At 39.3% G+C, this 137,414-nt stretch overlaps 4 protein-coding genes across 7 annotated transcripts in view; 1 reads left to right on the forward strand and 3 right to left on the reverse strand.

The window, feature by feature from the left end:
- Positions 1 to 8,437: 8,437 nt before the first annotated feature.
- TBC1D15 (TBC1 domain family member 15) lies at positions 8,438 to 45,496 on the reverse strand. Of its 2 annotated transcripts, XM_017832806.1 has the most exons (18): positions 45,388 to 45,402; positions 37,076 to 37,157; positions 33,414 to 33,512; positions 33,114 to 33,188; positions 32,266 to 32,404; positions 30,238 to 30,448; positions 26,168 to 26,267; positions 24,961 to 25,158; positions 23,335 to 23,463; positions 21,420 to 21,523; positions 21,037 to 21,131; positions 19,505 to 19,621; positions 16,682 to 16,782; positions 15,892 to 15,991; positions 15,519 to 15,616; positions 11,236 to 11,352; positions 10,518 to 10,604; positions 8,438 to 9,845 (listed from the first exon to the last, which is right to left on the reverse strand). In XM_017832806.1, the coding sequence occupies exons 2-18, from the start codon at positions 37,112 to 37,114 to the stop codon at positions 9,639 to 9,641; spliced, it is 2,016 nt and encodes a 671-aa protein (XP_017688295.1). In that variant the 5' UTR covers positions 37,115 to 37,157; positions 45,388 to 45,402; the 3' UTR covers positions 8,438 to 9,638. The 2 variants fall into 2 exon arrangements, with proteins under 2 accessions (XP_017688295.1, XP_017688296.1); XM_017832807.1 differs by lacking the exon at positions 37,076 to 37,157 and having other exon boundaries at positions 45,388 to 45,496.
- A 13,425-nt stretch (positions 45,497 to 58,921) lies between these two features.
- Positions 58,922 to 73,628, reverse strand: RAB21 (RAB21, member RAS oncogene family). Its single transcript, XM_017832808.1, has 7 exons — positions 73,304 to 73,628; positions 66,923 to 66,982; positions 66,629 to 66,736; positions 62,715 to 62,778; positions 61,845 to 61,899; positions 61,332 to 61,420; positions 58,922 to 60,421 (listed from the first exon to the last, which is right to left on the reverse strand). Exons 1-7 carry the CDS (start codon positions 73,448 to 73,450, stop codon positions 60,282 to 60,284), a joined length of 663 nt encoding a protein of 220 aa, XP_017688297.1. The 5' UTR covers positions 73,451 to 73,628; the 3' UTR covers positions 58,922 to 60,281.
- Positions 73,629 to 94,838: 21,210 nt separating this feature from the next.
- On the reverse strand, positions 94,839 to 104,532 carry TMEM19 (transmembrane protein 19). Of its 3 annotated transcripts, none has more exons than XM_017832813.1 (7): positions 104,474 to 104,532; positions 104,098 to 104,236; positions 101,865 to 101,978; positions 100,395 to 100,532; positions 99,816 to 100,070; positions 98,609 to 98,818; positions 94,839 to 95,749 (listed from the first exon to the last, which is right to left on the reverse strand). In XM_017832813.1, the coding sequence occupies exons 2-7, from the start codon at positions 104,213 to 104,215 to the stop codon at positions 95,586 to 95,588; spliced, it is 999 nt and encodes a 332-aa protein (XP_017688302.1). In that variant the 5' UTR covers positions 104,216 to 104,236; positions 104,474 to 104,532; the 3' UTR covers positions 94,839 to 95,585. The 3 variants fall into 3 exon arrangements, with proteins under 3 accessions (XP_017688302.1, XP_017688301.1, XP_017688300.1); XM_017832812.1 differs by having other exon boundaries at positions 104,086 to 104,236; XM_017832811.1 differs by lacking the exon at positions 104,474 to 104,532 and having other exon boundaries at positions 104,086 to 104,380.
- A 19,675-nt stretch (positions 104,533 to 124,207) lies between these two features.
- ZFC3H1 (zinc finger C3H1-type containing) overlaps positions 124,208 to 137,414 on the forward strand; it is a 42,198-nt gene continuing 28,991 nt past the window's right edge. Inside the window, exons 1-7 of the mRNA XM_017832803.1 lie at positions 124,208 to 124,815; positions 129,612 to 130,031; positions 132,677 to 132,741; positions 133,002 to 133,200; positions 133,392 to 133,618; positions 135,222 to 135,345; positions 136,932 to 137,029. Of these exons, the coding sequence (XP_017688292.1) occupies positions 124,236 to 124,815; positions 129,612 to 130,031; positions 132,677 to 132,741; positions 133,002 to 133,200; positions 133,392 to 133,618; positions 135,222 to 135,345; positions 136,932 to 137,029 (1,713 nt within the window). The 5' untranslated portion in view covers positions 124,208 to 124,235. The remainder of the gene's footprint in view (positions 124,816 to 129,611; positions 130,032 to 132,676; positions 132,742 to 133,001; positions 133,201 to 133,391; positions 133,619 to 135,221; positions 135,346 to 136,931; positions 137,030 to 137,414) is intronic.

The following is a 137,414-nucleotide window of genomic DNA, read 5'->3' on the forward strand; positions in this document are numbered from 1 at the left end:
TGACTGCAAGGAGTACTTCCTCTGAAAAAGCACTTCACTGGAGAAAGCTGTTTGACCGAGGCAGCAATGGCTGTGGTTTATGCCTGAGCTGTGCAAGGGCCAGATGCTGATCATGAGACTCTCTTCTAACCACAACATCAGTAAAACAATTAATTACTTGTGAAGGTAAAACAATCCCATAGCACTCCTGAAGGTCTTTTATATATATGACAACTTTACTTGTCTCTAAAATACTCACGTCTTGCAAATCAATAATTTTTGTTATGCTAGCCCACAAAGTTTTACTTCATTTTCCCAGTCAGAGAAAAGCATGTCTTCATGTATTATTAGCTCTGTGTCGTATCCTAAGTTATCGAGATACATTCTCTGTCCTGTTTTTTCATTACTTTTGATGATAGGAAAGCAAGTTGGAGTGTTTGGATTTTGATATTCCTACCTGCTATGCATGAGATACATAGACACCGTTCCAGCAGTTGAACAATTTATGAGAGTAAGATTGCTTAGCACTCTTCAAATGCTCCACTGACAAAACTGAGCACTACTGAGCTGACTTTTCACCTACTGGCATGACAGAGCATGATTTTATCTACTCTTAGATGCTGGCTCTGCAGCTGGGACATCACACAACTCAACGACCCTACTACTCTGTAGCCTTGCTACTATCACAGCTTTGTGCAGTAACCGGAGCACAACAAAGGTTTTCTGTCTCTCTCAACCCCTTCAGGATGACTCATGAATGCAAAACAAACAAAAGGTACATTGTGTCAGCAGGTGCTATGTAACAGGCAGGGAAGACTCAAGTGCTTCAACTATTTTAACCATGCTGTCTGCCCATGTATCCCACAGGGAGATTGCTTCTCCCTGGAGAAGTATTGCAAGTATTTTATAGGTGTGATATATTTCCATATCAGTGTCACATCAAAGAACATTTATGGACTGAGAGTTTATTTCTTCTTTGTTCTAGCTGCTGTACAATAGAGCTGGTATATGGCTCTGGGAATACTGCTAAACTACAGATTTTGTTTAGAGCTCAACTCCTTTTTCTATAGTTAACAGTGCTGTATATGTAAAACAAATGAGCACTCAAAATCACAAAACAAAACACAAAAAATTAGAAGTGTATTGAAGCAATTCAAAAATATGTGTTCTAGAACATGTCAGGGTGGCACACAGCAATGTTTTGTCACCTTGGGAAATATAGCTAATGTTGGTAATAAGAAAGAGATAAGCTTACTTTTATTACTAAAAGACACCTTATTCGCCTGTAATAAGAATTCAGAAACTGCAAGGTCCTCTTTACACACATATTTTCCTATCCTCTCACAAACAGTAGAGTCACTGTTGCCTGAAATCCTTAGCTATGCACTTTTTAAGCTTAAAAAATTGCTGAATTCTCAAGTGAAAATTTAAATCTAAAGCAAACCTATGAGATGTTTTCAATGTTTGAGTCATTTCCCCCTGCTGGAGATACTGGTGACCCATTTCAGCATAGTTTTCCTTAAAACTATTTGTAGCATTTACTGTAGTTTAACAGGAGGATTAAATTTGCAGTGCAGAGCAGCTAGTATTGACCAGGAAACTATCTGAATTTACCTCTGGCTCTCCCAAACCACCACCAAGTCTTTGTCCAGAGGCACTACAGCAGGAAGGAGAACTCTAAAGTCATCATGTGGCAGGACAGAGAAAGAAACAAAGCTATGAAAACATATAAAAAAAAATCATAAAGAAAGATGGACTCCACAAGGATCTTAAGTGAAAACAACAACATTATTCAATGTAAGGTCAAAAAGACAAGGTGGAGAACAGATGGGCTTATTATTAATGTAAGAGATGCTAACACAAGCAGAAAATAGAAGTCTCAATACCTAATCAAACCATAACTTAGTTGGCAAAACGACAACTTTGTGAAACAATTGACAAGTAGACTAGCCAAAGGAGCTTTTTCAATAAGGAAAGTTATACAATCTGTTCCTGTTTATCAAACATACCCACATCAACTCCAAAGTCCATTTCTCTGAGTGATGTACACCTGGTGAAAAATCTGTGATAAGAATGTACACTTAATTTTTAAGTCATGAAGATATGGGAAGCACAGGTTTTCAAGCAGCCAGCAAAACCATCCCAAGCTCTAGTAGCACTAAGGGGATTTTAATCAATTAACAACTACTGGGAAAGGATATCTACCAAATGATAGACTGGCTAGGAAGACCTGGAAATACAGGTGATATGAAGAACATAAAGTGGATTCACAATCTTTGGATAAAGAAAGGTTCTGAGAAGGAAGCAAAAACTGACAATTTCAGAAAAAAAGAACTTCAATAAATTCAGCTATTACAAGTCTCAAGGAAATGAAACCTAGAGCAGAAAGACAGTTCTTTCCTTGCTTCAGGAAAAAAAGCAGTTTCATCAGGAAACTATTTCATTATAGAGGAGTTGTGGTCTTCCAATACACTTTTACTAGTAGTATCGAAAGTCATTAGTTGTCATTACGTTCAGTTCAAAAGAGGTACTTACAGGAGATGAAAACTAGGACCAAGCTAGTAAATGCAGGCAGCGCAACACATATACAAAGGCTGTAGTACAAAATTCAAAGTAATTAGTACAGGACATCAAAAACAACTATTTAAAAAAAATATAAATACAGCAGCAGTCAGAAGAATTGAACTATCAGACAACTACTGAACACAAATAAAGGACAAAACAGAAAATAAACTTGAAATTAATTAAGTATTTAATGCACTCTTTTTACATCATTCTTTGCTAAAGAATCATCTGTGACCAGCTGTCTATCCTAATTAATAGCAATGGCAGAGAGGTAAGCTCTTTTAACAAGGTGAAGCAATGTTGGAGAATACTTGGGATAAGTCTGACCATAGTAAATGACAGCACAGTAACCACACTTCCAGAGTAGGCTCACTCAACCTCTGCCATCAATAACTATTTTAAGAACTCAGGGGATGGACAAGTGACGAAAGACTGGGAAAAGGCTAAAATAATGTCACTTTCCAAGAAGATATGGGAAGAAAGAAGGGATGAAGATTTATGGACCAGTCTAATTTCATTTGTTTGAGAAAACAGAAGTACCAAAATTATTTGTAAAGATCCAGAAGATAACAGATGATTAAACAGTCAAGACAGATTTGCTGGGAACAAATTGAGTCAAGCAAATCTCATTTCCTCCTATGACAGTCCTGTGGACCAAGGCAAAACAATACAAATCATTCATCTTGATGGTAGGGAAGCATTTGGCATGGTCTGTCATAACATTCTCACAAGAGATAAAAGGAAACCAGGTACAGATGAAACAAATAGATTGTACAATTTTGCAGCTCCTTTATGTTGTTCACCATTCGCTGCACGAATTAACCATAACAGCATAAAAGGTGTAGCAGCCCAGGGCAGAGTCCATAGAACCAGGACTGCCACTTTTGGTCGCAGTAGTTGTACTGTTTTGTAGCTTGAGAAATTATCAAGTCCTTGAACCCAAATACTTGTGCCTTAAGGATTTTCTTGGTGTCTTGCATGAGTTACTCTAACAGTAAAACCAGAAGAGTGTGTGGAAGATCTCCAAGACCAATGCCCAAAGGCAGCATGCCCTCATGTGACTGAAAAGTCATCTGGACCAACGCATACACCTGAGAGTGTTTTAGAAAAGTTTCTGGTGTTGCATCTCATTGAGTTACGGCAAGCAAAGCAGAACATCTGAATACCAGTTGCTTACACGTAATGCAACTATTTTTTGCACCAGGTCTAGATGGGCACTTAAAATGTGTCATCTTCAATACAGGAAGGATTTTTTTCCTACTATGATCTCAGACATCATCAAGAATGGCTGTCATCATGCCAAACTGGGTCAGTCTGCGATGAAGTTCACTTTCTGCATAGTAGGACATATGGTGATGTGCTTTGGAGTTTGTGCCTAGATCAGTGTTGATACCACACCAGGGTTTTGGCTGTTGCTGAAGAGCCTGCACAGCATTGAGGCTTCTCTTGCTGCTTCCCCTGGGGGTGGGCATGAGGCTGAGAGCAAACACAGCCAGGACAGCTGACCTAAACTGACCAAAGTGATACTCCATACTTGTGGGAACAAGCTGAGTTCAGTTAATTAGAATCAAAAAGGAGTCTTTCAACCTTGACAGGTGTTTTGACAAAGAGAGTGCCGTGTTCTCAAAGTGAAAAACCACGTAATGGTCTGCATAAGAGCATGCATGGTTTTTTCCCGTGGCTGAAAACAGTCACGACATGATACGAGTGTGAATGTGTGGAATCAAAACACCAGTTTAGCAAGATCCTGGGAATTCTAGTTAACTGAATGACACTACCAGGTGCTGTTTACTAAAGAACTCTAATAAAACAGAAATGCAGAGAGAGATCTGCGGAGAATCCCAAAAACTGAATGGTGTGTGTGCAGCCTCGTTTTTTCATTGCCCATACCATACCATGTGCCATTGTGCTCAGCCATAAAAGCTCACAGAAGGGAGGAGGAAGAAGCAGGGACATTCATGGTCATGGTGTTTATCTTTCCAAGTAAACCTGTGGTGAGGTCTTGCTTTCCAGGAAGTGCCTGGACACCTGCCTGCCGATGGGCAGTAGTGGATGAAATCCTTTGTGCTTTGCTTCTGGGACCAGCATTTGCTTTCCCTGTGAAACTGTCATTGCCTCAATCCATAAACCTTCCTGCCTTCCTGCTATTTTCTCCCCATCCCATGGGAGAGGGGAATGGGTGAGGGGCTGGGTGGGTGCTTGGCTGCTGGCCAGTGTCAACTACAGCATACCAAGAGGAAACTGCCTTTTGCTGGACTGCCAGAGCCTGGGCAGCAGTTTAAACTCTAAACAATGGGGCTCTGCAGTTAGTTGGTTAATAACAAGATACATCTGTAGAAACAGTCTAAGAACTAATGTTAAGGTAGGGTATACGTGAGCCTGTATAATCAAAAATATGTACTATAATTGAATTCTTTCAAAACAAAACCCATCTAGAAGACTTCATTTATTTGAATTACACAGACAGTTTGAAATATATATTTGATTCAACTGTGAAATTCATTTTGGATGAGGCAAAAAAGTGACATCCTACAATATATTTTTTGTTTGCCATTCATCAGAAAATTCAATATGTGCCAAAGATATTCTCATTTAACATGAAAAAATAGCACACATTCTCTAAAAAATGTTTAAGAATAAAATCCTCACTTGAACAAGAAATAAATTCAAGCTTAATTTATACAAGGCCTGCACTGCAATAATATCATTTAATTGAATAGCACATTTTCAAGTCCCACTAAACATGAAGCACAACTCATCTTTTAAAACCATAAAAAAACCACTTGAAAGCATCTTTAAATCAAAAACAGTATCACACATATATGAAATCTGTCTGTTAAGTCCTCAGTTATGTATCTGTGTCTTATCACCTTATCAATGCTCATATTACATCAACTATTGAGCCAGACATAGGTACGTAATTGCACAGAGAGAACCAAGGGTTAGGATTTTCTGCATTAATCCCAGCCACCATAGGGCAGCTCACGGAATTTTTCTTTTAAGAACAAGCACTGATCTCTCTGCCATACTTCTGTCATACAGAGATGGCATCAGCCACCAAACAAATGTTCAGAAAACAGGCAATAGATTTGAAAAATATATTTTAAAGTATTTTGACAGGCACACATAGAATTATTGTTACTAACCACTCTTCTGCAGCCCACAGACCAAAATTCAGTTTTAATACAGTCCATTTAATAACTTCTTTTGAATCCTGTAATGCAGATGCATTTTTAAAGTATCACTAACCTCTTCAGCACTGTCATTTCTGTTGTCCAGCAGGGAACGGTTTGAGGAGAACATAGCTTCTACGTACAGAAATTCAATCCCATACTTGGTAAGGCTTCATCTGCACCACAGTAGGATGCACAAATCATGCTAGCAATACCAAAACTAGTTCACAATCCAAATTCTGAATGATAAATCATTCCCCATAAAATCTTTTTTTCAAGTTAGGCAAGTGTCTTGGAACAGAAAATTATCTAGAAAAGCAAGGAAAAAGTGCCTCACCTATTTTGAACAAAAACATTACTTCAAAAACTGGAAGCTAGAAGAATACTTTTTATGGGTTTCTGAAAAGTTTCATCAACAGTTTTAATTTGGTGCTTAAGAATATATTTGAAAGTAATGAGGAATCTGGTTCCTCATTGTTTTGGCTAAAGGGGGACAAAGAATTTTTTCGATTAATATGTCAGGAAAAACTGGAGAAAATTATTTATGAGGCACCATCAGCATCTTAAAATTGTCCACTAGAATAATTCAAAGATTTTAGGAAAAATCTTGTTAGCACCAAAATTGGGCTTTGTTGAACATCAATGCCTTAATTGTAATTAATCTACAGATCAAAACAAACACATTGCTAATACAATAAGCATCACAGTATCTCTACATCTGATTCTGAAAGCAATCAGGACCCATTGTGACATATATATATATAACATATATAGTCTTAAATTCCTTAGGAAGATTACCCACAACAACCAACACAAAACCTCCACACCCAACATGGGTTTGAAGGCCACTGGCTCTGACATTCACTCTGTGCAAACACAGTCACTGTAAGTGAGCAGGACTGGCACTACTCAACGTAACTGAAGTCCTAAGTGATTACTGTGGGTAACTTAGAATCATCTTTTTATAGTTTTCAACCTCCCAGTATCAAAACCATTCCATAAACATTAATATTAGTCTAAACTTGCAAAAACCTCCACCTATTCACCTTTTTGTAAGCTATCATCTTGCCCGCAAGCAGAAGAAAACATCAAGAGTGTATTTTCAAAACAAATAAAATTGTCCAAACAGACAAAAGAAAAAGGTCTGTCTTAAAAAGAACTTACATAAATGTTATTTTCCCCTTGGAACTGATAACACTGGAAAACTGTTATGCCTGAAAAGTATTAAATTTTAAATACTTGCCCCCAAAAGATAATTATCTTGAAGTCAAGCATTAAAAAGCAAAACAGGTTTGCAGGAACTATACAAGTATCCCCTCTTTTATAGCCTGACAACTGTAACAAAAACTGTGTTCAGAATTGGTTCATATGTAATAATTGTAATCTAGATCATTCACATACAAAAGAAATTTGCACATCCTGAACCTTCCTGAACCCATGGCATTTCAGCCATCATGATCCTCATTAAGGCCTCTCACAGCATTTGTAGTCTCCACTTAGACTAAATCCATCCCTAACAATCAGGAATAATTTGGTGGACAATGAGGTTCCTTTTGCAACTCCTGGCAAGGCTGCTTGTCAGCAGGAAGAAAACTACAGATAAGGAATGCTGCGAGGGGCACTGAATCTTATTGTTGGGAAGCAGAACAAGCCTACCTACCCAAGCCTTTCACAGCAGCTGCTGCTCACTCTTAATTCAGGAGCAACCTTCTCATCTTGACATCAGAGTGCTTAATACAAAGGGAAAAGATCAACAATTATACCCCAAAAAGAAAGGCAACCTTTACTTTAGGGGCTGATAGTCTTTCTTAGCAGCCATAGCTGTAATTCTAACAAATGACAGAGTTCCACTTAAATAAGCTTTTCCTAAACATTTGAGTATTCATGTTCAGTCAATTATGGTTTTCTTCAAGACCTTAGTGTCTTGCATATAGTTTTTTATAGCTGCATATCCTGAATAAGAAAGAACCATGCATAATTAGCTGACAGGCTTGCCCACTGCATTTCTGTTGTAGACATTTCCCTCCTCCTTCCATAGTTTCGTTTAACATAATTTTTGATAAAAACGTTTTGCAACTACACTTCAAAGTGAACTAGGTGCTCCAAAAAATACTGAAACTAACTTGCTTGCTGTATTTGAACCAAAGTGTTGAATATCCAGGTTCTAATGCCTTTCTGTATTGTATGCCATATTAAATTTAACTGCCAAGAAGTACAATGCTTACCAGTGAACAAAGGCATGATGCTTCACAGTAATTTCCTGAACAGGAAATGAAAGGCTACAGATAATGCTGAGCTGTGAATCCCTGACTTTCACTGCATAAGATTCAAGTTCTTATTAACTGATGAGAGATAGCACATTGACAATATTAAAACCAAAATCTATACCGATTCAGCTGTCCAGTTTGTTCACAACTGGTAAGAGAAGTTTAATCAGCTCCCAAATTATTGTAACAAGTTGATTTATCTATTAAAGCCTTTTTGTATTACTAATATTTGCTTAAGATGGCACAAATAACATTTGTAAAAGTAAACTGCTTCAGAAGAAAAGAAAGCTCCGCCATGTCCCACACATCAACCGCCTAGAGAGGAAAGGTGTGTTCCGCTCCGTAATATACTCCCACTGCCCTTCATTACTAACAAAATATATAATATCCATGGACTAACCATTAGCTCTCCCCTCTATCTCATGTTCTTATACAACAACCAGACAACTAGATTTTTTTCTCTAAATATGATTTAATTAAAAACACTAAATCAGCTTTGACTTTTATTTTATATATGTACAACAGTTACCAAATAATGAATACACTTAATCAATTATGTTAAATTTCACATAACATCAAAGGACATCAGCATGGCATGGAATAAGCTCAATGCCTTTTGCAGATACAAAAAAAAAAGCATTAATGTTAATTGTGATTATTATTTTGGTTTGTGGTTTGTTGGGGTTTTTTTTATAACCTGCTTATTAATTCTCCAAATTATGTTGCCATACAAAACAGTGTAAGTATTTAATTGATCAGTTAATATATTAGCAAATATGAACATTTGTAAAGTTTGCAAGAAATCAATTGCAAAATTACCTCAAGTGTAGAACTAAATGTATTCACGTGAAAGTTACCTGCAGTTAGAAAAATTTTGAAAAAGAGCCCAGGTTGGAGCTGTGCATTAATTTGGTCAAACTGATTCATATGAATGAACAGTCAAGTTTATTCTGATATTGAAAATATTACTATCCTTTTTATTATTCACAAACATTTGTGTATATAGTGTGTGTATGTGTGTAAATATATATAGGTATATATAAAGTGAAGATATGTTAATGTAAAAATATACTGTTCATCCGCTCCCAATTACACAAAATTCAGTATTTGGACATTAAACTGTGTAAGTATGAATGTCCATTTCAAATCTACATTCAACCAGCAACAAATACTTAGAAGTATTTTTGTAAACATTTGAGATAGGGAAAATCCATTTACAAAACAATCTTCCTTTAGCGCATCAGCATCTCTTCAGCTTGAAAATTTTGTACAGCAGCTTCAGATGGCATATTGTGAATCTGCTCAAATCAAAGAGCTCACACTGTCTTAGATCAGTGTGTGAAAGCTCAGCAAATGCAGAATTTTCAAATCCATTCTTAATCACCATCCATTTCCAGTTTTCCAGCAAAAACAAAATGCACTTGGCTACAAAAATATTAAGGAATGTTATTGAAAACAAAAGGCTATCTTGGTAGAAGAAACTACAAAAATAGTTAAGTTGAGTCATGTTGTAAAGCTTTAATGCAAGAGCATTACAGTACAGATTTTCTTTACAACCTTAAAGCTTAATCAACACCAAATTTAAATATCCATCTCTCAAGTGCTTGAAAAAATGTGCTCAGTGAAAGTCTTTCTTCAATGTAACCAACTGAAGTTACGCAGGTGTCAGGCTTTGCGTCTCAGACATCTGCTGAGCGCTGTCTTGTGTTCCATTGGCAGCAATTACAGGTGTTGAGATACTCTGATATAACGACGTTGGACAACTCAGATCAGCTCCACTTTCATCCTCTCCAGTATCTGAATCCGGTGTTACAGAACTGCTTTCTATCCCCAGAATCTCACTAACTGCTTGAGGCAATTCCTGGAAAGGAGGAGGCAGGAGAAAATATTAAAAATCACTGTAATAAAATGGAAAAAAGTTAATAACTACAAGGTCCCCCTCTGTCCGTCCTGCAGACCCAGTAACTAATCATTCATCTCAATTTAGCTGTACTGAAAGCTACTCTCTCAGCATTACTTGCATTACAGTTACCATCTTCCGTAGCTGCTTTTCAAAAAGACAGCAAAGGGAACAGGCTCAAGAATCAATTCCCACTTAACAGTATTATCTTCATTACAAAAATAAAAATCTAATCAACTATTATAATTACACTTCATGTTATTGAAATTAGTTTTATCAGGTTACCCATTAGTTTCTGCCTAATAAGTCTGGTATGCCTAATAAGTCAGCAATGCACCTTTGAACTCGTTTGAGCACACTGAACATCAAATTTCTTGCAATGAGGTTATCTAGTGAGAGTTGAGAAATCACAACCAAAATGCACAATCCAGCTTTCCACCAGTGAACAGTATTAGTCTATAAAATCAATCACTCTTGCTTACAGACTTTCAGAATATAGGTGCTGCATAGCTACAGAACATCCTTTATTTAGGCATTTAGTTATTTCACAAGTCATACATGAACACTTACAGCTAACTACATACTTTTACTGTCTATAAATATTCACAGTAGATATATTCAAAATATCTTTACCTTGCAATTCATCATCTGCATGGAAATTGCTTCTGCTTTGCAGAGTATATATTCCACATCGATTTTCATTGACAGTTCATTGATATGCTAAAAATTCATTCACAAAGGATAGTGAGATAAATGGTAAGTATGCTTTACTGCAAAATACACTGCATAGATCTGGATCCCTTTCCCCATAGAAGTATCACCTTATAAGCCTGCCCTTAAGCTATGAAATGCTAGACATAGTCTATTTGCTTTAAGAAATGGCTACTGAAAGATATAGTCTGCAACAGCTGGCTTTCACCAGTATCCAAGATCTGCAAGAGGAATCCATGGTACTTCTAAATGTGACAAACTATCTAGGCCTCCTACGTACTTCCCCAGCTCACATTTTCAGAGATAAATTAGATGACAGAAGAAAAAGCAAAAGTTAAGATTAAACATACTAAGCAGTAGTCTGAGGGGAAGAACCATTTAATGATCTCATCACTAAACAGACATCCAATAAACCATTTTGAAAGCATGGAGGATAGACAATCAATTGACATTCAACCCCTTGGAAAATAGTATGCATCTTTTCCTCCCCCAATATAAATCATAATCATACTGCATTAACTGCAAAATGTTAATTAATATTTAACTTAATATTCGAAACACAGCCCCATACTAGCCACTAGTAAGACAATTAACGCTACCCCAGCCAAAACCAGCACGATAATGCATAAGAATTCAGTACCTTTAATATGTCATTAAAGTCATAATGCTTGTCCATTATTTGCTGTTTTTCAGATTCTAAGATAGCACAACAAAGGAGAAGATGAAAATTTTGACAAGGCAATTCTGTCCACATGACCTGTTGAAATAAACAAAACACATCTGAAATGCTTATACTTCTCCTGTGAAAAGCAGTTCTTAGAAAATAAATAAGTCCTCAAGCCGAGTTGCTTAGCTAACAATAAACTGTTTTTGAAAGCAATTAAGCATTTGTACAATTATTTGGAATTTTTGTTTTGGCCCATTAGTGATAACTGCAAGTCTGAGTAACCAAATGCTTATCTGGTTCTTTAAGACTTCTGTGTCTACCACATTGTCCACTATAATGCTATTAAGCTGCTTGAGCTTGTGGTCTTGTGAATGTGTGTTCTGCCTCAGCTCATGTGAAACAGAAGTAATTAAAACTAAAAAATTATTAGTGTCTGCAGGTGTGAATTAGTAGAAGTGTGTCATGCTCAGCAATGCCTTAAAAAAGTTCCTATGGGTTATAAATAAGGTGATAAAGTTGTTCCCAATCCCCCCACTAGAAGAACCTAAAGATATGTACATGCAGGTATTTGGGGGTGGGTGGGTGTTACTTTCTGACTGCAGACACACTAGCTTTTGGTCCCATGAAGGACACAATTAACCATTCTTGAGTTCACTGGGACTAAAATGTGCAACCTCAGTACTAATACCCTATTTTAGCAAATTCAGGAAAATCTTTTTTAAAAAGTATTTGAAGAGAATGTGTGTGATGGGCAGAAAGCTGGAAAACAGTTTTGACAACAAAACCAGAAAGAAGCAAAAATCTGTTTGCACAAATCGCTCTGACAAACAGATGCAGGATTTAAGACAATGGATTTAGTCTCAAAAAAGGCAGATAAGAAAGTAGACTCATGAGGATTCAGTTTTACTTAATTAGTAAAAATCTTTTTTCATCATTATTGATGGAGTACAGCCTTAAAGCTGAGCAAGAGCTTACTTCTACTTGAACTATGTAGCCTGTAAACAGAACTGCATCAATATGAAAGATATCCAAACCAGGTTCACCCAAAACAAGGTGCAATTAATCTTGAATGTTTCAATTAAGATTCAGTTCCTCCGGTCCAGAATTAAATTTTCCATCTTTTTCAGACATCCAATATTCTCTTAAAGCATTCTCACTCCAGCAAAAAGACTGGAATGCAAATAGGCTGATTAACAGTAAAAACTGAACAAAAATGCCTATAGTCTACCAACCTCAGCCTGTCTACACACTACTGTGTTGGGGTTTTTTAACTTCTACTTCATAAGGAAATATTGACAGGTGTACATTGATTTGGTTCAACATGAAATTGCTGCCAAAAAAAATCCATACTTTTTGCTACCATTTTTGATAAACCTTTTGAAGTCTGGTGCAGAGCATGCACTTAAGTATATAAATATGTAACAGCAGCATTACAGTGTGCTGAAAGAATGGAAGAAAAGCAGCATTTAAATTATAAATATAAAATAATATCAAAACATACCACTTAAGAGTGATAACTCTTTTCTTATTATTTCTTTCTGATAAAGCTGTACAAGTAAGGATGCATTTGTTCTAGAGCTACCTCAGTATCCATGAATATTTGTAATCAATACTAGCACATAAGTAAAGTAACTCAGCATCAGGCCATTCTGGCTTTATACTATGTGAGCAGTACTAGAATAACACTGGAGGTAGGTGTGAGCTAGCTGAGTCATTCTGTTACAGAATTTTTCTTTTGGGATTCTTCTTTTTCCACCCAGCCTTCCTGCACCATCTTGAGAATGAAGCAACCCCCTGTGCAATCTGAAGACTTAAGAGCTGGCTGGAATTACCAGGTGATATTGCCTGCCTCTCCAGTGTCAAGGAGGGACTGAACTGCTCTCAGTCTTGGGACATCTAAGCAGCAGGTCAGTATGCTGTCTATCTGGGCTGAGTTTCAGAGACAATGCTAAAATGTAAACCCACCCACGGACACAGCAGTTTAACCCACCTTCATATTTCTGTAAGAAGGCATTGCACATAACATTGCAAATAACTGCAGTCACGTAACATGTCGCAGCTTACCCACACCAGGTAGAATGCCACCTCTCTATCGCGTGCAACTCTGTCACAGAGCGCTGGTACAACCACCCACATTTCCTACCACAATCTGATTATGGCTCTTGCTCATCAAGCGGGAGAGCTTGGATTTAGCCTCTACTCCAGCTGATGAGGACTGGTATCTCCCATCTCCAGGGTGAACGTCTAATAACCAGTCTAGTGAAGAATCTTTTTCATTCATTTTTGAGATAAAACACTGGAAGTCATGAAGCCAGTGGGAACAGGGAAAAACTGTCCAATGTGGACATACGAGTCAGAGGACAGAAACAGAGATCCACAAGAACACCCTGAAATTACCAGATTAAACAGAAAAAGCCCCAGAAGTTCTAGAACCTCAGATGGTACCTCTCCTTCCCATTCTACCCTCTGCAAGTGAGTACGTCACAGGATAATATCGCCTTTAAATGGATTCCCTCAATACACGTGCTATTACAAAAGAGTACATGAGTTTTGCTCAGACTGAGATATCAAAAAAATACTGAGATACCTACTGATTACAATGCGAAAATGTCTCCTGTGCCTATAGCTTGCATATATCCCACTTATACATATCCCTGATACCAGTGAAGCTGCATGGCTACGCACAGGAAAAAAACAACCCACTGTAAGCTGGACTTCAACTGTGATAAAGGTGACACTAGCTTTTACATAAAAACATCAACATAATGTCTTAATTAGTTTGCTTTAAAAAGGAAAACAAGATATTCCCCTTCCCATTCTATATCTCCTAGCAAAGAAATTTAACACTTGTAGTAAACATGATGTGCAGGAAGGAACCTACAAGACTATCATATCAATAGGTTTCCATCATCTTCCTGAGAGGAAAAAAAATGCTTGAGAGAGAAATATAGTGTGTTTCTTTTCTCTATGCACACATATACACACAATAAAACAGAGGTGATAAAAACAAACCAACCTAGGACTGTAAACTGTAAATAAAAATACTATTGTCATCAACTTAAAAAGACAAATTACTGTTTAAAAAAATACTGAGAAGATAACATAATACTGGGGATAAGAGATGACTAAATTTCCCCACCGAATCATTATCCTTTATACCTTGGCATAAGAGAATTCTTTTGGTACATATTGGTTTCCTTATTTATGAATGTTATTCGTAAACTTTTCCACCATCTGGTTAAAATACCACCTCAATAGTCTATGATAGTAAATTCCACCAACTAATGATAAAAACCTAAAAAAATATTTACTTTAGACAGTTTTAAATACTGGTCCTCCTCTTTATGTGACTCCTTTTTCATTAGTGGAAAAAGTGAATAAAAGCATCAACATTATTTCTCATCCCACCGGAAACATTTTTCATTATATTACAAACTTTATGCATCTGAGCCCTGTTCTTTTCATTACCCTTCTGTTCTCCAACACGTGTGATGTTATGTCCTAGAAAATACTCCTTCCACTCATCTGAACATTTATTCTCTTGTTTGAGTTTTCAGTGGATGCAGTGCCCTTGCTAAATGCATCTTAGACAATAAACCTGTACTGCTGACAAGACTTCTCAATTTTCTTGGAACAAAGAATTAAAAAGTGTTCAACAAAAATATTAGTTCATCTTAATTATTCCATCCTATCCCAATATTGCCTAAATCAAAAAGGATCTCAGTAACCTGGATTTATTGGAACTTCAACATTTTCATGTTTTACATCATGTTTTTTGGCATCATAGGGCCTTATCATCAAGATGACCTAGATCTTCTGACATCATCCTCCTTATGGTTTTGGCTAACACAAACTACCCTGACAGTGCTTTACTCCACTTAATCTAATGAAGTTCTACCAATACCAAGGAATTAATCAAACACACATACACAAATGCTCTTTCTTCTAGCATGAACTGTTTTCCATTAACAGTGAACTGGTACTCTCCACTTACTACTTACACTCAAGAGTCTGATGTGAAGGATCCTGTCCAAACCTTTTTGAAAAAGCCAATTTATCCCCACCAGCTCCAATAAGTATTTTTTTTATTAAGTTCCCAAGTTGTTCTTTTGGTTAAAAAGTCATAAAGTATGCTCATTTGTCCTCAGATCATTGCACTAAATATTTGAATTTTTTTTAAATCTAACAGAGTATTAACACTTTTTGTTCTAAAGTCAAAAAACTGCTGGAGTTTATGTGATGAAATATCTCCTTACCTCCCAGAGTCGAAGAATATCTTGAAAGCTAAATTCCCTTTTGAATCTGATGAGAAGCCACCGGAAGCAAAAATAAAGGTAGCCTGAGTCTTGAGATTCTAGGAATAAGAGTGTTACATTTCATAAGCACCAAATTTGGTAAGACAGCAGGTGAAAAAAAAAATAAACAAAAACCCCTCCCACTTTACAGGTATTCATACCACTTATTTTAAAGATGGTAGCCCCTTTTCAAAATCAAAGATTTTTGCTGGAGGATGGCATATTTTTAAAATTGACCCTGTTTTTCAATAGGCATGGAGCTATAAATTGTGCTATCAATGCACACAGAATGCAGTAAGCTGTTTCAGTTATTGTGCATGAATAATACACCTACCTAAATAACTGCAAAATCCACTGTCTAGCAAACGAAGCAAAGTACTCAGTTGAATTAGTTGTGTCTTCATACCCTGCATCTGTTCTTCAAAATTCTGATGCTGTATGGAATAAAATATTAGCACTGTCATTTTTATTAACTCTTTGCAGCTATTTTTAAATTTTAAAAAAGTTTTGTTATTGCAACAGTGATTCTCATCCTTTTGGTATTTAACATACGGATATTTAACCACACTTCTATCTAATGAAATGTCTGCCTTTTACTCAGAAGTTTAACTAAAGCAATGAATGCTGTTTCTTTGCTAGCACTTTTGTATGTAATAAATGTTAGTTTAAATCAGTCCAAGCTCTGTACTTCCAAGCAGCATGACTGCACTCAAACCAAAAAGACAACTTGTTTTTTTACAGTCACATTGTTTTGCCACATGCACATATAAGCTTCAGTTTGTGGAAAGTCTAAATTGCATCTAATAAATACCAAAAGGCAGGTATGACAGGGAACAATTATCCTGAACAAAATCCTGCTTAAGACTCCCGATAAATACAACTTTGTCTGTGATGACTCTGAGTTACTTCAGAACTCTTAAGGAGACAAGTTTGTCTGTACTGGACAGCAATAGTATTGCAAACCCACTGCAATCTAACAATCAGAAAAAGTATGTTGACTCCAAACATAAAAATGACTGCTTTAAAAGAATTCCAAAAACCGAATGCAATTTATAAATTACAATTAACTCCAAATGCTATCTGTAGCTTATCTGTTTACGTGGACTAAAAAAGCCTTATTTTACCATTTGATCCATATATGATACGAAGCACCAAAAGGCATCTACTTCATTCTCCATAACATACAAGACAGGTGACAGCAAGTCGCTCATCCCCTGCACATAACCTTGATGGAGAAAAAGGAGGAGGAAAAAGCAGATAGGAATTTAAAATCAGCAGTTAGATAGTAATTTTTCAAGTGTGATGAATGACTGCTAAGCATTCCAAGTTTGTACAGATACTGTAATTCTACAATTAAACAATGATTTTGTAATCCAGAAGATCTAATAAGATTTATTAGCCATTTCTGCCAATATAAAAAGAACATGAAGCAAACACATTGTTCTAGTAGTAGTTAAAATATGTACAAGCTGAGCTGACATCACAATAGATTTTTAGCAAATTCCCATTTAGAACTCAGGAACATATATTGATATTTTTAAGAAGATTAAATATATACCTTTCACCATCACAAATACAAACTTGTAAATACTTTCCTTTCTATCTGTAATTGATTGCCTTCTTCAAGACATTTAAAACTTTCTACTGTCTTCCCACTCCTCCACCCATTCCCAACTGAAGATTTTCATCTCAAATTAATTTAAAGAGATGTTGAGTTTCAATTCCAGGAATACATAATGCAACAGTTTTTATGAAGAAAATTTCACACTTTACACCTTTTTTTTTTTTGGCACTGAATATGCTTTAAGGATTCCTTTATTTAGGGAAGTAGGGACTGTTCTGCTTGGATGGTACTTTACACCCAAGCCTAAGACCATTTGTGTAACCAAGTAGACAACAACAAAGACTACTACGTATCAAAGCAAGGAAGGGAATTAATAGCAAAGTATTGTTTGCAAGAAGCACAAAATATATCTAGACCTGAATCAAGGATGTGCTTTTACGTTTCTATGCCTAGAAGTGGTCAATCAAGTTCATACCCCCTAAAAAGCACTTGCACACCTTATAAGAAAAGCTTCCACTTAACAGGAGAAGGAAATGCCCAATAAAGCATATAATTTTTGCAAACACCTGTAACATTTTAGTTGTATTCACGGTTTTATAGCTTTTTAGTGCCTCTTCCAGCTTTCTTGTTTTGAATTAACCGTCCAATTAAGACCAGGAGAAGACAATGATTTTTACAGATCATTTTTCCCCTTCTTCATGACTCTTCCAATTACCTTATCACTGATGCTAGTGTCAGCTTATCTACTGCCTTACTGCTGACCTCCCTAAGTAAGAGAAGACAATTAATGTGTATGCCTATCATCAGTGGTTGGTTCAACGTGACATTTCTCAGTTGGCTGACTCCATTTCTTAATGAAGTAATGGTAACTGAATAACTGAAAAGAGGATTAGAGTTAATGACTGAAAATATGGAGCAGGTGTGAGAAGAACAAGTGTGAGAATAGAACAAGTAACAGCAAAAAGATAAATAACTGAAAGGTCAAAATTTCAAAAAGTTTTATTCCCCACACATTTCATACTATGGCCAACTAAAATAAATTCAGAGAAAATTCTGTTCAAGACAGTTGAAAAGTCTCTTACATAATAAAAACAATTTAATTAATGCAGACTTAAGGAATTTATTCAGAAAAATATTGTATCAAAAGCTGTTCTGTCCCCTCCCCTATCTGGCACAGTTTGTGGCATTATATAGATCTCTCTACATCTGCTGTCGAAAGATTAAGTGCAGTACTGCACCAGCACTTGAGTAGCTTAGAAGCCTTGGACAGTTACTATGTCAAATTTACTATATTTCCATTATTATTATTCTTGCTTGCTTATGAAACAAAATACTTACCCACATTTAAGCTGTTTTTAATAGAGTGGGTGGTGAATCTGCTTTAATTTCACTTAAAATGTCACTGTGCATTAATGCAGGTTGAAATGTGGAAAGATGTGGAACAGAGATACATGTTTAAACCATCTCAATCAGTTTTGGTTTTCTCCTTTTTCCAGCCAAAGATCAAGGCACTCTAAAGACTTTCAGAAAGGACAAAAGCTAACAAGAACTAAAGCTCTGCAGCATGTTTACTAGCAGTTAAAGATTTATTCCTACTTTCTGTCTTCAAAATCTGGCACAAAGTGGGCTTTTTGAACACCAAAACTTTTCTGAGACAGAATACCAAAAAAACCTCCCAAGTATACAATAGCAAAATGTCATGCCATGATTGAAGGGGGAACCAGCTAGAAGTATGTTTTCCCTCCCTCCCAAGACAGTTAACAAAAAGCAAGATTTAGGTATCACATGAACACTATGATTAAAGCAAGATGTTATATGCTCTTCCCTCTGTAACAGATGCATGCACTAAAGTGTAATTTTTGACAGATTGCTAAGTGCAATCCTCAAGAACCAACTTTTAAAATATTCACAATGACACCATGTTTACAAACAGCTGGTTCAGCATGCTGAGCTTTAATTACAGCAGTGGCAGCTTGTTTATAATTTTTACTGATATATCAGTCTTAAAAATGAATATAACACTCAAGTTCCAAAGACCCAAACTCATTTAAAAGTCTGAAAAAAAGAAATAAGGAAAAAAACCCAAGCAAAACCAACAAAACCAACAAACCCCCCCCCAACAGTAGGTCTATGGTGAAGACAAACTGCCACTTAATTTCCAATCCCATTTCAGCTGATGAATTCAGATATCTGCAATAAGCATCAAATGGAAGAGAGGAAGAAAAGCTGAACAAAGTTATCTACATTATTAAATACAACTCTTGGAATTTACAAAAAAACACTGTAATCAATACAAGTCCAATTTTATTAGGAGGACTTAACATAAGCAAAGTTGCCCATCAGAAATCAAAAAGGCTTTTACATTCAGATGGACACAACTTACCTAAGTCAAAGTCATACATGCAATAGGTCATCAAAATATCGTGAAGTAAAATCAGTCCTGGGTTATCTTCACCTTCATAGAATTTATTTGTTCGATCTGTCCTGTTCACATCTTTTTCTAAGAAAACAGTCCAGATTTAAAAACATTTTCAAAACCAGTTCTACAAAGCCAGTACCAAATGAATTCAGAATGTTTAAGCTGCTGATTTCTTCCTCAAAGTGTTGCAAAGCTTTGAAGTGTTTGAGACAACTGCATAACTGATTATCATTGCAAAATAAAGAATATTTTAAAAGAAAGAAAATCCTTCCTATCTGCAATAAAAGGATTTGCTTATAAACATATTTTAAAGCTTTCTGCCTTTATTTTTGTTAATACATTTTGTGGCAAAATTCCTGATTATAATTCAGCAAAAATGTTTTACATTTATGAGGATTAATAAAAATTTGATGTCAGCTAGCTATACAATGCCAATTATGAATACTTAATGCGATGCAGCATAAACCATAGTTGGAAAACTACCATATGATCAGCTCGAAGACACTGTGATAGTTCATGACAGCACGTTAACAAATCCTGTTTAACAAGTGCCTATAACTCACAGCGAGATGAAACTGCTCTTTCATCAGGCAGTTTTGATGCCTCAAACATACCAAGCACACAGCATACTCTTTAATAATCTGAAATTCAAAACTGCTGTCATGAAATCAGCAAAATTTTGAATGCACTTTGATAAAAGAAGTATTTTGTAGTTTGGGATCTATTTTACAATATAAGCCTAATATTATCACCTACATTTCAAATACTTAAAAAGCAAAAAAATTGCTTCAACAGAAACAAGCAACTGGCCTTTTTTTACTCTGAATATTATTTTTTTCTGTTATAACTCTCTAAAAATGTAGTTTACTAACCTACCAAGACTCTGACCCTTTCAGCTTGCCTGTTGAATAACTGCCTGAAATAAATTTGGTCTATATCTCAGAATAACACAAAAATCTTGTCCTGCCTCCTGAAGTAACTATTTAGTAATCCTAAACATTGGTGCCCAGATGTCACTACCAAAGAGAACTGAGGATACAAACCGCTATTAGTCAGCATAATTTCATGAAATTTTTAAAAGTAGATATAAAACTCTGCAAGTCAGAATGCACATACACAAATCCCTGTAAGAATTTATAAAATATGGACAGACACATTTTCACTGTCTTATTGGATGTCATTATTTTAACAACATTTCTGTTAAAAACAAATCATGACATAACAGAAAATGAAGAGTCTTTTGTTATCAAGTAAAGGAAGTTTAAAAATCCAGCCATTTTGTAACACCAATGTGTAAGGCTCTGAATTACTCTAGTTAAAAAATATTTAGTATTAAGTATATAACAAAGTTGGGAAAACTCTGGAAAGAGAAACATGTTAGTTTTTAGTGTTTCTACATACAGGTTCCTCAAAAGGGTACATTTTTTCAACTTCATATTAAACTGTAGAAGTGTGTGAATTTGTCCAGTTAGATATATTTGCAAATCTAAATTTACCTATAAGACTTCGGTAATCTCTTAATCTTGAATTTCTCTTTTCCTGTTCCTCACTGACAGATTTCCACTGCAGTTTCATCCTGAAATATTCATCCCTGAAGAAGAAAGATAATTTTGAAACCAAAACATTCTCAATTACTACATTTCTTTGATTTTTTTAATTTAAGCATTCATTCCATTTGTTCTTTGACATAAATGGAATAACATCACCCTGGTTGTATAATATTTTTACTTTAATATAACAATAATTCTTAAGAAAGTCTCACATGCTTCTTGCATTCAACAATTTTAGCAGCTTCTTTCAACATTCCAAAAAGCTTTTTATCTTAAGAAAAGATGCAGCTTTTAAATTTATTTTGTAACAAAAAAATCACTGTACTCACGTTTTCCTTTTCTGCAGATTTGCTCTCTCTTCTTTAGAGCTATTCCAAGGAAAATACCCCAAGAGAAATTTCCATGCCTCCTTTCTTAAAGTATGGCAGAGACCCTAGGGGAAAATGGATATGAAATATAAACAAAAGACTATTTTTATATTGTGAGGAAAAGTTCCTAAAGCTATACAACACTTCTCAAAGTAACAACTTCATAGAATTTTTATATGTTGGTTTCTTCTTACAGTGTAGCCAAATCTCATGTGCTAACTAGGTATCACATCTGGAGAAAACAGACAGAAGAGAGTATGATTAAGCAAAAACTGTAGAAGCACTGGATTCATACTCAGATAAGAAAGCAACCTTAGAAAATAATTTTCTCCTTATGTTTTTGCTTCGCTGATAGGAATAAAAAACTTACAGGCATCACAGACTTTAAAAAGAAAAAAAAAAAGTACCTTTAAAATGTGTATATTTAAGTATCACACTGCTTAACTGCCAAATTTCTGGTCTTGCCACAAACTGATCATGAGGACTAGGCTTCCATATATTTATTTTTTTAAATAAATATTTTCACTTAACAAGACATGGCCAACCTTCAGACCAATCTTCCATTTAAAGCTACCAATGTCCACTCAAGAACAGTGTTTGTCGGGAATCTCTCCAAGTAATGCTCAACATCTGTAGATGACAAAGCTGTAGATGTACTGGCTAATCACAGCCTGCTCTCATCAAAGGAGTTTCTTTCAACTCCTGTAGTACAGTTGTAAGAATGAGGTACTTTTGCTATGAGAGAACCCAGTTTACCAGACCCAGGCCGGCTTGATTCCTCACTATATTTCTTCATTTACCAATAGCATCATCCAATACAAAACTAAGTAGAAACTAGAACTTTTCCAGTAGCAGACCAACAGTTTAAGAGATGCATTTTAACTTCTTTCATTTCTTTTTTCTTTAGTCAGGATGTGCACTTAATGTACTGGAAGTTATTGCGATCTTAAGTCACAAATAAAATAGAGCACTCACTCCTCTGGCAAGGGCAGAGATAATGGGAAAATGGGCTACAGGAAGAACAGACTTGTAGTAATTCTCATGATTGTGGAAGAGCCTTAACTGGGCACCTCAGGCACATGAATATTAAGAAACAGTCACAGAAACCAAAAAGGGCCTCCTTTTCACTCTACCCCCTTTACAGTACATTACTTAATATATATAGGTCCTTTAAAAACCTGTAATATCAACACTATCATTCTCTACTTCTGTTCAAACAGACTGCATGCTTGCAAATATGCATCAACACACACACAATGAATGCACTAAGGTAGCTGGATTCCCACCAAAAATTAGAAATATTAAAGTAACATTAGGTAGAAAAGCCACAGGACATAACTACGGTGTTCAAAATTTCCATCACTGAGACTAAATTCACATTCATATTGCAAAACCCTCAGTTCAATTAAAAATATCAGCAAAAGTGTTTAGGACCGCTCTGATGAGGGTCAAATTCAGGCACACTCCTGAGCAAAAAGAGAAGTTTTTGCTGGAGAAGGGTAAGAAAAAAAAAAATATTTAAAAGAAAAGAATAAACCCAATATCCTAGCACTAAAGCACTGGTCTTTTCCGGAAAGCCACTTTGCTTTCTTTTCTTTATCACTTAAGCCTCTGTGTTTTCAAGTCACTCACTTCAGCTAGCCACAAGATCCCTCTCCTCGTAGAGCACTTTGTATGTCTGCAAGACTGCTGAGGTATAGGTTAGCATGAAATCATGCTTTACGAAGTCTCTAACAATACTGACCGGGTCATGCTCAAAGTCCTGCATAAAGCATTACAAGTATAATGAAAACGGCATAACCATGGTTTGGGAAGGAAAGTTAAAGGAGCCAGAATCATAACATAGGTCTTTCTGAAATTTAGAACAACAAGTTACCCCTTTGAATATTGATCGCTTTATGTAGTCCACATCTAAAATTCTTCCTTCAGAATCCATATTCTTAGCCCACTCTTCAGCTGACACAGGCTCTCTTCTACTAACTTCAGGCTGTTTTCCTAGATCGATCTGAAACACAAACGCATTTTATTAATCCCAGCAACGTGCTTCAGTAGTTACAAACAACTGCACAAAACTGCCCAAATAGCACTAAGCTTGTCCATTTCTTATATTCAGTGCAACAACATTTTCACATGCACATACCTCAGTAGCAACTCTAAGGATTTAAGGCTGTGTCCACATGAGCAGGAGTGTGGACCAACACAAACAGATCTTTAGAGTAAGATACTCTGTACTGAAGACTTGGCTATACATGTTAATATTTCAGATTTTGGAGGATGTATGTGTGTTTTAAATAACCTTCTATCCCCAAAAACCTCTGAGCTAGCTTCTCATAAACTAAAAGCCTCTATGCAACTGGAAATGTATTAGGTATGTGCAACTCAGCAAACAAGGACAATAGAGAACTTCACTTCAAAACCACATTCCTGATACACACTAGTGCATCTTGAGAGAACTGAAAAACAACTTGTGCTCAGAGACGCTATCCCCACACAGACTGCACAGTGTGACTGAGAGATCCATTTCAGTACACTTAAAGGCCTCTTGAGAAACCGCAAGACTGTATGTACTTCAGAACTTCTAACACCCATCCAAAGTTTCAGTTTGTGGTTAGTCTCTCTCAGATCCCAAATTGCATGTTTAAGCACAGCAGAATTCAGCAGACAGTAATTCCTTACTTCCTACAAATACTTTTATGACAGCAAGCCCCAAATGAATTTGTGTTTCAACTCTTTCTTCATTTGTCAGATTAAGACATATAGGTCATTGTTATTTTCCATATGCAACATTCCTTATACTTTTTCTCATGGATAAATTAACTGATTAAGTGCTAGACAGCAACTTCCTAGAATTACCTAGTTCAAACAGCTACTGCTAAGATATTAACACTACCTTGAACTCAAGAAAAAAAAAAGCATAAAACAGATAATGCTTTGAAAACATGTAAGCCACTTAAATAGTAATCACAAGCACTTAAAAATAAACCTTTTCCACCTATCTGTAAAAGACACCAACAGGAGCCCACAGTGATTCATGATCCAATTATAAGTTCATTCCAGCTTTGGTTCCAATCATATATAAATCTGTAATTATACACCCTAGACATTAATCATCCAATTAAATACTTTGTTTTAATCTTAGTCCTCTTAAAAGAAACTGAAATGTTAAAAGTGATTAGGCAAAAAAGTTAGTTATTAATCTGCATTCCCCAATCTTATTTAACCTAGCTCTGACATCAGAGTAAATATGAAACATAAAATCAGACACTTTTTAAGGGAGTGACTCTAAGATAACTATAGTCACCATTTCCTTAGTTACAAATCTCCTTTCAAAGCAAAACTTGGACTTGCATGAATAAAAATGACGTATTCAGAAGTAACTGATGATGATCCTGTACCACAGTTGCATAAACAGTATAACTCACCATGCTTCAAGTCCTACTATTCCTTTAAAGGAGTGCATAAAAACAATCAATGCCTCTGTATCATGCATTTATACACTCACTCGGGTAATGACTTCAAATCCTGGTTCTTCCTGCTGATTTATCTTCAGCCCTGGAATAGTATCATGGATAAGGTCTGCCATCTCTGATGGTGGTCGCCTTTGATTTGATGGGTCACTTAGGCGGAAACTGTCAAAAATATAGTTTGTGACTTTGGAAAATCTTCCCATTGTTACGGTGTATGGATCTCTCTTCAGTTTCTGTGTTATAACAAAAAAAAAAACCAAGCAAAACACAAAAAGCCTCAGACTATTTGTAATTCTTGCACTCAAAGCAAAGCATCAGGGAAAGTCCCATAGGTCTCAAAGTTACTGAAGTTTTGTGTATCAGCAGTAACAGAGAGCAGTCATCACATGATTAAAAAAATATATCTTAAGTATGAAGATTAGATACCAGTGTTCTTGGTAAGCCTGAGCTATGTACAGGACTGGATCAGATCTCCTGTTTACCTTCCAGTGATTAATGGCACAAAACATCATCCTTACGCCCAGTCTCCCTACCTTCATGGAAAAAACACCTTGAGCCATCATGTACTCTGCTAGGAATCTCACATAAAATTTGATTTGACAACTAAATCCAGAAAGTAATGTGATTCGCTCATGAAGATTTTCTTTAACTAAATAGGTCAATGGGTCAAAACTCTGGCCTCATTGAAGTCACTGAAAGTTCTGCTGCTGACTTTCAGAAGTCCATAGACCCCACCAAATGATAAGCAGTTTTAGCATTAAAAAAAGCCTTTTTTTAGGCAATATTGTCCTCTTTGCTGCTGTATTTCCAGCATCCTTTCAAAAGTGTCAGAAAATATCAATGAAAAATATTTAGTCAAAGAAAACTTAAAAGTTATAATTAATATGTTTTGGTAACAACTAAAATTTTTCCTTTTTCCTCTAAAATTTTCTCTACACAAGTGTACAGAATCACAGAGAACATGAATAGGTTTGAAATAGTGCCAGAGGGAAATAAGAAATTATTAGATCATAGAAAACAACTTATAATTAAGTGTACTTTCTATAGTAGGCATTTGGTTTAGGATACAGTCAATGCTTCTACAATGTCATTATTATTGGCAATAATTAATAACAATGCCATAAATGGCATTGTTACTTCAATGATGGCATTAAATCATTATTCAGGGAATATTTCTGTGACATGGTAGGGTGGATTTTTTTAATGCATCTTCAGAATAAAAAATTGCAAGATAATACATACTTGTAATAAACCATACGACGGTTCATCAAGGAGATTTTCAAAAGACTGAGACAGTGACTTCTGAGTCTTCACAAGAAGAACCTGTTCATGATCTGGAGATCTGCAATAAAATTAAAAAACGTTGTCTGGGCACCACCTTTATTTTCTGAATATATTTTTAGAACATTTACTGGTTTTTGAAGTCACATTTCAGGCTTTGTGCAAAAAAAAAAAAAAAAAGGCAGATTTCATGCAAGATCACTCTTAGTCCTTAGCACAGGTTAACAAGCTAACGCTACACAGAACAGGACTTCAATTTTTCAAAAGATTAGTCTTTGCCATATTCATTATGAATTGTACTTTTTTGTTCTTTTAATAATTAAGCTTTTAAAAGCTTTTGAGAAATTACTCTGGAAGATAACTCCATTTACCTGCAAGTGACAGAAGTTTTCTTCAATGATAGTTTTCTATTTTTGACAATGGACAAAAAGAAGATGTGACACAGGAAATACAGTGAGACACAGTCAGCCTCAACACAATATATGCTGAAACTCCTTTAACGTAACAGAGGAAGTGAAAAGAGCCTATGTCACCCTATACAGTTAAGGAATTCTTTCTAATAGTTAGTAAATCTTACATTAAGGAATTACATTACATCAAGGAATACAAACTGCTTTTCAATGTATGGAAACACATCTATGCATTTCTAACCAAAAGTAGTACAACAGACACTGTCAGAATAATTCTAAGATTCATACTGATAGGAGCTTAAAAAACACCAGAGCCACTGTATTGTGAAACAGAACCATTTCAGTACAAATGTATTTCTGTGTAGACTCCAAAAGCTAAAGGAACACAAACCTGATTTGGCCTAACACTGTATTTGCTCACTCTCATTCAATACAACATTTACTTCTCAACAGGCTTGCACAGGCAGATGAAAACAAGAACAAAGACAGTGGAACCATGCTGCTCCTAGTATTTAATCTGTTCTTTTGTTCTCACACCCTCTCTCAGTGCAATATTCTATTTTGTCTCCTTCTGCACAGGCACCCCATCACTTCCTCAACCAGCTCCTCAATCACAAATTTATTGCTCAATAGGTGACAGAAGACAGAACAGCTGAGAAAGCAGGCTGACATTCAAGCCTTGGAGTTTGAAGTCAGACAGGAGAAAGCCAAGCACTTTGCCATCTGACTCTAATCCATCACACAGACTTACATTTATAAAATACCTCTCTACTGCTCTCTCCCAAAGTTTAAATCCACTACTTCTAGTCTTTGAAAGAAAAATTACTTTTCTTTTTATTAGCACCTGCATCATCTACCATGTTATTAAAGTCAAAGATAAGAACTTTAATAAGCCTTATCTCTATCCTGTTCCAACAGGACAGGACACTGTTAACACTGACGGATATGAAATGCAACAAGAGATCTCATTTTGAGACAGTCAGACATCATAGTCATAGTTCTGAGGCAGCAATGGTTAATGAAGCTGAACTGGCTTTTGCTAAAAAGCAGCACAGGGGCAAGGACAAGTCATGTATTATGTTTGCCTTAACTAAAAGAATGAAAACTTTGTACCATATCTCCTTTTTAATTAAACGCTCTTTCTGGACAGTCAGGTGGGCATCAACAGCTACTTTGGTAATGTTCAAAAATTTGTGAGCTAGACACTTTCTTTAACTTACTCATAATCCTGTGAGTTAGAAAATGTCACCCATACACATAGTGTTTTCTCAATATTAGACCAGTGCAACCAAATTAGGAGGCACATAATCCTTAAAGCAACAAATTACAAATATTTTGTGTGAGTTTAGCTACTTCATAACCACTGATTTCATCAATGATGTGACATTTTATAAGGAATGGTGTTAGAGAAGGGCAAAAACTTTTGAGGTAATAGGAACATAAGAAAATACCTATGAGAGAAAGATAATTTAGAGATAAGCTAAAATTTTGGCCTTAATATCAATATCCCTCATACTGTAAACTAGAAATTGGGATAACAAGTAATTATGCTGCCAAGTATTTGCTTGTGGCATCCAAGAAGCTGAGCAAACATCTTTTCCTAAATGAGATTGTGAGCTTAGATGTATTATGTACTAAAGAATGAATAAACATTAGGAAACAACAGAAACATGCAGATTAAGTTTGTTATTATCACAACTTGGATGGCATATTTGTTCTTTTCTCCTTTCTCAGAAAAAATTATCATCATAATTCATGACTAGATCCCAGAAAAGAACTTGGTGCCAGAAGGAGACTTTAACTGGATAAGAAAACTAAAACTGGAAGTTCCTGCTCAGCTCAATGCTGAAGTTCATCTATTTTCCATACTGCCATTGCTTTCTGCTTTAAAGTTCCTGAAGTATCTGCTCTTGCATTCATTAATGCTTAGAACTGTTCAAGGTGACAATACTAAACTAAGCAGCTCAGCACACCCTGCAAGCTTGAATAACACCAAGTTTCCCTGTCTCATTTTAGCAATTGGGTTAGAAAAATTGAAATATGTTGCTGCAGTACATAGGCAACAGATCACACAGATCTGATATAAAGCTTTCAGTGACTCACCATACAACACAGGTGTTTTTCAAGTGGTTGTTACACCACTTGCCTCAAAAACCTGCCCCAGCCTACCAGCTACTGGTCAGAAGGTATCCACAAATAAGTAAACACAGAGCAGTCTGCTCAAAAAGGAACAATTTCCTCTGGGGGAAAGGGAGAGAGGTGAGGGGTGGCACAACGACAGTATTTCCCTGTGCCTGCAAAGCTGTGAAATTATGAAACTAAGTGAAAGGAGGCTTAAGGAAGAATTAATTTGGAACCTAGAGAAAAACTCAGGATTTAAAATGAAGTTGTCATCCTGGATTTTTTAATCTACAGCTGTACAGAGAATATTCTTATTTACAAGTTCATCCTGCCGCCCTAGTAGCCTCTCCTTTGGTCTTCTTGACTTGTCCCCTTAAAAAGCTCACATACATTGCTACGGCCAGTACCATTTCACCAGCCGTTCACACTGACCACTGACAGCTTCTGATCATCAGCAGCTCCAAAACCATGTCTTGAGACTGTCGAAGTGTTTCACAAATCAGTTCAATAAATATACAACACTCGTGTCCCTATTGGCTTGCTGTCCATCCTAGCAGTATTACTTGGCAACAACCTTCCCTACTTGCTGAAGGCAACTCTGACCTCGGTGGTGCTACTAATGTGAGCAGAGCCCCCTCTGTAAGGATTCCGACAGTCATTTCACTATCCACCTTCAAATCTATCAGACTACTATGTTGCAAGTGACAATAGCAAAACACTTTTGAAAACAGAATATCTGTTACACTGATGTTACACCTGTTATAGGTGTACATGTTACACCTCATTTGCTTCTTCATGCTCTAGCTAGTCTTATTTACCCTACTACCTTCTTAAATTATATTTATGTCTACATGGTGAGACCAGAACATTTTATTTTATTCTGCACTTACGCAGAATCAAAAAGGCTTTTATCCAAGTGATAAACTTGGAGGTAACACAGTATAAATACACAACAATCCCCAAGTATTTAACACTGTGATAGGGTCTAACTATGTTTAAACTCAGAAAGTTGATTCACAGAGTAAAGATCAAGCGTGAAATATCCACCATGCAAGAAATTACAGAGAAACAGAATTCCAGGGGAAAACATTTATATACAATTTGATTTAGTTGACAGTGCTGTAAGTTACTCCCACACTCATGTAAATACTCATATATATTTCCCGCAAAGGAGATGATCTCAAATTTTAACACAAATTACTCCATTTAACACAAGTGATTCATGAAGGATTTAACTTTTACAATGAATGTTCATGAGCAGCTTCTGCACCCACTAGAGGGAGCTACCAAGGCATTCGAAACTAGTAACACTTCAACAGATTCTAAAATATTTCATAAATCAATCCAACAATTTTAAAACTTCAGTTTACATTCCAAATGTATATGTGAAATCACAGTTTTAGTCACCTTGAAAATTGATTCTACTTATCTTAAATTCATTACAAGATTTAAGTAAACCAATAATCTGTATTTTACAGAACTAAATTGTCTGATACTTACTCATCCAGCGCAACATGCTTTTCAAGGCATTTAATCAATAGTTTGCTATCTCCACGATGAAAGTGAAGAGCCGGAAGCTTCACATCATCCTTCAGACAGAACACCAAATAGGACCATCCCATGCCTTTTTTGTTTTGTTTGATTGATTTCAGATCTGTCAAACTGAACAGGAATGACCACTTGCTTTCTCCATTTGCATGAGTTGTAGCATCTTAAAAACAAAATTACCACATGATTTCAGTTTGACTTCCAGTGTTAGCAAATACAAATGCATCATATCTGTCACTGTTCCTAAAAAACAAACCCAAAATATAAACCCCAGCATTGGTTCTACTAATAAAATGCACACTAACTGCTATTTCTGAAGTTAGTCTTCTACAGACTTCTAAAATAATGAGCAAGTCCATCAGACTGCTCCCCTAAAGCTGTACTTATAGCTTATAGGAAAAGGTTTTTCACCCAGAGGATGGTCAGGCACTGGAACAGGCTCCCCAGGGAAGCAGTCACCAAGCCTGACAGAGTTCAAGAAGCGTTTGGACAACGCTCTCAGGCACGTGGTATGATTCCTGGGGTTGTCTGTGCAAGGCCAGGAGTTGGACTTTGATGATCCCTGTGGGTCCCTTACAACTCAGGATATTCTACAATTCTATGACAGAGGTGATCCAGCAGTTAAACATACAACTGCCATATCAAACACCAGCAGCAATCTAAATCCAACCAGTACCTCCACCATGTAGTGCATGATATACATTACAATACTGATGCCCACAGTTATTAGCCATGTGTTGTGTAAGACTGCTACCAAAGGAAGGGTGAAGGAACTGAAAACCTTCCCCTCACCCCTCTCTCCTGTACTGTGGAAGCATGTATACACTCTGTGCAAGACTGTATACATTTACAGAGAAGGAATTAAATTTTACTTTAGTAGAGGACACAAAATTGCCAGCATGCCTAGAAGGAATTTGGCACACACCCCGGCCTACCATCAAATTACAGCAACTGGAAACAAGTAAGAAGTAGCAAAGAGCAAAATTCAAGTCAGTAGTGCTCAGTGACACTCACTGGGGATGAAGACATGCTCTGGTGCCTGAAGATGAAAAATCAGTACAAACTAGTGATGCAATAAACCCTCTATACTCAACAGAGATGCTGGGTTTAGCTATATAGAGATAAATCTCTCTCTCTACATATATAGATAGATAGATATCGCTAGAACGGAAAGCTTCTCTCAAACAGAGTATTTAAGGAGCAAGGACTGTGCTTTACCCAAAAACATTCATAATCTGAAGTCCAAACCCTGCACACATACATAACATAGGTGACATTTAAAACCATCATAAAGATGGTGAAACAAGCAAAATAATCCCCAGTTATAGGCTGTGAAATAATACATGGAAAACAAGTAGTATAAAAAAAACACAATGGGAGAATCAGAAAAAAAAAGATTACTTGAGAATCACCGTCCTTTCTCCACAACTTGTTTTTCAGCATCTCTACCGAGACACTACAACAAAAATTGTGTAGCTACAAAATTATTCTGCCAAAGTAAAAAAAGACCACATAAAAGACCCATGAACACATAACTGCACATTCCATCTCCCCCTGCTGCTGCAGTATGGAAAGGCATTTGAGTAGTAAACCACTTATTTTCTATTTTTATTTCTAACATGACCTAGTTCGAATTCCATTTGTTTCAAAGAATGCAAGAGTCCAATGCAGATAAAATTGCCACTTCATCTAATGCTTGTCACAGCAAGAAGTCTGGTTTAATGTTCATTTTCAATACAATTCTCTAGCAATTCAAAAGAAAAAATAGATTGGAGGTAGATGACAGCTATTCTATTTGTGAATTTTTTTCCACATCCAGAGATTCACCTCTTACCACAAATGAATCCTAGCTTTTCAAGTTCTAATAAAATCCATTTTACTGTGTCTAAAAGGCAATTCTTCAGTTACAAGTTACAATAATGAAAAAAAAAACAGAACACCCTACAAACAAAAAAACCCTCCCCACTTATTTTTAAGTACCTCCATTTGAATGAGGTTTCTTCTTAAAAGAGACTGTGGTGACCATGTCCCATTCTGCTTCATAACTACTTGGACGGTCTGCTCCTCGGGAACATTTTTCTTTAGGAGTTTGAGTCCACTCCACAACAGAACTAGAATCCTGAGAAAAACAACAAAAGCAACTATCAAAAACCACAAGGCATGAAAACTAAGCTAGTTTCCCAGATCCAACATGAAGAACCAGCATCTTCATTTCATATATTAAAACAAAATCCTCAGAAACATGATACAGTTCAACACAGGAAATTTGGACTTATGACTAAGTGGATTTACTTAACGAATTCAACATACTAAAATATCCTTGCCTCTCTTGCAAACTTTATCAACATAAACTTTTTATTTAAATGTAAAACTTAAATCTTTCATCTTCAGTCACATCCTCTTAATACCACTTAAATACCACATACCATTGCATCTTGCAACCCCCCTGACTTCTATTTTTATTTTGCATTAGAACAGCACCTCTCAGTTTTGTGTCTAACTATGAAGAGTGATTCACCAGACTACAACATAGTAGATGCAGAGGAACTGGTGACTGTGATATACTTACACTCACTTCGTCTTTGCTATTCATATGGTTAGTCTCCTCTATTTTATTTGTGAGCCAAGTAAAAACTAAATGCAGTCAACCTACACATGTATCCTAATAACCTGGGCTGCAGTACATAAATAAGATTCCTACATGAAGCTATTAATATCAATGATAAAGAAGTTTTGCTTCCAGTTACAAGATCACCTATGCATTAGTTAACACAAAATAAAATCTCTGGAGAAACAGAAAGAAGAACACAGATAACTAAAAAACATACCTTTCCAGCACAGAGAATATTAGAAGTATCCAAAGTCTCATCCAGTGGTCTCCAGTCTACTACTACTTCATTTTCCTACAATACAAACAATCATAAAACATTCAACACTACACAACAAAGTACCTATCACACTATTTATTCATGGTATGATTATGGCACGACTTACATATACATATAAATGATGCAGACAATGTCAAACATTATGTGACATTTGTTCATTTACAAAATCCTAAATGCCTTTTTAAGTAAAGGGCTTGCCAACAAATATACAAAGTTTCCATAACTGTATTATGCAAATACCTTCTCTATGACACGTAGTATTCCTGCTATTAAGCTGTCCTGGTCATCATTTTTTCCACAGGATGAATGAATGAAAACTCCATCTTGCTCATACACAACCTATAACAAAATGGGTAATGAAAAAAAAAAACAAAGGTTTTAAAATGTTTATAATTGTTTCTCTCTCCTGTGGTTCTCATTATCCTTTTGACTCGCCTACAGAAGTTGAAATGAACACCTCTACCTTGTTAGGGGTTTTGTTACAAAGGTAACCCACCTCCAAGATCTAAGTATTTCACTTACTTAAATCAAGAAACCATAGAAAATGGAACTTGTCAAACTTCCTCTCTAAGCAACATACTGTTACTACTTTGTCAGTAAACCGCAAGAAAACACACTCCATACCTAGCACTTTTTAAATCAGTAGGCAGAAGTTCATATGGAAACACTATACAGCTTTTAAAACATTAGAAGGCTTTCTTATATAGTTGCCCTTCCCCCAGATGCTGTTAAGCATGTTGAAATTATAACCTTAATCTAAATTTAAAATGGACCACCTGGTTTACGAAAGATGAACTCCATAGATCTAAAAAATTGCAGTCTGAGATTAAATGCCTAGTCCTACATTCAGGGCCAGTGGCAAAGATTCCATCTGAAAGGCAGAATACACGACGGATAAGAAAGGTTTGTGGGAGCACACACTGCCCATGTAACTTTTGCATTTAAGCATTTACAAAACTCCTCCCAGCATTCTGATCATGCTCTTACAAAAAACAAACAAACGAAAATTCAGAACTCTTGTCTGTCAAAATTCAGCAGGCTCTATAACAATGCAAATGGGTTCTGTTTTACACAACTCTAAAAGAAGAGTGAAAAGTCCCTTCAATTTTGTGGAAGTGAAATACATCAAATAGTAACAATAATTGTTTTAGAACCACGTTCATTTTCAACCCAAGTTGTGAACACTGATTTAAGAAATACATATTTTTCAAGGCAAAGCCTAGTAATTCTCAACTGATCAGAAACAGATACTGTATTCCACTGGTACTAAAATATCAGTATCTCTTTTTCTCACTTTCTTATTTGTCAAGTTTTTAAAATCATCACATTTGCAGTCAGGCCAGTAAACTAAAACGTTAAGTGTGTAAGCTTAACTAGCCAGATGACAAAACATGGCTTAAAAATAGCAGTAAAATTCACTTAAATCACCCTTTCTGGTTTAGTTTTTGTTCTTAAACTTCCCTTCCTTTTACACAAGCAAGAAATTTCTGAAGTGTCCTGTTTAAATCACTTGGAAGAAACCTCTAAAGGCCACTTAGTATATTGCCCTCTTGAAGGATTATTATTACCTTTCACATACTGGAAGCCTTCTTTCCTTTTCTCTATTAGCGCTTTTTCTCTTTTCTATCCAAAAAAATCCTCCTTCTATTTCTACCAACTATCTGTTTTCAAATTCAGTTCCTGTTTAAACAAGGCAACCTTGAAATTTATTTAAATTTTACCTTCTAGTTATTTGGGCCTGATCTATCATGACAACTAGTTGGAAATATGAACCAGTTATCTATCACTGAGATAGCTGCTCCAGAAAAAAACCCTATTAGTATTAGAGTTATACTGGTAGAAAAGCACTTTTGCCAATAATATATCACAAGGTATACCTTCTCAGTCTAGAAAGTATGTAATCTAATAATTGTTTTTATTATTTTCAATTCATTAATCTCTCAGAAGCACAAATGATTCCTTTCATGGGAAAAGAAAATGTGTTCCCAATGCCACAGCTCTCATGCAACTAAAAAATCTTCATAACAGCATCAGCTCCCTGCCCTGCCCTCCACCAAAACAGGTGATAAAACCAAAGAACACGCTCAGAAGTTTGGAGGGTATTTGTAAAACAGAGGACTTCTTACAATGCAGCTTATTTCCCTCCTACTATTACTTAAGAAAAAAACTCCCAGTTTGAAAGGCTAGAAGGCCAAGCTGTTGAGATTTTTCTTATCCAATAACAAGTGCAAACTTGTATTTATTTTTTTCCAACTGTTGACTGGAGTCTAGAAGACACAATAACATAACTAATTTGAAGAAAGAGATGGCATTAATTATACAAAAGAATATCTAGAAAGTGCTTTTTCACAGTTAATCCCAATGCAAAACATTTTAGAAGTTACCATCCTTTAATTTTTGCAAATACTGAGCTGCTCTGTTCAGCAGTACTTGTAAGATTAACTCCATAACTGTGTTTGAACAAATAGATTTTGAAAATATGATTCTACAGTAGTAGCACCTGAAGATTAGCTAGACTGGGCAACTGTATTTCACACAATGTCCTTAGCAAGCTTAAAATTCAAAAATGCTACTAAATATTGTTACAGCACCTTACAGTAAAATGTAGTTTGCAACACATTCTTTTTTTTATGGTATTGCAACACTGGCAAGCTATTCAAAGAGGAAAAGTAATGCTAAATTACACATACAAGTAATTAGTAATACCGAAAGTATAAAATAAAAAGAATGCCAATAGTTAGGTTTGAATAAAACCCCATCCAACAGTAGACAACTGGAATTACACTGTGTAGCTCAATCCCACACATGGTCCACAAAGCTCCACAAAGGTCCATTTGCTCAGTGCCTCTGCAGCACAACAATCAGGGAAATGCCTGGTCAGCCAGCACACCTGGACCTCTTCAGTAGCCAGGAGAACAGACATTTCAAAACTAGGCAATAGCATCATACACTGCCTCTTGCCTAAAGAGTAGGTTACTGCAGAACATGAAAGATGAATGTCTTGAAATAACATGTGAGAGAAAAGACAGAAAACGTTGGAGGACAATCAGAAGCATCATTAAAATACGAAGGACTTGTGTAAAGTGTGCATGCAAAATCTATGTAGAGAGATCCTGGTACATATGGAGACACTAGAAGGAACTACATACAAACAGGGCAGGATAATGAGACCACTGCCCCCTTATTAGCAGTTGGAATAACTATAATCCCTCCAAACCTGACCTAAATCTGCCTCAGTATTACCTCTCAACACCCTCTGTGCAGAAAAGCAACCCAATCTCTTTACATCTTTATAACTTTTTGCCTTTAGTGATGGACATTTGTGAACTACGAAGGCCTCATTACCCACTGTGTGAAAGAATTAAAGAGTTTTAAAGGATGTCGTCAGTTCAGTTAGTCCATTATACTTCCTATATCACGAGACAGCAAAACACACCACTGGCTCACCTTCATTTTGTACTATTCGTTATTTTACATATTTTATCATAGTCTCTTTTTCAAAGGTGAGAAGCAGGTAGAGCCAAGCTCAATCTTTCATTTGCTTTTTTATATTATTAGAGCCATCACTCTTCCTCTAAGTCTACACAAAATCAATAAGCACATCATGAAAAAAAAGACAAGTTCATGTCAATAAGTGCACACCACAGGTGATAAGTTAACACGTCCCTTGGGTTTTAATCAAAACCCAAAGGTATCCCTCACCCCAGTATCACGGCCCTTCAACCCATCCACCTAATCAGAATTCTGTGCTCTGCACAGTCAATCCACTGGTTGCAGAAATAGAAGCCCAGGGAAGAAAAGCAGCATCTGTTACTCAGATGCTCAGGGCCAAAACAGCTGTCCAGCAATGAAAGGCCAAACTACACATTTAAACAATGACGATTTTTTTTTTTCTTCCATACCTGTTTGCAAACATCTGTTGAACTGTCCGAGAGATGCATGTTTCTCAGGTTTAGATGTTATTACATAAATGAAAGCCAGACCCTGCTGGTCCCACAAAAAAAACACAAATGAAAAAAGAAGTGTTTGTCAAAGGCACACACCAACACATCCAAAGCAAATGAACATCTAATGTGACAGGAGCTGAACAACTTTGAAAATTACTTGATTTCAAACAAATTTTAATTATACCTGGTAGCTGTACATGTATCAGAATTACTGAAAGGTTTTCAGGCATTTAAGACATTTGAGACATTTCATTCATTAAAGCTAGCTCTATGCAGAACAGTTTCCAGATTTATCCATCCCTGGTATCCTAAAGTTCCTAGAATGCTTCAAATCATAAGCATGACTACCTAAGGCAACTTATGACTGTGAAAGCATTCAGTTGGCAATGTTTTTCTATGAGAAAATTATGGAGAAGGTAGGAAAAAGGATTATTAAAGTATTACTTTTTAATAATCCTAAAATTTCAAGTTTGAAATACTGTGTACCCAGGAAGCTTACATTCATCGGTCTTTCCTGCTTGTTGAGCAAGTCCACGCTGTCAGTCAGCAAGCATGACTCACACCATATTTATTTTTCCAGTTCTACAGAATAAAAACTAGACCCATTGCCTGTTTCAGAATCCTACCAAAAGCTAAAAATGGATGCAAGAGTTTTCAAAAGCTGGTAAGCCACCTTGACCTGATTGTTTGGGGTTTTTTTTTTTCTATAGGTGCTACAGAAGTCAAAGGTGAATTCACAATTCATTCTAAGCAGTCATAGAAAGCATAGTGCCACACAGAGATAACAGCTATTCCAACTCATACGCTGACTGAGGGTCTGTATAAACAGGGAACCACAAGAGAAAATTCAGGAAAGCTGCACAAAGCAATAGTTGTCTATCCACCTACTATGAAAAAAACCCAGATGGAAGCAGCAGGATGTAGGCTCAATTTACGCGTCATGGCATACGCTAGTTAAGGTTATGGAAAAACTGTTCAAGTATTTATAGTCCATGTCCAGCAAAAAATAGCTTTCTGAAGTCCCACTGTAACCCCAGTAACATTTTCTGAGAAAGAAATTGTATCATTCTTAATATCGTAAGGACACAGCATGGACAATTCATATCTCCATATCTTTACTGTATTGCTAACAATGAGCAGTCAACAGGACATGTTTGTAGCTTTTATTGCCAAAGATACCCATAAGCAGAAGCCTCCAGCATACCACACCCACAATTACAATATATGCCAGAACACAAGCAAAGCTTTGTGATTTAATGCTTGCCATTTGATGGCAATTTACAGCCCTGTGCTACCAGCTAGTGAAAGATGACAACATTGCACCCTAAGCCTATGAGGTGTAGAAAACAAAAAATGGAGAGCTAAGATCTACACAGAACAGGATGGTCCTGCCATTTTCCACCTTGCCTGTGCTGGGCACCTAAGTACTAGCTGTGACCATGGCACTGATCATTCATAACTTGTAACTCCTGTTCTTAGGTCTGTAACACACACCAACAACCTGCCAAACTGAGGACATGTAAGAGAATGGAGAAGCACTGCAACTGTCCCAGTTAGCTCATCCCATGTTTCAGACACTTCACACTCATACCCTATGTTCTTAGAGAGTGTGTTCAACTCACTCTCCTTTTCTGCCAGAGAGTACAGCTTGGGGCCAGCATTACTCTGCCAAGACGCCATCCAGCTTCTCATAACAGACATAGCTTGCAGCATTTGTATAGTGAATCAGCCACTGCTCTGGAGTCAGTAATTATTGCACTGTGCAAATCCTGATTTTAACAATTTTTCAATAACAGTTACTTCATTTTTGCCTTGTATTAAAGAATCAGGTAAAGGACCTCGCTGTGGATTCAAGAGCTGAAGCAGCAAGCAGGTGTGCTTATAAGAAAGTCAAAGAGTAAGAAAATTTGAATGCTCCACAGACTACAAATTAAAGAAAAATGGGTCTGTCCACAAACAGTAACAACAGATATAGCAGCCGTGCAGCACCATATTTTCAGATTCTGAAGGGAAGTAAACAGAACAAAAGATTCAACACCATAAGGAAACAATTACAGGCCATTAACATAAATTCAATTTAGGCAATGGTTGGCCTGAGAGACCTTATATCCACAAAAGAAAGCATCTTAGTTTAGAATTAAGCTTTAAGTAAGAGGAAATATAACTGAATTTAAAACATAACTCAACTCTGCATTTTGCTGCTTGAATTTCCATCTCCCTCTTTGGAATAGCCAAGGTTTGCCCAGAGCTTATTCACATATCCACTGCTAAACTGTCACTGGGTGTGTTGAAGTACCTACTGCATCAAGAGCCTGCTTCCAATGACCCCGTGCGAGTACATTTGAGCGCTCCACAAAACATCAAGTTAACATTATTTGACCAACATGATCTTCTGCTCCACAGAAGATATGCTACAACTTCTGGCATTCAAATTTTAATAAAATATAAATCATAGATTCATAGAATGGTTTGGGCTGGAAGGGACCTTAAAGATCATCTAGCTCCAACCCACCCTCCCATAGGCAGGGAACCTTCCACTAAACCAGGTTACTCAGAGCCCCATCCAGGCTGGTCTCGAACACGTCCGAGGATAGGGAGTACACAACCTCTCTGAGCAACCTGTTTTAGTGTCTCACTACCCTCACAGTAAAGAATTTCTCCCTAATATCCAATCTGAACCTACTATCCTCCTTCAGCTTAAGGCCATTCCCCTTCATCCTATCACTACATACCTTTGTGAAAAGGTATATCCCTCTCCAGATGTCTTATAAGCCCCCTTTAGGTACTGGAAGGTATTCTACGGTGTCTTTGGAACCTCTTCTTCTCCAGGGTGAAAACCCCAAACACTCTCAGCCTGGCCTCATGGAAGAGGTCCTCTGATGATCTTCCTGGCCCTCTTTGCTCCAACAGGTCCATGTCCTTACTTCTTATGCCAGGTGCACAGCACATAGGGTCTCATAAGGGCAGAGTAGAAGGGGAGAATCACCTCCCTTGATCTGCTGACTACGCTTCTTTTGATGCAGCCCAGGATACTTTTGGCTTTCTAGGCTGCAGGTGTGCATTGCCAAGTTATATTGAACTTTTCATCCATTAACACCCCCAAGCTTTTCCCCCCAGGCTCGTCTCAATCCATTCTCCACCCAGTCTGTACTTATGCTTGGGACTGGCCCAACCCAGGTTCAGAACCTTCCATTTGGCCTTGTTCAGCCTTTTATGTCTTTTGTTTGCTTAGCCTATGGCTCAACTTTTTTCCTAAGACAGCAAAATTTCACACTCTGCTGAAGTCTTAAAAACACCAAGTTTCTAAGTGGGGGTGGGGTGAGGAGGGACAGAATCCCACAAATACTGTTCATACTGTGACAAACAGGAGAAAGCTCACAAGACCAGGAACCATGTATCATACGAAAGGTTTCCTGTTTGACAACAGTACATTTTTCAAGCTCTGCCGATCTCTTGAAGCACAAAATATTTCTGCTACATGTATGTAGTGGGTTTCTGTGGCTGAGTTTTGGTAGCGGGGGGGGGGGGGGCTATAAGGTTGGCTTCTGTTAGAAGCTGCTGGAAGCTTCCCCTATCCCATGGAGCCAATGCCAGCCAGCTCCAGGACGGACTTCCTGCCACTGGCCAAGGTTGAGCCAATTAGAAGTGATAGTAACAGCTCTGTGATAACATATTTAAGAACAGAAGGTTGTTGTGCAGAAAAAAATTCCAGTCAGGGAAGAGCGGAATGAGAACATGGGAATAACAACATAGACACCAAGGTCAGTGCAGAAGGAGGGGCAGGAGGTGCTCCAGGCACCAGAGCTGAGGTCCCTGCGGCCCGTGGTGCAGCCCATAGTGAAGCAGCTGTGCCCCTGCAGCCCATGGAGGACCATCGGGGTGCAGAGACCCACCTGCAGCCCATGGAGGAGCCCATGCTGGAGCAGGTGGATGCATGAAGGAGGCTGTGACCCCGTGAGAGGCCCAGGATGGAACGGGGTCCTGCCAGAGACCTGTGGCCCGTGGAGAGGGAAGCCCACGCTGGAGCAGGTTTTTCCCAGGTAGGACTTGTGGCACCTGGGGGGACCCAGGTTGGTACAGCTCATTCATGAAGGACTGCACCCCATGGAGGAGTGACCCACGGAACAGCAGTTTGGGAAGAACTGCTGCCCGAGGGATGGACTCACGCTGGAGAGGTCCATCAAGGACTGTCTCCCGTGGGAGCAGGGGGACTCCTCTCCCTGAGCAGTGGCAGAAACAACAACTGACCGCAACCCCCATTCCCTGTCCCCCTGCACTGCTTGAGGGAAGGAGGGAGAACATGGAAGGAAGGAGGGGTGGGGGGAAGGTGTTTTTAAGACTGTTTTATTTCTCACTCTTTGGCTCTTATCCTGTTGGTAATAAATTTAAGTCCTATCCCCACTTTGAGTCTTGTTTTGCCCATGAAGGTAATCAGTCACTGACCTCTCCCAGCTCTTATCTCTACTCATGAATTCTTAGCTGTTTTGTTTTCTCCTCTGTCTAGTTGCAGAGGGGAGAGTAAGAGAGCGGCTTTAGTGGGTACCTGGTATCTGGCCAGGGTCAACCTACTACAATATCCATTAATAGTGGGATATCAGTGCAAATACAAGTCTATTCAGGGTACCGAGAGTAAGAGCTTGGGGTGGTAACATGCTGTTCCTATTGTGAGCACTTTTTTGAAGAGAAATCCTTAATGAATAGAAAACAGAAAGAAGATACAGAAATTTCACAATTATCAGTGAACTGCTTTACGTTCAAGCATAATGACCCTTAACTAAATTCAAATTTAAATTCTGTTCAAATAAAACCTACAAAGTACAATATAAACACAAAGAATAATAATGATTGTATACATAGTAAATTATAAAGGCTGAAAAAGTTACAACAAACAAGCATATTATAGCAGCTTCTGTGCACCCAAATTTAACGAGTACAAGGTGGAGCAAGAAACTGCCTATACTACAGAATACATATACACCTAAAATAATTCACTGCATGTGTGCCAACAAACTACCTGAAGGATGCAAAGCTAATTTTAACATACCACATTTGAAATCTCTTGGCTAGTCCTGGTTATAAGAAAAAAAACCAAACTCAACTGTAAACACACATCCCATCCCCCAACAATACAGCACTTAGAACATTATTGTTTAGTAACAGCTACAGTACCACTTAAACACTTCTAGTTCCTGAACTGGCCAAACATCTGAGCTTAAGAACTAAAGCTCATACGTTTGGCCAGTTAATGCTCTGAAGTTTAACTCCAAGAGCAAGAGCATAGTCAAGTGCAAAATAACTTCTCTGACAGCCCACGTGTCAATTGGTAATTTGAGAAAGATCTAACAGCACTTGTGCTGAAGATACTCTGAACTTCAAGAACATAAAAAAAAATTGTTACTGTCTTTAGACCAGTTGCAATAATAGCCTATACACTGACAGGCTAAAATTGAAGTTTGTACTTCTCTCCATACACAACTTTTTACCTCATTTTCTAACATGGTTATCTGTTATAAGTGTGAGTCCACAGTCAGTTCTCCAAAATATAGTAAAGAAACTCCCATTTGCTAAGCAACAAAAAGAGAAAAAATATACCTGTCTTCATCCATGAAGTCAAAAGCTCTGAAAACAAAAGACCTTATTGCCAAGTTACGTGTAGAAAAAAATGGCAACTCTAAGAAAGGGCAAAAAACTGAAGCACACTCTGTTCTAGGGCAGATGGTCATTAATAAAGAATGAGTCACGACTCCAGAACTCAACTGCATTAACTTAAGTTTTCCTGAACTGAGTTAACCATCCATATAGAAAAAACACTGATAAGAACATTCTGAGACAGGAAACAGTAAGAAAAAAATAACAGGACAAAAATCCAGGTAAAGTAGTATGTGAGGTAACCAAATTTATAATTCATATCCCATTAATGTATAGTGCAGAAACCAGAGACTATATTAAATAGCCAAGTTCTGAATCCACTGATATTAATCATGTCTAGGAATTTAAAAAAATGAGGAAGAGGAAGGCAAACAAAGTAAAAATATAAGAGAAACCACAATCTTACATAGTTTGCTAAAACAAAACTTCATGAAAGCTGAGACAATGAAGGCTCTCCCAACTGCTTAATATACTGTCATACACATTCCATAGAATTACTTGGTGTAATATTTTGCAGAAAATAACCCATACATTAAAATACATCACTTCCATGTGATAAGATCTGCCAAGTGAGACTAAAGCACCCCACGAACTAATGCCTACTACTCTCGCAGAAAGGTACCACTTGAAACACCTCATTACAACATCACACTACCATAATGAACAGTGTAATTAATTCACGACACCAACAGCTTGGAAACACGCTGAAATACAAAATGCCTGACGTGAGAATGCTGTACCAACTTACACAGTGTTTATTTCAGCTGGAGTGAAGTTCCACTAGTTTGTGAGCCCTTCTAAAAATGTGCTGCCATCCAAAGGACCAATCTGTGGTCCAGTGTGCTCCCAACAGAAAAGTAACGCGGATAAAAATAAGCACAATCAGTTTTATGTTATTTCAGCTCACTAAAGCCACTGAGAAATCGAATTAGTACAGTATCCAAGAAAGCAGAAGTGTGACACACAGGTGGGGAACTAAAGAGAAGGATGGAACTGTTCCCAAGAGCAGTGAAACTTCAAACCAGCCCATCCACTTCATGTGCTTTGAGAAAATATAAGTCATTTTTCCTCTGCATTAAAAGAGGCAAAGAATGTTACTGAATTAGAAGCTGCATTAACAAGTTGCATTAGTATTGTGGATGTGGAATAACTGAAACAGAGTTTTGCAATGCCTTAAGAGATTTAATCTCATGCAAACAGGCTTCTTTTAGAGGGACAATGAATACATAGCAAATTCACAAGCAACTAATCCACAGTAGTTTTAGCCTCTCATATAAACTATGACAATATAGCAGCTTTCAGGAGAAACATCATGAAGAAGACCCTGACAAAAGCCTAAGGGGGGGGGGGAACCAACCTGCAAAAATTAAAGTATTTCCCATCATCCCATAAACTTCTGAATTGAGCTTAAAATACACAAAATCAGAAAAAGAAATTCTCTGTATACACAAAAACTAGATGTGCATAGCTAGAAACAGCTGGGAGGGCAGTAAGGCTATCTTTATAGTTACAGCATCTAACAACAGTAATGAACATAAAAATAAAACTGGATCAACTCCAGATGCGTGAATTGCCTGCTCCACAAGTTCTGGTTGAAACAGATATGGTAAACTGGGACAAAGCAAGATCTCTACTGAGTTTTTACACTAGCTGGGTGCACTATTCAGCATCCTCAGAGAAGTGCCAACGTGGCTAATTATACATGTTCTCTTGTGCAGAGATCAGCATGAGCTGAAACAATCATTTTCTGCCTTATGTTGGAAAAGTGATTCCACAGCCTGTCACACACTTACCGTGGCTACATACACAGTCAGACACGACACCGAGATTTTAAATCCTAAATAAAAGATCCACGTGCTCGGGAGCACGGCGCTGCAAAGTAACGCACTTAGAAGACAGTAATGAAATAAAAATATTTCTACAATAAACCAATACAGACACAACCCGTGTCTGTTGGCGGGGGAGGAGGGAGGCAGGGAGGGTTGCCAGTACCCTCCCCCTCCTGAGATCTGAATCCTTGTCATGGTCTACTGCTTCACTCAGGAATACTCGGCAAGGGTCCGCGGCACATAACAACCTTTCAATTACCAAACCATTCGACTGCCAAGGCTACGTACCCGCGCCAGGCGGGTTCCCGCACACCGCCAGCGCGCCGGCGGGGGAAAGGCCACCGCCGTCCCTGAGCACCGCTGGGACACGCGGCCACGTAGACGGGACAAGTCCCGTTCCTCCACCTCCGGCTCAGCGCCAGCGCGGACGCGGGGCCGCCCGCCTCCGGCGGAGAGCGGTGCCCTGACGACCCGGGACCGGGGCCAGAGCCGAGGTGCCGCGGGACGCGGCCCGGGCCACAGGTGTGGGAAGGGCCAGAGTCCCGCCCGCCGGCTGCGGCCCCCTCCGGCGCACAGGGCCAGCGACCGGTGCCAGGGCCCGGCCCGCCCGAGGGGTGGCCTCAGGAGGAGACCCCGCACGGCGGGGGGGTAAAAGCCCCCGCCCGGCCATGCAGCGGCACAACTGTCGCTAACTGGGACTCCCATCAGCCGGGGCGGCCCAGTGCCGGTCCCGGCGCGACCCCCGCGGGGAGAGGTGGGAGAGGCGACGCCCCCGCCCGCCCCCGTTACCTGTCCGCTCGGCGGCGCCGCCGCCATGTTGCCCACGAGTGTTTATGGTGACGTCGCGCTCCTCACGTGCTTCCCCGCCGCGCCACAACAACGCGTCACCCGCCGCGTCCCGCGCGTGCGCATTGAGTCGGGGCGGGGAAACGCGGGACGGGCGCTCTCAGGTGGGGCGGGGCTACGAGGCGGGGCGGGGCTAGTGCTACGGGGCGGGGCTGGATCGCTCCGCCCCCGGGGCGGGGTTGTGGGGGGAAATCCTTTCTTGTTTTGCAAAGGGTGGGGTTGTTTTCCTCGGCCGTTTCTCTTATTTTGAATTCCCTGCACGCACGCAGGCCTCCGTGAGGCTGGCAGGTGCCCAGGTGCGGGCCCCGCAGCGGCCGGAGCAATGGTGACCGCCCCGCGAAAACGTGCGGGTGTGGCAGCGAGACGGAAAGACGGGATTACTCTTTTTTTTTTTTAATTTTTTTTTGGTTGGTTTTTTTGTGTGTTTTTTAAAGCTTTTCCTGAGCCACCTGAGATCACAATTATAATTTGAGCAATGGTGAAAGTTTTATATAAAATACACATCATATTCTCTGTAGTTGTTTTCTTTCCCTTCCCGCTGCTGTCTAGTCATAGAATCATTGAGTAGTTTGGGTTGAAAGGGGCTTGAAAGAACATCTGGTTCCCACCCCCCTGCCTTGGCAAGGACACCTTCCACTAGACCAGGTCAGAGCCCCATCCAACCTGGCCTTGAACACAGTGTGGGTGGGGCACCCACAGCTTGTCTTTGCAACCTCTTCCAGTGTCTCACCACCCTCACAGTAAAGAATTTCTTCCTAATAGCCATTCTAAACTTACCCGCTGCCTGTTTGAAGCCATTACCCCTTGTTCTATCACTACATGCCCCTATAAAAAGCCCTCTCTACCTCTCTTGCTGACCCGTTTTAGGTACTGGAAGGTGTTCTAATATCTCAATGTAAATATCAGGCACTACAAAGCTGCCCCAACACTCATATACCAGATGTTTCATCACCAGCTGGGCTTCACAGATGAAGATTTGGGAAGGGCTCTACCCACATTTGTTGCAGGCGCACTGGTGGCTAAAAAGGCCAATACGAGATAGACACGTTCGGTTGCAAAAGGCACAGCAGAAAGACTCCTCAGGTGGTATATTCTGCAAGACACAATTCTTTCTGCGTTACCTTTTCTCCTCAAGGGTGATCCTGCTTGCTTTCTCAAAGGCATGAGCAGCATTATAGATTGCGTGTCTCCAGACACACTCCAGACACAATCGGGAGCAATGGGAGGCCAGAGTAGACCAGTTATGTTGCTCAATATGGCCAAGGCTGAGATGTTGTTTCAGGGAGTCCTTGTATCTTCTCTTTGGGGCTCCTCTCATGTGGCAGCCAGTGGCAAGTTCACCATAGAGCAGGATCTTAGGGAGGCGGTGGTCCTTCATCCTGGAGACGTGTCCTGCCCAACGCAGCTGTGTTCTCAGCAACATGGCCTCAATACTTGTGACAGCTGCTTGTGCTAGAACAGATGTATTGGTCACATAATCTGACCAGTGGATGTTAATGTTAGTGAAAACTACACCGTTTTTGAGATGATGGCTTTCACCAAGTAACACATTCATATTCATCGTGGGACAAAGGCAAATCTTAATTACAATCTCATCCATGTTAACAAATATTCAGCTTTCGTATATGTACAGATTTATAAAGCCTGAAGTAATTCTTCTGATTGGTTTGATTTGTTTTCTTTACCTGGAAAAGTATATAATGTGTGGTATTACTTTAAAAAAACCCTGGCTTTCACTTAATGTCTGCAACATAGGATGCTGCTGAGAGCCATAAATAAAGATTTTTTTTAAGATATTGGTTATATTCCAACACCATTATAAAATATTTTGAGTAAATAGTATATCCTCAAATATTGTTTATTTGAAATGGACAAATGAGATGCTTGCATGGAAGTGATTTGCTACTCTGAAGGAGCAAAGGTAATTTGCTGGGGTTTGGGGTGGGTTTTGGTTGTTTCTTTGTTTGGATTTTTTTGTTTCTGTCACAAAATGGCATTATAATTTGCTTCTGACCTCTCAAATTAAAAACTCATTTGATTAGATTAACACCCAGTACTGTACTTTTCACCATGGAAAACTAGATTTGCAATTCTCAAGACAAATACTGATTTGTTTCAAAGTTAGGAGAGACTGTTGTGACTGTATACAAACATACATAAAGATGAGAAAATGAAATAAAAACACAGTCAGAACACAAGTCCTTGTATTAATATCTAGATCTGGAAAGCTGTATGGGTGTAGCAAAAATGGACATCCTTTCTTTGGTTGTTTCTTTCTTTGAATTTTGAAAGTGCAAAACTGTGTGTTATGGTGAATATAAAAGAGAAGGCTACACATTAAAAATGCATCACCATTAATTAATTGCTTTGAGAGATGCAGTTGTTACAACCATCTTTCACACCCACACTGGTTTCATCTCATTTGGTCTCCCATGTGTCCATTGTAATCCTTTCCCCTTCTTATCTTTTTCCTTTATTTCTTTCTCCTTGCAATATAACAATACATTAGTTACACACCCATCTGTAATCCTATTGCCTTCTGCATCCCATTGTCATCTCTAATCTCCCTGAAATCTACAGTGAACACTGGGGACTTCTTCACTCAGCTCCATTGCATCCCCTCATTCTGGCCCTTCAATGAAATTGCTTTGTCAAGGTTTCTTTCAAAGTTCCTTTCCTAGAAGAAGCTCAGAATTAAGATTCCCATCTCAGTTTTTTAGCCAAATCACAATCTACAACAGACTCCTTGAAGTCTGCTTTCTTCACTAGCATGATTGCCATCTTCTAGTTCTCCTGTCTCTGGGACTTGATCATTAGCATATTGAATCAAAGCCTCTCTTTCTTTGTAGGAAATTGTGTCAATAAATACACATTTATCTCATGACTCACCACCACGTTTCTACTACAACCATCAATCCTGATCCAAATTAAAATCTCTTTTTATAGTCTGCAGGCAGCTAATGGACAAGATGGTTTTACCTTCTTCCAGACTCTCTTGGCACTCATCTCTCTCTCTTCAATATCAATATCCATCTATCTCCAAGGCCCACAGCTCGGTTAATGCCTCAGTCTTAGAGATCTCTCTGGACTCTGTCTTTCATGTTATAGCTCGCTCCCTTGCAGACTTTTTCTTGTACAATAACACCAAAACACAGCTTTCCCTATCTATCCATACAGCTAAATATTTTTTCTTGTACCATTTCGTTTGCTGACAGTGACTGACACAATTTTGATCTGTTTGGACTTCTGCAGAATGTTTTTGCCATTTGTCTAGCCCATATTACTTTACCCCTCTCATCTAGCTCCTCTTGTCTATCTACTAACTCTCACCCTTCTCCAGGGACCGACATAAAATGCCATTACTCATTTTAATGACAATTACTTTCCACTCTCACTCACTGCCAAAGGTCCCGCTTCCCTATCAAGTCAACTCAGTGCTAGATTTGCCTATTATTTGTAAAATTTTCATTCAAGAAGTTGTGTGGAAGGCTTTTTCCTCAAGCTGACCTTCCTGGAGCTGTCAACTAAGTAAAGAACTAAAAGATAAATCCCATTTGTATTACTGCTGGACCAGTTAATTCTTACCTTTCCAAAGTTAGCCGCAGGTTCCTTTCCATGGCACTGCTTTCCAGTGTCTCATTCTGCAGTCTATATGAACATCCAGGGTTGCCCCATCCCAGGTGCAGAATCTGGCACTTCTCCTTGTTAAACTTCCTATTGTTGGTGATTGCCCAGTCCTCTGATTTGTCGAGGTCTTTCTGCAGGACCTCCCTGCCTTCGAGGGACTCAACAGTTGCTCCCAGCTTTGTGTCATCTGCAGACTTGCTTAGTAGCCCTTCCAGTCCTGTGTCCAAGTTACTTATGAATATGTTGAAGAGAACAGGGCCCAAGACGGAGCCCTGTGGAACCCCACTAGTGACAGATCACCAGTCTGATGTTACCCCATTCACTATCACCCTCTGTGCTTGACCCCTGAGCCAATTGCTCACCCCCCACATGATGTGTTTATCCAGCTGTGTGCTGGACATTTTGTCCAGAAGGATCCTGTGAGAGACAGTATTGAAAGCTTTACTGAAATCCAAAAAGATTACATCACTTGGCCTCCCTTGATCAACTAGGTGGGCTACCTTGTCATAGAAGGAAATCAGGTTGGATAAGCAGGACTTTCCTCTCATGAAGCCATGCTGGCTGTGACCAATGACTGCGTTGTCTTTCAGGTGTTTGTCAATACTTCCCAGAATAATCTTCTCCATAACTTTACCAAGCACTGAAGTGAGACTAACAGGCCTGTAGTTTCCAGGGTCCTCTTTCTTGCCCATTTTGAAAATCGGGACAACATTTACCAGTCAGCTTCCAGTCAGCTGGGACCTCTCCAGATTCCCAAGACCACTCAAAAATCATCAAGAGAAGTTTTGCGATGACATCAGCCAGCTCTTTGAGGATGAATCCCATCAGCCCCCCAGTGTTTGCCCACTTTTGGAATGCAAAACATTTTTCTTACGCTTAAATAAAATTTCTTGTATTTCAGTTTGGGTCCATTTTGTCATGTTCTTTCATTGGATACCACTGAAGAGATCAGCTCCACCTTTTTTACTCTGTCTCATAATGTATTTTTAGACACTGACAAGATCATCTGAGCCTTCTAGAGACTGAACAGTCCCCACTCTGTCAGCCTCTCTTTGTATAACAGACGGTCCAGTCTGCTAATTATCTTTGATAGCCCTTCACAGGCCTCACTCCGGGATGTCAGTGTTTCTGTTGTACTACGGAACTCAGCAGTAGACCCAGCATTCCAGAAGTCTCTCACCAGGGCTGGGGGAGTTATCATCACCCTCAGCTTGCTGTCAGTGCTCTTCCTGATGCAACTCAGGATGGCTTTCTTTTCTGGCTCATCACTAACTTATTGTACACTGTGACACTCAGATACATCTGTGCAAAGCTGTTTCCCAGCCTGTAATGATGCATTACATTATTTCAGTTTACAAACTGAATGATATAGAATATCAAGTTCCATAGGCCAATATAGTGTTAGCAGGTTCCTCTCCCTCCTCCATAAGCCCATTAATGAAACAACAGGACAGTCAGTAGTGCTATCCTAAAGTCCAATCTTTCACACACTACACAGATGGGAATCTAAGAAGGAAGGTATCTTTAGCCTAGGGGCTCACTCTTCATTGGATTTTAATTAACCATCTGCTCTAATAAGGAATCTTCTGTCACATAAAGGTAGTCACAGCACACCAGCCAGCACTGAGTGTGCAGCCAGAGTGTTCCTGGCTTTCCTGTGGCTTCTGTTGCTGTCACAGCTGCAAGCATAGCTATTACTGCTGTGCCAAAAGCTGCAGCAGCTGCTATTGCTGTTGCTCACACAGCTATTTCAGCAGAGTTCCAAGATACTTTCCTGTATTCATAAGTGTCAGCTGCCCACATGCTCAACCACATGAAAACCTGGCCCACACAAGACTAGTGCAGATTCTGTCAAGTCCTTCCATCACAGGCTTAATTTATACAAACAAAAACCCCACAGCAGAGGAACAAAGACAAATAGTGCCAAAAATGTCTTTCCCTTTGACCTTTTTTTCTACTCACAAGAAATGGGTATATTCCAAGCCTTGCTTTGACAGATGCAACTCACAATTTTTCTAGGCTACTCCAGTTTGTTGCAGATCATAAGCAGATGGTAAATGGGGTGCTGTCCTGGACTCTGGGTGCAGCAAGACACCCAGGAGATAGCTGCAGACCAGGCTTTTTAAGTTCCCCATATTTTAAGAGGTACCAGTCCTCAGAATGAATTGTATTGTAGACAGTAAAGGAAATGTCTGAGGATTTAGCTGTCAAATGCTCTTATTCTCCACACACAAGAGGAAAAGGTTAAAAAAAGAATCCTCCCATCCTACTCCAGAATGAAGAGAGCAGGAGGGAGATCAGGCCCTGGCTACATCTGTACAAGTCAACCAAGTAAGCCTGGGGTACTGACCTACAGTCAGCCTTTCTGTTTTATCATTAGCCTGCTCTTTTATATAATTATGGCCCATACCATTTAAGGCTTCTCAGACTAATGCCTAGAGACAATGTAAGGAACAGCACAGCCACTCCAAGCAAGCAGCATATAAATATGATTTAAAGGGCAGAAGAGGACTTAACCACATGGATTAAAGCTGTACTACTGTGCCATCTGCTCTCAAGGCCAGAGCTCCTTATACACCCTGGCCTAATTTATTTGTCAGTAAAAAATCTAGCCTAACTCACCAGTTAGGATCTTCTCTACTCACCAAATGTGTCTACCTCAAAGCAGAAACTGAGACATGAAGATATGAGAGCCTTTCTAACCTGTTCCTCAAAGAAAACATAACAAACCCCTAACCTGCACAAGGGGACAGACAAACAAATGAAGTACACCTAGACCAAAATTAAAAGGAAGGAAATGCCATTCCCCAGAAGCACTTATTTGTATTTAGAGTGTAAAGGCATGGAGATGTAAAAAGACATGAAGGCAGTATGCTTGATGATGAGCTTTCTTGAAGTATTTGCACTACATCACATTTTGTATATCCATAACCACAGCTCTGAGTTCATGTTTGTGTACTTGATTTTTTTTTATCTGTGTATCAATAGAATTCCAGAATATGAATCCATGCAAAACATACAGGAGTTGTCACATAAGCAGATATTATGGTTGGTACAACTGATCACCAGCTTACAATAGCTTTGTTCTCTCAGTGGGACAAGAACTTTTTTTTTTTTTTTTAATATAAAAGCAGCAGAGGAGATACCAACATGAATGCTCTACATTTGTCATGCAAGGAAAGATTCATGATTGCATCAGCCTCCACAGAAGGTAGTTGGAAGCTATCCGAGAGTGATGACTAAACAGAAACTGATCTGTTGTTTGCTGATTGGCACATGAGTATTGCCAGAGCTAGGAATGCAGAGGGAAAGACAAATAGCCCACCACTTCTACATATGCATTACAATACCAACAAGCAACATTTCCTGGAAAGAGTAGGAAACAAAAGGAACAATTGTTTGGGGCAGGGAAAGGGCAGAAGGGGGGAGGGATCAGGCAATACTTCCTGAACTTAATTCGTCATCATAACCCACTTCAGAGTCCATTTCCCATACAGGCTGAAATCCCTAAGTCCCTGAAAAAGAATCGGTGTCCCATGGTGCTAAGCACTGCAGTGTACACATACTAAAAGAATGGTCAAGATTCCTTGAAGGCACCTTCACTGGAGTAATTTTAAGCCTCAAACCAACTTCAGTATGGGCACATCTTATAGTTGAGGATTGTTTTTCAACTACTTTTTGTTGGAAAACAGTGGGAGAGCAGACTTGCTATCAGAGATGCATTGGATACTCTGCTGTCTCTTGTTATTTGAAATATTCACCATAGGACTCCGATTGCAGGGTGTTAACTACAAGTAGTACACTTGCTCTTCACCACTTAATACAGCCCCTTTAATGAGATGCTGACAGACTCTGGAAAGACTAAATCTGTGAAGTAACTACATTTACTCTAGAAACCTCTAGATTTTAGTTTCTTGGTGAAAAAAATCTCACCAACTAGAAAATATGCCTTCTGACAGAAAACATTAGAGGTTGTGGAGACACTCACTGGTGATATTCAAGAACTGCCTGTATGCAATCCTGTGCAATGTGGTCTGGGATGACCCTGCTTGAGTAGGGAAGTCAGACCAGATGACCCACTGTGGTCTCTTCCAACCTTACCCATTCTGTGACTCTGTGACACAAAGATAGTAGGATACAGCTACTGACTTTTAAAAAAAGTGCAAGTGAAAGGGCTAAGAACAGCCAAATCAAAAACTGTGCAAACTCCTCTCATCTTGCCCTGCTTTTCCTGTTGCTTGCCATTTTCACTCAGAATGTCCATTCAATTCAAATCCACAGCATCACCTGAACAGCAGTTTTCACTAGGGAAGCATGAACAAGCATTCATTGTGGAGGCAGGACAACAGTAGATTACAAACACATAGCTGGTAGAAAATTCCCCTTAGTCTTGGTTCCATGGTTGACTTCGTTTTGCTGCACATATGCAGTAGCCCTGGGGCTATTGCTAAACTGACAAATGTGGTTCAACAACAACTGTTTCTTCCTCATGAACTTTTCTGAACTGCCAAAGACCAGCTCTGATAATCAAAGCTGCATTTTACTTGGGCTATGCTCACACTACACTCTCTGGGGTGTATGATAGCATAATTTAGAGCTACCTTGCTGAGCCTGGTTTGACATCTCAGTGCCATCTTTCATCACATCATGCTCAGGTGGGTTCAGAAATATTGTATTTGTAACATAAATAACCTGTGGTCTCAGTTTTTTAGCAAATCTCTTTGTAAGCTAGGCCACTGCCCTAACATCCAGTAACTTTCAGGGTGACTTTATTACAGACTGTCATCAAGTTTCAAATTCTGTAACATAATAAAACGTAAGATATAACAATTTTTAGATGTGACAGTGTTTTCTTTCTGTATTGATTTTCAGTACACCTTTTTTCCTCCTTTCTATTGATCCATTTGCATGAATTGATCACTTCTTAGGCATTGATAGACTAGCAATCATGATAAAGAAGCTCCGTTCTGTAGGCGATTTATCGTTTGGAATTAATTTATCACAGGACTATCTTCCTCCTATATAGGATACTCCAAGATTTATTTCAGAACTCTAGCTGGAGCAATGCACTGGGAAATTTGAGCTTTGTGAAGCCTCTGTCAGATACTGGTTTTTAATATGATTTTTCAAATTTTCCATATTTCTACATTTGACAATGTCAAGTTACTTGACATTAAAAATGCTGTGTCCTTTTCGGTGTTTGCCTTTGCTCTGCTAAAGTTTTCTTTCTAATTGATTGAGCCTGCTAAGCTTAATGAGCTTATCTAATGAGAAAACTCCAGTAAAAAAATCATTATACTGCCTGTATGATCAAATAGCACTGATAGCACTTCAAGATTTAGGTATCGTGTGTTTTCCTCTTCTTTTTACTAAGACAAGCCTGATTAGGCAGTTGTAAGTTTTCTGTTCTGAAAAAGAAATTACTTGTTCTCTTCCACTGTGAGTCTCAAATTTATTGATTTTTCAGAATGCAGTGATAGCAAACTTGAAAAAAGGGCCTGCAAATTAAGTTTCAACATTTCAAAAACATCTGTTACCTGAGTTTGGATCTGTCACAGAATAGCAACTATTTGGCAACAGAGGAGAAAGGAGTCCTTGCTCTTTCCAATCCTCTGAACTTGGATTACTTACACACGACTTCCACTATCCAAGAACCAGGAGTCAGATACAGATGTAGCAAGGACTCAACATTAAACTTCCAATATTCTCTCTTCACTGGTTTGGAAACAGGATATGACCAATTGCCAGGGAAGATTGCTGTAATACTGCCACTCATCATCCATCCTTGTCATGCCTTCAAATTGCGCATCTTCTGGGTAACCTAACACTAAGAATTAAAACCCCTTGAAGGGAGCAGCGAGACTAGATACACTGAAAAAACCAGACCTGTCAAGATGCAAGAAAAGCTCCTCTTGAGAAAAAACCCCAATGTTCTGAAACTGAGGGGAACTGTGTATTACTGTTGTATTACCTATCACTGTCTAGAAGATCTAGGGAAGCAAGCAGAGAACACGTGTTTCCTTTCTTGTACATAGGGATCCCCAGCACCCAAAGTTTCCTGTAGTAGTAATTCACTAACAACAAGGATCAGTGCAGCCAACAACCAGGAAGCAAGAAGCCCTCTTTTCACAGTCACCCTGCAGCTGCATTAGGTCCATGCTACTTGTCTGAGTGTATAAAGCATTGGAAGTAGATTAAAACAATTTTTGCAGTCTATCATTCAACATCCTGGTACTGAATAAACACAATCAAAGCTCGAAACTGGCCAGTGGAATATGAGTGAGCACCCAGCTCCTCCCTACAATCAAAGATTATTTTATGGCTGTAGATCATGGCACTCAATTTTAGGCTTTGGCCAATTTTAATAAACTTAAGTCTTAAAATTTTAAGGTTAAGAATCAAGAGATCATCTTGAAATAAGTTTTCATTTTGGAAGTAGAGCAGTTTAACATTTTAATCAGATTACAACAAAAACTTCTCCAAGCCAAAGTACTTTCTGTTCTCTTGGACAGAATAATACTTTGTCATAATGGTGAAAGTTTCAAAGATTCCCACTTTTCAAGCCACCTTACAAGAAATATTCCTGATTCTCCACAACTCTCAACACCATTTCCATCTCATTCTGCTCAATACAGGGGCAAATGACAGCTCCAAAAATGCAGGAGCAAAGAGTATACATTGCTATTTGATAGAAAAAGCCTACATTTAGTAGACACCTATATCATTGAGACATACAGGCTTGTCTAAATAGAGAGAAAATCCTGGTGTTGAGCAGAGTCCTCCAAAGAATAGCATACGCAAATGCCCAGCACAGTTAAGAGTGGTTTGGGGCCTTGTTGAGCTTGCACAGCAAATACTGCCAAAAACTATGGTCATCATCTGGAACTCGTGGACACAGCTGTAGCTAAAGTTACCCTCATATCAAGATATACTTCCTGACTTCTCAGGAAAAAGAAATCCTATGATTTGATGCAAACTAAGATTAACAAAGTCAGTGAACTGTAAATAGTTCGTAAATTGGCATATTCTAATTAATTTTAAGTAGGTTAGTATTGTGTCTACAAGCCTGTTCAAAGTTAGTTCTATTCTCTTTAATGAAGCAAAAATAGTATTTCACAGAAGGAAAACCAACCTAGGAAGTGACCTTAGAAGTCTTGAATTAGGCATTATCACTGCTGAGAAGACTTGCTAGCAACTCAAAGAAATGGTTAACTCAGCACCTTACTCAGCAGCCTACTGCCAGCACCCTCAGTTTTTCCTATATGCCTTTTTCTTCCTACTTCTCCTTTTCCTTCCACTAAAAGCAGTAAAGTAACAAGAGGAGGCTGCTTCTAACTCTCTTGTTCCCATACTCTACTTGTGGAGATTCCCGACCTGCATTTGTCCTTAAGGATTCCCATTCCTCTTACCTTCTTTAAACTGTTGGTTTTGGGTTTTGTCTTTTTGGGGGATTTTTTTTTGTTTGTTTGTTTGTTTTTCCTTTTTTTTTATTTTGAGGGTTTTTTTGTGGGTGTTTGGGGTGTTGTGAGGGTGGTTATTTATTTATTTATTTAGTGTGTGTGGTTTGTTTTTTTTTTTTTCCTGACAGCATCTAATATTTGCAGAGAACTCCATTTGAGATCCAACCACATTCCATAACCTCGTACCTTTTTGCAAAGCTTTTTTCATCTCGTTGGGAACCTTAAGTAGAAATTTAATTACTAAGTTCTTCAAGAGCTGTAGGCAGAAATACAAGTTAAAACACCTGAACAATATAAGCAGTAGAATAAAAAGGACTAAGGGATACTTTTCAATGTGGTAGGAAGCAAGAAGACCTGTCCCCAATGTATGAACACTGAAGAACAGCATGTAATCAAGGTAACACTCGATTACTTGACTGCTTCAAGAGATCATTCAATACAGTTCATTCAGACATTAGATATCCCCATCTTGGAATCCTGTGAAAGGTCAATGCAAAAGATGAAGTCATCATCCCCAATCTTTACAGCTAGTTACACTCACCTCCAGGTACTACACATCTGAATTTTTTAGTGTCCTTGTCTAAACCAGTCTATCAGGTCTTCTATAAATTCTGAACTATGGTCTAAGAGCAGTATATAGTGTCCATAAATAACTCCTAGCAGAGGCACATACTGCTCCATTGAAGTGGTTGGACTTTGGTTTGTTAAATTTTATTTCAGCAAGTGATAAAGTTTCATAGGTAGCTCAAGTACTCATAACAGCAGCATCAAGACTGCGAGCAAGTCCTTAAAAGTTGTTCTACTATTTGTAGCAAGTCAGACCATTTTATTTTAGTATGCGAGTAATCTTTATCAAGATTTACTCTGAGGAAGTGTGCTCAGTGTTGACTTATATATGCTGTAGTGGGTATTTGGATGGTTCTATCTGTCCCACAATAGAAGTACTTTCTAAAGACAGACGGCCTTGTTCTCTTGCACTCTTCTCAGAAGAATGAAAAATAGCTTACTTGCTTTCAGCCACAGAAGTCCACAAAAAGAAAACAGTTCTCCTTCAGATGTACAAACCAGGCAATCTAGATCAAATGCAAGACTCTTAGAAAGCAAACCACATAGCAGTAACACCAGGTTACTTGAGTAAGATCCTGCTCAAATATAGAAACCCAAGCTATTTGTGCTTTCCTATATATCAAATGCAAAGAACATTCTCAGTATCTTTGGTAAAAATGTTTTTTTTCCTGGAGCTGTTGTATTTTGTCTACTGACAAGGAATAGCTGAAGTCTTACATTAATCAGTATAAACAATTCATGTTTTCACTTCTCTCTTGGAAACCACCTTCCCTGACTTCGCAAAGCTATACTTTTGTAAGGTTATATAACAATAAAACCTGTGCTTTGCAGGATAAGTTTCATAAATGAAGTCCAACCAAACCGCAGCTTCGACAAGAAGGTTTCCAGTGAGTATTTCTTATATTGTAGCTTAAGTAAGAAAAGTAACTTGAGAATTTATTTTAAAAAATATTTTCCTAGTAGCAACCAGAACCTTTTTAGCATTACAAAACTGTAGGCTTCCTTACTCCCACCTAAGTTTTCAGCAGTAACAGTTTTAATTCTGTAAGAGACATAAGAGTTAGTATCAACACATCTTTGTTAGTTTTGTAATTGCCAGAAGTCACATGGAACACCCCTACCACAGAATACACTAAATACTTTTAGCTACAGGCAGAAAGATGTATTCTATACACTGCTTCAACTAAGTCTAGCTGAGGTTGGGTTATTTGATTGCTTTTTTGCAGAGATTGAAAAAAATTAAATTTGAATCAAAAAATATGGAACTCCTATAATGACGAGATTCCAGTCTTGAACATTGAGTTTTGCCAATTTCACTCCTCATATCACTATTTTATCACTTACAAGACTGACTGTTAGATACTGATTTTAGATCAAACTGACCCGTTTTTCAATTTGTCAGAGTTCACTGTTGTTAGATGAGAATGTTAACTGTGTTGCTACATAAACACACATATAATCACAAATTTTAGATTTACATCAAAGCTCTGTACAGCCAAGAAACTTGACCTTCACTAGCACAAACATATCACCTTTCTCCATCATGCATACAATCATGTCAGAAGAGCACAACAATGGTAGTCTAAGAGAAAGCACCTACACCACAGTTAAGGCAGAAAGGGAAAAAATGCACCAGGATCAGTCTGTATGAAAGCCATCTATTATTTCAGAGAAAATAAAATCAGATTCAAGACAGCACACTTCTCTTACACAGACTAATTTGCTACTACTACTCTTTTTGTGTATCAGAACATACCCACACCATTCAATGCATTCATATGCCATACTAATTCTACCTTTCAGGAAAAGGAAGGCCAAGGATATTCTGCTTTGTCATAGACATCACCTTTACTGTTTCTCCAAGCATGACAACTTAAGTAAAAAAAAGTCAGAGCACAAAACATTTTGAAATTTCAGGTACTACCATGTTGTGTTTCTTTGTGATAGTAGTTCATACATGTTTTTCCTGAAAAGTGTCCTCCCTAAACTTAAGTAGGCTTCAAAACACTTTACAGGAGAAAGAGTAAGTCAGGAATAAGTTCAATTCTGCCTAGAATCCCCAAAGTTACAGCTATATCTGGCAAGTTTCACATCTTCCATTTAATCACTCCAAATCAGAAGCAATTCTAGTTAATGCCAATTAATTTGTTCACTCAAGCCCTGCAAAACAGGGGGGAAAATGATGTTCACGAATAGTTGATAATGCTGTCTCGGGACACAAACATATTAAAACAGCTAAAGAATTTCCCATGCATCTGGTTTACTGGCTACCAGACAGATGAGGGCTAAAGTTGCTTTGACTTTCAAGGAGTATTCTGAGAGGGCAAAGTAACTGCAGAGGCAAGGTATATGCATGCATCTTTAGCTGGGAGTCAAACACCTCAATGTTAAACAGCAGTCCAAAAACACATTCTCTTCCCAATAAGGGGATACTCTAAATACTGCTGTTTGCCAGAAATGGATTAAAAAATTGCTGTACCTATGGATGTACCCAAAACAAAGCTGTTTTCAGGTAGGGGGACTAGAATGAGCAATTCAACAGTACACATGAAAAGCTTGCATCTTTCACTGACTTATTCACTTCACAATCACTGACAAGACTGATGTACATATTTCTGCACCTGCAATTGTAAAAGCAGATAAAATATTTAATATGTAATTTACAATGTATTTTACCAGCTTGGCATACAGGATGAACAGAATATATCAAAGTAGTTGAGTTATAGGCTTGTGGAGGCCCTGCAAAAATATTACTTCATATATTTGGTAATTAAAAAAAAAAAATCAATTTGCATTTTAGAAGTGATACAATTCCATCTACCACAAAATACAAAGAGCTGCAAAAACGTATACCATTCCAACAACAATGTATATAAGTTATTAAATAATGATCTGATTTAAAAGAATATAAATGAAGCCTTTAAGTAGGTCTTTTCTACATGCATATTATTCCTCATTAAAGAAAAATATGTAAAAAGGCCATTGGTAATTGCTTTGTTAACCACTGTAGAAAATGCCAATTCTCTGGTCACAGACGCCACTAGTTTAGCACTTAAGGTCTCTGCAGTGTTACATGTGATTATTTTTAAATACTGTTAATTCTATTACTCCATTGGTAAAGAATGCGTGACTTGGAATATGGCAGTCTTCATATCAAGAGGGCAGTGATGCACAGTTTTATAATTATCCAGAAGAACAGCACCCTCCAGTGCTCTGTACTTGTGGCTCATCATCAATGATCTGTACACCTCGCCTTGCCATTCCTGACTGACTGGAACCATTGCCTCTTGCTCTTTCATCCACTTGAGCAGTTTCTATCATTCCTGTAAAGAAAGAAATGTATTAGATGACATTCCACGGCATTTTTACACAAGACTTTGAGATCTTAATCTGTCTGTGTTATATGCACAAAGTTCACCAAGACTGGTTCTCCTATTTGCTATGCAGAACTAAGTACTCAGGTATCACATGGCATAGCTGTAAGAACATATTAAAATCTTTCTAAAGCATCAAACGTCCAGCAGCTCCTGTTAACTAAGGGAGACCTTATGATGTTCAGATGTTCTGGAGTTAGCAACTTCAAAATCTAGGTTTACTCACCCATATCAAGAACATTCTGTTAAAAAACCAACCAACCAACCAACCAAAAGCTCCCACTAATAAAAAAACAAACAAGAACCCCCACTCTCCAAAACAAACAAATAAACCCCAAACAACTCTTCAGACATGCAGGATAAGTTTTCCTTAAGTTCTTCTATCATAAAAACACAATTAATAGGACAACCTCCCTTTGTTACATTTTTATCCCACATACCATCTTTACCATTTGCCTAGACTGTTGTGTAAAATTTGCACCATTACAGCTTTGAGTTTATGATTTGTAATTGGCAGCATCTGAGAAGATCTTTGAAAGAGGTTGAAACAGAGGGCTCGAAGCAGGCAGTCACATGAAGTTCGATCTGGGTTACCATTTACGCATGGTAAACGTAACAGCAGTTGGTGCTCCAACAAATGACAGCATGAATTTGCAATATTGTAAGCATCCACACATCAAACTTCCAGAGCTATTACAGTATACGAGTGGCTTGAAGTAGACTCAAATGAAGTCAGTTCTTAGTAGTAGTTTACATTAAAACTTTTCTGGCCTTACAAGCATTTTTTATATGGCCTTAAAAGCTTTTCTGAATTTATTTTATGAACGAGCTCTGTACCAACAAACTAGATAATACCTACTTTTACAAAGGTCAAGAAACAGTTCTTCAATTCCTTTGTTCTGTTTAGCTGAAGTATGATAATGTTTTGCTCCAACAGATTCAGCATACCTGTAGAAATGCAGATACGGAGCTTCATTGTAGTAAAAAGACTCAATCTTCCTAATCCACTTTACATGAAGCAGTAAGATGATCACAAGAGGTTTTATTCTGACTTCAGAGTTAATCTACACATGCTGATTTTATATAAAAAAAAGGAGTTGTGTTTAAAACTGCCATGACTGATGCAACACACTAGATGAAATTAGGAAAATTGCATAACTAGAAATGCATTTAAACCACAAATGTTGACTGTAATCACATATAACTCTCAAGTTACAGTTTGGTCAATAAGGGGACTGGGACTCGGACAATAACAGAACACTTAACAAGTGGCAGGCATAAACCAGCAGTGCCTAGCTGGGCAGCATAACAAGTTTATTACTCTACCATAACTCTGCAATGACTGTTTCCATTAATAATTGGTGTGACTTACATTTCTGCTTCTTGCACTGAAACATGTCTCTCTTTTTCCAAGTCTATTTTGTTACCTGTTGGAAACAAGTTAATAATTCAAGTCTTTGTACTCCAAAATTACCCCAAAATAAACCAGGCATGTAACCATTGTACCCCACAATTTTCTCACAAGCTGCCCCAGTAAAGACCAGCTTTTTTCTAAGTCTCAGTCTGGAGCACAATGATATGATTTGAGAATCTCCTTTCACACAAGCGTTTACAGACAATGAAGTGCTACTTCTGTAGAGAGATCAGGATAGCTAAATACCTCCATATAAGCCACTTAATTCAACCTTTTGCTTTTCTTCTTTGATTTACTGGCAGCTTCCCTGTGCTGCAGACATAATTTGTATAGGATATCCTTACATCTAACCTCATGAAAGTGTTTTAATAATTAGATCAGATTTAAATCTAAACCCAGTATTTCTGTTGCATTCCTTTACATTGAAATATCCGAGCTTTAAGACTATTTCCACCCCACAAGCACTTGATTATGAAAACAGACAAGCACCTAGTCTGTAGCACTGAGAACAGTAAATACCACGAGTCTGAGTATTTGAAAGAAGGATAATACACATTTGAGGTACGTTTCTCTTTATTAAACTACAGTCTGCAGGTGTCTGTACCATGCACTTCTGACAGCATCATTAAACAGCTTATTGTTTTGAACTGAACACTTATTTTCCTCCATGTGATCTACTGAAACTTCTAGCTCCAATTCAATTTCAAATATCAAATTAAGCTTTACCTCTTCACACATACAAGCTGTCAAAGCAGTGTTTGGAAGATGCTGTTAATCAAAAGAGATGTTTCCAGTTAAGTCATTAGAATCACATGTTGAAAGACTTACCTACTATACACAAACAGATTTCATTTCCCAACATTTTTCTTAATTCCTTAACCCAGTTTTTTACCTGCAAAAAGAAGAGAGGCAAGTTTATTTTCACTGGATATACTACTAGCTTAGGCTATGCAGAACTATCCCACTTCCTTCATTAACCATTTACTCTAAACTTGAACCAAACATGTTTAGAGCAACATGGATGCAAAAATATAGCTACATGTCTCTTGTTCAGCAGCTTTTAGTTCACAGGTGAAATTAAGAGCAACTGACTTGGGTAAAATGGTTCAATTACTCCAGAAATATAACTCATCACACTTGTGTTAGCCCCACTCCAAAGAACAAGTTGACTGCATGGGCCACTTTAGGTCAGGCATGAGATCTTTTATCAACAGGCACTTACTGACAGTGCTGGAGGTCTCAGGTGAGGCCAATCAGCTGACTAGGGGGCGGCACCCAGCACCCAAGAGGGATTTAAATGGCTGCTGGGAGCACCAGCGACCCAGAACACAGCCAACAGGAGCAGGCAAACAGGAACATGGCACGGCAGTTAGCGAGGAAGTTCATGCAGGCAGGGCAAGCAGGAGGGGTCCAGCCGCCTCCCAGATCTCTTGGAGGAGCTTTTTTTTTTTTCTTTCCCCATCCTAACTCAGCTTAAGCCAGCAATGGTTTCCAAAAAAGCAAAAGCTGTTGCTGCTGCTGTTAAGACAAAGGGTGTGTCCACACAGATGGAACCCCTTAAGAGGGACACCAAGACAGACACAGCTGTTCAGGCCTCTGGCTCCACAGAGTGTTTGAGCCTGGTGTTAGTACCAGAGGACTGTGTGAGTGGGGTCTGTGTGCGATGCGAGCAGGTGAATGACTAAGAAGTATTAGGGAAAGTGAAAGGGAAATTAACTGGTGGAGTCACACCCTTTTGCCCCCAAAAGAAATCCAGCAGGAAACGGTGAAGCCCTGCCTCTCCTGCCATCAGGCAGTTGGAGCAAACCAGATAGATGGAGGGGAATGGAAACAGGTCCCTCATCGGACAGGTAAAAGAACCCCCTCCCAACCCCCACCATCCCCCCAGGGTGCCCTTAGAGAACAGATATGAGGCCCTGGACTCAGAGAATCAGGCAGAGGACAGACAAGAGGAAGATCTGTCTGGAAGGTCTCCTGTTTGCACCCCCTCTACCAGACAGGTTACAACTACAGCTACAAAGAAAAAAAGAAGGTTAGTTGTAGTTGGTGACTCCCTTCTGAGGGGAACTGAGGGCCCTATATGTTGACTGGACCCATCCCACAGGGAGCTCTGCTGCCTTCCTGGGGCCCAGGTGAGGGATATTAGTAGGAGACTCCCTCAGCTAATTCGGCCCTCAGATTATTATCCACTGTTGGTAGTCCAGGCTGGCAGTGATGACATCAATGGAAGAAGTACCAGGGCAATTAAAAAGGACTTCAAGGCACTGGGTTGAATAGTTGATGAGACAGGAGCACAGGTGGTGTTCGCCTCAGTTCCTGAAGTAGCAGGGATGAATGAAGAGAGTAGAAAACCCATCTTATCAATAGGTGGCTAAGGGATTGGTGCCACCAGCGGAACTTTGGGGTTTTTGACCATGGGGAAAATTCCATCATATCTAGTCTCTTCAAACCAGATGGGCTTCATCTATCTAGCAAGGGCAAAAGGACTCTAGCCCATAAACTGGCAGGGCTGATAAGGAGGGCTTTAAACTAGGTTTGAAGGGGGAAGGGGTAGAAACTGGGCTCTTCAGAAAGGAGCCCAAGGGTGGACAGCCCAAGTTAAGAGTCAAATCAGCAGCCCAGCTGAAGTGCATGTACACCAATGCACACAGCATGGGTAACAAACAAGAGGAGCTGGAAGCCATCGTGCAGCAGGAAAGCTATGATGTAGTTGCTATCATGGAAACGTGGTGGGATGAGTCACATGACTGGAGTGCTACCATGGGTGGCTACAGGCTCTTCAGAAGGGACAGGCAGGGTAGGAGAGGTGGAGGGGTAGCTCTATATGTTAGACAGTCTCTTGACTCTGTAGAAGTTGAAGTCAGTAACAATAAGGTTGAGTGCCTGTGGATCAGAACCGGGGGAAGGCCAACAAGGCTGATATCCTGGTGGGAGTCTGTGTCAGACCACCCAATCAGGATGATTGGGCCAGCAGTGCCCAGGTGGCCAAGAAGGCCAATGGTATCCTGGCCTGTATCAGGAACAGTGTCGCCAACAGGTCCAAGGAAGTGATTCTTCCCCTGTACTCAGTGCTGGTGAGGCCACACCTGGAGTACTGTGTCCAGTTCTGGGCCCCTCAGTTCAGGAAGGATATTGAGGTCCTGGAGCAGGTCCAGAGAAGAGCAACAAGGCTGGTGAAGGGACTCAAGCACAAGTCCTGTGAGGAGAGGCTGAGGGAGCTGAGGTTGTTCAGCCTGGAGAAGAGGAGGCTCAGGGGAGACCTCATCACTCTCTACAACTCCCTGAAAGGAGGTTGTAGCCAGGTGGGGGTTGGTCTCTTTTCCCAGGCAACTATCAGCAAGACAAGAGGGCATGGTCTTAAGTTGTGCCAGGGGAGGTTTAGGTTAGATATTAGAAAGAATTTCTTTACAGAGAGGGTAATCAGACATTGGAATGGGCTGCCCAGGGAAGTGGTGGATTCTCCATCCCTGGAAATTTTTAAGATGAGACTGGATGTGGCACTTAGTGCTATGGTCTAGTAACTGCAGCAGTAGTGGATCAAGGGTTGGACTTGATGATCTTAGAGGTCCCTTCCAACCCAGCTGATTCTATGATCACAAATGATACTTTAAAAGTAGAGGCACCTGAACTGAGGTTAGATTATAACAGATGTCTGTTTCCTGAGAGAATGGATGGGACAAGAGTGTCGAGTCAGCTGATGGTAAGGTATCTATCATCAATTCTGTTGTCATTCTTTGAAGTTGTATGATCACTGCACTGACTTAGGAAGTGCTATTTTAAGGGAATTTAATCGTGAAGAGAGGCAATCACTTCAAGAACCTAGAAATAGTTAGGCTACATGATACAGTAGTAGCTATGCAATAACTTCTGCAAATCAGCCTTCCCTGTTTTTTTCCTGCAAATTTAAGTGTTTTGGTATCACAGAGTTTTTACTAAGTAGGGCTCAGCATGAAAAGACACAAGTTGAAGTAAACTCACAAGTCACAATTCTGCCAGTCGGGGCAAGTGTTTAACTACTAGTACAACTGCTTTACTTGCCTTACACCAGGCTATTTAAAATAGTTACAACCGTTGTGGAACTGCACCCTTACACTATTTCTATCACTGCTAACCCAAGCCTTGCTGATAAAACCACAATTTCTTACTTCTCTACACAGAAGTCCCATGAGTTTTGCCACAATCTAATCAGAGACAAATTTTAAAAAAAGAGTGTCGCTAGTTTTCAGCTGGAACATCCTTTAGAGTGATAGCACAGCTTTGACACAGGACTGTAAAAAACTCACGGCTCAAACTGATCAACTAATAATGCTATTAAATAATTAGCTATCAAATTTCAGGTTTTGATGAGGATTTGAAGTACAAATATCTATTATCCCAGAGAACATAATGTTGTTGTATTGCAATTTCAGTGTTCTCAGATCTGTAAGATGTCACTTAAAATCTTTTAGTAATTTGGTTTATACAGTAGAGATCAGTATGGTATACTATAAAAACAGCACTGGTTTGTGTTTACAGCCTGCCACAGGTAACTCACATATCTAATTCTCTGGTATTCTTTGAATAACCCTGCTAGAACATCAGCAGACTGAAAAAGTCAGCCTTCAAAAGAATACTTCCATTCTATGGTCTAAATTTGCAAATGTAATATATATTGCTGAAAACAGAGGATTCCCATTTACACATATCACAGATTACCCTTTAATCAGTTTACATCTCACACAGATGTAAAAAGTGTCCAGTACCTTTTGAAAAGAGTCTTCATCTGTTATATCATATACTAGAATAGCGCCATTGGAATCCCTGTAGTAGATAGGCCCCAATGCATGAAATCTTTCTTGACCAGCTGTATCCTGTATTTAAAATACACTTGTTAGCATTTAAGACAAAGCAAACAATACTTCAAGGAACTCATAATAATTACAAATTTTACTTTATTAAGAAGTGCCTAACATTTGAGATATAGTAAGCCTAAGTATTTTTTTTTCAGAAAAATATTCTAATTAGCTATGGGAGAAAAAATAGGGGAGTAAACATACCCATATTGCAAGGTTTACTCTTTTTCCACCAATATTTAGCTTCTTTGTAAGAAAAGATGCCTGGAAAGCAAAACAGATTAGAGTTAAGTTTTACATACCAAATGCTCCATTTGACTTCAGATTAATTTATTAATAAAAACATCTGAATCAATAAAAGACAAATTTCCAGATCAAAATACTCTGTAAGCCAGAAGGCTGAGTCAATACTAAGCCAGTTAGTCATTTTACTATAGTTTGCCAACAGTTTGTTCTAAATAAATTTGGCTTAAGCCAGTCATTTACTACATCTTTTTGCTGTTGTTTTGAATGATTTAGAGAGGATGAGTTGTGTGGGAAGAGTCTGAATTCACAACACTGATAAGTCTAAGCTGAAATCAAAGCATTTCACAGGAGTACGTGAAGTTTGGGTAGGAACCAGCCTAACTGGATTTTTAATTTGCAGTAATTGGGCAAAGCACTTCACTGTTAGTGAGCTACTAGAACAAAAAACTAGTATGAGTTAATCACTAAACATCTTGGAGCACTAGTATTCCCCAAGTTTCCTTGTTTTCTGCCTTAAATTATATTCAGTTTTCCTTTCAGTTTCACATCAACCTGCATCTGGGTTCAAACAAGTACAGTGGTATTTTACGATACACTCATCAGAGATTATTTTAGGCTGGATTGTAGCAGTTTAAGAGGAGTTCTCTGTATGAACACTGACCAGCCATAGAACCAGAGTCACATATGTGGAAAGTGCCATGGGCCAGATGAGGTGCTTGGACCAGCTTGCTGCTTAGCTACACAAGCAACCAGTACATACACAGAAGACCACAACAGTTCAATTTACAGCAACCTAAATTGCTGTCCAAGTGCCTGTTTGGAGTGCTGACTGTATTACAGTCAAAGTCATCCAACACTCAACTGCTAGAGCAGCTCCTGCTCTTCAGATACTTTCCTAATATCAACTCTGGCATCTGTACGACCTAAGGTGAGATGATTAAAAAAAAGCCCCTTTTCATATTTAAGTTGTACCTTCCACCAAAGCTTTCCATGAAGTCTGATAAACAGAATAGACAGAGAGAGAACATACCAGAAGAAAATCACTCAGGTATTTCCCAAGAGCAGATAGCAAAGAACTTATCACTACAACCATTGTGTTCAACATAACAAAACAATTAACCCCTTCAGTATACAGTAAGAGGACATAAGAGTCTGGAAAAAGTTCCAGGCAGCATGTTAAGTGGATTTGATCCTCTAGCCAACCTGTAAACAAACAGCTTAACAGCAAAATAGCAAATCTTAAACATCAGAAAAGATTTAATTCTTTAATCAAAACCTCTATAGAAAGTAGTTGATAGCTTTCAGCTAGCTGTCCTTGAGGATTATCTGATCAGTACCAAGTCCTCATATCATAATTTGTTCTAAGTTTAAAAGCCAAAGGCTTAGAGGTGACTTCAGAAGTTTTAATTCAGCAACAACTGGGCCATATGGAGAGAAGATATGTTTAGGCACAACGAATCAAGCTTACCTGCCAATATTTTATTGATCTGCTGTACTACAGTACTCAATATTCTATTGCAAATCTCAAAGGAAAAGGTCTTCTGAGCACTGTTTGCTTTTGTCACACCACCAACAATCCAAATCTGCTTAGATGATATGAATTTCACATACAGGGTTTAGAACCACATTTTGGCACCAAAAGGCAGAAAAATCCAGAAAAATAAACAGGATTTATATTTAAAAACACAGAGAACTCAGTAGGCATGAACTTATATCATTGTAGTTACACTGACCCAATTAATACCACGAGTATATTTCCTATCTGACAGAGCAAATATCAGAGTAGGTTCATCTGCATACTTTTGCTTCACTATCACCAATCCTTCAGGTACTACAGCTTTTGATAGGAATACTGTCTTTTACCACTAAGAGTAGAATATTCCATCTTCTATATACCCCAGTACTAGAAGACCCCTACATTCAAGTAAGGCTTTTTAGTATCTCCTGCAAAAATATCCATAACCACAGGAGACTGTGTCAAGGTATTTACTATTGGGCTATTGTACTTCCTGTATTAAAACTTGATGAATTTGTACTGATTAAGTTTTAGTCTATCTAAAGTCTTAGGCCTATAGTCAAAAAAGGATCCTATAGCAGATACCCTGATTACAAGCATGTTTGTCTGATAACAAGACCGGAAGCCAGTATTTGAAGCAGTCATCATTAGTAATGAGCAGAAAGCTCTGTGAACATGCTGCAAGAAACCATCAGTTCTACATTACAGATTAAATGCTTAATTCTTCTTTACTGTGTCCATATACTGGAAGAATACAGTTAGCAGGCTCTGCTCTTAATAGGTATGGGTAAGTTTGATGCATTTACTATCAGTAAAATGCATTTTACATCCACAGTGGCAAACGTAGTGAAGACAAATCAAGTAATATCCACCTTTTAACAAACACATATCCACCCCCTTCACTCATTCTGAGGTGAGGAAAAAAAAAACAACAACAAAAAACCCAACCCATGTGAACAGCAGGACTATGCAGCTTTTAGAAATCTGAGGAACCGAACATGTAAGGAAGAGTCTCAACTTCTATTTTGAGATAATTTAGGGAAAAAGTCAGTTGCCAAGATTCCACATTTTGCAAAGTTTCAAAGTCAAAGCCTTTGAAATCAGAACAGTCTACGCAGTGTTGGGTAATTACACATCAAAAAGGATTCAACATTTTCTCTAATCTCCCAAAAAATTACCAAATTGAGTACTGCAGTTTTAAGTTTAAGTTGTGGCTTGATTTACAATCAGTAACTCCTTTCTGTATTGATTTAATTACTATGAAAATTAATTTTTGCTACGACTTTCAAAAACTCATGGATATACAAAACCACCGCTAATTCACAGATAAGTAATTGCAAACAACTCTTTGAAGGAAGCTACTAACTTTGGTATTTTGACTCTAGTGTCTTATGACTGGTCTGAAGAATACTTAGGCACTTAGAAGAATAAGGATAATGCAATTATAAGAGTTAAAATTCCAATTTTTCTATGTGTCTGTAGGAAATCTTTTCTTTCTTTTAATTCTTACTTCTAAGAGCTCAGTTTCACATGTCCACCAGGCCCTGTTAAGAGCTGACAAAGGGGCTTGAGTAGAACACAAGAAAGACCCAGCTGGAAGAGATTCTCCTGAAGTCAATGAATAAAAGCAGGTCTATGTCACCTGCCCCTGACTGTTTCATGTTCAACAGCAGCAGGCCAGGCATACAAACACTGCATACAGCACTGAACTTCCTTGCATTGTCTTCTGCCAGTCCCCAAGTATCCTGAAAGCCAACACAGCTTTTCCAGTTTATGCAAGTCCAGCAAAGCCATTGGGATCTCTGTAGTATGATTATATCAGCAGCTCTCTTGGGTTGGATATTTTGAAAGTCCTCCACACATTTGAGAGATCAGTACTCAGAAGTTGTATTTATATGGAATAACTAACTAATGTGAAGTATCTACCTGATTTAAAAAAAAAAAAAAAGTTTGACAGTAAGTTTATTATTGGAGTAATTCTAGCACAGTTCCCCTGGTATCAACTCATAGCTTAGAATTATTATATCAATATGAGAGCACTGACCTCAATATTTCAAACAACGGGAACCAATTCTAACTGTCCCACAAGATCTGATAACCACATTATGGATTGTATTCATTGCTTGCAAAAACCCCTACCTCTCCTGCATCAGCTTTTCCACATTGTTCCACCTAGATGTTTTCTTATGTGAATCAGTAGCTACCTTAATTTCCATCTGCAAGTCATCAATATCTTAAGTACATGACCTGACACAACTACAGCAACACATCAAAGGACGTTCCAGTTCACTCTATCTAGCATTTAGAGAAGGGGGGTGTGGAGACAAGAGAGACTGCTCCCTTTTAGTTTAAGTCTTCTGTTGGACAAAAGAAACTTTCCTGTTTGGGTGTACACAGAATAACTTCACAGTAGAGTAACATCCTAAGTGAAGTTTCCAGAAGGCTTCAGTCTCACCACCCTTTTTGTTGCAAGCATATTGGAATAAAGCACTATGCAATACTTTCCTTTTTCAAGTCAGAGAAAACTGTGGATGGAGAGCCTCTTGTCTCAATATCTAGTCATCTTTTCATATGATTCATCACTGTCGCTCCTTTGTTGGACCAGGAGCAAAGCATTTATCTAATTTTGGCTTTATTGGAACAAAACGAATTTGTTGCAATACTTTGAACTCTTTCCATGAAACAAAGCAAACTTATCAGATTAAGCCTTTAATCTTAAAAGGACACAAACCAAGGATGCTTTCCAAATGTGATACTTCATTGCTTAATCAGATAACCTAGTTTCTCTTATTTTTAAGGAATATTTTAATTTAATAGTGGAAGAATGTACTTCAACTTTGTTCTAGAACTGTACGATGTAGGAAAATAGGAATAAAAAAGATAATACTTCACAAGTGCACATGATGCATGGTAAGGTTCAACAGCAACTGACATTATATTTTATGATCAATAAGATGTATCAGTGGCTAAGGAGGCTCGGAACAGAAAAGCAAATTACTCGAGAAACACCATGCAATCAGTCAGAAGACACAGGTAGCAACCAGAAACCTAGTAACAGTGGAGAATCAAAATCTCAGTATGAATGTGAGCACATGCTTCCACTCCTTTACACACACCCCTCCAGACAGTCAAAACCAGAAGCTCTTGAGCCACACTATCTACAGATATTTTCCCATCAGCATTTTGGAGCTATTTAAAGTTGCATTTTATGACATTTGTGACCGAAGTCTGTATTTCAAGCTATTTTTGCTTATAATTTTAGGGTTTCCACTACAGATTTAAAGAACAAAAACCCAAACAAACACGCTACATCACAACAACCTACTCAGCCCTATTCATTTTACATGGGATATGAGAATTCAGCTACACATCATTTTGTTGCACTTTAAATGATTGTTTGCTCGGTGCTGCACTTCAGCTGCACCTCTGACACCTACAAGCTATTAGTCACATCTGTAGCATTCCAAATATCTTCTGTGGCATCAGAGCTACAGTCAGCTTGCCATAAATACTACACCATGCCTAATAAACCTACCAACAGATTAACCCAAAAGCTAAGTATAAGCACAAGGTAACAGAGTTTAAAACATATTCTTTTTAGCTGTTCAGAGCAAAACTGGAACAACATTATCTGCTTAGGAAACATTCACTGTATTGTTTCTAGTGCATCTATAATGCTTCTCTGGTTTTAGGGAAAGTTTCACTATTAAATACTTCTGAGATACCCAATTAAAGAATTTTCCCCTAAATGCACGAGAACGGCACATAACTACCCTAATGCTCTTTTTTTTGGCATCACCCACTATTTCTTCTGTACTTTAAGAACCTCAAAAGTAGTTCAAAACCCACTAGTGGCCCACCAAGTGGCAGGGTTTGTTTCCTTATTTAAAACAAAAAATATTAAGAGCAGTATGTATTAAACCCCACACTTCCATATACATGCTCACAACTGCTAAGAAAGATGCCGTGCAACTGGTGTAACCACAAATAAAAAGGTTAAGCAAGCTGACACATCCCGAAAGACTTAACATACCACCCCTACACTAAGTTCAAAACATATTTTCTGACACCATGCACAATATAAGCAGTTTATTCTGTACCATGCCATCCATCACTAATAGGTCATGAAGAAAACATTGTTTTCAAGCAGACACCCTGCCACATTTCATAAGTGGAACATCACTCTGTAGTTCTTTATAAATTAGCAGACAGTACTGCTGATAATCTGACCATAATTCAGAGAGCTATTGTGACAAGCAAGTAAGCCTTAAGAATCTTTCCTGTTATTAAATCATAAGCCTTAATCTTATCAATCATTTTGTGAAAGCCTTTCTCTTTAAACAGTAGCATTTAGGCAGCTCCAGTGTTGGGATTTGAGAACATGGGGAAGACTATGATTAACAGACATGCAGCACATATGAAACACTTAGTCATCAGTCCACTAACAGTGATTACAATAACAAAATTACTTTCTCATCATACCTCCCAGGACTCACATGAAGACATTCATATATATAACTGGAAAAACGGAGCAGGTAGCATGCAGAGTAGAAACGAGGCCTTAAAGTATTGAAAGCTTAGATATGAGGCGTGAAAAGAACTAGAGAACTGGCTTCCAGAGAACATGGCCTAGGACAGCCACCATTAGCGAGCGGAGATGGTTACTCCGGCTTCAGCTAAGCTGTAAACAAGGCATGGGCCGGCAGCCCTGGGAGGTGCGCGAGGTGAGGGGAGAACAACAACGGGACCCCCCTCACGGGCACTGCCTCCTCGCCCCGGCCCGGCCACCCCGGCAGGCGCTCCCCGCCCGCCCCGGCCCGCACCTGCAGGGTGGTGATGTGCTTGTCGTTGAACTTGTTCTCGCAGTAGCGCAGCACCAGCGAGGTTTTCCCCACGCAGCCCTCCCCGAGCAGCACCACCTTGAAGGAGAAGCTGCGGCCCCCGGCCGCCGCACTGGCCCCCGTCGCCATCCGCGCCCCGCCGCCGAGCCGCGCCTCACATCAACGGGCCGCCGCCGCCCGCCGGGACGGGAGGCCCCGGGGGAGCGGGAGGAGGACTGGCGGGGACGCAAAGGCAGCGCCGAAGCCGCGGGGATGGAGGCGGAGGAGGAACACAACCAAGCCTGCCCCGCGGCCGCAGCCCCGCTGCCCCTAATGGCGGCTCCTTCCTCCTACGTCACGCGCTGCTCGGTCACGCGCAGCCCCCGCCGCCAATGGGAGGGGGGGACGCGGCGGCGGCGGGAGGGAGGGGGCGGGGCGGGGCCAGATGGAGGGGGAGGGGCCATGTGGAGGGGCGGGGCCTGGGGGCGGGGCTTGGGGCGGCTCCTCCTCGGAGCTGGAAAGGCGGGCGGGTTTTGCACGCGCGGGTGGATTTGTTTTTAAGTGTCAAATTAAGGCTTTCTTATGCAACGAACGTACCTGCCAAGCGTTTCCCCGTGGAAACGAAAAGCCCCTAACAAACAGGCTATAAACGTCACGGGCACGGATTTTGTTCCAGCTTCAAAGGCCCCGTTCCAGTGGATTAAGTTACACTAGTCTATTACACTGGTCTGTAAATGTTTGCAAAATAAAAGTCCATAGTAAAGTACTTTAAAACAGAGATGTGGGAGCAGGTAAGGAAAAAGGCACGAGAAAAACGTTCTTCCGTCGAGTTCCTTGATTGTAGGGGTCCGGTACTGTTCCATACACAAGAATTGGATAACTGCCTTGTAAAACTGGGTATCATTCCTTAATTAAAAGCAATCCTCACAAACCGATCCAAACAACTACGGGCGGTGTAGTCTTTCTCTAGTGATCACGCAGTGGCAAGAAAAATAATGCTTATGAAAAGGCTCCATAGTGCAGTTTCCTTTGTCAGATAGTATTAATGCTCTGTTGTGTGAGAAAGAATAGAGGAATGAACAGAGAATGCGTCCAGGAGAACAAAGATCAGATTTCCTGCATCAAGAAGCAATACATTCACACACAAAATGGATTGGTTTTATTTCCTCCAGATGTAAATAAAATAAACCTTTTTAGTAAATTAAGGAAATGGGACAAGGTAAAATAATCAATAAACACACAATCTTCAGGCATATCTTTTCTTTAAATAAATTTCCAGTTTTATTAGAATGTAAGTACTTTCAGCAAGTTACTATAAAAATACTGTCTTGCTGGAAAGTGATGCTTGTTTCTGTCAGTCATGCCTTCTGTGTATAGTCAATAAAACTGATTGGCGTGTTCGTTATTCTTTCAGGCTGAACAGAAGAAGGAGGCAAAATGGAGTTCAGATTAAGATTGCCAGAGACAATGGAAATCAATGGTCATGAGCACAAGCTGCTTCCAGGGCCCAGTAGGTTGAAGCTTTCCTGGGTAGCTGCTGGCAAATGCACCTGCTGAGACACAGACATGCTGTCTTTAAAAACCTTCTTGTGCTTACAGCTTTTTACTGTTGTCAACAAAAGCATACATACATTCTTTATAAATACATGGGATTAAATTGAAGAATAGACCTCATTTGTACTTTTCAGTTCTTTGAATGGAAGCAACCCACATATCTGTTACATCTTATTCATTAAAAGGGCACTTTCTGCATGGGTGTTTTTAATCAATCCTAAGTGTATTATTATACTGAACACTGTAGCTGAAACAGAAGTTATCTTCCAGTGAGAAAGAGACCTGAAGCTTTGGAAAGGGCTGCACAAGACACACCCTGTATGAAGTCTATGTGCTGAATGCACCTGACAGCATTTTTCTGAGGGCACAGCAAAGCATAAGGCACCAACTGAAGCTCAGTTCTGGCTGACTATTTCTCTAAGAATCCTCTGCTGTGGTGCAGAGGCAAACGATGCATTTCCCACTGACAGTAGGCTGCTGCGAGTAACTACAGTACCCCACCATTTCTGCTCTCCTTTCTCTTGTCTGGAACCTGTGATTACTGATTTTGTTGTACTTTCCAAAACTTCAGCCACCAGTACTAAATGAAATTAGAAGGCTGATCTGGCTGATAATAGAAAGTTCTGTCAGAGCTACCTGAAGTGTCACATTTCACTGTAATCTGCAGGTTTAAATATCTGTGACAGTTACCAAGTTATTTTAATGGTGCTAATTTAACTTGGGAAGTGTTTCTTTTGTTTCAGCGAATTTGAGAAGAGAATGGCTCTTTTTCCTTTAATTTAGTGCGCTTCTCCTTTTTACAGTTTCCAAAAAATGTTTTTACAGACCTTCTGTGTTAACTGTGTTGCTGATTACATCTGCATGAAAAATGTCTTTTGAGACATATTTTATATTTCGCAAAGATGCTACAATATTCTGTATGTTATTAAGTGGTGCAAACAAATAACACCAGTGTATCCATTGCCATGACCTTTTATCATTCTTGGTAATAGCTGGACTAAATGATTCTTGTAGGTCCCTTCCAACTTAAGAATATTCGGTGATTCTGTGATTTTACTTAAGTCTTTTACTTCACAGGTGGTGTCATCTCCGAAAGTGAAAATAATGTACTAGTTCCAGCTTTCGTTACTAGATCTCCATATAAAAATATTAGATGTATTAATTAAACTGTGAACTGAAGTGCATGCAGTAGTTGTCAGAGAGATACTCTAGCTGGTCAAACCTATAACAGCATAAGTAGCACCTCCCATGCCATGGATGACACATAACTGATTTCTGGGATAATTATAAGTTTCCTGCAAATTATAAAAGTAGCAGTTGATTTGCAAATAATGTCAGTCTTATATTTCCATTTTTTCCCTTGGAAAATATTTTTGAGCATAATTTGCCATACTTGCAGTAAAATGTTCTGATTTTATCAGATTTACTTGGAAAAGAAACATAGTACAAAATCTCTGCCAAATAATGTACAGTTGTATAAGATCAATCTCCACAAGAGTACAAGATGTCCAAAAAAGCAAGAAATCAGAACAGGGAAAAAAACCCAGCCCAACAACAACAAAGACCCACTTAAAATGAAGTTAGCAGTATTGTCAAAAAGAAAGATGGCTATTCAGGTTCAGAAGATAAAGAATAAAGATGAAGAGTAATACATGTGAACCTGAAGAGAAAAAAACCCAAATAATTCAGAAAGAATCTTGACTGAGAGGGACTTTTCTGAACGTGTTTCACCCACTCATTGACTGGTGAGAGCCTTCATGTACCCACAGGGATATCTTTGACAGGTCCAGTAGTGCCCTTGGAGGCTTTGTGCAGCATGAAATTAATTTATAATTTAGAAATAAGCAAAACAAAGAATCTAATTTCTAGCTAAGAAACAATGTCAACAAGGAACAACTGAGTTTTTTTCTTGTAACAAAAAAGATTAGTATTTTCTAAAAGTTCAATTCTCAATGTTGAACAGGAATTGTCTGTAAATGTTATTCCCCCAGGGTAAGCAGTTCTGAATTCTTTGCCACTTTGCATTATCTTTTTCATACCTACAGGGCAACACATATGGCAATGCCAAATATCATCCCCATGCAATCGTGACAGATCTTCTCATTGACAAGTGGATGTGTGCTAAGAACAGCTGCTCCACCATGCATTGACCCCTTGCTCTTGGTGTTTTCATTTGCAGAGGCAAAAGCTCTGTTTCAGCTCTAAATGAGAGGCCCTAACCCTCTAGGAGAGGGTAAACCCATGGCTTACAAAGTTAATAAGTTTTAAAGTGTCAGAGTTAGAAAGACAAAACTTCCCTCCCCCAGAAGTCTGTTTACTAGATCTATGTTATAACCATACTAAGAATGAAAACATTAAAAAAAAAAGGAAGAAGAAAAAGTGGAAATGCTCATTTTAAACACATTAAACACATGCTGGCAGACCAGGGAAATTCCAGAGGAAGGCAGAACTGGTCAAAATTTAAAAAGTAAAAATGGGACCCATGCAATCATAAACTATCTAGAGTAATACCAGGCATTGGCAAACCTTATTTAAACAATCGTGACGATGTTTTCAAATACAGAAGCAGACACTTTCAAGGACAGATCCACAGCTGTATTTACTTCCCGGAGTGTATAACAGATGAAACTTTCTACCAGAGTAACTTGCTGCTGCATGGTGCAGCAGGAGATAGGGAAGTCAGTGGCACCATGGGCTCGCTCAGACTCTGCTCGGTGACAGTGGTGTGCGAGCAGATCCGCAGTGAAATCTTGCATTTTGCTGACTGTGAGTCAGTCACGGCAGTAATAGTAAAAGAAAGGGGTTTATTTACTGGTTGATAAGCCAGTAAATTTTCCAAGAGGTCTTATAGCAGGAATGAGAACATGGAAATGAAGCATGGGAGCCAACAGAGTTTCTCAGGGACATCCTAAAGCCTACTGGTTTCAGTGCTACTGAGCTTCAGTTAAGCAGTGATTATCTGAGAGGATAGGAATGAGCTGCTCTGAGCAAATCTGTTTTGAATCATGGAAGGCTTACTTAATCAACTATATATCTTCATCCAAATCATCATCTGTATAACAGCAATCAGCCTGTTTGGTTACCAACTATTTGGTAATGATAATTGGCTGTTGCACAAAGGCTTGCACAGCCTTCTGTACACACACAAGCCTTGATACACCCATCTTCACCACGGCATTCATACCTTCCCCTGTGGGGAGGAGCAGATGATGACATGAAGAAAAGTAACGATGCAAAAGAAAGACTAATACTTAGATGAAGCATTCAAATATTATGAGTGCCAGTCAACAAAATCTAAAGGAAAAAACAGGTCACATCAAAGGAGACTGAGATGAGAGTACAGACTTGACTATTCAAAGGTAATGTCATAGCTGTACTAATTTTTTCTGGTTCTTGACTTAGCACCACATGTTAACAATCAGAAAAATAATTACTTTATAATGCAATAAACCACAAATTCACTGTATCAAGAACTGGATGAGTGGTTCAGAGTAGTTATCAGTGAGACAGGTGTATTTGAAAACTGATGTTTCCTTTAGGGCTTTTTGGGTTTCCTAAATGGCCTGTAAAGTAAATATAAAATCAGTGCTAATCAAACTTGATGTGGTACTGTCAGTGTGATAAACAGTGATAAGAATAGGGTAGCCAGCAAAAACTGTATAAAATGCTGTCATCTGAAAAGTAGAAACATTGTAAAGAATGTAAAATTGTTAACTCTTAGTCGATGTAAAGAATTACAGAGTCAAAACCTAACAGGTATCTAAGTATATGACTTCAGCAAAAGGGTGGAGGTAATTCTTGGATATGAAATAAGGAAGTAATGAAGAAGTTATTTTATCTCAGTGCATAGCGTCGATAAAACTAGTACTGGAATTTGGCATGCAGTTTAAAAATAGGGCACAGAGCAGGAAAAGGCTCACTTTGGTCAGCTCATCAGTGCTGTAGCAGGAATAGGTGCAAAGAAAGAATTAATAGGAGGAATCTAAAGCCAGAGCATTCAGATTCAAAATGAAACAGAAGTTGTTAAAACAAAGACAAATTATCAAGTGAAGCAAACAATTCGTTATCTTCTGGCAGCTTTGCATGAGGGTTGATGGGTAGCTCGATGGCATGACTTTGGCCAGACACATATTGTATTTCAGGCAGTCATCAGGCCCAGTTCACAGGAGATTGACCATCTCTACTAGCTCTGAAACTTAATAATAATTTTAAAATAATTTCTTTTTTTTATAATGTATTCATCATATTTACTGCTGAAAAAAAAGCTAGTCAGAATTATTAATGGCTCAAATGAAAACCACATCTCACCGAAATGTAGTGCCTTCAACTAAGACTTCTAAAATTTGGAGGAAAACTTGTATTCTAAACATATACTTCATGGGAATGTGTGGAGCAACCCCAGGACTACATTGTATGGTTTAAATTGAAGCAATTGATCCTAAAGCAGTCCTCAAAACAAGAAAAAAAATTTAATATCACCATTAATATAAATTGATATAAAACTTCCTGCTACTCTCACAATATATTAATTTTATAGACATTTTCCTTTGTAAAGTGTTCCTTTAAGCCCTTTCCTGTGCAGATACTGTCAATGAGCAGGTAAACAAACCAGCAACAACAATTACATGGTCAATAACTATTCCTGCTCAGTCCTGCATTTTAAAATATTGTATAAAGGACAAGTAACTAGACACCAGGATTATCATGCAAACTCTTAAGGCAAGTGCTTTCATTTCTACTGACCAAACAAATAAAATAGAATCTGCCAGCCTATTCCTTTCCTTCATAATTTCTTCCCTTAGAAATTTCTAATTAATGAATAACCCAGTTTCAAGAAAGTCACATAGACAAAATGCAAAAAAGCATTTATCAAGGTCAACTGCATATTACTTTCAGCAGAATGCATCCCATTAAAGAAATATCTTCTTGCTGCTTTGACCAATCAAGTATTTTCTTTTAAAATGTTTGCATTTTGTTAATAGAAGTGGAGAGCTGTAGTGATAGAAATTTTGATCTCACTTTCTGTCTAGAAAAATGCTTAAATATGACTCCTGCCCCCACACATGAAGCAGGTGATGCTCCAGGGCATTATGAGGGACTGTGGTGTTACATCTGTCTTTTCTGTTCTGCAAGAAACAAATCTGTGCTGTCAGAAGAAGCTTGACATTAACGGTCCCATGGGGTCTCAGGCTGCCTGATTAGATTAGGATTACATTTTTAAGAACCATGCTGTAACAAGTGACAGGAGTGATGTGTTTCTGGCCAAAATCCTCCACTCACCTATGAGTGAGAGCACTACACCAAGTTGCTGTTCCATTGTACCCTGAGCAGGCTGCCTGCCAGCACAGGGTTAGACAGCCTCTGGAGAGTAAATGCAGCAGTGTATGAACCCTGTGTGCATGTATATATGGACAGATACGTATGTAATTTTCTATTATATGTATATATATTGTGCATATAAAAGGTGAGATTAAGAGTAAGATTAAGCTCATTATAGTAATTCAAATAACAATCTATGTCTCTTCAAGTGGGATGGCCTTTGAAAAGCCATTATTTATATCAAACAGTTTCTTCATTAACCAGTAAAAAACATCCCTGTGGCAGGTTTGCACACCCAGCCAGCAGCAACTTTGACACTGTAATGCAAGATGTCCTTCAGGGGTGGCAGCTTGGCCAGTTGCAGCAGTGTCAGAGCCAGTGGCCTCAGCCCAGGGGGACATGGGAAAGACACTTCCCTGGCGTGGATCACAGGGGCAGAGGGTCTGCAGTGGGCACCAGCCTGCTCTACTATGGCTCTTTCTTGTATGTGGGGGCACCTGCTCCCTCCTCTACTGGTTGTGTGCCTGAGGCTGCATCTTCAAACCAGAAATAGGTTTTACAGATTCCTCAGGCCTGAAAACAAAAACAGGGAGAACAGGCCTGGAGGCAAAGATAGCAGTTCACAGTGCTGGGAATAGAAGATATGCCATTACACACAATGAAGATGAAGTCACAGATCAGGGTATGGAACTCGCATGGTTTCCCATACCCATTTTTATTCTGTGTTCTGCTTTGGGGTTTAGATTTTATTTTAACCCTCTAGTAATAGCCCTCATACTGTCACTACAAAACATCTCTCAACCCACGTTGAGGTCTTGGACCTCAACCCAGTTTGCTCAATACAATTTTCCAAGGATACATTATGCAAATCTTTAGTGTTTCTTTTTCTGGTAAGCTGCTTGCTTTGAAACTTACTTCTGGAGCGAGACCTTTGAGACTTCATAGGTTCATGGGAGTTTCACAGGAAAGGTCTGAAATGATAGACCTCCAAACAGACCTTGTCTTCCATTGAATGAGGATTTCTGGAAGACTAGTCCTCTCTAGTCTGTAGATAGTCCTGATGGCATTGTACCATGCAGGCAAATTTATACAGAAGCTTGAGGTAGCAGTTAGCCATCATTCAACAATTTAACATTAACATAATTAAACAGGTGAAAGCTTCCTTTTTATATTGTTTAATCGAGTGCTTAATACAAAAAGCATATTCCCTTTATTTCCTTCTTCTGAAGGTCTACCTGAATCTATATTAAGGAATAAAACAGTTTATGTAAGATGTTAGTCATACATACTTCAGAAAAAACAACTAATAAGAACATAAACAGCAGTTCTCCTGAGAACTACATTTTTTAAAATGAGTGGATCAATGGTTAGGTATTCTCTGCAGTATTTTGGTAGGGTTTGGGGTTTTTTTTCCATTGGGGAGACACTGATTGCTACCAGACATATTGCTGTGTTCATTAAAAAAAAACCAAAACAACCCAACACAGATTTATTAACAGATTTTTAGCAAACAACAGGTTTTGCCAACTAGAACAGCCAAGATCCAGGAAAGAAAAAAAACCAACAAAACCAACCAAAGCAAACCCTCTGATGGAGATCCAGTTTTCCAAGTCATCTTTACAAGTACTTTGATTCAAAATATTGTCCTTGGTTAATGCATTTTTTCCATTAACAGGGGTAGGAGTTTGGAAAGGTTTACCAAACAGTACTTATTACAAATAAAAACATGAAGAAGGGAGAGAAGGTGTTTTTGTGTTTATAACTCTGGTTATTAGTTGTGAATTGACCAAAAGGACTTTTTTTTTACTGCCAGTATCTGTTTCCAGCAATGAAGGAAATCCCTGCTCAGGCAGGCGGAGGCAGGGTAAGTGAGCCAGGTGTTCTCCTCCTCACCCCACCATGCTCAGTGGGAGTTCTGTTTGCTCCATTCAAAAAGTATTACAGGCAGGGAAGGAGGGTTTGTTTGCTGCAAGCCAGAGGGACATGGAGTGTGTGTGACTTACTTTGGGCTATGTGCTGCTTCTTCATAATAAAAATTCCTATCAGGATCGCATTCACATATTGAATTTTCTCACAGAATAGCCTTTGCTAACTGATCAGAACTAGTTGCTTAATAGCTTCACCCGACAAAGCACAGAAATCTTGACAAGCATTAGTATTAATATACTAATAAAATTTTATTTAATTCTTGTTTTGTAGTCAAGCTGGTTTCAACTTGTTCATTCATTTAGAATATTGTAGTGGGTTTCTGTAGCTGGGTTTTGGTAGCAGGGGCAAGGCTACAGGGGTGGCTTCTGTTAGAAGCTGCTAGAAGCTTCCCCTGTCCCATGGAGCCAATGCCAGCCAGCTCGAGGACGGACTTCCTGCCACTGGCCAAGGCTGAGCCAATTAGGAGTGATAGTAACAGCTCTGTGATAACACATTTAAGAACAAAAGATTGTCGTGCAGAAGAAAATTCCAGTCAGGGAAGAGCGGAGTGAGAACATGGGAATAACAACATAGACACCAAGGTCAGTGCAGGAGGAGGGGGAGGAGGTACTCCAGGCACCAGAGCTGTGGCCCCTGCAGCCCATGGTGAAGACCATGGTGGAGCAGCTGTGCCCCTGCAGCCCATGGAGGACCATCGGGGTGCAGAGACCCACCTGCAGCCCATGGAAGAACCAATGCTGGAGCAGGTGGATGCATGAAAGAAGCTGTGACCCCGTGGGAGGCCCAGGATGGAGCGGGGTCCTGCCAGAGACCTGTGGCCTGTGGAGAGGGGAGCCCACGCTGGAGCAGGTTTTTCCCAGGTAGGACTTGTGGCCCCTGGGGGGACCGAGGTCGGTACAGCTCATTCATGAAGGACTGCACCTCATGGAGGAGTGACCCACGGGACAGCAGTTTGGGAAGAACTGATGCCTGAGAGATGGAACTGATGCCTGAGAGATGGACTCATGCTGGAGAGGTCCATCAAGGACTGTTTCCCGTGGGAGGGACCCCACGGGAGCAGGGGAAGGACTCATCTCCCTGAGCAGTGGCAGAAACAACAACTGACCGAAACCCCCACTCCCCGTCCCCCTGCACCACTGGGGGGGGAGGAGGGAGAACATGGAAGGAAGGAGGGGTGGGGGGAAGGTGTTTTTAAGACTGTTTTATTTCTCACTCTTTGGCTCTTATCCTGTCAGTAATAACTTTAAGTCCTATCCCCACTTTGAGTCTTGTTTTGCCCATGAAGGTAATCAGTCAGTGACCTCTCCCAGCTTTTATCTCTACTCATGAATTCTTAGCTGGTTTTTTTTTTAATTTTTCTCTCTCCTCTGTCCGGTTCACAGAGGAGAGTGAGAGAGTGGCTTTTGTGGGTACCTGGTATCTGGCCAGGGTCAACCTACTACAAATATGCATACCAGTTCAAACAAAAGCTGAACAGCTTGGTATTGTCTCGGCTCTTCTGCACCTTCTTGTCTTGTGTAACAGCAAAGGTTAGTTTAAATGGTGGCCCTTTCTCATCTGTCTTGTGCTTACCATATGAGGTAAGGACAGTGGTCCTTATGTCATTATCTCCCTGCACTGCAAGAGGAATGCTGTGAATCTCCAAGGACAACAGGCATAAGGCTATATTCAGTCATCTTCGCCTTTCAGGTGTGAAAGCCTGACAGCAGTTTTTAAATGGTGTATAGCAGACACCTCTGAGCTCCCAGCTCTGTCAAGTCTCACTTCTTGACTCCTGTGCTCCCCAGCAGGGGCTGAATTACTGGTGCACATTTGAACTCCAAAGCTTCAGGATGTTCAGCCTCTAAGGTGAGTTAAGAAACATCCACAACACGCAGGTCAGATCCTAATTGTCCAGGTCAATTCTCTTTATGTTAATTTTTCCTGTGTGCATCTAGCATTGGCCAGGTTCCAGGAGGCATGCTGAGACCTCTCTTCTGATTTGATGGTACAATTGATGGTTCCTAGAAAAGTTGATGTCTCTACTTGTGTTTGGCAAAGGAATAATACAAGATACAAGAATTTAGAGAAGGGAAACAGAGTACTTTCACATGACTGGGATACAAGAATTACAGGCAACAAGCTAGTGCCTTGAAGCCTCAGGGTCCGTTTTGGTGGCTCCCTACTTCACTTTTGCACAGGACAGTGTAAAAGGAAAAGACTGAGGGAGTTGGAGAATGATCATATTGCAGTGGAGGCATTCTAGAAAAAGATCTGACCTTGCAGGTGATGACAAGTTTTCTACTTCTCAATTACGCTGAGCTGTAATTGTGAATTCTCCAAGGAAATGTGAGCAATTTCTTGGACTCTCATTTTTCCCCATATTCTATTAATACCTTAAAGGAAGGTGTGAAAGAAATCATTTATTACTATAAATAACTTGTTTGAAAGGTGAAGGCTGAAATTATCTGTGTATCTGAATTGACTTGTTCCACAGGGAAACATAAAACAACTGGTTATGGACTTTAACACAATGCCAGTCTCTCTCATGCATAAAGTATGCTATAATATCACTCAGTCTCCACACTTTTCTATGTATTGTTCTGTGCATGAGTTTTCTCTGACCAAAGGTGTTGCCTTCCTGTCTTCAAGGCAACAACGTCTGTACCTACAGAGTGAGACCTCTGGGGAGCAGCACTACAGAGGAGGTGCTGCCAATGGAGATCATGGATCTGAGCAGCTCAGGAACCAGAGCTGAAAAACATTCACAACATTGGGAGGTTTTGGATTTTAGCATAGCGACCAAGGGGGGAAATAATTTAAAGAAGCTTTTCAGGAAACGGCCTTTATTTTGTAAAAATGAAATTAACTATTCTCTAGAGGTTAGTATTGAAAACAGGTTGATTGATTCTTAGGTAATATGTTTCACTAAACGTTCCCTGGCTGTTTGTCATCTTTGATAGAGGCTTCTGTAAAAAACAGGGGAACTTCACCAGCAGATAAAATAAGCAGACATGACTGAAGCATGGTGAAAGTAAGCTAGAGTACAACATCCAGTGCAGAAAGCTGAGGAGAAAGAAATAAACAACACTATACATTTTAAACTCACCAAAACACTTACAAATGACACAGACTGTAATAATCCCACATGCAAGTCATCTAGGAGACACTGCCAATCTCTGATCTTTCCACTAAACTCCATAGGATCTTCCATTGCAACAACTCATACATGTCATTAGTATGTTGCCTTAGGGTTTTTTGATTTTTCTGATTTTTATAGGTTTTAGAAGTAGTTATGTAGTAAATGTAGATTTTAGAAGCAGCTGCATTTATTCCCTCACTCTTTAGCACAGTAGCTACACATATCCCCAACCCTCTTACCCCATTCCATGTTCCCCATATCAATTTCCCCCTAAATTCCATTAGCATATTTAGTCTTCTTTTCAAGGTAGGCCACCTTCTGTTTAAGAACATCTGCTCCTGAGCCTGAACCACAAGATATAACCAAGGACTGTGTGCACTGTGTGCTCTGAAGAAGACCAAGATGAGGAAGAAGTGGTCCCAAAACGACCCCAGACCCAATTCCCGAGGGGTGGGTCAGGGGGGTGGAATGGGGCAAAGGCCAGGGGGTGGACAAATCAAGGATTGGATGGACATTATTATAAAATTGTAATAACACTGGGTCAGGGGCGGCACGCGCGTGACTTGTAACCCCAATGCCGGAGAGGCATCATTAAAACCTTCCCTTCCCTCCAAATTAAGGTGCCCTGGAGTTTTTTCTCCCTGAGTTTTCTTTAGGCAACAGTATCAGACACATCCCTACAAACAGCATAATAAATTCAGTATTGAGGAATGAGGCTATCAAGAAACCATCCAAAATCTCTTGATTGTGCATCATGTTTATAGAATCATAGAATCATTAAGATTGGAAAAGACCTCTAAGTTCATCAAGTCCAACCACTAAAGGACCATATCTATATGTGTTTTGAACACTTCCAGGGACAGTGATTTCACCACTTCCCTGGGCAGCCTGTTCCAATGCCTGAACACCCTTTCAGTGAAGAAATTCCTCCTAATATCCAATCTAAACCTCCCTCAGTGTAACTTTTGCTCACCATCAAAGGCTTGCAAGTTGTTTTGGGTCTGAACACTTTTAGATGGCTTAGGTATTTTTCTGTTCAAATAAATTTTAAATGTCTTAGTGCTAGCAGATGAAGAAACTGTGTGTATCTAATGGCAAACTCAAGGCAAAGAAATACTTCTTTTGATAGTAAATTGTGCTTCTGTCAACAGGCATCAGCTGATGACTTTGCTCTTTGTAAAAAAAAAATATTTTGTTTTTTTCTTCATGCAAAACAGACAACAATGTGAACTAAGTTGGCAGGGCAGAATACATTTGCATAGCTGTATGAAAATAACAAGCTGATCAAAAGATCATACAAGATATGTGAAATGTTAAGGATAGATCCTAGATTGCTGCTTATCATGAATTTGCTTTGCTGTAGCTTGGTGATGTGATAACACATGGTGAAAGCGAGTGAGCATACCTAAGCCATTTCACATTGCTCTCCCACTGTTGGGCAAATCTCAGTGCTTCAGGAAGCAACACTATATAGAGATGACAGATTTCTTGATAAATCAGCGCAGCATGAAAGACACTTCCTGGTGTCTGAAGGATGCCGGTGTCTTCAGTGGGATATAAGACTGAAATATTGATTACCTTCATTGTCTAATTAGTTGATGGGGCATTTTATAAAACTTTATAATTGAATATTCATGTCACTTGTCTATCACATGATTAGTGTGTGGTTAAATGGCTGTTATGCATTAATAACCCACACCAATATTGATGAGAATAGACACTCACAAACTAGGCACACCATTTTGAGAGTCACTGCTTGTTCAGATACGTTTTTAGGCTCATGTAAGTGTTCAGTTCACAAAGTTTACACAACATCAAGCTGAAACATATTGTTGCCATCAGCTAGTCTCACTTCCTGATGCCTTCCCTGGCTAATTCTCACATGAATTAGAGCTTCTCTTTTAGACAAATATTCATCATGGTTTCAGCTTTTTATCTGTGTAATGACAGTCACTCTCTAAATGCTTGAACCTGGAGAACTTTTGGTTTGTTTTCAACCTGTATTGCTTCAGCACTATATAATTTAAAGGAGTTTTACTACACTCAGTTTCTGGTGCCACAATTTTAAATAGTCTGTCCACATCTGTTTCTTTAAAACCTCCTTTTTAAGACTACTGAAATGGTTTTCCTGAGCCTGGAAATAAGTGCCAGGGTAGGGAGGATCTGAACTGATGGCAGTAATAATACAATCATTTTGAATTAGTTACCTGATGTTTGAAGATTAAGTACAATTTATCAAAGATAAAACTGATTAATCCGATCCTGCAACTGTGCATGCACTTAATGAACTTTACTGACATGAGCGGGGCCCACCTGCTGCAGGTGATGCAGAGGAGCATGCTGGCTGCAGTTGAGCAAGGAGGTTTAGAGTCTGCTTAACCTTAAACAACACTAGGTTTGTTTAATAACACTTCAGCGTGACTACTCTTGGGTTTAAAATTAACTGCGTGGTCGACATTTCGCTGGCTAGTATCTTGCTGCTCTCCACTTTGTGGGATCAAACAGTAACAAAGTAGAGCTGCACTGGAATGCCTGATGCCGCCCTGACCTTGGTACAACTACGACAGTGTTACTGACTCTGCAAAGATTTGTACAAATGCTGTGCTGAAAACAAGGCACAGGAAAACAACCCTAAAAGTTTTGATCAACCTGTGTCACTTCAAATTGAGAACGCTTTAGCATATTAGAGACAAAAGTGCTGTCATTGATACAAGCTTTGATACAAGTCTTTACAAAAATTACTAAGCAGACCATTTCTTATTACAGACAGAATAATATAAGTGCAGGTGGTTTGGCAAGGCAAATTTACTTTTCTGCTTTTCAGCTCTCCTGTCTGAAAAAAATTGGGAAGATACCTATTCTAGGAGCTCTAGGGAAGAGAAGTAAAATGTGTCCTGATATGGTCTCACACAGGACTGATGTTTCGATTCTGGGGAAGACACTGAACTGTTTTTAGAATTGCCTTCGAATCTAAAGATAAATTCTGCATTAAACTCCTATACAGATGAGGGTACCTTAGCACTCCTCAGCGTCCTTAATGTAGAAGTGGAGCTCAGATTGCTGCAACTTGCAGCACTAGCTGTCAGCTTTTGTGGTTTTACATTTCACTTTTCCCTAAACCTGGATGGGAAGGGAGACATTATAGGTCCCAGAGGACATCAAATAGTAGTTTTATATGAATATTTGCACTAGCAAAGAAAAATAATTGCACAAAACAGATCAGTCATGGCCTGAACAGTAGACACTGACTTTGTAGATGCTGTGATGAAAAGGGTCACTGTTCTGTGGTCCCTATAATTCAGTCAGGACCAGAGAAGATCTGAGGACTCCAGTCTACGAGTTAGGGCAGGTAAAATAGATAAAGGAAACTGGAATTAAAAAAAACCACCTGGCTTCTTAAGATAATGCCAGGAAATAAACAGGAGAGGATATTTAACAACTTTTGAAAACCTTTAATAATTACAACTGCAAAGTAGAAAGAAACCCGGGGTGAGCTGCAGTGTTGTGCCCGCCTACCCCTTGGGCAGGGGTCTGCAGCATATGCTGTGTCCTGGGGCATATGCCGGGGGGGACTGGGGACTTGTGCCCTTTGTGGCACAGTGGAGATGCTGGGATGGCAAGGGCAGGGCAGGCTGTTCCCTGCTACCAGTCAAAGGAGGGGACTGTCCCGCTCTGCTCTGCACTGGTGCGGCCTGACCTTGAATCCCGTGTGCAGTTTTGGGCACCACAAGATAAAAAAGATTTCAGCTGTTAGAGAGAGTCCATAGGTGGGACATGAGGATGGTGAAGGGTCAGGAGGGGGAGCCTTAAGAGGAATGGCTGAGGTCACTTTGTTTGCTCAGCCTGGAGGAGACTGAGGGGAGACCTCATCACAGTCTGCAACTTCCTCATGAGGGGAAGAGGAGGGGCAGACACTGATCTCTTCACTCTTGTGACCAACAACAGAACTCGAGAAAATGGGATGAAGGTGAGTTGGGGGATGGATATCAAGATAAAGTTCTTCACTCAAGGGTAGTTGGGCACTGAAACAGCCTCCCCAGGGAAGTGATCACAGCACCAAACTTGAGTTCAAGAAACATTTGGACAATGCTCTCAGGCACGTGGTGTGATTCTTGGGGTGTCCTGCACAGGGTCAGGAGTTACACTTGATGATCCTTATGGGTCCTTTCCAATTCAGCATATTCTATGATTCTATGAAAGTGGCATATGTGCAGGTGTTATTTTTGGACTTGCAAATTCCATGAAGACATGGGCATAGACCGATACACATACATCCATTTTTTCCATTGGGGGGAAAAATGAAAATATATCTTAAGAAATTGTCTTTGTTAAAGAGGAACAAAAAAGGAAAGGCATCTAAGCTTAATCTCTAGATTACTTTCTTATTTCAGGTGAGTTCTGAACTCAAGGGAAGCATTTGTTAATCCACAGCAAATCAAAACAGACAAAACCTATCTGAATCTAAGTGATGTATTACTCAAATTTATAGGCAAACCAGTGTGAGAATATTTTTGTTTGCTTAACTTCAAACTCTAAAGCTCAATAAATCAAATTATGCTTCTACTTTGTCTTGTGCTAATGGCTTCAGGCACTTTTTAGGGTTTGGTTGGTGGTGGGTTTTCTTTTCTGGCATAGCTTTTCACAGGTTAAAATCTACTTCTTGGGCAGACACCACTGAGTGCAATGTCAGATGCTGACACCTGTTTCATTTTGTTATGGCACCTACCAAAAGACACAAGGTTCCCAGAATTCAGAAACAAATAACACTCATGCTTCTTACCCTAGTACATCTATAACAGAGAGAGTTCGGAAGGATGCTGAAACTGAAACCACGCACCATTGAAAACTCAACAAAAAACCAATATTTATGACCAAGAGGTGGCCAACAAAACGAAAACCCAAGAAAGAGGAAGGAGGAGGAAAATAAGCCCTCGGTAGGACTCCCCCAGTCACCCAGGTGTTGCTTATGAAGTTATCTTACCGACCCAAAATGTCTGGAATTACCCATAGCAGAAGCTGCATTCTCGGAGTGTCAGCAGGCTCACAAGATAGCGGGCGTCACCGCAAAAGGCAACATTGTCCTTTGATGTGAAGCTTGCAACCAACCAGACAGCATAAGCTATATGCTTTTTATACAATTAATTATTGATGTCTACCTGGGCAGGTGTGGCCAGCACCATCCAACTAGAGGCCTTCAGTCCCACCCCCCGATATGCAAGTGGCATCTCTTCTGCGCATGTGTGGGTACCTTGGAATTCCCCCCGCGCTTGTGCACTAAACCTCAGGGGTCTTTTCTAAATGAGTCTGGGGGCTTACTTCATCTTCCTCCTCTTCACTTTCTCCTTCAAATGCCCTTGGAAGGCAATCAGCCAATAATAAGACACCAATTAATTAGAGTTTGTACCAAACTCTTCCTTTAAGGACGAAGTTCCCGTTTATCAGTGCTTGTTTTCTCATAAGTTGGCAGGAAAAAGATAAACTCTCACAGGTGGCTGGGCCAAACACAGACCAAAAGTATCAACATCTAATTAAGCCCTGATACATACATCATGAATCAGCTCCTTTCACTTCTTCATTTTAAATTATATTAGGATGAGACGCTGAATGCAATGAGACGCTGATGCACATCTATTGGGAGTACCATAACCAGGGGCATTTGGCAGTTTAAGGCAGACCAAAACTACTGCTGCTTTGGGGGAGCATTTGATGATATCAGCTTTCAACAGGGGAGTGATTTCAGGACTTAGAAAGTCAAAAAGTGGAATAATAAAATATCAGGATAACAAGTAGTAGTAACAAAAAGAGCAGGATGACAGAAGTCATTGCTTTCCTAATACTGGGCTGAACTCAGCATAAGTCACTGCAGCAAGAGCTCTTCAGCAAGAAAGATCAGAGCACAGTCACACGATTTTATATGATGTCTTCTCAGCTTTGCAGCAATGGCTGCAGCTGTAAAGACCTTACAAAACTAATTACTGAAGGTACTAAAACGTATTAACAAATGAGCACCAGAAGACTTTTCTTACTGCTTTCTACTGATGTTTCCTCTAATTGCAGGATACATTCCTAATTTTTTAAACCATTCTCATACTTGCTAATGGTGTGGGTTTGAACCTCCAAGGCCAATTTGGACAGTGATCACATTGCAGTGTTTAATTCTGCTTTATGATTGTTTGAACAAAGCCACAAAAATGCAGCTACCAGGCAAGAGAGGTGCAAACAAGTTATGCGAGGCTTCACAGGTGACTCGGCAGGTCCAGCCAGGTACCTCCCCGCAAACTGGCAGTTCTTTCCATATTGGTGGTATTCCCCTTTCCAAAACCCCTTCCCTCAACACAGGTCAGGCTGGTTCTTCCACATTTCAGCTAAATCCAGTCTTCTCTTCTGCAGTCGACCAGCTGGATCAGGAAACATCACTTGCCCCTGCTCTAAGATGGCAAATCCCAGAGCAGCGCAGAGCAAACATTCCTGCTAAGTGGTCTGCTATGGGAGGATACATTTATCCTAAAGATATTTTCCAAGTGATAGTGTATGACATTATTGCTTCATATCATCAGTCAGTAACATGGAAGGTTTCCTGGTCAGAACTCACGTAATGGTGGTCACCTACTTTCCTGTGTATCCACCATCTTGTGCTTCAAGGAAAACTCTGACATTTACAGATGTGGTAGACTGCCATCACCAAAGGTTTTCAAATCCCATGGGACAGATCAATTATTGCTACATAATGTCACTCAAGATCCCTTTCCCACAAAAGGCTGGACCAGATGATTTGTCAAAGTCCCTTTCAATCTGGGTGGTTCTGTGATTCTATGATTTAGTTAGTGGTTGTAGTGGCAGGACAGTAAAATTGACCCATCTTCTCCTGTGGGATGAATATTGTAGAAAAGCTACTGAATATTTGTGGTGGAATTTCTTTACTTGGAATCAAGTTTTACAGACATAGGAGTACCCAAGCACAAGCTGCAATTTGCTCAGCAGCTTTGTTTCTACATTTATGTATTTCATCTTCCTTTATTGGCATTAATATTTACTGAAGATGGCTGCAGGCTTGGGAACACTGCAGGGATACACATAGTCTGAGTGAATTCATGTACCTTCTCTGATTTATGCATTAAAACAGGCTCATAATTGTGAGAGCTGCACCCCATCCCCCAACAGAAGCACTATTTAAATTGAAAATTATTATCCAGTTACAGCAATAGCCAGAAGCAGAGACTGTAATGTACCTAAGTGAATAAATTTTCTGTAAAAAACAGGTTAATTCCTGCTTGAAGAACAGCTACTTAAGGTCAATTTGAAATGTTAGATAATGAAATGTAAAAAAAAGGCTGAGTGGGGACCAAAGTACTGCTGGTACTTCTGGTAATCCTACTTACAAATCTCAGATGCCCAACCCTAATAGATTTTAATGTGAATAGCGCCAGAGTTGGTGCTGTAAAATACCAACAATAGTTCATAATGTTTCAGCCCTTTATTGTCAGAAAAAGTCAGTCTGCTGAACATCAGCTAGTGATGTTCTCACCAAGAGAAGTGATATATCCCCTTTGCTTTTGTCGTCCCAGAGAACTATGGTTTATATCTGCAATGATGGACCACTCAACAGCAGCATGCACAGACACAAGACCACCTATAGCTGTAACAAAAAAACAGAAATAAAAAAAATAAGTGCATACTAGTGACTCTGATACCAGTATACTTCAAGAGCCAGAATCAAGGCACCAAGCCTGAGTGAGACCTGCCTAAAGATTTCTTGTATTCAATTATGCCAAAATTTTACTTGAACATCTATCACATCCACAAATCAAAGCAAGCATGAGTACCTATAATTCACAATTGTAACCTTTTCAATTAAAAAAGTTTTGAGTGTACACTCTTGGTGCTGTGAAAATATTGGTGTCACTTCAATATGAATGGAAAATCAATGACAGAGGAATATACTATGGGTACCGATGGTTGTGAAGCAAAAGAATTATTTAAGTGCTTAAAGAATGGAATTAAATTTGCTAACTGCAGTAACTTACTTTGTAATTCCAAATCTACCGATTTCTCTGGTTTTCTTCTAATTCTTCCTCTTTTTATCCCTTTCCTTTTTACTTCCTGCATTATCTGTCTCTCCAAGTAGCACATGGACAGGTGGTATCTCTGTCTGCTCTCTTCTGAGCCCAGGAACTGCTCTTAGTGACACACATCAATTTAGAGACAGTTTGTCACATTCTGTAACTTCTTCCCTGTATCCCATACTCTCCTCTCCACCTCCTCTTGAAGCTATCAGTCAGCTACTAAACAGTTAAATGTAACCTTATTTCCATAAGCTATACTCCACTCAATATTATATACCCAGAGTTAACTGTCAGAGTAACTGTCCTTTCCAGAGTTCAAGAGTGCTCAGGTCTTTCTGTATACTGGAAACATATGAGAGAGAATTTCAAAAGCAACTCAAGTGTCATCACTAAGACATGACAAATAAAAAAATCCAAAATAATGGCCTTTGAAGATCCTAACTACAGGAGTTCATTCAGATCACATTCATTCATATGATCACAGATCAAAGGATTTCATGCTGCGATGAATTTGAAATCACAGATGTCTTCTCACTATAGGAAGCTGGTTTTCAAACGAGACTTGTATTAAATAGTCCACTTCAGTGTCTGAAAATATACTTCACTTCAGGAAACATAAGAATCTAAAAATAAGGCATTTAATTGAAAAAAAAGTATCTCATAAAAATTGTATGTCTCTCAATTCCAGAAACCACAACAGTATTAATAAAATCTTAAAAGACAACTAATACAGCTTTTATTTAGAAGCAGCATAAATCCAAACAGTGCAGAAAATTCCCAAGGGTTTATTGTTACAGTTTAAGTGCATATATTCCTTTTATAATTTTGTGCCTTTTCACAGGAACAGACAAAGAGCAGCTACAGAATTTGTTTCTTTTCAGAAAGCCTTTACTACTTCGAAATCTCATCTTTATAACTGGGTAATATAGTGAACTAATTCCAGTGATGAATTCTAGATTTATATAGACTTGATTTCTAAACTCAAGGTGTTAAAATGTTTTTAATATTCCCACCAAAGGTGACATAATAAACAATTCAACTGAACTAAGACAGGCAATATACACAAGACATTTGTAAAAAAACCCAGATGTTCAATACAAAATACTCACCTATCTCTAAAAATAAAAAGCTTTTTATAAGTTAACAGTATGGGCCCCAGTTTCTGAATGTCAACAGTGAGAGGTTATTATGAAGGTATCTCTAAAGTGTAAATACCATCTGTACTGGCTGAATTCCTTCTACCTCTTTTATAGATGAATGATGGAAGACACAATCACCTAACATAGGACCATGAGCATCAAAAATTAAATTTCCATTTTTAAATGGTTTATAAGCGTGACTTCCACCGTTTACTACAAGGATAAGCTCTGTAGCTTCTTTGGCTGAGGCCATCATCTCTGGATAGAAGCCCCAAACAAAATGGGAAACATTTCCACTGCTGAGAAATAACCAAGGAGTATAGTTTGGTCAGAATGGTAACCGTTATGGAACAATTCTGTGCTTATAGAAAAAATGTTCTATTTCTAAAGAGATGAATGTGAATTCACAACTGTTATCTTTAATTTTACATTATTTAATAACTACCACAGTATTGACGATCTTCATAAATATCATTAGTTTCGAAATAAAGATGCCAAAAAAGCACAGAAAAATTTATTATTCTTACTGGAACAGCTAGTCAGTTTCTATTTTAAATTTGGATTGTTGCTTGACATTATGGAGCAGCATCACTTTTATGAATCCTGTTCTCAGGAAAGTGGAGATATTATCAGGATACCGAATAGACAACAAGGCTTAACTCTCTCTTCCCAAATACTTCCAGAAGATCTTACGTACCGTAAACTATGGGAAACAGCAGAACTCGCCCACTTCAACCATGTTGCCATTGCCTATATAAAGCTGCAGTGTACTTTGTGTCTGGTTTGGACAATAGCCACAATGCTCCATCACACCAAGTGATATGGATTATATTTCTATTTCCAGCTTCTTGCCTTTCCAGATGCTGAAGACTGGAGAGAACACAGATGCCAACACTTCAGCTCCATGAAGATAAATGAAGCAAATGTTTCAATTCACTTGGCAATGACCTACATCCATGTGAAGAGCAGCAAGAGCATATTGACAAAGTGCCTTCCAAGTCCTGAGAGATGCTGATTGCCACATGAGGCTTACAGCCTTAGTAGGTTGGCTCTCTGAAAGTTCCAGATCCCTCTCTTCAACAGAGTTCAAGTAGAATCCCTTAGAGTCTCAGAGTAAGACTGAACATACATCAATCACATGCAGAAAACCTTAGACCATTTCAACCCCTTGGCCAGAAAAACCATGCCATGCCTGGAAGCACCAAAGCAATGATTACAGAAGAAAAAAGATTTACTGCGTTGTTGTCTAATATAGGTTTTCCAGATATGTGCTTGGAGTGTTTTGTTTGGTGGTTAACAACCATTCCAATGTTCTGGTCAAAACCTGGGAAAAGATAAAGACTTCATTTTACAATGCCAACAAGCTAAAAAGACACTTAGTAACCAAGTGTATGCAGCATCCTAAATTTATTTTACCATCATGGTGTTAAACCTCTGTAAGAAGACATCATCAGACTAAACTAAATTACAGTCAGTTTAATTTGGTACCTTCAAAGAATGGGGTATAAATGCAATACTTTATGTTAGAAATTACTTCTTTTGAGAAGTTACACTTCTGTCAAATCTACTTCCCTCTTTATGTAATTTCACAGCAAAGAAATGAATGAAACAAGCAAAATCAGAAGAAGAAAAAGCTGTTCCAAGAGTCATTCTAAAGCAAAGGATGCTGTTTTGAACAGAAACAACTGATTAGCAACATGTATTTCCTGTCAAGATGTATTTGTTTTCAAAGGAAAATTATGGAAACAACATTATTACTTGATCTGACAGAAAGCAAGCTCCTTCCAAAGGTTGAATTTATAAATTTTATTTACAGAGCAGTTTTATATTACCAGCAGCTGGGGTTTTTTCCCTAGTACGTAGGTAATTTCTTGCTCTGCCTCTATATTATCAATACTCTAGTGTTGAGCTTCATTAGCTACTACTGTACACACACCACTACCCTGTATTTTGTCCAGCTGTACTACTCTATATGCTGATATAAAGATACCATTCTAGAATGCTTGATTTTAACGCCAACTTACACTGTAATGAAGTATACCTGGGTACATGCACATGCATACATTTAAGGTTCATATGAAGGAACCAAATCAGTATATTTTATATTAACATTTTTTTTTTCTTAGATTTGAATATCTGCCAAAACCCACAACCTGGAAATTTGAAAATAAAGCTGCTGCTTTATTAAAAAAAAAAAATTTGGCATCTCAGACCAAACTTAAAAAACCCCACACCACAAACCTCCTTGGCAGGTATATAGCTGGTGTTACTGTTACCTTTGAATCATACAGTTAAATCTAGCTTTAGATAATGCAAAAAAGCTACAGAAAAATCAAACTTCAAAGACTAACAGTTTAACCCTTAACACTTGCTATATTTTAGAAAGTAGTAAGTTTCCTTGGGAAAAACAGGGAATAAATTTTTCTAAATATATCCCTCAAATGTACATAAAGCGTAGGTTCAGAGCTTAAACAAGTAGGTAAAGTAACAACAAGTCCTTCCATTAGCTTTGTTATTTACAGAACAGGTATAGCTTGAGACTGATAAAATGGGCAAATTTTAATCTAATTCTGTACAGCTATTCAAAGCTTTACTTAACAAAGGTGTGGGCAGGGATGGACCTTCTTTTAGAAACAGTAGGTACCACAGGCTATTAGATACACAAATCTAGGAATACTACCAAAAGGAAAAACACTGAGAGAACTAAATAGCGGTATAAGTTAATGTTTTCAAAAAAGACACAATTCTTTATCACTACTGTCATATCTATTGTTTCTCAAGATGCTGCAGAGACTAGAGTATTCCTTATGAGTCCATATCGAAAAGAGACTGGAAAAGTAGGTTACAGTGAGGAGGCACACAAAACCGAACAGCATGCATGACTGAGCAGCACAATTTCATCTATGTCACAGCATATACGTATCACAGCATTTATGTGTATAATACAGCATACATACTCCAGCAGTCGTTATGAACTTGTAAAAGAAACTGTGGAACTTGTATACTGTCCCTGCTGGAGCTAGCAAAAGAAGTTGCTGAGCATGAAAAAAATACATGAAATGAAGAAGAAATAGATGCCGATAAACGCAAACATGCATTAGCTAGGTTTACCCCATCCTCTTAATGCATTTGCCTCATTAGGAGCTTGAAACATTGTCTGACTGCTTAAGTGTTTTCTCTTTAGTAGAGAAATATCTAAAAATTCAGCAAATGATTGAACACTCCACTTTGGTCTTTCCTGGAATTACAAGGAATAGAGCACAAAAAATGCTGGAAAGCCAAATACAGAGCATCAACAACGGTCTGTACTTCTCACTGCAATGGTACATCTAAGGGCCTTGTGTACCTCAGGCAGTTCACCTGCACATTCACCCCTTGACTTCCAACTAATAAGTATCCAACAACAGAACCTGGAAACTTAAGTTCTTTCTGTAAGCAAGCTGTTAAACACAACAGTGTCAGATATGGTTTTTAAATGATTTTTAAATGTAGGGTAAATTTACAGCTTAGCCTAAAGGTTGTCTGTAGTGTTTATTGACAGGCAATGATCCTTCAGGGCAATGAGTAAACACTGAAATAATTTAGAATCAGCCAGCCAACAATTTTTTTAAAAAATAGACATGCTTTTTTTTATTTACGGTCACAGCTAGTTTATGATAAGCTTAACTTATAGGAAACAGTACTCTATGAAGCAGTGAAAAAACTCAGAACATAAAACGTTGTTCACATTTTCCTGGAGTTTTTCCTATTTAATTCTTAAAACTGAGACTATTGCTAAGACTTCAGAGTTAGGAATGGAGCTTCTGCAGTGACAACTTAATCCAAGCAAATGGATAAAATTAAACTGACATTTTCTCTTGTAAAATGCTACTATAATTAGACAATAGAAAAGGAGAGGGCAGCAATGACTTCTTCCAAGGTAACATGTTGGAGATCTCTGGTCTCTTTCAGTAATCAGAAAGACATTAAGCTACAGTAAACAAATCAAAATTTGGAAAAGGAGCCACTGCCTTTGCTGGTTGTCATTATCATGTCCATTATTTTCACTCCTTTTGTCCTTTGTGCTGCTACTTCTGTATTTTTTCCATTTAAAAATCATGCCCTCAACCCTTCTTGAAATTCAAGTCCAATTTTAGGTTACACTAGGAAAGGGGGGGGGGGAGGAAGAAAAGAAGAATCTTACCACTGTATTGCATTGTAGCTCCCAAATATGAATCAACAATTGATCCCAGTAGGCCAGCTGCTGCACCAAACACAATAATAGGCCATTGTGGAGCAGATATTTCCAGATCAGTCACAAAAATGAGTTGTGTTATGAAGTAGGCTATACCTACTGACATGCCCCCAAGCAAACTTGAGAGCAGGCCTACTAATGTAACTGCTCCATTAGTACCTAAATCAAACAAAACAAAGCTGATTTAAAACCCTTTTTTAAAGACTTATATTTATTCAAATGTTTTATATAACATCAAAACTGTTTGTACTGACCTTCTCCCCTTCTATCCACAAGACTCTGCTACTGCAGCTTTTATTTACAATTCTCAATGTGCTGTTGAGAAGATTAACCTGAACCATTATGGTCTATTACTACTCTTTTCCTGTCTCTAGGGCTAGTTATCTAGAAATATTCACTAGCATTAAATTAAATAAAACCAAACAGCACACCTTTCAATGTCACCTGGTACTTGTCTGTTGTAGGTCATGGTGGGGGCGGGATAATAAAAAGAGATTTGCTCCAAAAACCAGACCTCAAGATGTGCATGTTATTAAAGCAATACCTCCCTAAGAGGTAGTATTTTGCCAACACATTTAAAGAAAAGAAGAAAATCCATAGACAGGAAGATATTTGACAGCTCATTGAATAAAAATCTGAAGAATGCATATAAAGGTAAAAAAATACTTCCCACGCATTTAAATCCTATCCAACAAGATCTGAAAGTGATCAATATGCCAGCAAGACTCAAGATAAGACACATTGCTTTAAGGCAGCAATGACATTCACTGTGGAGACAAGGTTTGACAGTCAAAAAGTTCACTTGCACACCCTTAGTAAGATATTAAAGGAAATGAGTGATTTGGTTAAGAAGTGAATTTTCTGCATTGCCTGTGTTGAATATATATATTCTACTCATTAAAATATGAATGCCTGAAAAAAATGAGTTGGTAACTTGTACTCTTTATATTATTAGCAACATAAACACTTTTAATAGAGATGAGAAATGACAGTATTCAGAATGATTTTAGCTCTGTGGATCCTGTGTTGGTGCATCCCAACCAATCCCAGATTTCTGATGTTTTTCTCAGTCTTTCTTGGAACTATTCAAATTGGATGCATAATTCAAAACAGATTAACAAAATATTCAGAACATGTAGAATAGGTAACACCTTACCTACTGGAACCTGTTCCCAGGTTGTTATCAATCTTGGTTTACTTTTACTCATAACACTACCAATCTCTGAAGCCCATGTATCACCAGCAGAGCATGCCAAAGCTCCCAAAAGGGATAAGCACATCCATGACGCTGTGTATTCCTTTGAAAAATCAATAGGAATTTCACCTGGCCCATTTTCTATCATATATAAGAGAGCCAGCTCAGTAGGAACACCACCATTACAGAATACTTGAACCCAATTCCTCTGTCCACCTGAAGTAATAAAAAATAAATTTCAGTAATTTCAGGCAACAGTAATTGACAAGCAACAGCATAAGACAAAAGCAAAACACACACATATAAAGTTAAATTTAAAAAGACACATGTTCCAAACAGAAACTATATGGCAATATAGTTTTATTAAACAGAACAGAAGCAAAAGCAAAGTCACTTGCTAATGTTACAGCGATAAGGGTAGAGGGGAGTCACAACAGTGTTCCCTACTGTGGATGTTACATCTCGTCTGACCCTTTGAAAGGAATATGCAGTATTTATTCCCCACAAGGGATCCAAGAGCATGAAAGTATTTTGGCTTACCTTCTTTGTATTCTGAATCTATTTGCTTCTTTCTATCTTTTTTCCATTTAGTAAGTTTTGAAGAAGTAACAAAAAATACAAACAAAGAAGAGAAGAAACTGTAATTTGCAACTGTAAGGATAAATCCAACCACCAATCCTACGAAGAAAAAAGAAGTATATCAAGTTTCTCCATGTAACAATACTTGCTTTTCAAAGCAGTTAATATTTTGATTTTTATTTAATATGAAGAGTATATTCATGATACCTAAGACAATCATGCAGTAACAGATTCTACTGCTAAATTGCTAATTTAATTGCTACTGCTTGTGTGATTTTTAAGACCTCCTTTTGCCACAGATCAGTAATACTGTGCAAAAATAAAAGACATAGCAATAAAAAAACACAAAGCAAAATCCAGAGGATATGTAACTGAAATTTAAGTACTCTGAAGAATATTCTTACTTGTATAAGGAGCAGATATAGAGCTGTGACTGTGACTTTATCAGCAAGTTTATCATCAGTTTAGGTATCAAATCCCATGTCCAAGGTCTCTAAGATAACCACTATAACCCTCCTCCATATCTTAGCAGATGCTACTTCTCCCTTCTGTTCTTTTCTTTTTCCGTTTCTGATTTTCATGCCATCTTTTAATTTCTGTAATTTTTTTAAGTATTTGAGCTTCTGGAGGTGATTAATTTTTATGTCCCCCTTTACAAAGGAGGTCTCATTTCACTCCCCATCATGAGATTACAATTCTAAATGACTGAAAGAAAATTGGCTGCACTTAGGGCAGACGCCAATATAAACCGCCTAGCAGAGCTGTTACATTAAGAGGTAAAAACAAAGAAGAGAAAAAGAGTTTTTTTAATTTAGAAAATGTGACAAGACCAGGATGAATCACCTCACCCGGAAATCTTGCATCAAATTTCAATAAACACTATTGTACACTGTGCTGCAGTTTTTATCTGCGGTCAAGAAAACTTTATTGAAATGGTCATTTGTTTGAACTAAAGTACAAATTTAATTTTCTTATTTTTGGCAGGCCAAAAAATGCCTAGAACCGCTTCTATTACAGTGAGGAGAATCACGTTCTCTTAACTGGTTTCCCCCCCTAGGCAGGTAGGGTGCTGACATGGATCAGTTTTAGGGTATTTCTTTACCACTACCTCTGCCATTTCTTTAATTCTCTGTGAATCCATCTATATGTTAAACCAAAACATGTGATTTAACTGCATACTGTAGTGAAGTTTAAAAGAATTTACATAAATCTAATGACAATATTAATCAGATTACAAACAGCATCACAAAATTAACTTCCCTGTTTAAACAGGCCTGAGAGAAAAAATCAGTATGAATTTAAGGTATATACGCTTATATTTATACTTTTATTATAATAGAACTAAGTAGTAAAGTCTTAAAAATTACAAACAACAAAAAGAACATTAACTTCGTTTACTAAATGTTTAGCTAGTCTCAGAAAAAAACATACCTCCCAATGCACCACTGTGATCAAGACTCTTCTTCTTAAAACCCTGTGCAGCAATAATTAGTGGAACCAAGACTGAAAAAAGCCAGCGCCACGGAGAAATGGGTCGTAAAGTACCTGATAAATCAAATAACAGGGTTACAGATGATCCTTATAAGCCTTTTCAATGCCTTCATATCTGAAAAATTATTATCTTCTAGTATATACTTAAAGTCTGATCTTAATAGAGATTAAAACTTTTTACCTTCTAGACGAAAGGCAGTAATTTATTGAGTCTTTTTTGTTTAAAATAACATACCTTTTAATTGGATAATAATAAATCCTTTATTAACATCTTTTATTTTGGTGAGTGTTCTAGAATTTCAGAAGGAAATAAATATATTTAGGACATTGATAATAAATTGTCTCCTTAGAAGACAGTTGCTGTGGATACTAGTGCTTTATGAAATGGTGTGGAATTACAAGAGCCAAGCAGGATATTATTTTCCTGTTCTGCAGATGCAATAAATTACTGCCTTAGCAGTAAGATCCTTAAAGCCTTTATATTTTAGCACCTCATTTTGACTTTAAATTGGAGGACACAAAGTTCATTGCAAAAGATACCAAAAGTACATCTTGCAAAACACTGAAATTTAACAGTCCGAAAAGAAATTATTCCTTAATACTAAAGTTTAGAAGTCTTCCATCCTTGTTGTCTTAAGAGACAAGGAAGGTATTGATTACATCCTGAACTACACTATTTACTGTGATAGAATTTCAATACCAAAAAAAGCCAAGAAAGACAATCCATGAGGTGAAAGTGAAAGCAGTGTGACCACTTTATGGTAAACATCGGCACTATCAGTTCTTCTGAGCTTGATTTAAGGCTCTTAAAAATATCCTTTAAGCTGATGACTATAGCAAGATTTCAAGTTACAGTTTTTGTTTGAAAAACCCACAAATTTTAAAACGTAAAGCCAATAGTTAATCTAGTTTTGAGCTAAATATGCTTACATATGCTATACAAATACAAGACATCACAGATCTTGCTTTGAAGTAAGTGTCAATGTTATAAAATAGAGACTTCACACAGGCACAGCTTGGCTTGCTGGAGAGCTAAATATGATGGTTTTCAACAAGAACTTTTGTGTCAGCAGTACCCCAACCTTCGCACATACACAGGCTCCTTGGTGCAAAGCAGGATAAATGTCTGTGAAATCATAGTAAGACACTAATTGCAAGTGCAGATTCACAAGACAAAAGCTTCTCTTCTGTGTACTGAAAAGCCCCAGTCCCATAGCAGGTGAGCAAAGGAGTCTTGCAGACAAGGGCTGACTCAAGAATTCAGAAGACAAGCAGTGGCTATGTATGAAGAGACCTCCAGTGCTGTAGCCTGGTATTGCTTATCACAGACCAAGGCAGCTCTTAGTGTAAACTTCAGTGTGAGCAGTACTGGAAATCAAAAGGTTTCTTTTTCCTTGGCTAACAAATAGAATTTTCATCTTTTCAAGGACATTTTTAAACTAAGCTGAGGCTTAATTAAACTGAATTAAACTGGCTGAGGTCTTAAGGACCTGCCCTGAAAAGCAGTTAAACTCTTCTAGACTTGAACTGATACTGAAGGCTGTACTGCTCCTTTCACACGCTGCTTTAAGAATGACCCTAGAGGCAAAATGACAGACCACAAAGAGCACTTGCATCCCTGCAGCTATACACAACTAAGCCTCAGCTGCCTCAACAGAACATTGAGCTGACAGTACACACCTATGGTAGCCACTCCATGCATACATCCCCAGCTTCTTATACTATTACCTCTGTTTCTGTTTTCCTTGACTAAGGAATTCTTCTTGCATGCCCTGTTCTGCACGTTGCTGCATGTGCACTCCTAGAACAGGCTGGCACACTCCTCCCGTGCTGTCACATACTTTTCCTCATCCAGAAAGACCTCTGTCAGCTCGCTCTTTCTTTTCATTTTTTATTTGCTTTCTTTTAGGGAAAGGAATCACAAAGGATACCAACATCTTAAATTCTACAGGATTCGTGGGTGGAGCTGCAAGTAGGTGGCTGTCAGCACCTTCTAAACCACTATCAGGTACCGTCAGCGGTGAGATTTTCAGTTCTACTGACAAAGAACGGGGCTGTGCACACCTCTCTTCCCATTTTTTACGTTAAGCCTGCAGGGGTTGGATGGGAGGGTTCGCCCCTGGTCATGCCATGCCGGCCTCTCCCCGACCTTTGGACTCACCGTAGTACGTACTTGCAGTCATGGACACGATCCAGAATGCCAGCGAAATACAAATGAGCAAGTTCAGGATGACCATATTCGCCATCATCTTGAGGTACTCTCTGAAGAAATCCTCCTGGTAATAGGGCATGGGAAGCCAGGGGGAGAACACCTGACGGGAAAACAAAAGGCGCAGCACATCAGAGACACCGCTACCGCCACCACCATCTCCTCTTTCTGCCGACCGGCGAGAGCCGCGGCCGGGCCCGGCCCGCACCGCCCCCGCGGCGCTGCCAGGAGGCACCGAGGCGCTCATGGGGAGGCTCCTGCGGGCCCCCCTGCTCGGCTCGGGGCCGGGCTGGGCGATGGGTGGCCGGAGGCGCTCGCACCGCCCGGCTCCGTCACTGACCTGCTCCCCTGACCGTCAACGCCGCCACCATCCCGCCCCGCGCCCGCGCCGCGCATGCTCCGCCCGCCGCCACAGCCCCAGCCCCAGCCCGGCCCCGCCCGCGCCGCCGCCGCCGCCGGGAGAGAGCGGGAGTCGCCCGGGCCTGGGGGCGCCACAGCTGCGCCCGGGCGGTGCCTGCGCTCTGTGCGTCTCTGTGGAGATTTCTCCCCTCTCTGGTATCGGGATGGGGTCTTCGCCAGGCGCTGCCCATATAGATCCAGTTTGCGAAATAAAACCAGCAATGACACTCATGAAAAGCATGAAATCTGTTGAAAATTGTCGATACTGAAACAAAGAATTGTAATTGGACTTAGCATAAGCAGGCCTTGTTTAGTGTGACTTAGCAAATTGGAACACTTAAATAGGTAAAACTGCTAGCTACAAATAGGGAACTGCCCTTGCGCGAGAGACAGATTGTTAACTAACTATTGCTTCAAAAACACATAAACAGGCTTGGAGAAATAGATAGGTAACGAACCCTTGCTTTTAGGCACAAAGACAGGTGTTATCAAGAAAGCCAGAAAATGTGTCTAAGGCATAAGTAAAATAGAATGCTATTGTAACGTGGGCTTAACTGTTTAGTTTATTAGCTACTAACCATAGAAATGTAAGAGTGTATGGCATTTATGATAAAACTGCTATATAGACCCACCGAAATCGTGGAAAAGGAGAAGACATATTTGTGGGGTTAACCCTGTGTCTTTGGCAAACAAACCGTTTGTTGGTTGATTCCTTTGAGTCAGTACCAATGAGTGTCTGGATGAGGTTTGAAACTCATTGGAACACTGCAAAGTTCATTAGCACCAGAAGAAAGAGACTTGAAACGTTTCCTAAAGTTGCCTTGGGATGAAAACATGCCAAATCTGCCTGATGGCTTTTCTTGGGGCATACCAGACTTACTCTCAAAACACTCAAGTTGTAAATAAGTTGACAGTTGTTACAGGAAAGGCTTCCACTTGAACACATCAGAGGCTTTGTCAACAAAGCACAGAATGAAGTGAAACTCCACAGCTTTTCAAAACTCCATTGTTTTGAGACAGCAGCCTCAAACAAAAAATAAATAAGAAATAAATTAAATAATCAAGACTTTGGGTATCACAGAAGATAATGTTGATGTAGCAGTTATGTATTCAGGATTTGTTCAGTGGAAGGTAGACCAAAACCTTCCAGTTTATAAACACTGGTACAGATGAGTCATCTCATGAACATCATCAAACTCAGGTGCTTTTTGTTTGTGGACTTGTGGGAGCAGCAGAATAGAATATTTATTTAAGTATTCATTGAGAGGCAGAGTAATAGGAAAAAGGGAAGTAAAAGATCTTTTATATACAACAGGAATAGTTTTTAAACTAGAAAATTCAAGTGAATATTCTTAGTTTAGGAGTTGATAGTTTCTAACAGGATTTGAACACAGTCCAGGTTGTGGATTCTTTTGCAACAGAAACTTCGGTATATGTTTGTGTGAAAAAATACTCAGTTATCACTCAGAGCTTCTTCAGATGTTACCTAAACTAAGGACCATATTCTGCAAAGATTTTCAGATACCTGAATTTAGCTGAAGACAGTAGGCCTATTCCAAAGGTAAAAGTTAACACTTGCGTGTTTACAATGTATTTTCTCCAGGCAATTAGAACCAAAACTTGGAAGAGGTGCTTTAGACAAGGCTTTATCTTATTTCTGCTGTATTTATTGATAACAAAGACAGGTAACGACCAAATTTTATCCGAACTAGAGATCCCTAAAACATTAATACTAATGTAGTGGGACTAAGTTTTGGTATATCTAGTCTTCCTTCTCACCTCCCAAATTTTTATTAAACTTCCATCTGAGCTCTGAATTTGAGATCTACGAATCAGGGACTAAGTAGCTGGGCTACTTTGTAAGCAGCATAACACTGACATGACATTGCTTAGACACTCCTGCCAAAATCTAATTATCTGAAATTTTCAATCAGGCCAAGATCAACTCTATTTAGATTGATGGCTGAACAAGTAGCTGCTTGTTCAGGTGTAACCAACTCCCATAAACTTATTAATTCAAATACACCCTTACCTGCAATAAATTGTAAAGTAGCACTTGGCACTGATTTAGGAATATGCCAGACTATTGTACTGGTTTATCCACAGACCTTGCATCTTGGTTTAAAGCCAAAGGTGCTGCTGCTGCTGCTGCTGGAGTTTACTTAAGTGAGAAAAGGAAAAGGGAGTACTGCTCTCCACGCCTGGTGTGAGAAAGGTGGTTCTGGTCATGAAATCTTTAACATCCATGGCATGAATAATGTTGGCTTCGACTCCTTTCTCAGCTCTAAGTCTTTTGTTAAATGTGACTTCATACATTCCTCTTCCAGTGTTTTCAATTGCCAATAAATTTTCCTGCAGTAGCTCAGTACACATTAAATGTTACAAATATATTAGAAAACAAAAAAGGAAGGAACTCTAAGTTAGACTTCTTTCTGCATTTAGAAACTGAAAGAAGTAGCCACGGTTTTAAAAGTAATGTCTACAGCAGTTACTGTAGTTGGCCCATGTGTTTAAAGTCATCTTTTCCAGATGTTGTCCTTTTTTCACTAGGTCCCGTATTATTATAATAAGAATAACATCACAACACTTTTAATAGGTAAAAGTTGGGGTTTTTTAAAAATTTAAATGGCAATCTAGATGCTTGCAATAATGTGCATTCAGAATTAATGCATTTAAAAAGCCATCCCAAATCAGTAAGAAGAGTATTATGTATATTTAATACATGAAATACGTACATTTCATAATCAATTTTTACTTATAAACCCCCCACATTCCTCATTCATACCTAATAATATTGATAAGCTTGAGAATTAAAAAAATGGCAAGTAAAAGTTGCTTGAGACAAATAGACCTGAAAGCTTTTCCTCACACTTTCCCCTACAAATACATACTTGGAATAATAAAAATCTGAGAAATTAAATAAGAAAAAGATTGTCAGAGCTATAAGCTATTCAATATTTAGAAGAGTTTCTTCCTACCTTTTACCTAAATGTACAGGATGCAAAGCACGACCAGCGCAGTCTAGAAGGAGACAGGAATGTGAGATGATTAAAAGCAGCATGACAAAATGAAGATAATAACATGTTACTGCACAGACCATGCTAATCACTCTTTTGTATGCATTCTTTTCCCAGGAATACATTAGAATTTAGTCAATTTGCCATAATACAGCATAACAATTCCAAATTTTCTTGAAGATACGAAGATCTTAGAAGCAGACTTTCTGGGTTTGTTTTGTTTTGTTTTTCTTTTTGTTTTTGTTTTGGTTTTTTTGGTTGGTTGGTTGGTTTTTGTTTGTTTGTTTTGGGTTTTTGTTGTTGGTTTGGTTTGGTTTTTTATCTCTGAGATAGTACTTTCCATTTCTCTTTACTGTTTAAAACATTATTCATATTTGTGCTCGATAGAATGCATTATGAATAATACAGATTGAAAGTAAAATACCAATTTAAACATCTATTCTCCATTGTTAAACTTGTCAAGTGATTGAAGACAAAACACTGTTAAATACATGAAATTAAAAATCTGTAAATGTTGTTAACATTGTACTAAGTATAGCTGTTTGCAAGGGCCTTGAATAATATTCACACTCATAGAAAAGAAAAATAGTAAGACTGTAAAATTTTATGCTTATAGTATCATTAGATAGTTACAGAAAACAGAAGGGAAAAAGTAATACTGCAGATAAATATTTGCCTTAAGTAGAGCATCCATAATTAGTAGTCGCCTGTGAAAATACCAATGAAATTGCAAACAGTAATTTTCATTCCAGAGGAGTTGCTATACAGATGAATTCATAACATTTTTGAGGCAGTCAAAAATGTCTGTAATTAGCACTATAGGGAAACTATTCATAGCAGGATTTGTGGACTATAAAGCAGCAAATAAAGAGTAAATATATAACTGTCTCACCAAAAAAGAACAGAACACAGAAAGAAGCTTTAAATATTATATTTATTAAATATGTGTAGACAGGTTTTAGCTTTGTGTCAAATCAGTTTATCAATGACACCAATTAAATTTATTCATAGTAGCCTAAAATGTTTTCAGACATATTCAGAGTATCCAAAGTATTACTTTGCCTTCCAAAATTGATTTGGTATTTCAGTGGGTATATCAATTTTATTTCAAGTTAAGCATTTTGTACAGTGTGTTGTCAACACTATTCTCATCCCAAATCCAAAACACAACACTGTACCAGCTACTAAGAAGAAAATTATTTCCATCCCACCCAAAACCAGGATAGTGTTTTACTTATTTCAGTTCATGTGATTAGATGAAATCAATTCTATACTATTTCTTGTTGAGATTCTGGGATACTTTCAGGGATATAAATCCATCCCTTCTGGTCTCACATTTTCTCAGTTGGAAATACTTCAGGATGGCATTATATATCCTGAGACTACCCAGGATAGTTTTCTGATTGTCTTTTTTCTGGTCATTTACTACACATGACCTACATTTTTACTATTTGTTTATACTGTATTTTTCTACGGCAGCAAGAAATTCAGGAAAGGACCAATATATTGAAAGCAGCAGGTGTTCAGGCTTCTCATATTTCTAGTATATTTTTACTTTACACATGGAAGTTAAAGAGATTGATCTAGATTGTAAAAATAAGATAATTAAAAGAAAAAAAGGTTCAGCAATGGGTAATTCAGTAATGGGGAAGAGTAAGTAAGGCAGGTAAAGATCTGAAAGGACTATGCACAAGGAATCACCATCTTCAGTCATAGGCTTGCCGAGATGGTAAAGAGGCTTTAAAGTTGCTGAGAGAGGGGAACCTCTATCCATCCTACTCCTACCAGTTTGATGCCAGTGCCAGCAAGAGATGCCCAGAGTCTGGAGAAGGATCATAGGTCATCATGAGAGCACGTGAAGAGCAGCACAAAGGAATTCCAGACACACCAGACAGAGAGTTGGCTTCATCAAGGGGTCCAACTGATGTGGCTTCATGCAAATGCTCACAGCATGGGGAATAAACAAGAGGAGTTAGAGACGTGTACTCACCTGCAGGGCTACAACCTTACTGGGATCATGGAGACATGGTGGAGACAAGACTGCAGTGTTGGAATGGAAGGATATAGACTCTTAAGGACAGACAAGGGAGATGCAGAGGTGGTGTTGCCCTCTTGTGAGATCCTGGATCTGAATCTCACTGAATTATTGATATGGGTTGGAACCTACTCACTGTATGTGTGTGCATTTAGGGACAGGCTCGGCCTGGACCTGCAGGTACGTAGCAGAGCCGGAAGGCCTGCACATAAGGCCTGTGCTGAGGGCACAGGGCAGAGCAGGAAAGCAAGGCCTGCTGCCCACGCAGAGCACATGGCAGAGCTGAAGGCCCTGCAGCCGGGCCGTCAGTCAAGGCAGACCTGCCTGGTAGCCAACCCACACCACACCCCTGCAGCCTGTGACTGGCTACAGCACAGCTCACTCTGGCCTAGAAGGCACTGACCGGATGTCCTGCCAGGGAGGGAAAACTGAACTCTATAAATATATGTGGTGTCTCTCTCTCTCTCTTCTCCCTCTCCAGCTGGCACCATGTCAATCATTGAATTTTGTTGGTAACTATTCTCCTCTCCTTTCTCTCCTTCTCTCTTTTTTTACCCCTCTTAATCTGTTTCTTCTGTTACTCTTTTCCTTTTCTTGTGGGTAACTTAAAACTAATGAACTGTGTTTTACTAAACCTGGTATATGGATTGGTTTTAGTGGGTGTTTCCTGTGGAATGGGTCTTTGTGCTGCATGTTTTAGTGATATGCTTTTTTTCTTGGTTGTATTTTACTCCTGTAAAAACCTTTTGCCAAAATCTCTCATTTTTGTCACTATATTAAAAAGAACTTCTCTTAGAGAAGAGTGTGTGACTCTTTCTCTGGATGCTAATTAGAGGTTATAACGAACTAAAAGGCTTTTAAAAAAGTCTTAAATAAAAATGTAACTGCTCTGGGCAGTTTATAGCTTAATCTGGAGCGCAACACCTCTATGTCAATGACCAGTTGGAGTGCGTGGAGCTCCACCTGTGGATAGATGAGGAGCTGACTGAGAACTTATGGGTCAGGATTAAAGGCAGGGCAAGGACAAGTGGCATTATAGTTTGGGTCTGCTACAGGCCACCTGACCAGGAAGACCAAGCAGATGCATCTCTCCTGGACTTCCAAACCCTCAGGGAGTCCCGAAATGCAGCAGCAGCTAGAGAGAGGGAGAAAGGAGCTGAAAACCCAGAGTTTGTCCTGAGAGCTGAGCCAGGACGGAATGCGGAGGAGGTGGCCATGCCCTCTGCTGCTGCTGTTGCTGCTTCTATCATGCCTGCTGCTTCTATTCTGCTACTGAGCTGAGACAGAGCAGAAGAGCTTTGGTAAGACTGAACTGAAAGCTGCCTTCAATGTTCTAATCCAAGAGGAGCGAAGATCTACAAGGAAATTCCCCGAAGGCTCGGGCTCAGTGTTGAAATTTCCACAAAGTAAGAACAAAAATCCTGACTGCTATATTTAAATCTGCTGCCCTTGGGAAAAATGGAGGACACTAACCAGTGCCACCTTGGCTGGATTCTAGGCACCCACTAAAGTCACTCTGAGCTGGGAGAGGTCACACAGGCAAAACAAACTCAACATGAGGCTAATACTAAAATTTATTACTAAGATCTAAAGAGTGAGAAATAAAACAGTCTTAAACTTTTCATCCATCCCTGCTTCTTTCCATATTCTCCCTCCTCCCCCCGTGGCGGGGCAGGGAGACAAGTCCACCCCCTCAGGTAACAGGTCTTCCAAATCTGCTGTTTTGTAGGTCACTCTTCCATGGGCTACAGGGGGACAGCCTGCTACACCATGGTCCTCACCACAGGTTATGAGGGGGCCACAGCTCTGAGTCCTTCCCCTACTCCGTGAGGTCCCTCCCACGAGTAACAGTCCTTGATGGACCTCTCCAATGTGGGTCCATCCCACAGGCAGTAGTTCTTCCATATCTACTGTCCCGAGGGTCACTTCTCCATGGGATGCAAGGGGGGGGTCTCTGCACCCTGATGGTCCTTCAAAGGATGCAGTCCTTTATAGGCTGAGCTGTACCGACGTGGATCCCCCACAGGGCCATGAGTTCTACCCGGTAATAACCTGCTCCGGTGTGGATTTTCCTCTCCACAGGCCACAAGTCTCTTGAAGGACTCCGCTCCGTGCTGGGCCTTCCACAGGGGGTAACAGCCTTCTTCCATGCATCCATCTGCTCCAGCGTGGGCTCGGCTGCACCACGGTGGGCCACTCCAGCCCCGGCCCGGCTCAACTCGGCCGGGGGGGAGGGAGGTCAGTGCCCACTGGCAAGGGCCACTCTGCCGCCCTGGCCTAGCCCACGGGACACTCCCCCACCCCTCGCAGTTCACCTTGGGGGCTTTGGCGCTGTCGGTGCTATTTGGCTCCTCGGGCAGGATGGGCTCCAGCATGGACTGCTCACAGGGCGGGCCCAGGGCTGTGGGGCCGCTCTCCGCATGGCCACACACTCTGGCCCCGGCCGCCCCTTCGGGCTCCAGCACGGGCTGCTCGTGGGGCGGGCCCAGGGGCTGCAGGGCCGCTCCCGTATGCCCTGGCCCCAGCCCCAGCCCTGGCCGCCCCTTCGCAGAGGCCGCCGGTGCCTGCTCCAGGTTAGGTGCCGAGAGGCCCGGGTCGGGCTGCCGCCACCTTCCCCCTTCCCCCCCCCCCCCCCGCACTGGGGGAGGCGGCCGGGCCGCCCAGGAGCTTCGATCAGCTCTCCCCTGGCTGGAATTCTTCTGTGCAACAAACTTGTTCTTAAATATGTTATCGCAGAGGCGCAATTATTGACTCTCCCTTGGGAAGCAGCAGGAAGTCCCTCCTGTAGCCATCTATCATTGGCTTCACTGGGGGGGAAACTTCTAGCAGCTTCTAACTGAAGCCACCCTATGTAGCCCCCCCCCCCCCCTACCAGAAAAAACCCCAGCCACCTCAACCCATGACATCTCCATAGACAGACAGGAGCGACGTCATGTTCATGGGAGACTTCAACCATACCAGTATCTACTGGAAGGACAACACAGCAGGGCATACGCAATACAGGAGATTCCTGAAGTGTGTTGATAACTTCCTTCTCCAAGCAATAGAGGAGCTAAGAAGGAGAGGTGCTTTGCTGGACCTTGTTCTCACCAACAAGGAGCACCTGGTGGATCACGTAAAGCTCGAGGGCAGCCTTGGCTGCAGTGACCATGAAATGGTGGTGTTCAAGATCCTTAGGGCTGTGAGGAGGGCACACAGAAAGGTCACTGCTCTGGACTTCAGGAGAGCAGACTTTGGGTCTTTGGGGATCTGCTTGGCAGAGTACCATTGACTGGCATCAAAGCTGCATCTTTGCTCTTTATCACTGTATGACGTAGAGCGTAGTCTATGCTGACAGAATAATAGCTATGCAAGGGAACAGGATTGGCTGGCTTTTAGATTTAGATAACTTTTAAATGATTCAGAATCATTAAGTTACATACATTTTTATCCTGTGAAAACACATGTCCTTCCACATCTGCCTCAATACATATGGGTGTAACTTGTAATACATAATGATTCAAATCAGCAGTTTGACCTGTTTAGGCAGACTGAGAAGAAGTGATGGAACTATGCACATATATATTTTTTCCACATAGATCATAGTTCAGTTTTAGGATCCTGTTCTGGTTTAAGCCCAGCTGGCAATTAAGAACCTCACAGCTTGCTTACCTCACCCCCAACTCCGGTGGAATGGGGAGTAGAATCAGGGGAGAATGGGGAGGTTGAGATAAGCACAGTTTAATAATTGAAACAAAGTAAAATCTATTAATAATAGTAAATAATAATAATAATGATAATAAAAAGTAAAACAAGTTATGCACAATACAATTGCTCACTACCTGCTGGCCAATGCCAGACCCAATCCCTGAACCCTCACTGGCCCCCCTTCCAGATAACTCCCCCAGTGTATACACTGGGCACGATGGTCTATGGTGTGGAGTACCCCTTTGGCTGGTTTGGATCACCTGACCCAGCTATGGTCCCTCTCAGGTGTTTTTTGTTGCGTGCCTCCTCACTGGCAGAGCATGACACACAAAAAAATCCTTGGATAAACACAACTTAGCAACAGCCAAAACACCAGTGTGTTATCAACATTATTGGCATGCTGAATCCAAAACACAGCACTGTACCAGCTACTGAGAATTAACTCTATCCCAGCCTAAAACAGAACAGATCTTTACCAAAAGAACTATGTCACATTTACCTTTACGGTGTTAGCAAACAGTTCTCGTAAATACTGCTGAAGATTATTTTCTTGTTCTCCTGACTTCAGAGATCCACTCAGTGTCATAAATGGGTATTGAAGCCCCAGAAAACCCTGTCACTGTATACAACATGCTAAGGTAGCACGATTGTTTTAGTCTCTGAAAAAAAAGTTTTGAATAGTAGGGGGGTGGGGGTGGAAAGCATTCTTAATCTGTGGAAAGAACCTTCATTTATTCCCTAGCATGGTCCTAACAAACATAAACAAAATGTAGTGCTCTGCTTTTCCAGATAATATGAGATCCTTCAGTTTTGGGAAGTCTAGGACATCACTATAACAACAGGAGGTTGCCAAATCTTGCTACATTTGTTATATTTTCTTGACGACATTGACATTGGGTAATATGGATGCAGAAATGAGAATGACTTGGATTCAAACAAAATCGTCCCAGAAGAAATCTTGAAGAAATAATAAAAAGTAAATATTTTTGATACCCAGGATTATTTTAGTAGAATGGATCATGATTTTTTAAAATATATTTTGCACTCTTCTGTCTTGAGACTTCACCAGCCTGCTTACTATTTGTAAGTAATACAATTCCACCTGTAAATCTGTTCATCTGGAATTCATCCTAAATGTTTAATTTCTCTTATGTCAGCCACTGATTTAGAGGTAAGCCTTAGGCATGCTGGAGCTGTTCCAGTCCTTGTGAGCAAAGTACTTGCATTGAAAAAACCTTTTTTTTGTTCCTAAAGATTCAAACCCAAAAGAACTTTTGTCAAAGGCTTTGAAAACAAGAAACTCAAGAACCCTTCCAGAGTCGATACTGCCACATGGACAGCTTCTGAATTTTTATTTTTTTTCCTGAAAACTGATCTTACAGTTCCACTAGAAAATGCTCACATCCAAAATATAACTAGTAAGGAAAAATTCTCTGTACAATAATTAGGCCACTAGTAGCTGTTGGCTGACGTAAGGTACTGAAACTTTTGCAGAAATGGCTCATGGCATGATGTTCAAGGATTCATTGTCTTGAGACACTTGTATATATGAAAGTTAAGTTGAGTCTATAGAAGTCACTTTCTCCTATTAATTAAAACAAAGAGATTCCTGCAATGTGTCCCCCCCTCTAAAGTCAATTGACATTAGGGGAACTGAACAACAAATAAAGAAATTTTTCTTTCTCTGTTAACTAAAAGAGAACACTTTAATGATAAATGTATACTGCTAAATAAAAAAGTAAATAGCAGCTGGGTACAGATGAAGCACTGACCTCTCAAGAATTGATATTGCTTAATTATAAACTTAATTTCCAGATGTATTTGGACTGCCCTGAGGAGACATTTCCAGGAATTCCCTAGAGAGTGGGCTAGTCTAAGCACCAGTTGGCCTTGAGGGACTGTATCCAAGCCCACTTACTTAGCAGCACAGCCAAAGTCAAATATTAACCTTCTGTACTGTAAACTGGGGCCTCTGTGACTGTCATCACCTTCCACTTCTGTTTTCTTGTCAAGTTAAGGTTCCTGAGCTTTCCTGAAGACAGCATAAAGAAAAGATGTTTGGAACTGGACAAAACACTTGAAATTCTTTCATTTTCCTACATATTCATAGTTCAGATTACGTTTAAGAATAATAGTAAAGTGCTGCAAGAAAAGCTGAAAAATTGTCCTGGCACCAAGAGTCATGTCTTTTTCAGCTGGTATGAAAAGACATCAAATGGAAAAAACTAAACAAAACCCAAACAAAATAAATCACATAAGGTCATTACAGATAGTTTTTGATTGAAAAAAACCCCACCTGGATACTCTGGTCCTGAGTCACACCCTAAACTGTTGCTGTTCCCCAACCTGCTGCAGCCCTCTTTTTAAAAGGGAAAACTCAGCATGTTTCCAACTCGCATGGACATATTTTTGAATAAAAATTGTCTGACTCCTGTCAGCAGCCTCCTGTCTCTTGCTGTTCTGTCCTGCTCCTGTCTATGGAGATTGCCATGACCGTCCTTCCGTCACAGAACAACTCTTAGCACCCTTTCATGACATCAGAGATGTTCTCCTACAAAAGCCAGACATAATCCTTGTAGATGAGTCCTGTCCCTGTGGCTCTGCAGGGCATCCATAGAATCATAGAATGGTTTGCGTGAGAAGAGACTTTAAAGATCATCTACTTCTACTCCCCCTCCCTCCCCACCATGGGCAGGGATACTTTCCACTAAACCAGGATGCCCAGAGCCCCATCCAACAGGGCCTTGTCACTACCAGGATGGGGCATCCACAACTTCTCTGGGCAACCAATTCCAGTGCCCCATCACTTTCATAGTGAAGAATTTCCCTAAGCCTACCCTTTTTCAGCTTAAAGCCATTCCCCCTTGTAAAAAGTCCCTCTCCAGCTCTCCTGTCAGTCCTTGTTTCTAGGTACTGGAAGGTGCTATAAGGCCTCCCTGGACCCTTCTCTTCTCCAGGCTGAACAACCCCAACTCTCTCAGACAGTCTCCATAGGAGAGGTGCTCTAGCTCTGTGATCCGGCTTCATTATTGCCAACCATGTACAAACTGCAGAACTTGCTGTCCTGACTCACACCTCCGTACTTGCACAAGAGCCATCGGTTTTCCTTAGCCATCTCTGTTACACTGATTTCTGATATGCCTTTGGGGCTATGCACAACTGTGGGTATCTTTGAAAACAACTGAGCTTCTTAACATCCCTTGGCACTCTCATGTAAGCGCCTTGCTGCTATGTCAAAGGTCTTCTGCAAGCGTTACTATTACCTGCTCTTCTAGCAATAATAAAATGCTAAACTCATGTTTTCCTTATGATGATATGAGAAAATACCTTAATTGATCAGTCAGTGGGCCTTTCTGGCTGGCCCACTCCTGAATATGCTCTCATCAGCCTTTCCACAGACCAGTCACCACTTGCTTCTCTTTCAGAACAGTCTGTTTTACAGGACCCAGCCCTGGGAGATGAAAACACTGTCTGGTTGTACCAGGGCTGCCAGTTACATCTTGATTCCTTATGGTCCTCTCCTTGTTGAACCTCAGGTTCTCCTCCCTTACCTTGCTGGTGTGACCCACCTGGTGGGGTTATTGTAGCAGTGTAACAAACATGGTTTGCCCAAAATTTTCTGTAAGAGCATAACAATACTGCAGCACTTGTCCAATTTGTTCAGTCCATAACATCAGATAAAGGGTGAAAACCAAAGTTGCAGCATACCCAGACCCATGGGTTTCTTTTGTAAATTTGCAAGTGGATTTTATGGAGATGTCCAAATGCTGTAACTACAAATACACTTCTGTAATCATAAACATTTTCTTAGGATGGGCAGAGGTCTGCCTGTGTAGAAACACAGATGCTACTACTGTCACTAAGAAACTTTTGAGAGAATGCATCATTTTGATTCCACACAGTGGAATACCCCTGGTACTACAAAGAAACCAGGGGACTAATTTCTCAGGATGTGTTATCCAGGGGTTCTGTAAAGCCCTACAAATCCAACAGGATTTACACTGTGGAGCTGTTGAAAGGAAAAAATCTGTTTAAGAAATATACTGGCCAAAATATGTGAAAAACCTGGCCTGAAAGGGCTGGATACTTTTCCTTTGGCCCTAACATACATCAAGATCACTGTGAATAAAAACATATGCTATGTCCATTTGAGGTTATAATGGGTCAACCCATAAGGTTACTGCACATCCCACCTAACCCACCACATAGATCCAAGCTACAGGTGACTGTTGAGGTTATGTTGAATTACTGCAAGGCTCTTACACTGGGAAGACTATTCGTTTACAGGTTAAAAAAAAATAATCCTTCCATAGTAGCCTCTGAATGTGACACTGTTGGGGACCATAGACCTGAGTCTACACTGAGGTGCCACACAGATGACTCAAGATAGACAGCACGGAATCCATACGGATGCTCTGTACTCCAACAGTTGAAAGTCTTTATTATCTTCGTATAGGCTATTAAAATAGCTTTCTTCAGTTGGCCTACCATTACACTAAAGACTTAAATGTTTCAAAATGTTGGGTGTGGGCTCATATCCCTCTTCACTCTAGTGAAGGTGTCATCATGCTTCCCATAGCATGTAATTTGTCAGTAAAACAACCAATCCGGAATCCCCTGAGGGCAGAAATTCCTTGTCCAAGGTCATCCTCACTGAGAACAACTGGGAACCGATCCAAGTTGATCCAATAAAGACATGCATGAAGCTTCAACTCCTACTCACCAATTGGGATTACTTGTACCTGGGAACACTTGTTACTTTAAAGCAAATGCAACATGCCACCCGGGACAGAGTAATTCTCAAAACTGCAGGACATGATAGGATATTGCTTCTATATGTTTCTAAAGTGTTTTTAACAAAAAGAATGGTACTCTACCTTTCATACATAGATTACAATGCTACAGTACAATTTCACACTCCTCATCAGAAAAGAACCTAAAATAATTGTATGAAATTAACGGGAAGTGTATTTTTTCACTCTTTCTCCTTCCAACATTCTGCATGGAACCAAACCCATTGCATTATTTATCTGTCAAATAGAAAAGTTACAATTGCTTATATTATTTTAAATCATGCTATTCTGAGCTTTTAGTTTAGATTTTATGTTTTAAGGAATATTTGAAGTATCTAAAAAGCACTGAGGAAAAACCATGAAAATATCAAAATCATGGAAAATGGTGCAACTTAATCTTCTGTATATGTACTTGCGTATATATCCAAGTGTAAAAAGTTACCACAGACAGTTGATCTGTTAAATATCTCTAACCTGGCTGTGGCATCCACACACTATAAATAGCAATATAAATAACTATAATCAACCATGTACACAATTTAAAGAATGAAGGAACACAAATCATCCCATCGAAGGGCAAAAAAAGCATTACACACCACAATTTTTGGGGTTCACCTTGGACTAGGTGTACAATACAAGTACAAAATCAACTACAATACAAACTCAACAGAAAAAGCCTACAGTCTTCTTTGCCTTAAAGAGGGCACTAGTTCTGTGGTTCAGTTTCTGACCTTGCTTGTTTACTTCTCCTCAGCATGCTATTCACTTCTAGGAGTCCTACTGAAAGGCTTGTGTAGAGTCTCCAGTACCAACACAGGATCTTCAGTTGAAAACCTGTCTCAGTTCCAAGAGACTGGAATGTTTGCTAAAGAGGATGAGTTATGAGATAGACCAAACTTCTCTCTCTCAGCAAGTGTAAATTCAAAATTAAGGGGCTTTAATCGAGGAAGTGTGGAAAAACAGAAGAAATAACAACCCTTTTCTAAAAGATATATGTACGTTGTCAAAAACAGTAACAGAACACAAAAAAACTAGACAATAGTCCTGTACCCCAAAGTCCCCTTCAAGCAAAAGAAAAAGGTCTGAACACTTCTCTGTCTTTAGCGCAGTTCTAGTCACGGTCGGCAGGGGGCGCTGTCGGGTCGCTGGAGGTGCAGAGCCTGCAGTGCTCGGTGTTGGCCTGCAGGGGGCGCTGTTGGGTCACTGGAGGTGCAGAGCCTGCAGTGCTCGGTGTTGGCCTGCAGGGGGCGCTGTCGGGCTCTGGCGGTCACAGCCCGGGAGGGGTCTGGGGGTGGTCTCGGGCGTGGGAGAAGCCAAAAAGAGAATGGGGACCCTTCCCCCAATGGAAGAAGGGGGAAAGGAAAGCAGTCCACCCCCATGGAACTCACTGTTGTCCTCAGATGACGGTGTCCCAAGGCTCCTCCTTTCTTCTCCCAGTAAGCACAAAAACTCTCCGATGAAAATGCAGCAGGTCCGGGCCGGAGACAAAGACAGCCCGCCCGCAAGTCGAGGCCAGCAGTCAGGGCTGACCAGGGCGAGAAGCCAGAAAGACCGGCCTCCAGGCCTTCTCTCCAACAGCACGCATGCAAGACCCCCGTCTCCATCCCAGAGCACAAAGAGCTCAGCCAAACCTGACCTCTCCCTTCTGAGAAGAGCCAGCAAACCCCTCCCCCAAAACTCCTCCCCTCTCCCCCCAGCTTCTGATGGGCCATCCATTAGGAATGTGGTTTGGCCAGCTAAGTTCTTTTGTAAAGCTAATTGCCCCCCCTTTCCATTCAAGCTCTTTCCTACAGTGGGGGCAGGGGGAAGAAAAATTCCCCCCCTCGGATTTCTAACCTATAACAAAACCTCTGGGGATAAAGGGTGCTGAGGTTCCCTAGAGGAAACTGCCATTCTTTTTAGCAACATCTAACAGGAGGAAGTTAACTGCTACTTGAGTGTGTTACATCTGAAGTTACCTACAGTGATTATTTCATGTTCCTAAAAATAAAACCTCTTCCAAAAGAAAAAAGCTTCTTGTATGCACTTTGTAAAAGACAGAACTCTCAGAACCAGCTCTTTCATCAGACTATTAATACCTGATGTGAAAACCTAAAAACACATTCTCACATCTTCCAGATTTCAAAAAAGTCTTCTTTAGTAACTGATAGGTACTGAATAATGGAACAGTCATAAAAATGAGATTTTTCTCATCACCAAATGAATGTCTGAGAGCATATCAGTGTGACTGATTAATATTTTAGCATTAACTCACCATAAATACCAAAGTAAAGATTACAGTCTACTTTTTTATTTGAAAAGCTTTTATAAATAGTCTTGTTCAAAATATCTCATTTTAATCTCCTATCTCATATTTATACCTTGTAATTTTAATACATCCAAGGGAATATTCATTAGGGCATTTAATATAATTTGCTCAGATATATCTCTTGGTAAAATGTTATTTGATTTTAAGCATATAATGAGGCAACTATTTAATTCTATCATTTACTGTGCAGCTCTGTCTGCAGTCTGAATGTGACTCTTTGTTCTTTTCTTCAAACTTACTGTTTCCTCTAATTTTTACTTCTTTTTACTTTCATATGCCTTTGAAGATAATTAACTGTGTTCAATAAAACTTGTTTACACTTAATGTTTATTTTGAAGTTGGATGTTCCTTCTTGGATAGAAAGTGCTTTCTTCTTTAGAAGATTTCACACAGGTTTCTGTTAAAAAAAAAAAAGGACAAAAAGAAAATCCAGAAGAAACAGAACAACAAAATGACATGAAATTGCGCAACTACCGTAGTGCCAAATTATGGATTAACTGACCATTGTATCAGCTGGCACAGGCAGAACACAGGAACAACCACAAAACCAGGGAAAAAATGCAAAGAATACATTTATTTTTGTTACCTCACCAGCAGAGGGATCCCCCCAACCTATGATTGTAATTGACACTTGCAATGCAGGAAAAACAAAAACAATCATACAATTAGCTTCAGTCAAACCTTACAGTACCAAAAGATACAAAATGTCTTTTATATTCTGAAATGTGGCCCAGTCTTTATAACTCATATGGGGCTTCTGTAAAAACAAAGTTCACTTTACTTCTTATAATTGAATGGTAAACATGTTAGTAATTTTCTGCTTCAGACTTTGAAACAAATCAAATTCCATGTTCCAGTATTAAAATGTATGCTTTCCTATATTTTAAATTATTCAATTTGTACTTTACTGAAAAAATTTTTAGTATTTAATACAAAAATTTCTTCTTCTGCAGCAATATAATGTTTCAAAGGCATGAAGTCACATTCAGCTAAAATAAATTTTTTCTTTTAAATTTACACATTTTTAGACATAATGAAACATTACAAAATTTTTTCATCTATTATCCATTGCATAAGCAAGAAAGTTTCTTAATGTTTTCTATTTGAATGGCAGCTCCCTTGCAGTTTTTGAATGCTTATGGCCTCTGTTCAAATGTGTAGGTACCAAAAATATCGGAAAAACACATTCTTTTTACAGGTGTCATTTTATTCCCTTTACAGAAAGGAATTTAAAACTATCAATTTTTCTGTTGACTGTGATGAATCTGCTTCTTCCTGAAAATTTAGAATTACTTGCCTGATAACCCTGGATGACATTAAAAAGCAGGCAGTATCAGATGACTGAAATGAAAGAAGGGACATATGATACCACAGGATATGCAAAACCGCTGGAAGATTCTCAGGATCTTCTTTTACAAATGGTTAAGTGCCTCAGAGAGAAATTTATAGTACAGATCATATAGCATTGTTGAATAAATGCAGCACACTTGTTAGATGAACAATAGGCAAATATACAGAAACAAAAGAGTGGGAATACCCACATTAGGTTAATTTCCCATAAACAGCTGCTGTTTTGCCAATACCAATTTTCCTTCCCAGTCTAGAAGATACTAATACTAATTTCCTTCTGGTGTGTGAAAATACTTAGAAATAAAGATAACTGTACAAAGGAAACAGGAAACAGATATGCAAAGTTCTGGGGATGCCCAAGTAGGAAATGTGTGCTGGGAGGGAAATTTCTGCAGCTTATATGTAGTGATACTGAAACTTCTTTGTAACTACAGTGGATTAGATTTCAGACACGGACATAGGCACCTAGCAATTTAAACAATTATTTAAACAGAAGTACTGACACAAATAACACACTACTGCAGAATGATGGATACCTGGGGGAAGGGAAGGGGAAAGGAGGGAAGCAACAAACTTTGAACTTACTTCATTCTTCCCTGTAAATATCTTCACAGAATCTACACTTTTTTAAACAGAGGACATGAGAGAAATTTAGAACATGAGATACACATTCCATTACTCTACCCTGACTGTATGAAGGCAAGTCATAGTTTGTCCAGTTAGGTGAAAAGTGTTTTGAGCTAAGAAAAGTAATCTTTCTTGGCACAACGCCCTCCCCCGGGCAGCCAAAGCATATACATTATCCACTCTCTCTATTCTAGTTGGATCTAAAGAAAATCTAGAGAGAAAGGCAAAGAAGAAAAAAAAATAGTAATATGATCCTAAATTTTATTTTGGTGCTTGTGATTTTATAGCACATTAGTCACTAAAAAAAACCACCAAAACACTTTAATAATTCACCTTCAGGTAAAGCGCAAAGAGGCAGCCTTCTTTCTCCAAGTTTGAGAACCATGGCAAATCTGCAAAGACATTTAGCATGCGTGACAATTGAAAAGAAACTCTCAGGGACTGTGCTAGAAGTTTAAAAAGTCAAGTTTTGTGAATTTTCCTGGAGACACCAATCCCACTTAGAAAGGCTTTATTTAAAATTAGGTTTCTCCTTCCATGCCAAAAAGCCATCAGTCAGCACCTTGGTAGGATGCTGCATCCCTAAACAACCAACAAGGTAGTGTTGCCTAAAAGTGGCACTTAAAAGAAACCTCTGAAACTCAATCTATGAGTTTTAACAGGCAGGCTTTCCTTATTACAGTGTGCTGGATGATTTCATCATGATAGGTGCCCTGGTAATCATTTTGCCAATGTTCACACAGAGGTATCTTATAAATTTACATCGCGTGAGTATTCATTTTCATTCCCTGCATTCCTGTTACATATTCCTAACTTTTGACAACACTTATTAGCATATATACATAAGGTCTCTGAGGGGCTTTGCCAAGGGTCTTTGGAGGTCTTTTCTGTTTGGAACTCTCAAAATTCTAAGTGACTGCCTTATGAAAGACTTCAAGACAACTGGGTTGTAGAGTGGTTATAGAGTGACTTCGTGTTGCCTGCCTGGCTGCTTCAGTGCCCTTCTTGTTTCTTTATTTGGCTTGGCTGGTTTCTTTAAATAGAGGCTTTGGTTACATATATGGTACATTTCTGTGGCAAGCAGTACTAGCTCTCAAAACTCTGTTATGAGGAGCAACAGGATGCTACTTTGAGATATGAAAATAAAACAAATGCTTGAAGGCGTTTATGTAATTGCTCTACCCTCTCCAGTGCTCATTTGTCACTTCTGTCACAAAAGCCATTAGGGCCAATCTGAGTTTCAAAGCAGTTATGGGTCTGGACAGCTTTGCAGAAAACTCCTTCTTAAAAATTCTAACAGCAGTTTAGCTGCTGGAAAGGTGCGGGGGGTTAATGTCTGAACATCGGCTGTTTTCTCTTCTTTAGAAGCCTGGGTTCTGTTTGGCAGGAGGGGGGCAGGAGGGGCAAGGGCCCCACCAAACGAGAAAGGGTAAACAGCACCCTCATTGAGCACACAGGAGACCCCAAGCCCCGAAACACTGTGGTTGGCGTAGCCCGGACGGCACTAAGGGGAGCTGCCATTGACACTCCTGCGGCCGCCATGTGACACAAGCCTCCTCACGCAGCGTGGTGCCCTTCAACAAGATGGCGGCCTCCCCTTTGCCTACTCTACCAAGATGGCGGGCCGCACCTCCATTGGCGCTCGCCCCGTGCCGCCGCCACGCTATAGGCTGAGCCTCCGGCTTTCTCCGCCCCCCGCCTCTCACAGCCTTGCCGTGCTAGCAGAGAACTACATCACCCAGGATGCCCAGGCTAGGGGCATCTAGCCCCACCCCTTTTTAACGCAGCACGGCGCTGTCCCCCCGGGCCGGAGGAACGGGGCGTGGTCTCGCGAGAGCCGGCGCGGGGGGGGGCGCAGGGCGCGCCCAGACCGTTGTCGTGGGCTCATGGCGGCCGCGGAGGCGGCGACCGCGCCCGACCCCAGCGGGCTCTCCCCGAAGGAGGAAGGGGAGCTGGAAGACGGCGAGATCAGCGACGATGACAACAACGGCTTCGGGCCCTGCGGCGGCGGCTCCCAGTCCGGCGGCAGCCGCGGCAGCGGCAGCAGCAGCAGGCCGTACTCGAGGCGCCGTCCGCCCCCCGGGCTCCACGGGAGCGGCTCCGTGTCCTCCTCCCCCGGGCGGCCCTTCCCGCGATCACGGCACCAGCCCCCGCCCGACACGGGCCACGGGCACGGCCACGGCGGATACCGGCCCAAGGACTCGTTCCGCTCCCACCCGCCTGCGCCGCGGATGCCGCCGGGCTCTCACTCGGAGCCAGGCCCCCGGCTCTCCTTTTGGGAGCGCAGCCACAACGCCCTGGACCGGTTCCGCTTCCGAGGCCGGCCGTACCGGGGCGGCGGGCGCTGGGGCCGGAGCCGAGACTGCAGCGACCGGCCAAGCAACCCTCCGGGAAGGCCGCCCGGAGGGGGTGGCGGCGCCGGGTTCAGTAGCAGCCAGGGCTGGAGGGAGCCCTCGCCTCGGAAATGTATCCTTGAGACCTGGGGGGGGAGCGGGGGCGGGGAGACCGAGCTGCTGCGGTGGGCCTGGGTGTGGCGGTGCCGCGCTACGTGGCCGAAAGCTCTGGGAAGGGGACGCGTTTCCCTCCTGCTCTGGGAGGGGGATTCCCGCAGCGATAACGGAGAGGGAGGTTCCCGTGCCAATCCGGGGGGTTGGCTGGGGCAGCCAGCCCTGCTTCTCAAGGCTGCCGGGAATCCGGATTACCGCCGTGACCTGGCTTGCGACTTGGTCGATCAGTCCCGTGTAGGGAAGAAGAAAAAGCGTAGCCTGGGAGGAAGCCTTTGTCGATTGGATCCCGGGCGGTTCCTTTTCTAGCCCGAAGTGCAGATATTGTGAAGCGGGGTCAGTCTTTGGTGCGGCAGTTTTAATGTGTATAATTAGTGTCACAATTGTAAAGCTAAAACCCTGAGCTTGTTAATTTCCCATATTGGGAAATGAAGGATCTACTGGGGTTTTTTTTTTATTTTTGCTTCCTGCCTTTCAGAGGCTGTTACACGTACGTTTAGCTTTAGTCAGTATTAGCTTAGTTGAACTGGGTCTGCACACGCTAAATGTGTTTTATATGGGAGTTCAAAGGAAAGCCATAGTCAACATTCCTTGTAGGATGTTCTCCACTGACTATTCTTAGAGTTGTTTAGGAATAGAGTTCTGATATTTTGTCCTTTTATGAATGAAAATGTTGGGAAAAGCTCCCCAAATTTTTCTTTTTTGCTATAGGAAGAAACAGAAAAAGGTGATGCTGAGTGTAGCTTAGGGCAGCCTGGTTACTTGATGTAACTTCATTGTTGCCTAACTGAAAATGTAAACAAGTGTACAAACCACTCAGAGAGATGCTGCTTAAATCCTATTCTCCAGAATTTTACAGTGTTTTATTGTCCTCCATACCAGTAGTCACAGGATGTGTGTTTGCTTGACTGTGCTGGTTGATCCTGGAAGCAGGAGTTTTCCCGACTTGTGGCAGCACTTAAGGCTTTAAAAGCTACTCCTTGGATCCTTGTATTCTTTCAGATACAAGATTATTTATCCGTGTAACTTTTTTATTTGTTTAAATGTGGATGGAATATGTAAACTAGTGATAGAGATGCTTTTATTTAATCTTGCCTGGTACAGTTACAGCATTACTTAAGTCTTCGTTGGAACTCTTCATTTAAGGATGCTATCTTGAGCGGCAGCAAGTGAAGAACTGATTTGCCCAAGGTTGCACAGTAAGATAATTCTAGTGCTGAAAATAGATTTTAAGGCTTGTAATTTGGGATGTTGCTCTGAGTAGCTGAAGATGGTTACTTTCTGCCTAAAGAGTAATTTTCAGATAATTTTCAGGGCAAATATATCTATTGTCCTAAACAGACCCTGCAATGTTTGTTAATACTGATACCGAGTCTCCTTCCCACTTTTAATGAAAAGAACTTTTAGAAACTACTAATTCCATTTTCAAACTGAAAGTAGAAAATGAGGAAGTTGGAAGTATTTTTATTCCCGATACTTAAGATTCACTCTTCTGTTTAAACATGGTAGAGAATGTTCTAATATTCTTACTCTTTAATAAGTGAATATTCAGTTTGTGGATCATATAGTTAAAGAGGGCCTATGATTTTCTCTTGATACAGGTTCTTTTCTGTATTTTTCATATCCTTGCCATCTAAAGGAGTCAATATTAAGAATTCCTAAATATTAAGGTACCTCCGTGTTGCTAATATTAATGGAGTAGGGGTGTAGTTTATTGGAATGTGATTTCAGAAGAGACTTTCATATCAGCTGGTACAGGGAGGCTCATGGCCCAGAATTGTATTTGAAGTCCCCCAGGAAAGTAAAATGTTTTAAGAGGCTGAGTCCTGATTTTGGCCAGGAAAGAGTTAATTTTCTTAGTAGCTGGTATAGTGCTATGTTTTCGATTTAGTACCAGAATAATGTTGGTAACACAGTGATGTTTTAGTTTTTGCTGAGTAGTGCCTACACTAAGTCGAGGGCTTCAGTGTCCTGTGATCTTCCAGCAAGGAGATGCAGAGGAAGCTGGTAGTGAGTAAAACTGAGACCCAAACTTGGCCAAAGTCATATTCCATACCACTGAATGTTATGCCCCGTGTATAAACTGGCTGGGAGCCACTGGTGTCTGCTTGGGGACGGACTGGGCATCTGTCAGTGGGTAGCGAGCAGTTGTATTGTGTATCACCTACCTTTCTTGGGCTTTATTCCGCTTTCTCTTTTTGTTATCTTTCTTTTAATTGTAATTTTACTTGGTTTCTATTATTAAACCATTCTGTTTTCAACCCACTTTACCTCAACCCACATTAGCTTTTTCTGAGTCCCCGATATGGAGGGGAGGGGAGAGTGAGAGAGTGGCTGCGTGATAGTGAGTTGCCGGCTGGGATTAAACCAAAATAGTCTGTTAAGACAGAAATTGCTTACTTGCTTTATCCTTGGAACTAGTGCTTTGCACAATGTTTTGTAGGAGTATGTATGTAAGTGGAGTAAAGGACACAGTAGAACGCTTAAAGAATTCTTAGCTTTTAATAGGCTTTTCTCTTTTAATTCCTGGCAACTTTAACATGAAGCTGTTAGATAATCATTCTGCAGTAATTCTTGCATGGAGAATTGTGGAATTTGAGTCTGAAATATGGAACCAAAATGAGACTTTCTATTTCCATTGAATTGTGAACTCTTAATAGTGTACATTTTTCTTTGTTTCTAACCTCCCAGTTTTCCAGTTTCTTCAGTTAGTCCTTTTTTTTGGTTGTAGGATGATGTTTCTCTTGAGTTGATTGAAGCACAATTGTTTTAATGCCTCTCTGCCTTTCACAGCCCTCCATGGAGTCTTGCATTTTGTGTGTAGAACCACATATAAAAATTTTCTACATATGCAAACCACAGAATTTCTGGTTAACATCATTGTGGGAGCCCTAATGATTGTATTATCCTGAGCACAGAAACCATCACAAAATTTTGTCTTATTACCCAACTCTAGATGACTTTAGAAGCTATTGAAGGATTTCAATATCAAATAGTAGTTACTTATTTTTATAAATTATATTGTCACTTAATTAGCTTCTGAATTTCCTGTGACTCACAAAATCACTCATATAGCCGGCCTTTTGAAAGTAGAAGTGTGTTGGAAGTGAATTTGGCAAATATGCTTATTGCATAATTTGGTGTTATACCGCACACAGCTTTTAGTATTTGCAGCCAAATTATAGATTGTTTGATTGCTTTCTGGATTTGATATAGTTTTATCTTTGGTAGTTTATCCTTTTTGGGCTGACACATGAGAAAGTATCGTATAACAAAATGTTTGCTGGTATTATGGAAGTTGCTTTTGTAGGATACATATCAAGATTCTTCATACTTATGTTAGAACTTAACATAGTGAAACATCCAAGTAGTTTGATGCATGTTATGAGCAGAAGACAAATACAAAGTTAATTTCCTCAGAATTCAGTATGTCTGATGTGGGAACAAGCAGAGTCAGTCTGCACCTGCATTTAGTTAATTGGAACCAAATTGGATCAACCTTGGCTAAGTGTTTTGACAGAGAAAATGCTGTGTTTCTCAAAGTGGAAACCCACTGAACGGTCTGCATGTTTTTCTCATGGTGGGACACAGCCACCACATGATGCAAGTGTGAATGTGTGGAATCAAAACACTAGTTTAGGATGATCCTGGGAATTCTGGTTAACTAAAAGACAAGACCAGGTTCTGTTTATAAAAGAATATAAATAAAAGGGAAACGCTGAAAAAGATCTGTGGAGAAATCCCAAAATCAAATTCTGTGTGTGTGTGTGTGCAGCCTCGTTTCTTCAGCACCCATATTTGCCATATCTGACACCTATTTTAGCTTTCAGTTTTAGTCCATTTATTGTTTTAAGGGATGATGTCGATAAAAAAGCATTTTGCGTAACTGGGTCTGAGTCAGCTGTTATCACAGTGAGGTTGATACTGAAAGTTGACTGAGTCAAACCTGGCTTGGTATCCTAAAAGATTTCCTCTGGAGCGTGATTATTTTTCAAGTGTCAGTTTAAGGTGAGAGGAATTGAACCTCTAATATTGAGAACTTTTATTCTGGATGCAGTTGCCTAAGAATATTTCCATCGCCTGTATTCGACAGCATGTTGTTAAGAAAGTCTATCCCTTGGGCATGCGTGGACAATCTTTTCTGAGTAATTAGTAATTCCCAATCCTCTCTAGCATTTTTGAATGTTTTGATTGCCAGTCTCTAGTCACTTTTTTAAGTTCCCTGCAGTTGTTGATTGATTCTTCTGTGCTTTTGCTGAGCTAGATTTACTGCAGTGTGTAATTGTGCTATGGCCAGGTGTAGCATTTTATGAAAGGATAAAATGAGTAAGAATGAATTTAACTAGTCTTTTTCAGAATGTCAGATGGGGAATCAATACTTGAGTTACGAACACTTGAAGTCTGACTTTGTGTGATAGGGAACAATCTCAGCATTACAGCTGTTGTTTCTGGAAGGATGGTGTGAGCAAAAGAGAAGACTTTTCAGCAATTCATTACCTTCTTGTATTAAGTAGGATATTTGAAATTGCTGGTTTGAGAAAATGTTTATTTAAGTTGTCAATATGTAATAATGGTTATATGTTTTTCATGCTGTTTGTATTTATAAAGGATATTTTTCAAGCTAGCCTTAAGGTAAAACAAAAATGTAATAGAATGATCTTAATTTACATTTGTCTTAATTTAGTCTTCAGTGGTACTATCGCCACTGTGTTAAGGTTACACATGTTCTTGTCTTAAATTTCTTGACCAGTAATTCAGCCAAAACTTTTGGAAGGTCCCCATCTAGAAAGCAGAACTACTCTTCTAAAAATGAAAGCTCTGTGGAAGAAAGTTTTGAGGATCTGCTTTTGAAGTATAAGCAGATACAATTAGAACTTGAACACATTAATAAAGATGAAAGACTGGCTTTGAACAACAGGGAAGAAAGTGAACAACAAGATGATGATAAAACAGTGGACACTGGGGACCAAAAAACTGTAGAAAATGACAGTATTAAAACGGATGCTGTAAAAGAAGTACCTCCTGAGGAGAAAAATCCGGTTATGGGCTTTCAGGCATTTGAACTGAAACCTCTCAGACAAAAGCTGCCTACTCCAGCTGAGAGGAGCAGATTAAAAAAAGGCAAAGAAGGCATGAAACAGTCCTTGCAAAAATCTGAAGTTACAGAATCTGGCCAAGGTAAATACTTGTAAAGTTGTTTTAGCTTGTAAAGTTCTATTTGCTTGCTATTATTATCATAGTATTTATTAGGTGTTGGGGAAAATTTTACTTTATGAAAATGTTAAAATTTCTAAGTTAAAGGTTTAATGTACTTTTGTGTTTTGTAATTCCTTCAATTACATAAACATGCTTGGTAGCATGTTTTTCATTTTTTTTTGTTTTAAATAATGTATTTTCTTAGACTGATAGTTTGGCAGAAAGCATGAGGACAGGACTTGAAGGTTTTAATTGTTCACGGTAGAAATCGTTGACTTTTCACTGCAAGTTTTACTTCTGCTTTTCCCTTGTTCTTTCTTGCAGAAGCAAAATGTGGTTAATTTTTAGCTGAAAAGAGAACATTTAGAGACCTCTTTTTCTGCATTTCATCTTTGTTTGCTTTCTTTAGTCTTTATAAGATATTTTCACCAGGATTATTTTGATCATTATTGATATCCACGAGTAGTGAAGAAATCATAGGCCAGGAGTAGAAAAGGTTTGTGTAAGAAATGCAGCCAAAGGGTAGAGTAAGTGTCTTGTCAAAGATAGTTCTGGACTGCAGACCAAAGAGTGTAATTGCTCAGATGCATTAACCAGTTCATGAGAAACAAGTGGTTGTGTCCAGCTGACCTGTGGTAAAAGTCCTTGAGCTTACTACTAAGTCTGCAGCAAAATAAGACAGCTGTCTTCAGCTCCCTACTCTAAGGCTTCATGTAGTTCTAATAAGTGTTCGCTGTGGTTGAGGGTGGTGCTTGTGGATATCACTTGTCATCTGATGTTAAGTAATTTGTCAGTGTGTGTCAACTGCCAATTTGAGTGGGAAGAGACATAGTGAATGAGTGGATTAAGAGCACTGGTGTGTAATTAGGAACGTGAAGAAAGGTAGGACTAGAGCACCAAAAGTCAGAATGACTTATGTGTAACTTCAGAATGAGACTTAGGAAGACAGAACCAATAAAGAAAAGAAGAGAAAACTGATAATTAGTAATCAAACCACCTTATTCTAGGTAATTCTTCCCTCTTGTGTATTTCCTATTAATAAAAAGAAAAAATAATTCTGATATTCTTTAAGAGGTAATATAGTTTTTATTGGCAGACATGAAGAAAACCAATGAATTTTTGCCATAGAAGAAGAACTAGTAGCCTACGGGAAGACAACATAGCAGGGCAGGAGTAAAACAACTATTTAAAAAGCAAAACAGTCTCAGAAAAAAATCCAGCTTCAGAATGTAACAGTACTGAAATTGAGAATACAGTTCATACAATAGTGAAAATAGATGCTATAGTATATATAGATTATATATATGCTATATATATTATATACTATCCTATATGTATATTATATAGATACTTTAATAGATGCATATTAAGAGCATTTAATTTTTGGATGCCGCTCAAATGCATGACATGTGAATGATCTGAAAGCAGAGAGATTATGTATGAGTGCCTGTTTATGGCAGTGTAATACAGCCTTCCAAGGAAAAAAATCATCTGATTTGAGTTTTTGCAAATTCACATGTATCAAGTGAATGTATGCTATATGATTATGCATGTTTTGGGAAATCAGCAAAATTTGATTTTCCTGTTATATTTAAATGGTGTACTGGATGTTTCTACAGACCTGTAGCATTTTTTAAGTTTCATTTTTGTTTAGGTGTAATGTCTTGATATGTTTTAAACAGTGCCTTTCTGAGTGTGCCTTTCATAAAATGTTAGGAAGAGTAAAAGCTGTACAGACTGCAAATTTATTTTCTACCAATTTGAATTATGGGAAGGAATCTCTCTTTGAAGAAAGACTAATATAGGAGAAGAACACCAAACGTCTCTAAATGTGTACTTCCTTCCTCTGGTGCATAAAACATATATATCTGTGGTTAAATAAAAATTATGTAATTATATATTTACCATCAATTATATTAATAATTATTGGCTATAATAATTATGTAACACTATTATACACAGCATTATGTATGTTATATATAAACCAGTATGTTAATATGTGTGTACATACATTACAATAATCAGATTGTTATATTGTGGGGAGTCAAACAAATTAATATGTCAATATCTAAATGTTTAGTGGGATATCATTACTGTTTACTGTTCATTTATATAGGATAACCTTTTTCTGTTTCCATTTGGTGTGAAATGGAGCAAGTGTGTTCTTACTGCAGCTTTGGGCCCTTATATTTAATTCTGCCAAAGAAAGACCAGTTACTCAAAATAGCTGCCAGTGGAATATGAGATGCTCAGGACAGCAGCTGATACAAGGTGGTAGTATAAAACAGATGGCAAGAAGTCTTCTTTTTCCCTTCTCTCCAAATCCATTTTTCTCTGCTTCTTGGGGAAGTACCTACCAACCTTAAGGCAGAGAATTATTAAGAAATGACAAATACTGCCTTGAGCTTATGGTGTTATGATGATGTGGATTTCATCAGACATGCCCAGTTTATGGGAATGTTTGTTAATGTGATCTTACATGTACATCTGCTATTCTGTTTTAGACTATGTATCAACTATACTGATAAAATAGGTTTGTATAGATTAAATTTTGCATATCGTTTTAATGTGACTCTGCCTCTTGAGAAACAGCTTGCTCAAAAGTGTGGTATTTTTATTTTTGAAAGGTACAGAAGACAAAGAACAAACATCAGTGCAAAAGCTTAGCAGTTCGGATGTAACATCTGAAAAGGTAATGAAGTATTCCTCCATAGGTGAGGCATGATGGCATTGTGATACTCTGATGCCTTTTTCCAAATGGCAGTCTAGAAATGTCCCAGTAATAGAAGCAGTTAATTTTCAACAAGTGACACTTATTAGTAAAGCAGGATTTTTAAGCCTTCTTTTGATAAAAACATTTGGGAAAGACTTCAAAAGACCTTGTAAAGAAAAAACTATTAAATGATGTTTCTTGACTTTTTATCTTGTCCTTTCTTCTGTTTTCTTCTCAAGAAGCTGCTTGATGATGAGGAGGAGATGTCTGAGTTGCAACTTAGACTTCTTGCACTTCAGTCTGCTAGTAAAAAATGGCAGCAAAAAGAACAACAGGTGATGAAGGAAAGCAAAGAAAAATTAACAAAAATGAAAAGTGTAACGCAGAAAGTCAAAGCCAGTACAAAAGCACATTCGACGAAAAAACCTAGTGCTACAGGTAATAAGTTTAATGTTACTGATATGGCTGTCAGTGGCATGGCCTCAAAATACCCCCTGTTTCTTGAAACCTTGAGCAATGAGCCTTTAGTCGTTTTAAACCCCGGTACGTCTACTCAAAACTCGTGAATCTAGGATTAGCTGGAACCAATTAGATAAGGTGGAGTTAATCATGTATCTTTTTATTTAAAGGCAAGCAAGCTGTGAGGAAACAACAGACAAAGACATCAAAGAAGATACAGCAGCAAAAGGAGCTAGACAGGCGTCAAAAAGAGGAAGATCAGAGGAAACAAGAAGAAGAAGAGGAGAGAAGAAAGAGAGAAGAAGAAATCAGAAAAATTAGAGACCTCTCAAATCAAGAAGAGCAGTACAATCGATTTATGAAGCTAGTTGGAGGAAAGAGGAGATCAAGAAGCAGGGTAACGAATTTTGTTACATAGTGTTCAGGTGTTACATTTAGGATTCAGGAATGATTTCTGTCTTGCCCTACCTGGTTCTATGTGTCACCATCCCATCTATATCCCCCCCCTTTTTTCTCTCTGCTGTCCCTACCCCCAGAATAACCAAACCAGAACAACAAAAGAAAAGCTCCAAATATTTCAGTATTTACAGTGTTTTAATCCCATGCTAGATGGGCATTCCCTTTAGGTTTGGAAAATCAGTTTTGTATGAGTTGTACATTTGCAAGTCAATGGTAAAGCGTGTTTCTCCTAGAGACGCTTTGGATGTTGTGATCAAGGAGCAGTCTGTAATTTAACACTAACTGATCCATGAAACTTTCTTGTCTCTCTTCTCTTGGATTGCAGGGTTTTTTTCTCCACATTTTCAAACTTCTTCTGTCTATACTTCAGTGGCCTGCTTCTTTTGAAATGTCGTTTGAGGGTTTGGTTTCTTTGTAGTATTTTTTAATAGTAGTATTTCAGTTATTTTGTCAGGGCATAACATATGCTCAGACACAAAAGATAATTAATTACTTTAGGCCTGCTACAGAATGACAGACTTCTGTGAAATTTATGAAGTAATAGAGTTACTGCAGTGGTTGTAATGCTGCACTTGTAGGCTGTTCTCATTCTTTCATTTTGAGATTAGCAAAAGGCACTTGATTAACTAATGTTCTGTCTCTAAAACATTGGTACATTACAGAAAAAATGACTGTTTCTTCAGCATTCTTTCATCATGGAAGCAGTACAACTGCTGTAGCTTGATGCTTGAAGTGCTTGGAGCTACTGATGTTGTAAGGAGAAATGAAACAGCATCTAGGAGAATTGGGACTCCCTGTTTGAGGTCATGATATAGAAGAGTGTTTTATTATAAATATTTAATTATAATAATACTGAGTGGAAAATTGAGACTAAAAATGTTTGACTGTAAACAGTAGGAATTCTAAAAGCTACCTAAGTGTCTCCTGTATGCCTCTGAAAGATAGAAGCTGAGGAATCTACGAAGTCATACTTAGGTGTTCTGCATATATTTGGTGCTGAACATTGATTGGCATCCATACAGTGTTAGGAGTTCTTTAAATAATCTGATTTATGAGTTGGCAGTTTCTGGGCTTGTCTCAGAGTGGTACATGGCTCCTTGTGGGACAGTAAAAAGATTCTCTACCTGAGAATTGTTTCTAGGAAGTGTAGCTCAAGTGGTTTTGGTAGTTGCCATGACAGATTAACAGAAATAATAAAGCATTTAATTCTCTTGCAGCGTTTCAGAAATATATAACCTTGCCAGTTTACCAAATATATAATTGCCTAATAAGTATTTAAAAATTTCTTCTGTCCATCATGACCCCCTCTCCCCATCATCCTGGAAGAGATCTAGTTTTAAAACTGTTAATTTGTCCAGTCACTACCTGTGATAGATTTGATTAAAAGGTTTGTTCTTTTTGTACAAGAAAAATAAATTGTATTTCTAAAGCAATAAAAGACAAAATTGTAAGGGCCTTTTTCCAAAATATACTTCTTAGCGGTTTGTTCTGACATAATAATGTAAGACCAGCTAAATAAAATACTTTCTTTGTGTATTTAGTCTTCAGATACGGATTTGAGATGGTCTTTGGATAAGCAATCTACAGAAAGTGCAGGAGGCATATATCAGTATGATAATTATGATGAAGTTGCTATGGATACAGATAGTGAAACTAACTCACCAGGTAAGACTGATTTACAGTTTTCTTCTGGAGTGATTGGTGAGAATAGGTTAAAAGCAGGAAATAAGCCATTCTTTTAGAAAGAAGGTGTTTCAGATGTCTCAGTTCTAGAACTAACATTTTAAGGTGAGCTAATTCTGTTTTAACGTTGACTCTTTCCATCTCTGCTGGAGTGGTATTTTTTAAGGTCTGCAGGGTTATACTGTTGTCATTGTAGTGCTGTAGGTTTTATTCTTGTGCGCTCCTAAGCAGCTGTTGCAGGAAGTGAGGTTCCAGGCTCTTGACTGGATAGACAGCAGCTTTGCAAGAAAGGGGAGGGGTGTCCTGGTGAACATGGAGTGACATATGGGTCAGCACTATGGCTTTGGGTGATAGAGGCCAGCTGTCACCTGCACTGTAGCACTGTGACTGTGAAGGGTTGGAGGGGGGCTGTTAAACACTGAGACACTGGCAGCTTTCTGGTTTCACAGTAGGAGAAAGAGAGTGACATACTAGAAAGAGCCTAGCAAAGGACCTTTTTGACTAAGTGAAACTGTTTCAGGCCTGTTTTTCATAGAGTTCATTGTGAGACTGGAGCATTTGGCTGATGGGAAGAAGACCAGGAGAGCTGAATTTGTGTTAAGAAGGCGTGGGAAAGCTTTTGCTCCTGTCTTCAACTACTTAGTGGGCAGTTACAGAGAAGGCAGAGCCAGACTCTACAGTGGAGTGGGCAACAGAAGGACTAAGAGCAACACTTAAATTGTAACAAAATAACTTCGGATTAGATATAAGGGAAAACTGCACAGAAGATGGTCACGTACTAGGACAGGTTTACTGGAAATGTTGAGGAATCTCCATCCTCAAATATACTTGGAACTTGACAAGTCCCTTAGCAGTCTGACTTTGGGGGCAGCCCTTGTGCTGGGACATATATCTCTTTCAGAAGTCTCTTTCAGCCTAAATCGTTTATTGACTCTTGAGTTTGAGATGCATTTTAAGGTTTCCGTGTTCCATCTCAACATATGGCATATTGAGAAAATGTCACTAAGCATACTACTTGATTGACTACTTTTATTCTCTTGCTTTACATCTTCCACCTTTTTTTTCCTTCTTATTTCTTTTTCTTCTTTCTTGTTCTTCCTACGTTACTTTGCTAAAGTACCACACCTGCTACTTTGTGAGCTAAATGAATCTTTTCTTGATAAAGTATCTCAAACTCTAGTTTTATGTTTCAGAATTTATCAGCTGTGCTGTTCTGTCCTAGTTTGTATTGTGTTGTATTTTTGGTGGCCAGTAATCAGGAGACTGAGATAGCTTGTTTTAAAAGGTAAATTCTTGCAAATTAAATCCAATATGAGGGCTAAGTCATTACCTTAGCAGTACTATTTGGCTGTACTTACACATTGTATGTAAAATAGAAAAAGTTTTTTTTATGTACATAAATGTAAGAAATAAATGCATTGTACTATGTCTGGTGTTACCTTTGAAATTGGTGCATAGTGAAAACATTTGTCTCCTGCTACATTAAATCAGTTGAAGTATAAGCATGAGTTGCTGTTTAGTAAATACCTGTCAGATTTCTTACACTCAATATTTTTTTTTAATTGCAGCTTCTTCCCCAGTGCAGCCTCCTTACTTTGAATGTCCAGTAGGATATTTTCCACCTCCAGTACCACCAATTTCTTTGCCACTACCACCTCCAATTCCAGTAAGTAACCTTGAAAGGAGTATGCTTTTGAAAATGTTGATAATTCTCATTTCTGATTTATAATGCTAAAGTTAAGATTAAATTTAGATTCTGTTTTTGATTTGATGACTCCCTTGAACTGTCTGGTAGACTTACAGTTGCTTTTTTAAAACTTCTTTTTAATCTGTCTTTTGGCTGATCCAATTCTTGTTTAATGTAAGTTTTCTCTATTGAATTAAATTTTTCTTTTTGTTGTTAGAAGCTGTGCTTTTTCACACAGAAAGTGAAAGTTGTCTGAAGTACATAAGGAAAAAGAATGAATTGGAACTGTTAGTATAAGGCAACTTTGCCTCTTATCTCTAGGCCATATGTGTAGATAAGCTTGTTCTCTGACTTTTTGCCTAGA

Source organism: Lepidothrix coronata, unplaced genomic scaffold, assembly GCF_001604755.1.
Source record: "Lepidothrix coronata isolate B3197 unplaced genomic scaffold, Lepidothrix_coronata-1.0 Scaffold206, whole genome shotgun sequence".
Lineage (NCBI taxonomy): Eukaryota > Metazoa > Chordata > Aves > Passeriformes > Pipridae > Lepidothrix > Lepidothrix coronata.

Excerpts from the sequence above, each read along its gene's own strand:
- TBC1D15 (XM_017832806.1), bottom strand. The coding sequence starts at position 37,114 with ATGCATCTCTCGGACAGTTCAACAGATGTTTGCAAACAG. Across the intron at positions 26,268-30,237 it reads AAGCATGTTGCGCTGGATGA|ATCTCCAGATCATGAACAGG; the intron begins GTAAGTATCAGA and ends ATTTTATTGCAG. Across the intron at positions 15,617-15,891 it reads TGGATTTTGCAGTTATTTAG|AATCTCAAGACTCAGGCTAC; the intron begins GTAGGTGTATTA and ends TCTTATTCCTAG.
- RAB21 (XM_017832808.1), bottom strand. The coding sequence starts at position 73,450 with ATGGCGACGGGGGCCAGTGCGGCGGCCGGGGGCCGCAGCTTCTCCTTC. Across the intron at positions 66,983-73,303 it reads AGCACATCACCACCCTGCAG|GCATCTTTTCTTACAAAGAA; the intron begins GTGCGGGCCGGG and ends TTTGCTTTCCAG. Across the intron at positions 66,737-66,922 it reads GAGTAAACCTTGCAATATGG|GATACAGCTGGTCAAGAAAG; the intron begins GTATGTTTACTC and ends TTTTAAATACAG.
- TMEM19 (XM_017832811.1), bottom strand. The coding sequence starts at position 104,380 with ATGAGCGCCTCGGTGCCTCCTGGCAGCGCCGCGGGGGCGGTGCGGGCC. Across the intron at positions 98,819-99,815 it reads CTGGGAACAGGTTCCAGTAG|GTACTAATGGAGCAGTTACA; the intron begins GTAAGGTGTTAC and ends TGTTTGATTTAG. Across the intron at positions 95,750-98,608 it reads AGCTACAATGCAATACAGTG|GTTTTGACCAGAACATTGGA; the intron begins GTAAGATTCTTC and ends ATCTTTTCCCAG.